The sequence below is a fragment of the Hordeum vulgare genome, chromosome 6H (assembly GCF_904849725.1).
Source record: "Hordeum vulgare subsp. vulgare chromosome 6H, MorexV3_pseudomolecules_assembly, whole genome shotgun sequence".
Taxonomy (NCBI): Eukaryota; Viridiplantae; Streptophyta; class Magnoliopsida; order Poales; family Poaceae; genus Hordeum; species Hordeum vulgare.
The window spans coordinates 87,983,293-88,127,471 of NC_058523.1; positions in this window are offsets into that span (position 1 = coordinate 87,983,293).

Here is a 144,179-nt window from a genome sequence, read left to right on the forward strand (position 1 = left end):
TGCATCATGCTTTCAAGTTGATATTTATTGCTTTTTGGGCTGTTATATTACCTTGTGGTACCATATTTATGCCTTTTCTCTCTTATTTTGCAAGGTTTATTTGAAGAGGGAGAATTCAGGCAGCTGGAATTCTGGACTAGAAAAGGAGCAAATCTTAGTCCTCTATTCTGACATCTCCAAATGCCCTGAAAAGTTACGTGGATTTTTTTGGGATTATATAAAAAATACTGGCCGAAAGAATTACCGGAGGGGGGTTGCCAGGGCGCCACAATCCCTGCCACCGCCACCACCCCCCTGGTGGTGGAGTGGGGGCTTGTGGGCTCCCTGACGACCCACTAGCCCCCCTCTTTTGCTATATGAAGGGTTTTGGTCCAGAAAAAAATCATACGGGAGCTTTTTCGTGGTTTCACTGCCGCCACGAGGCGGAACTTGAGCAGATCAATCTAGAGCTCCGGCAGGACGATCCTCCTGGGGAAACTTCACTCCCGGAGGGGGAAATCGTCGCCATCGTCATCACCAACACTCTCTCATCGGAGGGGAGACATCTTCATCAACACCATCTCCTCTCCAATCCCTAGTTCATCTCTTGTAACCAATCTTCATCTCACGACTCTGATTGGTACTTGTAAGGTTGCTAGTAGTGTTGATTACTCTTTGTAGTTGATGCTAGTTGGATTACTTGGTGGAAGAGTTTATGTTCAGATCCTTGATGCTATTATTTACACCTCTGATCATGATTATGATTATGTTTCGTGAGTAGTAACTTTTGTTCCTGAGGACATGGGATAAGTCATGTTAATAATAGTCATGTGAATTTGATATTCGTTCGGTATTTTGATATGCTGTATGTTGTCTTTTCTTCTAGTGGTGTTATGTGAACGTCGACTACATAACACTTCACCATACTTGGGCCTAGAGGAAGGCATTGGGAAGTAGTAAGTAGATGATGGGTTGCTGGAGAGATAGAAGCTTAAACCCCAGTCTATGCGTTGCTTCGTGAGGGGATGATTTGGATCCACTAGTTTAATGCTATGGTTAGACTTTGTCTTAATTCTTCTTTTGTAGTTGCGTATGCTTGCGAGAGAGGTTAATCATAAGTGGGATTCTTCTCCAAGTAAGGGCAGTACCCAACCGCCGGTCTACCCACGTATGAAACTATCAAAGTAACGAACGCGAATCATATGAACATGATGAAACTAGCATGACAGAAATTCCCGTGTGTCCTCGGGATCGTTTTTCCTCCTATAAGACTTTGTTCAGGCTTGTCCCTTGCTACAAAAGGGATTGGGCCACTTGCTGCACCGTTGCTACTACTTGTTACTTGTTACTTTTTGCTTGCTACGTTTCACCTTGCTACACAATCACTTGTTACCGCTACTTTCAGTGCTTGCAGTTATTACCTTGCTGAAATCCGTTTATCAGAGCCTTCTACTCCTCGTTGGGTTCGACACTCTTACTTATCAAAAGGACTATGATTGATCCCCTATACTTGTGGGTCATCAGCAAGCATGACAAACTTTTTTATTTTTTTGGGGGGCTTGGTGAAACTAATCTGGCAATCGGGTACACCTAATCTGAGCACGGCGCGGCACAACTAGTCTCGCAACTTGATACAACCTTTTCTCGCAATCTAACACAACTACTTTTTTCACAGTTGTTGTTGTTTTAACTATGCAAATGCATTTTCTAGAAGTCTGCTGCTATACATCATGGCTGACACAGATACCGACTTTTTGCAGCTTCTGTAACTGATAAGTAGCACAATTTTTTTGGTAACGTTTTCTAATATTTCAAATATGTACCCACAGTAGTTTGTACGTTACCACGTGGTTGCCACATTATTAATTCCCCCCCCCCCATCCACCCCACCAACACACACACAATATTTCAACGGACAAGGGTTTCGGAAATGCCAATGAGGAAAAGAGCAAGCTGGATCCGTATGCTGGGGCAGGCAGATAGCCAATAAGGTGTGTTTCACTAAATTTAATGTCCTTTAGTCATCACATTCACTATGTCATGTTGTTCACATAGTCACCAACTCTTTTCGCCACTTTTATCTTTTCATACAACTACTGGTAAATGATAGCACGTACATCCATTTTATACCACATTTTTTGTTTTTTTTCGGTAGTACTCGCCAAACCCCTACTGAATAGCCACCATATTTTATTTTCCGTATAGGTACCAAAATTTTTCACTGCATAGCTACCAAATTTGTTCCCCTCGGTTACCACATTCCATATATTATTTTCATTAGGTTGTTACCAAATTTGTTGACCTCCGTTACAACATTCCATATATTATTTCTTCACATAGCTACCAAATTTGTTGCCGTGAGTTACAACATTTCCTATATATTTTCTTCCGATAATTACCAAATTTGTTGACCTCAGTTACCACATTCCCTATATTATCTCTTCAAATAATTACCAAATTTGTTGCCCTCAGTTACCACATTCCCTATATTATATTCTTCACATAATTACCAAATTTGTTAACCTCAGTTACCACATATCCTATGAAATTTTTATTTGGAGACTAGAGTGAAGGTACAAACCAAAAACCTCGCAACTAGCACATTGTAAACCTTTTTAAATCATGGTAATCATACCTAATTATACCGGCAACTGAAACATTTTTTATATGGAAACTAAAGTGAAAATGGAGAACAACTTGGTAATTGGTATTGTAAAAGTGCAGGCACCACACAAACCTATGCCATGTGCACCAACACTACCAACAGCCGAATAGTGAGTGTCCATTTATGTGGAAAGTTGTTTTTTGTCCGCTTCGCCACCTACAAAGATTTCACGAGATGAAATACTCATTAGCTAACATGCCCGTTTCTTCTACTGCTTGACAGATGAGAAACACATCAGCCACATGAAGAAAATATATGGAGATGTTTCACATATGCCATGGTAAAGGAGTTCAAAAAGTGTCCGTTGCTTTTGCTGTGTGCCCATGTACATGTAGTAAGGAAAACATTGGAGTTTCTTGTGTGGCAATTCGACGCCCTTGTAGTCAGCAAAAACCTTGTATCCTTTTCACTTCTAGTCCAAGCACATATGTTGAAAGGAATTTGTGGTATGGCATACCTGTGTTGTTCAATCTAGTTCGTCTTTTTTGTTCTGCTAATGTGATGTGTCGTGGCTGTCCATTTTTCCCATTTGATACAGCTTGATCTGGCCATGGATCGATAAAAGTAGAGGTCTTCCTCCTTGATCTTGTTTTGTTTTTTTCTTCATTGTTTCTTCCCTTCGCAACTTGCATTTTTAATTCTTCCAGACCCAACGCTCAATGGACCGGAATAGGTGATAGAAGTTGTTTCCCAGTAAGGCCAGCGTTTTTGGAATCAGGGCAGCGTTGGAAACATGATTAGTGAGGAAGCCGCACAGAAACTTGATTAGTAAAGGTGATGAGCAATCTGCCGCACGGGAAGGCAGTCATGCGGCGCCGCTAGGTAGTGTGATCCTTCAATGTTTGTGTATCCAGGGCTTGGGAATCCTAGGGAGACAACAATACTAATTTGTGTTACGATAGTGGAAATGTTGAATTGTGAATAGGCGTGCCCCTCTTGCCCGTCAGTGTGCTCGTAGGCATCCAATTCATCCTACCATGGCGATTCCGAGGTTCTACATGAATTGCGCTGAGGGTAATCGACGATGGAGGGGACGCACCAGGAGTGATGCAGGTGGGCCTAATAGCACTAGAGCAAGAGAGGACACATAGGCATAGAGGGATGGGGGAGAGGGGTGGGTGAGAGGCTGGGGTCCCGAGGATGGCCTGAGTAGTGTGTTGTTGAGCTTCACTGGTGTGACAGCCCGAGACCGATGCTCCAGAAGATTCCTCTTTTTATTTTGTTGCTTCCATGCGATTAGATTCTTTGTCGCACTCATCATTGCATCATTCGCTCATGAGCATTGCATCAGGACTCCCTTGCCACCGGTTTTCAAAACTTGCATCCGTTATTAGTTGGCGATTCTCTCCAGGTTCGCCGTTGACCGTTTTGAGCCCGACCACACACGCACGCGCCCGCGGCATCCATAAAATATTGTTTGTAAAGTGCTTATAAAATATTCTTGGATTGGGATGAAACTTGGCGTGCGGTCTTATTCTAATATAGGTAGGCCTCCTGCCAAATTTTGTCGCAATCGGAGTCCGTTTGATACCCGAACGGTCGACCGTAGTGGCACCGTCATCGGTTTATCGTCGGACATTTTTTGGTGTTTTAGAAATCCAGTGCCGGGCCGCAATCCTCCCTCTCTTCCCGACCTAGCCTATTCTATACACCCCAAAACATCTGCCAAGCCTACCACTTCGTTTCGGACCGTCCAATCGAGATCCGACGGCCCAAAAATGGATGAAAATCCTAGCCCTAGACCTACCTTCTATAAAAGGAAGGGTCTCCCCTTCCATTTTAGTCTCCCCCTCTCTCATCCTCGTTTTCCACACCCCCAGCCACCGAATCCTCCACCTGGCCGTAGTCTCTCTCCTCCCACCAGCCGCCAGGCCCTCCAAGGCCAAGATCTGGCCCTCTCGGGCCCGGATCGAGCCGCCGCCGGCGCCCGCAGATCGAGCACGCCCAGGCTCCTCCTCCCCTCGCTGTTCCTGTCAGGAGCCAGGGCCTATGTTGACCATCGAGCCACTGGACTCCATGAGCACCGCTGTGTGTCTCCCCTACACCCGAGCAGTAGCAGGTCATCCCCATGCCATGCTCCTCTCTCCTCCTTCCTTTCCTGGTCCTCCTCTCTCCTCAACCCCCGTTCGTTTCTGTCTTCTCCAGGGATAACAGGAAAAGAGGTCGCGTGTGAGGGTGAGCTCCTATGATGGCGCCGTGAGGCCCTGCAATCACCAGGAACGAGACCGGCGCCTCAAGATCTGGCACCCCAAGGTCCCGATCTGGATCGTCCCCATCGCCTTCGGCCGAGCCATCGCATTGCCCTACAATCCCCATGTCGCTGGAGCCTCCCTTGAGGTCGTCGCGCCGTCGAGCAGCTCAGATCGGATCGGGAGGGCGGTTCGCTCGCTCCCTGCCCCGTTCACCACTTGTGGGCTCCCTGTCGTGGCCCAGCCGGCCTCCCTGCAAGGCCCAGCCAGCTCCAGCAAAGGCCAGATCCGGCCCACCCGAACTCGAGCTGCCTCCCTCGGCCTGAGCGATCCACCAGCGCCTCACCGCATGGGCCCGAGCCTCACTCTGGTGACCCCCCGAGCCCTCTATTTGGTGCCCGAGCATATTTTAATTATCCTGCGCCCTTCCTATTTCATCTCAATAGATACATCCGGCCCGTTAGATATTTTTAGGTTTTTCAAATTTATTTAATTTCACAAAAGAGCATATTTTCAAACGCCTGTAGATTTTATTCCGTGCGTCGGATTCCGACAAGTTAGATATGTAACTTGGTTAGAATTTCACGCAGATTAACAATTTCCAATTTTCATGCATGATAAAAATACTTAAACATGCTTTTTTGCATTGGTTTGCGTGTCGACATGTTAGAAACGGTTTAGCCTATAGTTATTTAACCGTAGCTCCGTTGGAGATGAGCCATATATGTAAATGGACCAAGACGATGAGTATAATCACGTGAATCACTTTGTTTTGCCATTTAACAAACACAAAAGTTGATTAGGACAAATCAAGACAGATTTATAATTTAACGAGTGGGGTCAGTTCGGAGACGCTATATGTTGTTTCCGGCCTCATTTAAAATTCCTTGATAGGTAGATTAATTTGTGCTTCACCCCTTGCCATGATTAACAACCTTTAATATTGACGTGTACCTAAATGAGAGTGAACTTAATAATTAAATCTGGAGTTCCGTCAATATGCAACTCGTTGCATATTAAGCTTCACTTAATGTGTAGCGTTTGACGTGTGAATTGCCATGCCATGTCTTGCATATTTTCAACTGATCATGCATAATATGTGAATTGCATCATGTCGTGCATGTGCTGTGGTGAATATCTGTGTTGATGCTTCTCTCTAGTTTGCTTCATCTCGATAGAGTTCTGCAAACGTGTAGGAATGTGAGGACACCGTTTGACTACGTCGATTCGTCTGCTTCACGGAGTCGTTCTTCTTCCAAGCGGGATCTCACGCAAGATGAACATTTCCCCAAATATCATTACTATCATTACCATGCTAGTTGTTTCGTTTCTACCGTTATGTCTCGCTGCCTACCACCTGTTAATATCAGCCTCCCAACATTGCCATGAAAACCTTCAAGCTTTCTACAACCTAGCAAACCACTGATTGGCTATGTTACCGCTTGCTTAATCATGTGATAGCATTGCTAGTTGCAGGTGAAGTTGCTTCCATGTGATAACATGGGTTCCTGGTTATATCACCCTATTAAATGCTATTTATTTAATGCACCTATATACTTGGTAAAAGGTGGAAGGCTCGGCCTTTCTAGCCTGGTGTTTTGTTCCGCCTTTGCCACCTTAGTTTCGGCTACCGGTGTTATGTTCCACAAATGAGCGTTCCTAACATGCTTGGGGTTGTTATGAGGACCCCCTAGATTCTCGTTTTGGGATAAAGCTCGTTTGGCAAGGCCCAACATTGGTACTATCACTACTGGAATCTGCTGGTTTGCCGACAGCCAGAGCTGACGACAAAGGACAGTTTAACTGATGGCAAAGGCTTTGCCATCAGTGTGCTGTCGGCAAAGGTACCGGCCAAGATTTTATCGACAATCACCTTCTTTGCCGACAGCCGAAGATTGACAGACGGCAAAGACTTTGACATCAGCTTTCTGGCACGGGCTGACGGCAAATAGCAGTGGCGGCAACGGCGCAGGCCGAGCTCCGTTAGAAGGATAACGGCAGGCTTTGCCCACAGCCGTAGCAAAGCTGGCGGCAAAGCCTCCCCTCCTTGCCCACAGCCGTAGCAGAGCTGACGGCAAAGCCGAAACCCCTGGGTCCCCTTGGCCGCCTCTTTGCCGACAGCTGGAGCCCAGCTGACGGCAAAGCCAAAAATTTGCTATTCCCAGAGTTGCCAGAATACACAGGCTGCCGCCACGTGTCTTCTTTGCCGTCAGTCCACCGACGGCAAAGCCTTTGCCTTCAGTAAGCTCTAGGCAAAGACCCTCTGTGCTTTTTTTCATATTTTTTCTGTTAATTCCCTGCATTTGCAAAACATAGATACAAACAGCAACATATATATATTGAATCTGCCCCTAAACAGCAGCACAAGTGCATCACAAAGTGCAAACAGAACAACACAAGTGCAAACAACACGAATATATGTCATTAAAGTGCAAACAAGATCACAAAGTATTACAAAGCATCACAAGTGCATCCACAAATACAATTGCATTACAAAGTTCATCTAAGACTACACAAGTGCATTACAAAGTCTCGAGCATCCATCCATATGCCATGCTGCTTTATCAAAATCTGCATAATGAGAAAGAAGTTAGAAGAAGAATACAATAAGAAAGAAGTTATCTAAATTAAGCTAAGCAATTAGAAGAAGAAGTGGAAGAAGAAGAAGAAGAAGAAGAAGAAGAACAAGAAGAAGTGGAAGAAGTGGAAGAAGAAGAAGAAGAAGATAGAGAAAAAGAAAGAAGAGAAGTTATCTTTTTCTCCTCTTTCTTCTTCTCTTATTTCTTCATCTCTTGTTTGTTCTTCTCTTCTGGTTTCTTTTAAAACTTTCTAAACTAATTATGTCATTTTTGAGCTCTAATATCAACTAGAATTTACTAAGCTAACTAAACCATGGCTAATATCAACTAGAATTTACTAAGCTAACTAAAGCCTGGCATAATCTAAGTTGATCTAAACAATAAGAAGAATAGGAAGGAGAGGAATAACTTACCGAATGCCAAGAAACGAAGGAGAAGCTGCATCTCCGTTGGTCGCTGGGTTGCTAGGGCTCTCACCAGGAGAAGTAAAGGGATTGTGGGATTCAACTCTTGAATGATGCTGCAACAAGGCAAGAGTTAAAATATGTGGTTAGCATGGCAACAGACAATGGTATAAGACCGTGCAAGGTTGGTCATTGAAAGGGAACTCACCGTTCCCACCGGAGAAGGCATCGGCGGAGGGGGTGGCAAACCTTGCTTCTCACACATAGCCTGCAAATTAGTTTTCGAGGAGTCAAAGAAATAGCCTTGTTGCGTCTCACACATAGCCTTGCTTCTCACACAACTGACTTACCGCAACGAAGTCGTGCATGGCCTTTGCATGGGCATTATTGCGTGCCCTCTGCTCGTCAAGCAACCTCTGCATATTCCGGTCCCTCTCCTCCAACAAGAGCTTGGTGGCCTCCCTCTCCTTCATAAGTGCGGCCTGCAACCACTCATCAAAAGGAATTTTCATCATCCATCCAGGGACAAAAGAACGAAAGAAATAATGAAGAAAACTAACCTCGATGGCAAGATCAAATGGCCTCGCGCGTTGCCGTATTGCAGGAGCGGAGCTCGTTTGCCTCGACTTGATCTGAGATAGATCTCAGTGATAGGGACGAAGCCATCACACATGGCCAGCATGCCATGACTATTACCGCCATCAGAGATCATTAACGCCTCTGGATCGATAGGATTCTGGCTCGGGTCAAAGTCAGGCCCGCGCAGCTATTTGACCACCTCAGAATAAGATGTCATCTTGTTGTAGGCGGACAGGCTTGTGTACGCTGACGGCCCGCCCCCCTCAGAATATGCCTTCGCCGTCTTGTACGAGCCCTTACGGGCCATGCTAAACGCGGTGTATCCCTCAGGCTCGGGCTGGTTATTGTGTTTGGCCTACAAGAAAAGACAAAGAATTAGTACAACAAAAATAATGAACGAACGAATTATTGATGAAACAAAACAAGGCACACATACCCATTTTTTGGCGTATTTCTTGATGTTGGCATTGCCTTGGTGGTGTGGCACACCAACCAATTGGGCACGACGGTCCTTGGCCATACTGTGGGTGCTCAACCAAGCCTCTGTGCACCACCTGTCCGCTATCATCTGCCAACAATCCATCTTATCGTCCAACTATCTCGGGGGCACCTGTGAATGTAAGTTAATGAAGAATGAAACTAAGTACTATAACTAAATATTCCTAACTAGCCCTAAGAATTGATCTTTGGAATGTACATACCTCCATGTACTCGGTCTTATCAAGGAAAATCTTTCGACATTCAGTCTTTGTCTTCGGCTCCCCTTGCTTGGCGTACCAATCTCGAATAGGCTAAACACTCAGCTCGTGCCTCGTGTTATTCAATAGACTCTTGCACTCTTTCACGAGGTTCTTCTTGGCCGCCTCCTCCATCCCCTCCTCGACCCTAAAGTAACTCTGCAATTATGCCAAATAGATGCACAGATGAATAGTGAAATGATTTGGAAGGAAATAACAATATATAACATTGTAATTTTTTTATTGGGTAAAATAATAGTTACCCAAAAATCAGCCAACACCTTGTCGGCCACGCTCACGCAAACAACCCCATTGACATGTGTGTTTTCCGGGAGCAGAGCGACTTGGTAGTGCTCCCACTTGAGTCCTGGCTCGGGAACCATACCCTCACCGGGCAACTGCACTATCCCGGGGAAGTGCTCCCTAAGTAAAGCACCATGGAGGCAGTTTGGATTCTGGGTATTCTGCGGGTAATCCCACCCCCTACATAATGATAAGGCAAAGACATTATCTACTTGGTGAAATATAATGATATAAGGTACACAACATATATCAACTTACTTCTCGCCATCTGGCTTAATTAACGGCCTGTGCTGCAAGTCCAATCGGCCTGGAACTCGTGTCATACCACGTTGGTAGACCAACTTGCTGGCAGCCCCCTCAGCCTCTGCCTCAGCCCCCTCAGCCTCCGCCTCAGCACCCTCCGCCTCAGCCCACTCCGCCTCAGCCTCCGCCTCAGCCCCCTGCGTCGGTGTCTGCTCCTGGACGGTAGGATCCCGCACCGGTGACACCCTCGTCTGCAAGGGTGAAGTGGCTGAGACAGAAGTACCCGAGGGTGGTGGCGACTGGCTCCTATCATGCAGCCTCCCTCTCCCACGACCACGTCCTCTGCCTCTCTTCTTTCCTACTCCTCTCCCACGGGGCTCCTCGGCAAAGCTCTGCAACAAAGTTCTCCGTAGCTGCCCAGGTGCTATCCTCAACTTATCCCCGCCTGCCATGTCTCACCACCTGTAACGATAAATAGTTAAATAATTAGTACAAATTCAAGGACACTAATTAAATGAACAATAATAAATACATGAATAATTCAACTAATAATTGAATAATTAAATAACAATGTTTGGATGCATACAAAGTACTAATAGTCTGGATCATCTGTCTCTTCTCCATTGTCAATTGAAGCAAAATCATCATCAGTATCACACGTGTCGTCATGGCTGATATCGTCATCGGGTTCAGGGACATCATGTGGAAGGCCTTTTTGTAACCGATCAAGCATTGATAGCTCATCGGTATTGGTAACTTCTTCTACTTCCACTTCTTCCTCATCATCACGTGAGTCTTGTTCCTCCGTGTTCAGGGTGGACGTAGAGCAGTTTCGGGTATGACGTCTGACACCACGTGATTCTTGGAAAAATTCTCCATCATATGTTATTGGGTCAATTTGAGGTTCATAATCGTCTTCATTTGGGGGAGGTGGTCTAAGATGTGGCGGCACATCGAACACGATATACCAACCTTCTAGGTTCTTAACACTTTGACGACAGTATGGCAGATAGAAAACTTGGGTGGCCTGTTGAGCCACAATATAAACATCGGCACCGCTTAACTGCCTGTCTTGTCGAATTTCGACAATCCCAAGATGTTCATGAGTCCGTCTTGTCTTAGTAGGATCAAACCAATGACATTTGAACACAACAACGTTCGGAGGATTTTCACCATAATAATGAAGTTCGTAGACTTCTTCAAGTATTCCATAATACTCGACACCTCACACGCCTATAGCAGAGACACCGAAATTGTTTGTTTTTCGACCGGGCATTGAAAGCTCTTTGCTAGCAGTACGAAAGCGATACCCGTTGATGTCGTACTTCTGAAATGTACGGACCTTAAAGTCAAAACCATTAGCTATTTGTCTCAATTCATCGTCGACTTGCTCATCTGAATTAGCCTAGAAGTTAAGAAAAGATAGAGTTTGGTGTGTTACTCATGAGTAATAGCAACAAAGGAAATCACTTATTATATATAAGGGAGGTACCGTTTTTTTGAACCAAGAGATGAAACCGGGATAGCCGCCTCCTGTCTTTTCAAGAAGTTCATACTCGAGAATGGATTGTTTTTCGATTGCAACACCATTCGAGAATTGTTCGACGTATCGACTGTATCAATTAATAATAGTTGTTAGACACAAAACTTGTTAAAAGTTGCGAAACAATGTACAAAGCACTTACTCAATGTATGGCTGAACTTCTGTTAAATTGTTCAATATATACATCGTTAGTGTGCGCCACTCCTCGACGCACATCAACTTTGGTTTTCCCACACCAGAAGGTGCGAGCTTCCCTTTGAAAAGGCTGAGATTGGATTCACGTCGTTTGGGGTCGCCCAGATTGTACCGAGGCTTTGGATTATGCAAGCTGTGCATAGTGGCATCATAGTGTGCTGTTACGAAGTTTGCCGCCTCCTCGGTAATGAACGCCTCGGCCATCGATGCTTCAATTCTACGTTTATTTTTACATTTTCCTCGATGTGTCTTCTGCATTCTTTCAGTTGCGTAGCACCAACGATTTTGCATAGGGCCACCCAATCTTGCCTCGGTTGGGAGATGCAAAATCATGTGTTGCATCGGATTAAAGAAGCCCGGTGGAAAAATCTTCTCTAACTTGCAGAGCAACTCAGGCGCCAACTCTTCCATGTCATCTATCAAGGCACGCGACAACTCTTTAGCACAAAGAACACGGAAGAAATAGCTCAACTCAGCCAATACTAGCCATTCAGCCTCGGGGATATAGCCACGCAACATCACCGACATTATCCGCTCAAGCCATATGCGCCAATCATGACTCTTGAGCCCAAAAATTTTCATTTTTTCAATGCTCGCTCCCCTCGCTAGATTCGTAGCATACCCATCGGGGAACAACAACTTTTTTTGCACCCACAAGAGGATTTCCCTTATTGCTCCCTTCTCAAGATTGTACCAGGCAGGTGGTTTGGACCATTTTTTTCTTCCTTTCAGTTCTCGCATGTTTAGTGATGGCCTATCACACAGAGTCTCCTGGTCAACTCTAGCCTTTGTATTATCTTTGCCCTTATCAGTGCCGAAAAATGTGCCAAGAAGGGCCTCGGCGATATTCTTTTCAGTGTGCATCATGTCAATGTTGTGTGGAAGTAAGAGGTCTTCGAAGTAGGGGAGATCCCAGATGCATGGCTTGTGGGTCCAGGCGTGTTCCTCATTATAACCCAAGAAATACCCTGCACGGTTTGGATCAGGCTCCATAGATTTTAACTGTTCATTAATTTGTGCCCCCGTCAACGTAGGTGGTGATGAGTGTTTGACAACTTTACCTTTCATGAAATTCTTCTTGTCTTTTCTGAATGGATGGTCCATAGGCAAGAACTGTCTATGCAAGTCAAAGCAGGAATACTTCCCACCCGCCGGCAACCAATGAAACTTAAGAGCTGCCTTGCATTGTGGGCATGAGAACCTTCCATGCACACACCAGGCAACGAAAAGCGCAAATGCTGGCAGATCATGCAACGAGTATTGGTACCAAACATACATTTGAAAGTTCTCTTTCTTAGCTGCGTCGTATGTGTTGACCCCATTCACCCAAGCTTCTTTCAAGTCATCCATCAGCGGTTGCATGTACACACTCATATTCTTCCCCGGGTTTTTTGGCCCTGGAACTATCAACGTCAGAAATATGTGCTTTCTTTGCATAATGGATGATGGTGGAAGATTGAGGGGAATGACAAATACAGGCCAGCAACTATATTGGGTAGCCGTCATACCAAAAGGATTGAACCCATGGAGGCTGATGGCGATTCGACAATTCCTTGGTTCTTTAGCTTTTTCCTTATGTATACTATCGAATTCCTTCCATGCCTCACCATCTGAAGGGTGTACCAACATCGGAACTCCGTGTTCGTCTAATTCTTTCCTAATTCCATGTTTGTGCCATGTCATCCGTTTTGCTGTTTCTTCGAGCATGTAAAGTCGTTGAAGTCTTGGTAGGACCGGCAGATACCGTAGGACACTCACGGGGATTTTGCTCTGCTTCTTCTCACCTTCACCGTTTTCTACCTCAACATATCTGGAGGACTTGCAAAATGGACAATATGTTTCGTCCGCATACTCTTTCCTAAATAAGGCACATCCCTTCTCACAAGCATGTATCTGCTCATACGGCATCTTGAGTGCACTAAGGATTTTGTCTAACTCATATAGGTTTGAAGGCATAATATGACCTTCTGGTAGAAAGCGCCCAAATAGGGTCATCACTGAGTCAAACAGATCTCTTCCAATGTTGAACTGGGCTTTCAGAGCCATTACTTGTGCGATGGCATCTAGCTGAGAAATCTTAGTGTGCTCGTGAAGAGGATGCTTTGAAGACTCCAACATGGCATAGAAGGCTTTCGCGGATTCCTCCATCTCTTCGTCCTTGTTCCGAGCATCATCAAAGTCATTCACCATGTCTTCAATCCCTGTACCATGATCATCGGTGCGCCGACGCAACACCTCGTCTCTGTTACGTTGGGCCGACTCACCATGAAATGTCCACAAGGTATAGCCGGGAGTAAAACCACGCATCTGCAGGTGTTTACCCATTACATCCTTTGTCTTTCGCGAATAATTCTTGCACTTAGTGCAGGGGCACCATGTTTTTGGTTGGCCTTTAGAAAACGCCGTTTCCACGAATTCATAGGTTTTGCTCAACCATTCATCGGTCATATCTCTCTGACTATGGTGAGAGGTGTATATCCATTCACGATCAGTCATTCTGGCAAGCTAGCTACATAGTATCCACATATAAAACAACATAAATTATCAATTCATCAAGTATGTTAAATTAATTATGGCCATTTTTTAATCATGGTTACTACATTGGGATGCACGGCATGCACACCTACCAGCTACTAGGTAAAGATGGGTCCTAATCCCACCCGAGTATGTGTAGATTGGGTCATTTCCCCATGCTCTGCTCCCGACCCAACGCAAAATTTCGGCAGCACCTCCCCGCTGTTCTCCTGATACACGTCTCGGCAACTAACCGAGAGGATGTGTACCCGGAGAACAACAAGGAGGAGCTGTCGAAACTCTCCATGGGATCCGGAGCAAAGCGTGGGAAACGACCCAATCTACACATACCCGGGCTGTCCATGGATAACGTTGAACAATTCGAAAGAATCACCGTTATAAATATGCAAATGCATGCATATTTATGACAGGAACCCTTTCAAACGGGAGACGCATATTGGTTACACAACACCTTTGCATTTTAATACTAAAAATACCTAGCTAGATAGTGTCATCAGCACGAAGGCCGGAACAGAGCAAAATAAAGGGGGTGGAGGAGGAGTTAACAAATGTGCTCACTTTCGAATGCAGGGGAGATCGTCGAAAACCAATCCCTCGCGGAGAAGCTACTGCACATTTAAATGCACTCAATCAACACAAATACGCACTCGCGGTAATTAAGCTAACTAATACTAACATCTATTATTAATAATTGATTATTCAAGTTTTGTCACTCTTCTCTTCTTCTATTTCTTTTCTTCTTATCATTTTCTTTCTATTGCTAACAGCTAGCTAACTAATACTAACAGCTAGCTGACTAATACTAACAGCTAGCTAACTAATACTTACATGTACTAACATGTATTGCTAACTAAATCTAACTAAAAATCTACCACTAAGTAATTGCTAACTAAATTTAACTAAAAATCCACTACTAACAGATCTAACTAAGGCCTCCTTTGATTTGAAGGATTTTTCATAGGAAAAACGCAGGAATGCAAATTCCATAGGATCTAACTAAGGCCTCCATTTCAAACGTTTCATAGTATTTTCCTAAGCAAATTCCATAGGATCTAACTAAGGCCTCCATTGCAAATTCCATAGGAAAATCGCAGGAATGCAAATTCCACACGAACAAAACATGTATTTTCCTAAGCATGCAACGACTGCCAAATCACTAGTTCCGATAGTTTTCCTACATTTTTCCTATTCCCATGTTTTTGCGATCCTGTAAATCTAAGAGGCCCTAACATAGAAAAAATAAACTAAAAAAACAAAAAAAGGGGAGGAGGAGCTCACTTGCGAGTCCACCGACGGCTGGAGCAGGGCGGCGGCGGGGCGGGGTGGGCGAGGGCCGTCGCAGGGCGGGGCGGGCGCGGGGGGGCGCCGGCGAGCAGGGGCGGCACGGGGCGGCGCAGGGCGGGTCGGGAGAGCAGGGTGGGAGAGGTACGTGAGAGAGAGAAGAGGTCGTGGCACGGGGGGATAAGGCACGTGGCTTTGCTCTCAGCCAGCTGTCGGCAAAGACAAGCGTTAGTCTTTGCCCTCAGCCAGCTGTCGGCAAAGATAGCCGTTAGTCTTTGCCCTCAGCTGGCTGTCGGCAAAGACGGCCCCCGTTAAGCACTGGTCGAGGCGGCGACCGGGTTAGCCCCCTATGCCGTCAGCCTTCCTATGCCGACAGCTTTTTTGTCCTCTGCCGTCAGCTGGCTACCGGCTTAGATAAAGAGGACGACATAGATTTTCTTTGCCGTCAGCCCCTCCTATGCCGTCAGCATTAATTTTGGCTGAGGGCAAAGTCTCTTTGCCGTCAACCCCGTGAAATTTCTGACGACAAAGCTTAAAGCTGTCGGCAAATTATGTTTTTCCAGTAGTGTATATTTTCCCAACATAATAATTTTGTTAATATTGAAAAAACATAGGGTGTCATGAACCAGAGGAGTATTTCTACATAATACAGGGAGGGCCAGTGCTGATGGTGCTGATCCAAAATGGAGCAGCTTATTAACGCTACGCAGGGAAACTCGGTGTTTGGCGTGGTAACCATTGCTCATTCGTCGTGTCCTTAGAACGAGATACGCGGCTCCTATCTTGCTGGACTTGTTTTACCTTTATCGAGCGTCTTGTGCGAGGGATTCCGAGGATGCTTTGGGTTATCTCGAGGTTGAGGTTTTCTAATAGGAACCCGAGGAGATCACGGGTTTCCGCGATCGAGGTCATTTCGTTGCAGCGTGTGGTAGTTTGTGATGGACTAGTTGGAGCACCCCTGCAGGGTTAAATCTTTTGGAAAGTCGTGCTCACGGTTATGTGGCAACATGGAAACTTTGTTTAATATTCCGTTCTAGATAACTTGAACTTAACTTAATTAAAACTTGTCAACCGAGTGTGTAACCATGACTGTCTTTTTTGTGAGCTCCTTCTCTGATCGAGGACACAGTGGGGTTATGTCTGACGTAAGTAGGTGTTCAGGATCATTGTGTTGATCATTAGTAGTTCACGTCCGCTGTGCATAGATCTCCCCCCTCTTTATTCATGTACTCATAAGTTAGTAACTAAATAAATGCTTAGTCGATTGGTGCAGCCTCACCACTTAACCAAACCTCACCCATTAAGCTTTGCTAGTCTTGATACCTTTGGAAATGAGATTGTTGAGTCCCTATGGCTCAAAGATTACTACAACACCAGTTTCAGGTACATGTAAAGGGTTGTTTAACGCGAGCGCGTTGATTGTTCATTTGGAGTTTCTTCTTCTTCTTCATTGATCTAGGATGGGTTCTAGGCCGGTAGCCTGTGATAGCAAGGATGGACATTGTTCTTTTATCGTTTGTTTTCGTCCGTAGATGGACCCTGCTCTTCTTCATGATGAATGTATGTATTGTATTGATGTGACACTGATGTAGCTTGTGGCGAGTGTAAGCCAACTCTGTATACTCATATTTTCAGTACATATACTTGTAATGATATCCATTCTTGCAAAACGATGAGATGCGCTTCTATCCTTGTCAAGGCCATCGCGCCAAAATAAGGATAGGCCCGCATCTTTGGAGTTACAAGTTGGTATCAGAGCAGTACCGACCTAGGAGCCCCCTTGATTGATCGAATTGACCGAGTCGAGTCTAGTGAAAAGCTGCTTTGAGTCTAGTTATATACCAGAGAGTAGGATTCTTTTTTCTCCTCTTCTATGCTCTGGTGAGGAATCTTGACGTAGAAATTTTAATTCTACTCCCCTTCTCACTCAATTTTGTTTAGGATCGCGCAAATATTATTGGAATCTATATGATGTTGATGTGACGGAGTTCTATCTTGGTGCCTCCTGTATGACTTGATTTCTTTCGGGAAGTTGAGCTCCAGGGGATTCTTGAGCACATCGCTATCGTTCAGATTTCTTAGTATCTCATGACGAATGATGTTTGAAATTGCTTCAATACTAGTAGTGGCGAGAGGAGTCTGGCTTCCCCAGTACTCATGCAGATAGGTCCGGATGTATCGCCATACTTAGTATCATTGTGATTACGAGGATCTGAGATAGATGAGTTTTCGAGATCTCTGGTTATGTGTTGACAGATGTGATACACTAGAAGGGTTAGTATAGGAGTTGAGTGATATATTACTCCTTGTATCCGTGGACCCAACTGCATGACTAGGATTTCGGGAGTTCTTAGGTGGGAACTCAGGTATTTACTTATAGGACAATCTTCCAGCAGATGCATGATGTGAGGTTAGGGTCCGACATCTAGTGGATTCGTTTGTTCAAGGTCGTCTTACAACGGTTCTCATTGTGTCTTAAAGAGTCCTTGTAGCTTGCTACGACTTGGGGACGCTTCGTATGTCGTGTGCACTGCCTTGTACATGTTGGCTACTGTAGGATAGAGCCCATGCGAATCTATCCACGAAAATATCGAACGAAATCTGTGTCATGAATTTGTCCCGGCTTGTTTTGTAAGCCTCATCCTTTGTTTTGTTGGAATATGGTTAAGCAAGTTGCTTCGATGTCAAATGGTGATTTCATACCTTTCCAAGAGTTGTTCTCATATTTCTAAGGGAATGCTAATTTATTCTTTTGCTCAATCAAGTTGTCTTTCAATTCTGCTCAACGGGAGTGGTCATATCAATTCTTTTTCATCCGGTGTGCTTGTCTTCAAGTGAATTCAATCGTCTCCAATTTTGCAAGATCAATCTTCATTTATTTTTGGAATTTGTCTCATCTATCCCAAGATGTATTTTTTCCCACCCTCCCTCCCTTTTTTTTCAATGTTTTAATTATCATCCAAAATCTTCCTTTCAATGATGCTTCTGATATCTTCTCTTTCGTGTTGTATCTGGTGATTCTTTCTAAAGCTTCTCAGGAGTTTCTAATTCATCATTCATCATTCTTTTTTCTTCTCCTGTGGATTCAATTCAATCTTTCGATGTTCATCATTTCCTTTTCATTCGTTCAATGATTCGTGTGTGGAAATTCTCTTGAAACCTACCTTCTTTATTCATTCCTCTCTTTTTCTATCCGGAGTGTTGAAGATATCCTAGAAGTTTCTTGTTTTCAATTCTTTCAACTATTTCGAGGGTCTCATCTAATCAAGTTTTCATTTGTACCGGTGCAACATCTCTCTTTCTAAGCAACCCATTCATCCCGTGTTTTATTTTAGTGGGCCCATAACCCATATGTTCTTCCCAGGATCTTACCTGGCTTGTCTAATATTTTTTGGAGATCTCCAATTCTTTTCAATTATGACGTAAGAATGATTCCATGAGTCATATTCCTTCTTCAAGATCTATTGAATTTATTCTCTCATCATTGGCTCAACTTTTCATATTCTATTCTAGAGTGTCTCAGTTATTCTTGGTGATGGTTCTTGCCTTGATTCTCAACTTGGAAGACCGAGGAGTGCTTCCATCAAATCTTGTCCATTCTTTTGAATATTGTCATCTAGCCTCGTGCTATCTTCTCAATTGTTCCCAATCATGAGAATCCCTTTCTTCCTATCCGGTGCATTTCTGAGTTGTTTTCATTCTTGATCCTCCAAAGGCCATCATTTCAGAAGATTTTTTCATTCTCGGCTTTCAGCTTCCGTTCTCAAATTCTTCTCAATTGTTGTCTCTTCGTTAGTCTCTCAATTATTCCGGTGCCTTGTTCAATTTTCTCTCAGGTGGCTCATGATATCTTCATTCTCATGTATCTCCGTTCATTCTTGTTATCCCCATTCATTCCAATTCTTACCGGTGTCCCCTTCAAGACTTCTTATAGTTTGCGCACATATCTCTCCTCAATCTTTTCAAGAAGAATAAGTGGTATGCTAAACCCGTTGCTTGTCGTCAATTTAGCTTGATGAAGGATAAGCATAACATAAATCTTATTCTTGTTTCATAGTGATTTCATTTCTTCTTCTGGAGTGGCTCATGATATCAATTCTTTTCCCATCTGCTCCATCTTTTCTTTTCCTTATCCTTCGAGGTGGTGTTATAACGCTCTTCTTAGTGGAGGAGTCTCGAAGATAAGTTGTTTCAAGAATTAATTATGTAAATCCAGCAACTCCTTGATCATGAGTTATTTTAAACCATGATTTCTTCATTGAGCTAGCTTGGTTTAGATTTAACCTAAATATTTTCCTAGGGATTATTAATATTATGGTGATTATGAGTGATTCAAGTTCTCAATGTATCCTCTTGGTGTAAGAAGTTGTCCATATCTTGTTGCTTCCAATCAATCCTTGTTTCTGTTAGTGGCTGGTTGTCACCTCATTATTTTGGGATGGTTTTCATAAGTCCACTACAAGCTTGTTCTTTTCGTTGTTGGTTTTCCAACAACTCCGTTCAATTCTTCTTGCAAGGAAGCTCTTCAATTCAATTGTGATATTAGTTTTCATTTTCTTCTCCATTCCTTCTTCCCAATGATCTAGTTTCTATTCTCTTGTTCCGGAGTTGCCGTGATGTTCCTCTCTTCAATCTATCGTCTTGTTCTACCAAGATCATGTTCTCTCCTTGCTATCTCAATTTAGTTGGTTGGTTGTGAAGTTGTCAAGATCTTTCCGTCTTATCAAATTTTTTCCTAATTTCCTATCGAAGTTTTGCCAAAATTTTGTGTGAATTCTTGCTTGTACCTTGTATCATTCTTCATCTCTTTGCGACCATCAAGGATCGTTAGTTTCAGTCGTTTGTCAAAGAAGCGACTAAGTTTTACCTCTTGTCTTCTCATACTCTTCCCCTCTTCATTCTTGGATCTCGGGTCGAGATCCTCTTGTAGTGTAGGAGAGTTGTGACATCCCGAGACCGACGCTCTAGAAGATTCCCCTTTTTATTTCATTGCCGTCGTGCGATTAGATTGTTTGTCGCACTCATCATCGCATCATTCACATCATGAGCATTCCATCTTCATCTTCATGTGCATTGAGTAGAAAGAGAAGTTTTGATTCCTCTCAATTAGTTTTGAGACGTGGATTTGGTAATATTAAGAGTTATGTTAGTAGGGTGTTGTGAATCTAGAAATACTTGTGTTGAAGTTAGTGATTCCCGTAGCATGCACGTATGGTGAACCGCTATGTTAGGAAGTCAGAGCATAATTGATCTATTGATTGTCATCCTTTGTGTTGCGGTCGAGATCGCACGATGGTTAACACCTACCAACCCTTCCCCTAGGAGTATTGAGTTTAGCACTTTGTTTCAATTACTAATAAAAACATTCGCAACAAGTATGTGAGTTCTTCATGACTAATGTGGGTCCATGGTATAGATGCACTTTCACCTTCCACCATTGCTAGCCTCTCTAGTGCCGCGCAATTCTCGCCGGTGCATAAACCCACCATATGCCTTCCTCAAAACAGCCACCGTACCTACCTACTATGGCATTTTCATAGCCATTCCGAGATATATTGCCATGCAACTCCCACCGTTCCGTCTTATGACTTGTGCCATCACTATCATATTCCCATTGCATGATCGTAAGATAGCTAGCGAGATGTTCCAACGTCATACACCAAGCTAGATCGTTGCACATCCCGGTACACTGCCGGAGGCATTCCCTATAGAGTCATCATCGTTCTGAGCTTTGAGCTGTGAGTAAATAAAAGTGTGATGATCATCATTATTAGAGTTCCCATGTGAGGAAATAAAAAAAAGAGGCCAAAGAGCCCAAAAATAAATAAAAAATAGGCCCAAGAGCCCAAATAAAAAAAAGAGAAAAAGAGAGAAGGGACAATGCTACTATCTTTTTCCACACTTGTGCTTCATAAAAGCACCATGTTCTTCATGATTGAGAGCATCTCATTTCGTCGCCACCATATGCTAGTGGGAATCTATTATATAACTTGGCTTGTATATTCCAATGATGGGCTTCCTCAAATTGCCCTAGGTCTTCGTGAGCAAGCAAGTTGGATGCACACCCATTAGTTTTCCTTTTGAGCTTTCACATACGTATAGCTCTAGTGCATCCTTTGTATGGCAATCCCTACTCATTCACAGTGATATCTAGTAATGGGCATCTCCATAGCCTTTTGATATGCCGAGTCAATGTGACCATCTCCTCCTTTTTTGTCTCACAACCACCACCACACTCTATTCCACCTATAGTGCTATATCCATGGCTCACGCTCATGTATTGCGTGATAGTTGTAAAAGGTTTGAGAAAGTAAGATTGCTAAAACAATTACTTGGCCAATACCGGGGTTGTGCATGATTTAAATTAGTTGTGTGGGGATGATGGAGCATAGCCAGACTATATGATTTTGTAGGGATAACTTTCTTTGGCCTTGTTTTTTCGAAAGGTCATGATTACCTTGCTACTTTGCTTGAAGTATTATTGTTTTCATGTCAATAGCAAACTATTGTTTTGAATCTTACGGATCTGAACATTCATGTCACACGAAAGAAGTTGCAAAGGACAACTATGCTAGGTAGCATTCCACATCGAAAATTCAGTCTTTATCACTTCCCTACTCGAGGACGAGCAGGAGTTAAGCTTGGGGATGCTTGATACATCTCCAACGTATCTATAATTTTTTATGGTTTCATGCTATTATCTTGTCAAACTTTGGATGTTTTGTATGCCTTTTATATCTTTTTTGGGACTAACCTATTAACTCAATGCCAAGTGCGAGTTCCTATTTTTTCCGTGTTTTTGACCCTTTTCAGGGGAGGATTTTAAACAGAGTCCAAATGGAATAAAACTTCCGAAAAGATTTTTTCCGAAGCAGAAGAAGAACGGGAAGCATGAGAACCAAGGCAGGGGGCCACCAAGGACCCCACAAGCCCCCTAGCCGCGGCCAGGGGGGCCCGCACCTCCCAGTCTTGTGGGCTCCCTGGGCCACCTCTGCCCTAGGTTTTTCGCCTATAAATTCCAGAAAAAACCAGGCGATCATCGAAAGTACTTTTCCGCCGCCGCATGCTTCTGTCTCCGCAAGATCCCATCTAGGGCACGTTCTGGTGTCCTGCCAAAGGGGGGATTGGGATACGGAGGGCTTCTTCATCAACACCATGACCTCTCCGATGATGCGTCAGTAGTTCACCATTGACCTACGGGTCCATAGCTATTATCTAGATGGCTTCTTCTCTCTCTTGGATCTTCAATACAAAGTTCTACATGATCTTCATGGAGATCTATCCAATGTAATCTTCTTTTGCGGTGTGTTTGTCGAGATCCGATGAATTGTGGATTTATGATCAGATTATCTATGAATCTTATTTGAGTTTCTTCTAATCTCTCTTATGCATGATTTCATATCCTTGTAATTCTCTTCGAGTTGTGGGTTTTGTTTGGTGCTATCCCACTGACAACAGCGCCAGAAATTGACACGTTGACAGAGATTGGGTGATACAACACAGGAGCAGTAAGTATTTCCCTCAGTTTGAGAACCAAGGTATCGATCCAGAAGGAGGGTCTCGTCAAGTCGAGAGTACCTGCACAAACACAACAGAGCTTGCACCCAACTCTATAAAGGCGTTGTCAATCCCTTCAAGATTGATTGCAAAGTGAGATGTGAAGGCGGAAAGTGCAACGAAGTAAAAAGTGTAAGGCTAAAAATATGGTGTGGAGTAGACCCTCGGGGCCATAGTGTTCACTAGAGGCTTCTCTCGAAATAGCAAGTATTATGGTGGGTGAACAAATTACTGTCGAGCAATTGATAGAACCGCACAAAGTCATGACGATATCTAAGGCAATGATCATACATATAGGCATCACGTTCGAGACAAGTAGACCGATACTTTCTGCATCTACTACTATTACTCCACACATAGACCGCAATCCAGCATGCATCTAGTGTATTGAGTTCATAATGAATAGAGTAACGCTTTAAGCAAGATGACATGATGTAGAAGGATAATCTCAAACCTATGATGAAAACCCCATCTTTTTACCCTTGATGGGAACAACATGATGCGTGCCTGATTGCAATCCCCGGCAACAGAGCCAGAAAAATGCTAATTGCAATCCCCGGCAACGGCGCCAGAAAAATGCTTGATGTCCAATGTTCTTCCCCTTTGCAATGGCACCAGAAGAATGCTACTAGCACTCTCCGGCAATCGAAACTAGAAGAATGTTGTTGACGGCCCACCAGCGCGTGGGTTCGTTGCAGTTCTCAAGGGCAGAGTATTCGACCCAAATTTGTTGGTTCACACGACAGGAGGTGAGAGAATACTCTCGAGTATTAGCAGCTGAATTTGTCTGATTCAACCACACCAGAAAAATTAATATCTGCAAGCAAAGTAGTAACAGCAAAGTAGCGAGTAACGACAGTGGCAAGGAAGAGCGATAGTGACAGCAGTAGCAAGTAGCAACAGTAGCAAGTGATAGTAGTTGCAATAGTAGCAGCAGAGCAAGACAGGTAACATCAGTAGCAACAGTAGGACAAACTCGTAGGCAATGGGTCGGTGATTTGTTTGGATGATATTCATCATGCAACAGCTATAACACGAGAGATATGTGGCTAGCTCCCGTTCGTTAATGTGATGTAGGCATGCATTCTGTGTGTCGTCATACGTGCTTAGGGAAAAGAACTTGCATGACATCTATTGTCCATCCCTCCCGTGGAAGCGGGGTCCAAAAGGAAACTACAGGATATTAAGATTCTCCATTTAATAAAGAGCCGGACCAACACATTAGCACTTGGTGAACACATGAACTCCTCAAAATATGGTCATCATCGGGAGTGGTTCCGGTTATTGTCACTCCGGGGTTGCCGGATCATAACACATAGTAGGTAACTACAACTTGCAAGACCGGGTCTAAAACACACATATATTGGTGACAACATAATAATTTCAGATCTGAAATCATGGCACTCGGGCCCTAGTGACAAGCATTAAGCATGGCAAAGTAGTAGCAACATCAATCTCAGAACATAGTGGATACTAGGGATCAATCCCCATCAAAACTAACTCGATTACATGATAGATATCATCCTACTCATCACCGCCCAGCGAGCCTACGAATAGATTACTCATGAATGACGAAGAGCTTCATGGAATTGGAGAGGGAAGAAGGTTGATGATGATGATGGCGACGATTTCCCCTCTCCGGAGCCCAAGACGGACTCCAGATCAGCCCTCCAGATGAAGAACAGGTGGCGGCGGCGGCTCCGAATCGTAAACGCGACGAAAACTTCCCTTTTTTATTTTTTCTGGGACGAAGTGAACTTATAGACCTCAGGTTGGGGGCAGCAGAGCCGTGTGGGCCCCACAAGCCTTCCCACCGCCATGAGGGGGTGGTGGCGGAGCCAGGGATTGTGGCCCACTATCCCACCCCCTCAGGTGGAACTTGGCGCAGATATTTTTCATATTTTCCAAAACTGCTCCCCGTGGATTTTCAGGACGTTTGGAGAACTTTGATTTTTGCACAAAAATAACACAAAGGCAATTCTGATAAAAACAGCATCAGTCCAGGTTAGTTCCATTCAAATCATGCAAATTAGAGTCCAAAACAAGGGCAAAAGAGTTTGTAAAAGTAGATACGATGGAGACGTATCAACTCCCCCAAGCTTAAAACCTTGCTTATCCTCAAGCAACTCAGTTGACAAACTGAGATACGAAGAAAAACTTTGATAAACTCTGTTTGATCTTGTTGTTGCAACTATGTCTAACTCATAACCAGAATTTCAGCAAGATCATAAGTTAACCACATAAGCAAGTGACACGAAGGTCTCACGGTAAACTAATATCAATGGCATAATCAGCTAACGAGCAAATAATAATGAGTTTCAAATACCAACACTTCAATCAAAACAAGCATGAAGCAATATGAATAGGTGGTATCTCGCTAGCCCTTTCTGAGACCGCAAAACATAAATACAGAGCACTTTCAAAGATCAAGGGCTGACTAAACATTGTAATTCATAGCAACGAAGATCCAGTCATAGTCATACTCAATATCAATCAAAAGCAAAGCATAAAAATGACAGAGGTGCTCTCTAATTGGTGCTTATAAAAGAGGAGGATGACTCAACAGGAAAATAAATAGACATGCCCTTCGCAGAGGGAAGCATTGATTTGCAGAGGTGCCAGAGCTCAAGCTTTGAAAACAGAGATAATAATTTTGGGTGGCATACTTTAATTTTCAACACAATGACCAAGAGTTCTCAATATCTTCCATGCTACTCATATTATAGGCGGTTCCCAAACAAAAAAGTAAATTTTTAACTCCCCTACCACCAATCAATCACACTCCACGGCTAGCCGAATCCTCGGCTACCGTCCATACTAACATCAATCCGGGGGGAGTCTTGTTTTACAGTTATGTTTTCGATTTAAGCATGGAACTAGGCATTCCAATTACCGGCCCCTTTCTTGTGAATGACAGTGAATAAACACATGTCGAGGATAACACTCCTAGCATGGAAGATACCAATAGCCCCCTGTCACCACATGAGCGGTTCGGGCATGCGAAACAGATTATTTCTTGAAGGTTTAGAGAGTGGCACATGCAAATTTACTTGGAACGACAGGTAGATACTGCAAATAGGTAGGTATGGTGGACTCTGATGGAAAAACTTTTGGGTTTATGGAAGTGGATGCACAAGCAGTATTCCGCTTAGCACAAGTGAAGGCTAGCAAAAGACTGGGAAGCGACCAACTAGAGAGCGACAACAGTCATCAAGATGCAATGAGTTTGACTAACATTGAATGCAAGCATGAACATGATTTAAATCACCACGAACACGAACATCATAGAGGCTATGTTGATTTTGTTTCAACTACATGCATGAACATGCACCAAGTCAAGCCACTTGAAACATTCAAAGGAGAATACCATCCTATCATACTGCATCATAGTCATTTCAAAATCTATGTTGGCATTCAAGACAAACCATTATAAGCTCTCAGCTAAATAAGCATGGCATCAGAAACTATGATCTCTAAGTTGTCATTGCAAACATGGTTCTCTCACAACAAAGCTAAATCTGGGTCGACAAGCTAGTCATATTTACAAAAACAAAATAGATAGAGTTCATACCAGCTTTTCAGTCTCAGTCACTTCATCATATATCATCATTGTTGCCTTTCATTTGCACGATCGAACGATGTGAACAATAATAAGCGCATTGGACTAAGCTCAATCGGCAGGCAAACACAAAGGAGAAGACAAAGTAATATGCCTCTTTGAAAGCTAAACAGGTAAGCATGCAAGAAGCACTAAGCATTGTAACCAATATCTTCTACCTTGACACAAAGAAAAAGAAAACTATTTACACGGGAAAGCTCCCAACAAGCAAAAGAAGAAAGAAAAATCTTTTTGGGTTTTCTCAAAAGGACACAAAACAAGAAAACAAGAAAACAAAAATAAACTAGCATGGATAATACAGTGGCAAAGTGTAAACACCGGCTAACAAAGTGAAAGCATAAGCATGAATGTAAAGTCGGTGAGAACACGTACTCCCCCAAGCTTAGGCTTTTGGCCTAGCTTGGTGTACTCCCATGGATGGTCTTGGCGAAACCCAAAGCCATAATGGGTGTTATACGGGAGTGCTGCAGCCACTGCCTGAATTGCCACCTCACGAAGTCAAGCAGCAGTCGCCTCCCTCTCATACTCCTCTGCCTCTTCTATGGTTATGTAGTATCTTCGTTTTACCTGAAAGTCAAAGAAAGCAGGAGCAGGAAGGGTAATATGGAAAACACGCTGCCGTTAAATATCAAGCGGTATAGGAGGGATTCATGATCTCTCTCAAGGAACTGGTAGCATGTTAGAGCGACACGATCAAGGTAGGTTGTACGGAGAGGAGGGTCTTCTGGACGGATGGATACTCCCAGAAAATTTGCTAAGCGTGTAGCATAAACTCCACCAAAGAAATCCCCCTCACTGGCATTTTTATTCAACCTCCTTGCTATTATATCTCCCATATTGAAGCTCATGTCACCTGTTACTTCGCTCTTAAGGATAATAAGGTCGGAAGCGCATAGGTGACAATGTGCACCCTTGCCGTTAATGCACCTACCTATGAAGAGGGCAAGGTGGTGCAAGGCTGGGAAATGGATGCTTCCTATGGTGGCTTGCGTGATATCTCTGGTTTCTCCAACAGTTATACTAGAGACAAAGTCTCTGACCGAAGACTTAGAAGGATCATTAATACTACCCCCATCGGGTATCTTGCAAATCCTATTGAAATCCTCCAAATCCACGGTATAGGATTTATCGTACAGATCAAACAGTATGGATGAGTCACGGACAACTGAAAATTTAAATCTACGCACGAAAGAGGCAGTGAGCATAGCATACTGTTCACATTTATCTCAGAGGAATTCTTCTAACCCGGCATTGCGGACAAGTGTATCAAACTCATCCTTGAAACCTGCTTCGATCATGAACTCATCGGAAGGCCATTCACATGGTTGTACCGGTGCGTCCCTTAGTTGAAAAGGTTCGGGCTCCCGAAAAGAAAGACGAGGACCCTTCTTACTTGAGGAACCACCATGAAACTTCCTCCTAAAAATAATTTCCTTTTGCTGAAATTTTTGAAGTTCAAGAGAAAAGTGAATGAAGGCCCACCACACCTTGTAGCAACTACTCCTACTAGTGCCTAGAGACCGTATCACGCGCTAAAACTACTTGGGACCAGCTAACATCAACCTTTCTAGCTCAAGAACAGGGTCACCAAGGTAGCAAGAATACGCGAAAGATAAAGCACTAGAGCAAAAACTAATTGGACCAATGGAGGAGTCACTTACCAAGGAGTAATTTCCCCAAAACGGTTCGGAGAATGGTGCTTTGAGCAACGAGATCGAAAATCACACCCAAATGAGCAAGAACACGGGTTTGAGCTGCATAACAATTTTTTTCTCGAGGTGGAAGAAGAGGCTGGGAGCTAGAATGAGTGGAGGGGGTGCCTGTGGGCCCCACAAGCTTGCACTCCGCCACCAGGGGGGTAGGTGGCGGTGGCAGGGCTTGTGGCCCATTGGTCTGGCCCCCAGGCCAGCTCTCAGGCCCAGAAATTTTCAAAAATTCCAGAAAAAATCATACTAAATTTTCAGGACCATCGGATAACTATTATTTTCGAGGTATTTTTCTCCGGGACGCTAAAACAGAAAACAGGAAAAGCTAAACTAATTCTATCAATTTTCTTCTAAGCAGAAGAAAAGGAAAGCTCAAAACAGAGGTATGTGACTCTTTGATTCATCCGTTTCATGGTCATCGAAAGAAATCCGTCAATGTGATTGATCAAGTCCTTATGACAAAACCTTCTCGAATCACAAGAGAGAACGGAGAATTTTCTAATAGCCAATAAGTCACCTCAATGGGGATATGTATCTCCCCAACAAGCAAATCATACTTCATCTTCACACGAAGAATAGTGCATTCAAAGCTCCCAATAAGAATCGATGAAGTCTTTTCGACAGCATTGATGCAATGTACTTGATATCATTTCTTCGGAAAGTGCACCGTGTGCTCATTACCGTTGACATGGAAAGTGACATTGCCTTTGTTGCAATCTATATCAGCCCCTACAGTGTTTAAAAAGGGTCGTCCAAGGATGACAGCCATGGCATCGTCCTCGGGAATATCCAAGATAACAAAGTCTATTAAGATAGTGGTGTTAGCAACCACAACAGGCACATCCTCGCAAATTCCGATAGGGACAGCAGTTTATTTGTCGGCCATTTGCAGAGAAATTTCAGTGGGTGTCAACTTATCCAATTCAAGTCTACGATAAAAAGAGAGCGGCATAACACTAACACCGGTTCCAAGGTCACATAAGGCAGTTCTTACGTAGTTTCCTTTAATGGAGCAAGGTATAGTGGGCACTCCGGGATCACCAAGTTTTTTAGGAGTTCCACCTTTGAAAGTGTAATTGGCAGGCATGGTGGAGATCTCAAGATCTGGTATCTTCTGTTTATTAGTCACGATATCTTTCATGTACTTGGCATACGGAGACATCTTGAGCATATCAGTTAACCGCATATGCAGAAAGATGGGTCTTATCATCTCAACGAAGCGCTCAAAATCCTCATCATCCTTTTTCTTGGATGGCTTAGGAGGAAAGGGCATAGGTCTCTGAACCCATGACTCTCTTTCTTTACCATGCTTCCTAGCAGTGAAATCATTCTTTTCGTATCTCTTAGGTTGTGGGTTATCAGGATTAACTGTAAGTCCAATCTCCACATCCTCATCATTGCTAGGTTGAGAATTATTATGAACATCACTGTCCATATTGTCACCAGGTTACCAGATTGTGTTTCTGCATCAGACGCAGAAATATCATTAGGTTCTTCCGGTGTGACAGTATTTGGTGAACTGGCATGCAGGTTTCTATCATCCTTCTTCTTCTCCTTAGGATGGCTGGGTGTATCAGCATTGATTCCTTGAGAATCTTGATCAATTCTCTTAGGATGACCTTCAGGATACAAAGGTTCCCGAGTCATTTTGCCTCCTCTAGTAATGACTCTGACAGAGTTGTCATTTAATTCATTGAGCAGGTCATTCTGAGCTTTAAGTACTTGTTCTACCTGAGTAGTAATCATAGAGGCATGTTTACTCAGAAGCTTCAGATCGTTGACATTTCTGTCTACACAAGCACTTAAATGGCTAAGCATACGAGTACTTTGTTCCAAATGTCTGCTAACATAATCATTGAAACTCTGTTGTTTGGCAACAAAGTTGTCAAATTCATCAAAGCATAGGCTAGCAGGTTTGTCAAAAGGAATATCACTCTCATCAAACCTACGCAGAGAATTCACTTCTACTACGTGTATCGGGTTATCGAGACCATGGATCTCTTCAATACGTGGTACGTTTTTGACATCTTCAGATCTAATGCCTTTCTCTTGCATAGATTTCTTGGCTTCTTGCATATCTTCGGGACTGAGGAATAGAATACCTCTTTTCTTCGGATTTGGCTTAGGAGGTGGTTCGGGAATAGTCCAAGCATTATCGTTGATCAAGATGTTATTCAGTAGGGTCTCAGCTTGTTCTACAGTTCGTTCCCTAAAAACACAACTGGCACAACTATCTAGGTGGTCTCTAGAGGCATCAGTAAGTCCATTATAGAGGATATCAAGTATCTCTTTCTTCTTAAGAGGGTGATCGGGCAAAGCATTTGGTAGCTGGACGAGCCTCCCACAAGGTTGTGGAAGACTCTCTTCTTGGAGTTGAGCAAAGTTGTATATTTCCTGCAAGGCAGCTTGCTTCTTATGGGCAGGGAAATGTTTCTCACAGAAGTAATAGACCATCTCCTGGGGACTACACACACATCCAGGAGCAAGAGAGGTGAACCAGGCTTTAGCATCATCATTCAGAGAGAAAGGAAACAACTTAAGGATGTAGTAGTGGCGGATCTTCTCCTCATTAGTGAAAAGGGTGGTTATATCATGTAGTTTGGTAAGATGGGGTACGATCGTCTGAGACTCATAATCGTGAAAACGATCACATTCGACTAGAGAGATTATCTCAGGATCGACAGAGAATTCATAATCCTTATCGGTGATAAAGATAGGTGAAGTGGCAAACTTAGGGTCGTATTTCATCTTAGCTTTCAGAGATTTTTCCTTCCACTTGAGAAGTAATTTCTCAGCATCATAGGCATCCTTACACGCAAGAAAACCCTTAGCTATCTCTCCCTCCATAACTTAACCCTCAGGTATATCAGGCAACTCATATCTAGGAGAGCTAGATCTAGCGGTAGCAAAAGCAGGTTCTATCCCAATAGTATCGGCAGTATCAGAAGCATCACGAGCATTGGCAGTAACTCTAGCAATATGAGCATCAAGGAACACCCCTAGTGGGACGTCAGGCAAAGTAGTATCTCTAGCAGTATCAAGCATAGCATCATCAGGAAAAATAGCATCTCTAGCATCGTTAGGCAAAGCAGTATCAAGCATAACATCTCTAGCAATATCAAGCATAGCATCTCTAGCAGCATCAGGCATAGTATCAAGCATAGTATCAAGCATAGCATCTCTAGCAGTAGCATCATAAGCATCATCAAGCACAGGCGACATATCAATATTTCTAGCAAGAGGTGATGTCGCAAACTTACTCATAACTGAAGGTGAATCAAGTGGAGAGCTAGATGGCAATTCCTTACCTCCCCTCGTAATTGAGGGCAAGACTTTGGTCTTCGGATCCTTCAGATTCTTCATAGTGATCAGCAGATATAAATCCCAAGTGACTCAGAGAATATAGCAATACCTCCCCGGCAACGGCGCTAGAAAAATGTTGATTGCAATCCCTGGCAAAGGCGCCAGAAAAATGCTGATTGCAATCCCCGGCAACGGCGCCAAAAAAATGCTTGGTGTCAACTGTTCTTCCCCTTTACAACGGCACCAGAAAAATGCTGCTAGCACTCTCCAGCAATCGAAACTAGAAGAATGTTGTTGACGACCCACCAGTGCGTGGGTTCGCAGCAGTTTTCGAGGGTAGAGTATTCGACCCAAATTTGTTGGTTCGCACGACAGGAGGTGAGAGAATACTCTCGAGTATTAGCAGCTGAATTTGTCTCATTCAACCACACCAGAAAGATTAGTATCTGCAAGCAAAGTAGTAACAACAAAGTAGCGAGTAACGGCAGCGGCAAGGAACATCGGTAGTGACAGCAGTAGCAAGTAGCAACAGTAGCAAGCGATAGTAGTAGCAACAGTAGCAGCAGAGCAAGACAAGTAACAACAGTAGCAACAGTAGGACAAACTCGTATGCAATGGGTCGGTGATTTGTTTGGATGATATTCATCATGCAACAGCTATAACACGGAGAGATATGTGGCTAGCTCCCGTTCGTCAATGTGATGTAGGCATGCATTCTGTGTGTCGTCATACGTGCTTAGGGAAAAGAACTTGCATGACATCTATTGTCCATCCCACCCATGGCAGCAGGGTCCAAAAGGAAACTACGGGATATTAAGGTTCTCCTTTTAATAAAGAACCGGACCAACGCATTAGCACTTGGTGAACACATGAACTCCTCAAACTATGGTCATCATCGGGAGTGGTTCCGGTTATTGTCACTCCGGGGTTGCCGGATCATAACACATAGTACGTAAATACAACTTGCAAGATCGGATCTACAACACACATATATTGGTGACAACATAATAATTGCAGATCTGAAATCATGGCACTCGGGCCCTAGTGACAAGCATTAAGCATGGCAAAGTAGTAGCAACATCAATCTCAGAACGTAGTGGATACTAGGGATCAAGCCCCATCAAAACTAACTCGATTACATGATAGATCTCATTCTACTCATCACCGCCCAGCGAGCCTACGAATAGATTACTCACAAACGACGAAGAGCTTCATGGAATTGGAGAGGGAAGAAGGTTGATGATGATGATGATGGCAACGATTTCCCCTCTCTGGAGCCCAAGACAGACTCCAGATCTGCCCTCCAGATGTAGAATAGGTGGTGGCGGCGGCTCCGTATCATAAACGCGACGAAAACTTCTCTTTTTTATTTTTTCTGGGACGAAAGTGAACTTATAGACCTAAGGTTGGGGGCGGCAGAGCCATGTGGGCCCCACAAGCCTGCCCACCGCCACCAGGGGGTGGTGGCAGAGCTAGTGCTTGTGGCCCACTGGCCCACCCCCTCAGGTGGAACTTGGTGCAGATATTCATATTTTCCAAAACTGCTCCTCGTGGATTTTCAGGACATTTGGAGAACTTCGATTTCTGCACAAAAATAATACCAAGGCAATTCTGCAGAAAACAGCGTGAGTCCAGGTTAGTTCCATTCAAATCATGCAAATTAGAGTCCAAAACAAGGGCAAAAGAGTTTGGAAAAGTAGATAGGACGGAGACGTATTAGTGCCTCACTACCCCTTCTGTCACTGGGTGAGGTCACTGCACGGTATGAACCCAAAACCAAGCACTTCTCCGATTGCAAGAATCATAGATCTAGTTGGCCAGACAAAACCCACAACTCAAAGATAATTACAAGGATATGAAATCATGCATAAGAGAGACCAGGAGAAACTCAAATAAGATTCATAGATAACCTGATCATAAATCCACAATTCATCGGATCTCGACAAACACACCGCAAAAGAAGATTACATCGGATAGATCTCCATGAAGATCATGCAGAACTTTGTATTGAAGATCCAAGAGAGAAAAGAAGCCATCTAGTTACTAGCTATGGACCCGTAGGTCTATGGTGAACTTCTCACGCATCATCGGAGAGGTCATGGTGTTGATGAAGAAGCCCTCTGTGTCCGAATGCCCCTCCGACAGGGCACCAGAACATGCCCCAGATGGGATCTTGCGGAGACAGAAGCTTGCGGTGGCGGAAAAGTACTTTCGATGATCTCCTAATTTTTTTGGGATTTTTAGGGAATATATATGCGCAACCCCTAGGTCAGGGGACGCTCAGGGGGCCCACAAGCCTGGATGGCATGGCCTCCCCCCTGGCTACGGGGTGGGGGCTTGTGGGGCCCCAGGGGCTCCCCTGCCTTGGCTGCCAAGCTCCCCGATCTTCTTCCATTCCAGAAAAAATCTTTTCGGGGATTTTCTTCCGTTTGGACTCCGTTTCAAAATCTCCTCTAAAGGGGTCAAAAACATGGAAAAAACAGGAACTGGCACTTGGCACTGAATTAATAAGTTATTCCCAAAAAATAAATAAAAGGCATGCAAAACATCCAAAGTTTGACAAGATAATAGCATGAAACCATCAAAAATTATAGATACGTTGGAGACATATCATTTGGCCAGCTTGATCTATGATTCTTGCAATGGGAGAAGTGCTTGGTTTTGGGTTCATACCATGTGGTGACCTCACCCAGTGATTGAAAGGTTAGCGAGACTCGCATCATGTTTTTGCCATCAAGGGTAACAATATCGGGTTTTCATCATTCGTTTAAGTTTATCCCTCTACATCATGTCATCTTGCTTAAGGCGTTACTCTGTTCGTCATGAACTCAATACAGTAGTTGCATGCTGCATAGCGGTTGATGTGTGGGGTAACAGTAGTAGATGTACAAAGTATCGGTCTACTTGTCTCGAACGTAATGCCTATATGTATGATCATTGCCTTAGATATCGTCATGAATTTGCGCGGTTCTATCAATTGCTCGACAGTAATTTGTTCACCCACCGTAATATTTGCTATTTTGAGAGAAGCCTCTGGTGAACACTATGGCCCCGGGTCTACTCCACACCATATTTTCAGTTTTACTCTTTTTCTTCGTTGCATTTTCCGCCTTCAGATCTCACTTTGCAATCAATCTTGAAGGGACTGACAACCCCTTTATAGCGTTGGGTGCAAGCTCTTTTGTGTTTGTGCAGGTACTCTGGACTTGACGAGATTCTCCTACTGGATTGATACCTTGGTTCTCAAACTGAGGGAAATACTTCTTGCTCCTGTGTTGCATCACCCTTTCCTCTTCAAGGGAAAAGCCAACGCAAGCAAGTCTCCGTCAACGTGTCAATGTCTGGCGCTGTTGTTTGAGAAGTAGCAGCGAGCTCCTCCGATGGCACCGCGAGGCCCTGCCATCGCCAGGAACGAGACTGACACCTCAAGATCCGGCGCCCAAGGTCCTGATCTGGATCGTCCCCGTCGCCTCCGGCCGAGCCCTCGCATTGCCCTACAGTCCAGCTTAGATCAGATCGGGAGGGCGGCTCGCTCGCTCCTGCCCCGTTGACCGTGCGTTGGCTTCGTGTCGTGGCCCAGCCGGCCTCCCTGTGAGGCCCAGCCAGCTACCAGCCCCTCAGCCCAGCTCCATCGAAGGCCAGATCCTGCCCACCCGAGCTCCAGTTGCCTCCCTCGGCCTCAGCGGCCCACCACCGCCTGACTGCACGGGCCCGAGGCCCACTCTGGTGAGCCCTCCCCCCGAGCCCTCTATTTGGTGCCCGAGCGTATTTTAATTATCCTGCGCCGTGCCTGTTTCGGCCCAATAGATAGATCCAGCATGTTAGAGTTTTTTAGGTTTTTCGAATTTATTTAATTGCAGAAAAGAGCATATTTTCAAACGCCCGTAGATTTTATTCCGCGTCAGATTCCGACATGTTAGATATGTAACTTGGCTAGAATTTCGCATAGATTAATAATTTCCAACTTTCATGCATGATAAAAATACTTAAAATGTGTTGTTTCCATTTGTTTGCGGGTTGACGTGTTAGAATCGGTTTAGCCCGTAGTTATTTAATCGTAGCTCCATTGGAGATGAGCCATATATGTAAATGGACCAGAACGATGAGTGGAATCACGTGAATCAGTATCTTTTGCTGTTTAAGAGACATAAAAGGTGATTAGGACAAATCTAGACAGATTTAGAATTTAACGAGTGGGGTCAGTTCGGAGACGCTATATGTCGTTTCCGGCCTCAACTAAAATGCCTAGATAGGTAAATTAATTTGTGGTTCACCCCTTGCCATGATTAACAACCTTTAATATTGAAGTGTACCTAAATGAGACAGAACTTAATAATTAAATGTGGAGTTCCGTCAATATGCAACTCGTTGCATATTGAGCTTCCCTTAATGTGTAGCGTTTGACGTGTGAATTGCCATGCCACGTGATACGTCTCCAACGTATCTATAATTTTTTATTGTTCCATGCTATTATATTATAGACTTCGGATGTCTTATATGCATTTATATGCCATTTAATATCATTTTTGGGACTAACCTATTAACTCAGTGACTAGTGCTAGTTTATGTTTTTTCCATGTTTTTTACCTTTTTCAGAAAAGAATATTAAATGGAGTCCAAACGGAATAAAACCTGCGGGATGAATTTTTCCATAAGAGAAGATACCCAGAAGACTTGAGAACCAAGGCAGGAGGTCTCGTGCGAGGTCACGAGCCCCCTAGGCACCCCCTAGGGGGGTCCCATGAGCCTCCTTTGCCCTACCTCTTTCGCCTATAAATTCCCAAAAATCCCGAAACCAACAGAGAGAGCCACGAAAATATGTTTCCACCGCCGCAAGCTTCTGTTTCCGCGAGATCCCATATGGGGACCGTTCTGGTGCCCTGCCGGAGGGGGATTCAGACACGAAGGGCTTCTTCATCAACACCATTGCCTCTCCGATGATGCGTGAGTAGTTCACCACAGACCTTCGGGTCCATAGCTAGTAGCTAGATGGTTTCTTCTCTCTCTTGGATCTTCAATACAAAGTTCTCCATGATCTTCATGGAGATCTATCGAATGTAACTTTCTTTTGCGGTGTGTTTGTCGAGATCCGATGAATTGTGGATTTATGATCAGATTATCTATGAGTATTATTTGAGTCTCCTCTGATTTCTTATATGCATGATTTCGTATCCTTGTAATTCTCTTCGAGTTATGGGTTCTGTTTGGCCAACTTGATCTATAATTCTTTCAATGAGAGAAGTGCTTCGTTTTGGGTTCATACCGTGTGGTTTCTTACCTAGTGACAGAAGGGGTAGCAAGGCACGCATCATGTTGTTGCCATCAAGGGTAAAAAGATGGTGTTCATATCATATTGCATGAATTTATCCCTTTACATCATGTCATCTTGCTTAAGGCGTTACTCTGTTTGTTATGAACTTAATACACTAGATGCATGCTAGATAGCGTTCGATGTGTGGAGTAATAGTAGTAGATGCAGAAAGTATCGGTCTACTTGTCTCGGACGTGATGCCTATATGTATGATCATTGCCTTAGATGTCGTCATGACTTTGCGCGATTCTATCAATTGCTCGACAGTAATTCGTTCACCTACTGTAATACTTGCTATCATGAGATAAGCCTCTAGTGAACACTATGGCCCCCGGGTCTATCTTACACATTATATATTCAGATCTACATACAAAAACACCAAAGATACCTTGCTGCACTTTTATTTATATTTACATTTTATCACTATCAGATCTCACCTTGCAAGTAATCGTGAAGGGATTGACAACCCCTTTATCGCGTTGGGTGCAAGTTTGTTTGTTTTTGCGCAGGTTCATTGGTGCCTCATCTTGATACTCCTACTGGATTGATACCTTGGTTCTCAAACTGAGGGAAATACTTATCTCTACTTTGCTGCATCACCCTTTCCTCTTCAAGGTAAAAACCAACGCAAGCTCAAGAAGTAGCAGGAAGAATTTCTGGCGCCATTGCCGGGGAGTATTCAAGTGAAGCATATCTACCAAGTAAGTATCGCAAACTCATATCTTGCATTTACATCATTTGCCTTTCTTTTTTTGCCTTTTTCGTTTGTCCTTTCTTTTGCTTGCTTTCTATTTGCTTGTGTGCTTATCTGCTTGCTAAGTCACCATGGCTAAAAACACTAAATTGTATGAATTCTCTAATACTAATAACAATGATTTTATTAGTACTCCAGTTGCTCCCGCCACTAGTGCGGATTCATATGAAATTAATGCTCCCTTGTTGAATCTTGTTATGAAAGAGCAATTTTCGGCCTTCCGACTGAAGATGTCGCATCCCATCTTAATAACTTTATTGAGTTATGCAATATGCAAAAGAAGAAAGATGTGTATAATGATATGATTAAATTGAAGCTATTTCCGTTCTCATTACGAGATCGAGCAAAAACTTGGTTTTCATCTGAAAAGACCTCGATGACACCTAGAGGGGGGGTGAATAGGCTATTTAAAAACTTCTTCGGATTTGGCTTGAACCTAATGCAGAAATAAACTAAGAGGGTACTTGTCAAGCACAAATCCTAAATGCACTAGGCACTGCAACGTGTATCAACAACACAATCTACCAAGATGGACACAATACAGTTACTAACAAGCACAAGTAAGTTACACAAACTTACTTGAGCTATATCACACGACAAGTAGGTGAACGACACAAGATACTAGATCACACTATATCACACGATATATCAAAAGCTGCAAGTGTGAACGTGTTGGATATAGAGGGTATGTTGAATGATTAATCTTGTACAAGAAATAGCCAACACAATATAATGATCACAATATGCAATGTATGTATGCTCAAGTAACACAAGTAAACCACAAGTAAGGAGTTAGGGTTAAGGATAACCAAGGTCACTGAGACGAAGATGTATCCCGATGTTCACTTCCTTGGAGGGAAGCTAGTCCCCGTTAGAGAGGTGGGTGTTACCACGAAGGCACACCAACGCCACGAAGGCTCACCCTATTCTCCCTTTGAGATAACACCACGAAGGCGTTTCTCAACCACTAGTGGTAAGCCTTTGAGGTGGCTTCCAAACCCTCACAAACTTTTCCGGGGGGAAATCACACAGATTGATTCCTCTCCGAAGAACTCCTACCGTCTAGGAGTCTCCAAACTCCAAGAGTAACAAGATCACGGGGAATGCTCAAAACTTGCTCAAATCTCAAATAGCTTGGGTTGAGAGAAGGAGAGGGAGACGATCTATCTTTTGATTGGAACAACTCTCAAAGGGGCTCACAAATGCTCTTGGGATCTAAGATTTGGTGTGAGCAAATGTGTGTGAGGTAGAAATGTGTTCTTATGAGGATAAGGCTGTGTTGGACTACCCTCTCACGAAGTGGGAGGGGGGTATTTATAGTGGGGAGAGAAAAACAGTCGTTGGGGACACTTTAAGTCACACACGGTCCGGACGTCCGACAGTTTCCGGAAGTCCGGGCGTCCGTAAGGGGTCGGACGTCCGACAGTGGTCGGTCGTCCGAGGGCTGTAGATATGACTGAAAATACTGTGAATTGAACAGCCACCGGACGTCCGGAGAAGACCGGAAATCCGAGTTATTCGACTCAACTTCTTCTGGTGGGAGGTTCCGGATTACCGAAAGGGGACGGACGTCCGGCCCTCGGACGTCCGGAGGGAGCCGGAAATCCGAGTTATAGAGCTCATGTTCTTCTGGTGCAGGGCTCCGGATTTCTGAAGCTGGTCGGTCGTCCGGCCCTCGGATGTCCGGAGTGAGCCGGAAATCCGAGTTATAGAGCTCAATTTCTTTTGGTGCAGAGATCCGGATTCCCGTAGCCTGTCGGTCGTCCGACCCTTGACCGGTCCTCAGACGTCCGGAGGGAGCCAGAAATCCGAGGCAGTAGACATGTTTTTAGATAGGAGCAAAGTAGAGAATATGTGGTATTGAGCAGAACAGTGGAGATGTAGTTTGAGCAAGTTCATCGCGAAACCTGTGATCCCCTCTTAATAATGCGGGATCCCTAAGGACTCAAGAATCATAAAAGGGTACTGATGATCCGTACTTGAGTGTATACTTTTATTCGCAAATCGTCACTTGCACAACTAACGTCAAAGGAATTGATACCTTTGAGTTAGCCCTTTCACTTGAGCTTGATGTTGTTGTTCCTTCTTGGCTCAAGTTGAAAGCAAGACACGATGAAGTCTTCAAGTAGCTTATGTATTCATCTTCATTTGTCCACCATGTGAACATCCACAAGAATCAAGCATGTAGTGCTCACGAATGCTTATCTTGATCTTTTCCTTGTTAGCACATGACCATGTCCTTATCAACAAATGATCATTAACAATAGTTTCAATTATATATTCGTGTTGATCCACTTGAACTTGCACACCACAATCTTGATGACGATCGCCACTTGATGTCATCCTTCATGGGTTGTATGAGATCTTCCTTTTGACGCAAGCCCATGGAAGCACACCTAACCCCCACATAGGACTCTCACAAAGACCATGTGTTAGTACACAAACACGTAATGAACAATGCTTACCATACCATGGGATCACTTGATCCCTCTCGATACATCTTATACGCTTTGTGTGTTGATCATCTTGATTTACTCTTTGTCTGAGATCCTGATCAACCTATAGTGTCTCTATGACCATTCTTTGGATAATACCTTGAATACCATCTTGGTCATCATATAAACTCCTTGAACCCAATAGATGGACTTCAAGAAGTGCCTATGCACAAATCCTCTAAATATAACTTAAGGCAACCATTAGTCCATAGGAATTGTCATCAATTACCAAAACCACATATGGAGATATATGCTCTAACAATCTCCCCCATTTTGGTAATTGAAGACAACCACTTCAAGAGAGTTTATATAAGGAAATAAACATAACCAAGCGCACACATACAAGGTAATAATGCATGCGTGCAAGATGTAAATGCTTACGCAATAAAAGCAAAACCCTCTAAACATATCCAAACTAAACTCTCTAAACTTCTCCCCCATTGGCATCGATTGCCAAAATGGACAAAAAGTTTAGAAAGCCAATATAGTAGGTGGTCCTCCAAAAAGTGTGTACTTCTCAACAAATGAGTGCAGAGAAATACACAAATACAATGATAAGTAGTTGGAGGAAAACAACCTATATTGAGGACCCAAAGATTGCAAATAAAAGGATCGTATGCCACAAAGACATACAAAAATAGAGGCAAGCAATCAAAAGATTCCAGATGGAACAAACAATCATCTGGTCCTTCGAACCACATGAATAAAAGATATTATGATAAAGGCAACAGAGTGTTTTATCAAAAACTAGAGAAGCTCCCCATGATTTGTGCAAAAATACGAGATTGTTGTATTTGATACAGGTGCACAAAATATGGTCGTTGCTCCCACACAATTAATAAAAACACACAACGAGTGCAAGAAGATAGATGAGACAATAAGCATATCAATTGCACAAAACAAATGGTTGAGCAACATGTAAAAGAAGCAGCTTAAGAATAGGCTCAACCAAAGTAATGTGTGTGAGTCATGGCAAAGCACTTGAGAAGACTAAGATAAGGATGAGAATTACTCATCAACATAGTCTTGATGAAATGAGATACAAAGTGCAAGACATATCATTCCCACACACACATACTAGAAAATGGGTTCACAAGCTTACTAATAAACAAAATAAGAACCAACGCTTGTGACAACCCATTGTGAAGATAGAAAGTAAGAACCTTGTCAAGAGGAGAGATGCTAATTGAAATGGCAAAACCATCATCAAGACAAGCATGAGGAAAAATAATCTTCACGTCCAAAGAGTGCATCAAGATGTAGGAAAATAAGATACGCACTCAAAATAAAACCTTTCATGAAGCCACCAAAAACTGAAAAAGGAAATGCAATGATGATCGTGGAAGAAAAGAGGATATTAATTAGAGATGTAACTTATCTCATGTGTAAAAGATTCTAAGTAGAAGACAATCATGATGATATATATCCACAAAGAAGGATGTACACACGAAATGGTTACAAGAAGGAACAAACTAGATATCCCAAAGGAAGTCATAAATATATCAATGAGATCTTTTGCTTTGAAGCATAGCACATGGCCTAATATTTTCTTATTGTACAATATGAACTTCCAACATACGAACATCAAAGACATCCCAACTAGTAGTAAGACATCATCGTTCGGATGCTTTGAGAAAGCAAACAAGTACTATAAGAACGAATCAAGAGATTCATGCCATGATGCTTTGCAAGAAAGGAATGCATGAAGTGGATACTTGTTACCGAGACAACATTGGATTGATGTAGTAGATAGTTGTTCTTTGATCATCCTAACTTGGCTCCAATAATCACATGGTCTCAACATCTTCCTTATAGGTGAGCCGAGCATCCAATGCATCTCCAGTTGTTCCTGGAACAACAAAACAAACAAAATGGTGCCCAAACTCATTGGGACCAAAGAGTTAGAAAACCAGCAATACACAGGACAAACTCCACATACATATGTGCATATAGATATGAATTTGAATTTCATGCACACTTTAGCCAATTTATGACAAGGTGGAGTTTCCCCTATATATTGGGTCAAAGAAGGAAAGCAAGCAAAAGAAGTTGTATATAGTAGCTAGATACGCATGCTCAAGACTCTCAAGAATCAACTCAACACAAAGTTGATAAGTCACCAAAAGACAAGGTATCAAGTGAACTATCACTTGAAGGATATCAATTAAAAGATACCTCAAGGAATGAGATATCCATTGACACATGCCAAATAGAAGGCAACAAGAAACAAATTGAAGGAAAACAAACACGAGGTATCTAGTTTCCAAAAGAGAGCTACGTTCCAACAAACCAAACCCACGACAAATTTTCATGATGGCACAAAGCATCATAAAGAGCAAGACTTGCCTCCCATCAACACACACTTGATGGGGATCAAAAGATTTTATGATGGGTGAATAAAGAGAGTGTTCTAAAGAAAATAGGATAGCTCCCCCAAGGGACGTGCGTTATATAGAATTTGCATTTAAATACAAAATGCACACGATGGGATCATTAATTTCTCTATATCTATAAAAACACTAGACATGTTAAAATAGATCCATAAGAGGCAAGGAAATCAAACGAAACACAAAATCCAATGTAAAGATGATTAGCAATTCCTATCACATGATGGGAATACCAATTGTCAAGGACAAGAAGTATTTTTGAAGTGATACTCATTGGTAGATCACAAATATATCCAAGATCATCTTTACCCATAAAATGCAAGCAAATGACACTTGTAGAGCTAACATGCCACCTAGGAACAAGATAATTTACAATATCAACACTAAGTGGCAACACGTCAAATGTACACATTTTCTAGGTTTGTAATATGCACATAGCATATTACTCCCCCATAATGTGATAAACAAACAACATTAACAAGTGGCAAATTAAAACCAACAAGAGATACTTAATGGACCATATAGAATTTGAATTTCTCATGAGTAAGACATACCACATAGAAACTAGATAATCTTGAATTTTCAAAACTAAGTGGTATTCCCCATGTATACACATTTATAGTATTGTGAGGTGTGCAAAGCACATCACTCCCCCACAATGGGATAATCCATTAATCTCTCACAAGAGCCAACAAAAAAAGTATAAACAAGATGCAAAAAGGCTCAATACAAGACTCACATGTACATGATATGCAAACCAACATACCCATACTCGATTACTCAAGATAAGCAAGTTGGAAGCACAACATATACAAACGCATGCAAGGTACAAAACCACAACATGCAAAGGGGCAAGCACCTAACAATGTAAACAGTTTAAGTATAAGTTACCGTAAGGAGGCACATTGGATATAAGATAGAAACTCGATAATCCAAATGACTTGGCTTGAGATAATATGGATGATGAAGACCCCTTAATTCTTCATTATGTATCCAAGTCTCTAATGTCCTCCAATAGTCACCTATTGATCAAGTTTGATCTTGTTGGTCCCCAACTACGTTGGGTCCTAAGAGGTTAATCACAATAGGCTTGGCAACCCAAATGGTTCTTTTCTTGACACCATTTTGAGTACCAACAAACTTGGAAAACACATTGCCAACCTTATCCTTCCCAAGAGAATAGATATCATCAATAGTGATTGGGTTGGATAAGTTACCTCTCGTGCAAGATGAAGCGACGTGACCCTTCTCATGACATAAGTAGCAGCATCTACCATATGTTTTCTTCCCAGTTGATTTCTCACCTTGGGGAGTGTTTGCTTGGGTCTTATTGGGAAGAGGCCTTCCTTCAACTTGTAGCTGAGTGTGTGATTGAGTTTGTGGCCGCTTCCCTTGTTGCGTGTGACTTTGAGACTTCGTCTTTAGAGGGCAAGATCTAACATGGCGCCCTTTAACTTTGCACTTGAAGCAAATGATTTTGGCCGAATTCTTAACTCATTCTAGGCCACTCTTGTTCTTGTTTGAGTTTACCCCAACATCATTTTTGTCATTCGGAGATGTTTGCTCACACAGGACGTTGTTGAGTGTGGACATCCCTTCATGACACTGTTCCAAGTCTTTCTTCAAAGAAGTGACTTGGGCCTTGAGCTCTTCGATTTCCTCTGCACGGTTACTTTTAATGAAAATACTAGAGGAAGTGTAAGTTCCATTGTTAGAGCAACAAGGCAAGGAAAGTAATTCATCACACGAGGTAGCAACATTATGAGTAGACGAATTACGAGGACTAACACATGGAAATATAGTACTTTGACTAGAAGTAGTGCCATTGTCCAGATGAGGCTTATTTGATGTTACCTTGGTGATGATAGCCTCATGAGCTAACTTCTGCACATTATAGGATGTTAGAAGATCGGCATGAGAGCTTGTGAGCATTACATGGTTTTCTTCCAACTTCCCATAATTGCTGTTTAGTAAATCAAGTTGAGCACGTCGCTCAATATTCTCCTTCAATGTTGATACTTCAAATGAGGTAGAGTTAGATGTACAAGTATCATCAACAATATGAGAGGAGTAAGTAGAAAATAGAGACTTCTCATGAGTAGATTGAAGCTCCTCATAGATCTTAGAGGTTTTGATGAGCTCTCCCTTGACATTATTGCATTCAAGGAGAAGGACCTCAAAATCCTTTTTAAGTTTATCATGAGCAACTTCAATCTCTCCTTTTGAAGATCTTAAGTCTCTACATGCTTGATGACTCTTCCCAAGTTCATGTTCAAGTTGTTCACTTTTAGCTTGTTCATGATTAAGTGAATCATTACAATTTTCAAAGTAAACAAGAACATCTTGGAATCTTTGAAGAGCATTATTTTTAGCTTTATGAAGAATTTTACTAATCACATAGATATTTTTGGTCAAGTCATCATCATCATCCTTATCGCAAATATCATTGTTATTACATAGGGAAGATGATACCTCATTATTACCTCTTGCCATAAGGCACATGTGAACTGGAGGAGTTGATGATGATTCTTTTGGTGAATCAGATTCTTCATTAGTCAAAAGTACTTCATATTTCTTTATTTCCCCTAAATGATTAGTCATAGAGCAACTAGGGAGAAACAACATATTTTGATCAAGAGGACACGAGGAAGCAGGCATATCACCACAGACATTTGTCGAGGGATCTTTAGGTGCAATGCATGACCTATCAGCACAATAATTTACACTATGTGTGGTGCTAGATATGCTCGTGTCCATAGAGGCTATGACATTTTCATAAACATATATTTGTTCAATCACCATGTCATTTCCTTGTGAGATTGAAGATGCTGAGGTGTGCAAGCAATCGGATATGGAAGTAGTGGTGGACTCTTTAAGATCGAAAAGAGTGAAGAGCTCATGCACCAACTCCTTCATCATAATACCGTCTTCATCAATATTGGACCCACCATATATATCTTCAAGTTTAGTCCAAACTTCATGAGCTGACTTGCAAGTCGAGATAGACTTAAACACTTCAGGACTTATGCTTCGATGAATGGCAAGAAAATCCTCACAATCAAGATACATCGCATTAGTAGATGAAGATGCATCATCCTTTTTGTCGGCAATCCCTACAAGAACAATTCGTAAAGTATTTGGGCCCATGGCCCGAAAGTGATGAAGCATACGAATTCTCCATAGGGTATAATTTGTGCCATCAAAGCCAAAGATGCCATTGTGCACTAATCCAATAGTCGACATCGATACTCTCTAGGTCGTGAAACCTAATTAAAGAGAGACCTAGCTCTGATACCAATTGAAAAGACCTCAATGACGCCTAGAGGGGGGGTGAATAGGCTATTTAAAAACTTCGTCGGATTTGGCTTGAACCTAATGCGGAAATAAACTAAGAGCGTACTTCTCAAGCACAAATCCTAAATGCACTAGGCACTGCAACGTGTATCAACAACACGATCTACCAAGATGGACACAATACAGTTACTAACAAGCACAAGTAAGTTACACAAGCTTACTTGAGCTATATCACACGACAAGTAGGTGAACGACACAAGATACTAGATCACACTATATCACACGACATATCAAACGCTGCAAGTGTGAACGTGTGGATATAGAGGGTATGCTTGAATGATTAATCTTGTACAAGAAATAGCCAACACAATATAATGAGCAGAAACAATATGCAATGTATGTATGCTCAAGTAACACAAGTAAACCACAAGTAAGGAGTTAGGGTTAAGGATAACCAAGGTCACTGAGACGAAGATGTATCCCGATGTTCATTTCCTTGGAGGGAAGCTAGTCACCGTTAGAGAGGTGGGTGTTACCACGAAGGCACACCAACGCCACGAATGCTCACCCTATTCTCCCTTTGATATAACACCACGAAGGCGTTTCTCAACCACTAGTGGTAAGCCTTTGAGGTGGCTTCCAAACCCTCACAAACTTTTCCGGGGGGAAATCACACGGATTGATTCCTCTCCGAAGAACTCCTACCGCCTAGGAGTCTCCAACCTCCAAGAGTAAGAAGATCACGGGGAATGCTCAAAACTTGCTCAAATCTCAAATAGCTTGGGTTGAGAGAAGGAGAGGGAGACGATCTATCTTTCGATTGGAACAACTCTCAAAGGGGCTCACAAATGCTCTTGGGATCTAAGATTTGGTGTGAGCAAATGTGTGTGAGGTAGAAATGTGTTCTTATGAAGATAAGGTTGTGTTGGACTACCCTCTCACGAAGTGGGAGTGGGGTATTTATAGTGGGGAGAGAAAAACAGCCGTTGGGGACACTTTAAGTCACACATGGTCCGGACGTCCGACAGTTTCCGGAAGTCCAGGCGTCCATAAGGGGTCGGGCGTCCATAAGGGGTCAGTCGTCCGAGGGTTGTAGATATGTATGAAAACACTGTGAATTGAACAGCCACCGGACGTCCGAAGAAGACCGGAAATCCGAGTTATTCGACTCAAATTCTTCTGGTGGGAGGTTCCGGATTACCGAAAGGTGACGGACGTCCGGCCCTCGGACGTCCGGAGGGAGCCGGAAATCCGAGTTATAGAGCTCATGTTCTTCTGGTGCAGGGCTCCGGATTTCCGAAGCTGGTCAGTCGTCCGGCCCTTGGATGTCCGGAGTGAGCCGAAAATCCGAGTTATAGAGCTCAATTTCTTCTGGTGCAGAGCTCCGGATTTCCGTAGCCTGTCGGTTGTCCGACCCTTGACCGGTCCTCGGACATCCAGAGGGAGCCGGAAGTCCGAGGCAGTAGACCTGTTTTGAGATAGGAGCAAAGTAGAGAATATGTGGTATTGAGCAGAACAGTGGAGATGTAGTTTGAGCAAGTTCATCACAAAACATGTGATCCCCTCTTAATAGTGCAGGATCCCTAAGGACTCAAGAATCATAAAAGGGTACTGATGATCCATACTTGAGTGTATACTTTTATTCGCTGATCATCACTTTGCACAACTAACGTCAAAGGAATTGATACCTTTGAGTTAGCCCTTTCACTTGAGCTTGATGTTGTTGTTCCTTCTTGGCTCAAGTTGAAAGCAAGACATGATGAAGTCTTCAATTAGCTTATGTATTCATCTTCATTTGTCCACCATGTGAACATCCACTAGAATCCAGCATGTAGTGCTCAGGAATACTTATCTTGATCTTGTCCTTGTTAGCACATGAGCTTGTCCTTATCAACACATGATCATTAACAATAGTTTCAATTATATATTCGTGCTGATCCACTTGAACTTGCACACCACAATCTTGATGACGATCGCCACTTGACGTCATCCTTCATGGGTTGTATGAGATCTTCCTTTTGACGCAAGCCCATGGAAGCACACCTAACCCCCACATAGGACTCTCACAAAGACCATGGGTTAGTACACAAACACATAATGGACAATGCTTACCATACCATGGGATCACTTGATCCCTCTCGGTACATCTTATACGCTTTGTGTGTTGATCATCTTGATTTACTATTTGTCTCGGACCTTGATCAACCTAGTGTCTCTATGACCATTCTTTGGATAATACCTTGAATACCATCTTGGTCATCATATAAACTCCTTGAACCCACCAGATGGACTTCAAGAAGTTCCTATGGACAAATCCTATAAATATAACTTAAGGCAGCCATTAGTCCATAGTAATTGTCATCAATTACCAAAACCACATATGGAGATATATGCTCTAACATCATCTTTACCCAAAAATAGTATTAATTCATGGAACAAGTGTAAAGATGCCTTTATTTCCAAGTATTTTCCACGTGCTAAGATTATCTCTCTCCGTAATGATATCATGAATTTTAAGCAACTAGATCATGAACATGTTGCACAATTTTGGGAGAGAATGAAATTGATTATTAGAAATTGTCCCGCTCATGGCCTAAGTCTTTATATGATTATACAAATTTTCTATGCCGGTTTGAATTTTGCTTCTTGAAATATCTTGGATTCCACCTCTGGTGGAACATTTATGGAAATCACACTAGGAGAAGCTACAAAACTCCTAGATAATATCATGACAAATTATTCTCAATGGCACACTCGAAGGTCACCTACTAGTAATAAAATGCATGCTATAGAAGATATTAACTCTTTGAGTGCTAAGATGGATGAGTTAATGAAGTTGTTTGCTAGTAAAAGTGCTCCTCCAGATCCAAATGATATGCCTTTATATTCCTTGATTGAGAATTGCAATGAAAATTTGGATGTTAATTTTGTTGGTAGGAATAATTTTGGTAACAACAATGCTTATAGAGGTAACTTTAATCCTAGGCCTTTTCCTAGTAATCCCTCTAATAATTTTCGCAATTCCTACAACAATGCTCATGGAAATTATAATAAAATACCCTTTGATTTTGAGATTAATATTAAAGAGTTTATCACTTCGCAAAAGATTTTCAATGCTTCCATAGAAGAAAAACTGCTGAAAATTGATGACTTGGCTAGGACTGTTGATTGAATGTCTCTTGATATTGATGCTTCGAAATTGAGATGTGTTCCTCCCAAGATTAATATGGATGAAACTTTGAAAGCTATGCGTGTTTCTATGAATGAGAGTAAAGAAAGAACCGCCCAAATTCGTGCTAGACATGAACGGCTTAAAAAGGCGTGTTCTCGTGATGAGAATCACGAAGATCTTAAAGTGCTTGGTGTGACTCCTATTGAATCCTTGTTTTCTAATTTCAATCCTAATGATGATGGGTCTGGATGTGAATCCACTTTGGTTGAGAAACGCCCCAATGATTCAGAGTCTATTTATCTTGATGCTAAAAATACTAAAAGTGGAGTAGAGGATATCAAAACTTTGAATAGTGATGAAATTACTACTTTGGATTTCAAGGAATTTAATTATGATAGTTGCTCTTTGATTGAATGTATTTCCTTGATGCAATCCATGCTAAACTCCCCACATGTTTATAGCCAAAATAAGGTTTTTACCAATCATATCGTTGATGCTATGATGAAGTCTCTTGAAGAGAAACTTGAGTTGGAAATATCTATTCCTAGAAAACTTCATGATGAGTGGGAACCTACTATAAAAACTAAGATTAAAAATTATGAAGTCCATGCTTTGTGTGATTTGGGTGCTAGTGTTTCCACAATTCCAAAATCTTTATGTGATGTTCTACGTTTCAATGAGATTGATGAGTGCTCTCTTAATTTGCATCTTGCAGATTCTACTATTAAGTTACCTATGGGAAGGATCAATGATGTTCTTATTATTGCAAATAGGAACTATGTGCCCGTAGATTTCATTGTGCTTGATATTGATTGCAATCCGACATGTCCCATTATTCTTGGTAGACCTTTCCATAGGACTATTGGTGTTGTTATTGATATGAAGGAAGGAAATATTAAATTTAAATTTCCATTAAAGAACGGCATGGAACACTTTCCTAGAAATAAAATAAGATTGCCTTATGAATCCATTATGAGAGCTACTTATGGTTTGAGCACTAAAGATGACGATACTTGATTCTATTGCCTTATGCCTAGCTAAGGGCGTTAAACAATAGCGCTTTTTGCGAGGCAACCCAATGAATAGATTTATTTTTGCTTTTCACTTTTTGTTTTGTTGAGTCCACACCATCATGATTCTTTTATGTTTTAATTAGTGTTTGTGCCAAGTAGAACCTTTATGATTAAATTTGGTGATAGTTGTTTAATCATGCTGGAAAAGACAGAAACTTTGTGCACACGTAATTATTTTCAATTCCTATCCATAAAGAGATTTTGAGTTGATTCTTTTTGCTGCTGATTTATATGCAAATTTCCCTAATTTTCATAAATTTTCAGAAGTATTGGGATAGCAGAGGTATACGAAATATACAGATTGCTACACACTGATCTGTTTTTGACAAATTCTGTTTTTGTTGTGTTGATTACTTATTTTGATGAAACTATGGTTAGTATCGGGTGGTAAGAGCCATGGAGAAGTGAGAATACAGTAATATAACATCAATCTAAATGGAAATTAAGTTTACTACAGTAACTAAAAAGTTGGTGGTTTTTTTCCTATGCTAATGATATCACGAGTTTCTGTTTAAGTTTTGTGTTGTGAAGTTTTCAAGTTTTGGGTGATGTTCTTATGGACAATGGAATAAAGAGTGGAAAGAGCCTAAGCTTGGGGATTCCCAAGTCATCCCAAGCCAAATTCAAGGACACCAAAAGACTAAGCTTGGGGATGCCCCGGGATGGCATCCCCTCTTTCGTCTTCAATCCATCGGTAACGTTACTTGGAGCTATAATTTTATTTACCACATGATATGTGTTTTGCTTGGAGCGTCGTGTATTATAGGAGTCTTTGCTTTTTGTTTTATCACAATCATCCTTGCTGCACACCTTTTTGAGAGGGACATGCACTCATCGTGAATTTGTTAGAATACTCAATGAGCTTCACTTATATGTTTTGACCTTGGCAATTTAGCTCCCATGAGCTTCACTTATATCTTTTGAGCTAGATAACTTTCCTCCCATGACCTTCACTTATATCTTTTGAGCTAGCTAATTTTTCTCTAGTGCTTCACTTAAATCTTTTTAGAGCACGGCGGTGTCATATTTTGTAGAAATAAAAACTCTCGATCTTCACTTATATCATTTTGAGAGCGCTCTCTCTAAGTAACTTGGTAATTGGCGTGTGTTATGAAATTAGTCCTAAATATGATATGCATCCTAAGAGGATATAATAAAAACTTTCATATTCAAGTGCATTGATTAGTAAGAGAAGTTTGATTCCTCACAATTAGTTTTGAGATATGGATATGGTAATATTAGAGTTATGTTAGTAGGGTGTTGTGAATCTAGAAATACTTGTGTTGAGGTTAGTGATTCCTGTAGCATGCATGTATGGTGAACCGCTATGTTAGGAAGTCGGAGCATAATTGATTTATTGAATGTCATCCTTTGTGTGGCGGTCGGAATCGCGCGATGGTTAACACCTACCAACCCTTCCCCTAGGAGTGTGCGTTTAGCACTTTGTTTCGATTACTAATAAAACTTCCGCAATAAGTATATGAGTTCTTCATGACTAATGTGAGTCCATGGTATAAATGCACTCTCACCTTCCACCATTGCTAGCCTTTCTAGGGCCGCGCAACTTTCACCGGTGCACAAACCCACCATATACCTTCCTCAAAACAGCCACTACACCTACCTATTATGGCATTTCCATAGCCATTCCAAGAAATATTGCCATGCAACTTCCACCGTTTCGTCTCATCACATGTGCCGTCATTTTCATTTTTCCATTTCATCATCGTAAGATAGCTAGTGAGATGTTTCAACGTCATACGCTAAGCTAGATCGTTGCACATCCTAGTACACTACCGGAGGCATTTCATATAGAGTCATTATTGTTCTAAGTATTGAGTTGTATGTAAATAAAAGTGTGATGATCATCATTATTAGAGCATTTTCCCATGTGAGGAAATAAAAAAAGGCCAAAGATGACCACACAAAAACAAATAAAAAAATGAAATGAAAAAAAGAGGCGAAAGAGCCCAAACAAAAAAATGATGAGAGAAAAGGAGAGAAGGGACAATGCTACTATCTTTTTCCACACTTGTGCTTCAAAGTAGCACCGTGTTCTTCATGATAGAGAGTCTCTTGTTTTTTCACTTTCATATACTAGTGGGAATATTCATTATATAACTTGGCTTGTATATTCCAATGATGGGCTTCCTCAAAATTGCCCTAGGTCTTCGTGAGCAAGCAAGTTGGGTGCACACCCACTAGTATTCTTTTTAAGCTTTCATACACTTATAGCTCTAGTGCATCCGTTGCATGGCGGTCCCTACTCATTCACATTGATATCTATTGATGGGCCTCTCCATAACCCATTGATACGCCGAGTCGATGTGACCATCTCCTCCTTTTTGCCTCACAGCCTCCACCACACTCTATTCCACCTATAGTGCTATATCCATGGGTCACGCTCATGTATTGCGTGAGAGTTGAAAAAGTTCATGAAAGTAACAGTGCAAAAAAAATTACTTGGCCAATATCGGGGTTGTGCATGATTTAAATTCGTTGTGTGGGGATGATGGAGCATAGCCAGACTATATGATTTTGTAGGGATAACTTTCTTTGGCCTTGTTATTTCAAAAGTTCATGATTACTTTGCTAGTATGCTTGAAGTATTATTGTTTTCATGTCAATATTAAACTAATGTTTTCAATGTTATGGATCTGAACATTCATGCCACAATAAATAAGTTACAAAGAACAAATATGTTAGGTAGCATTCCACATCAAAAATTCGGTCTTTATCACTTCCCTACTCGAGGACGAGTAGGAGTTAAGCTTGGGGATGCTTGATACATCTCCAACGTATTTATAATTTTTGATTGTTCCATGCTATTATATTATCAACTTGGGATGTCTTATATGCATTTATATGCCATTTTATATCATATTTGGGACTAACCTATTAACTCTGTGCGTAGTGCCAGTTTCTGTTTTTCCGTGTTTTTGACCTTTTTCAGAAAAGAATATTAAACGGAGTCCAAACGGAATAAAACATGCCGGATGATTTTTTTTCATAACAGAAGATACCCAGAAGACTTGAGAACCAAGGCAGGAGATCTCCTGGGAGGTCACGACCCCCTAGGCGTGCCCCAGGGGTCGCCTAGCAGGCTCGTGGGCCCCCCTTGCCTCCTTTGCCATACCTCTTTCGCCTATAAATTCCCAAAAATCCTGAAACCAACAGAGAGAGCCACGAAAATAATTTTCTGCCGCCGCAAGCTTCTGTCTCCGCGAGATCCCATATGGGGACCGTTCTGGTGCCCTGCCGGAGGGGGATTCGGACACGGAGGGCTTCATCATCAACACCATTGCCTCTCCGATGATGCGTGACTAGTTCACCACAGACCTTCGTGTCCATAGCTAGTAGCTAGATGGCTTCTTCTCTCTCTTGGATCTTCAATACAATGTTCTCCATGATCTTCATGGAGATCTATCCGATGTAACTTTCTTTTGCCGTGTGTTTGTCGAGATCCGATGAATTGTGGATTTATGATCAGATTATCTATGAATATTATTTGAGTCTCCTCTGATTTCTTATATGCATGATTTCGTATCCTTGTAATTCTCTTCGAGTTAGGGGTTTCTTTTGACCAACCTGATCGATAATTCTTGCAATGAGAGAAGTGCTTGATTTTGGGTTCATACTGTGCGGTGTCCTCACCTAGTGACAGAAAGGGTAGGGAGGCACGCATTGTGTTGTTTCCATCAAGGGTAAAAAGATGGGGTTTATATCATATTGCATGAATTTATCCCTCTACATCATGTCATCTTGCTTAAGGCGTTACTCTGTTTGTTATGAACTTAATACACTAGATGCATGCTGGATAGCGGTCGATGTGTGGAGTAATAGTAGTAGATGCAGAAAGTATCGGTCTACTTGTCTCGGACGTGATGCCTATATGTATGATCCTTGCCTTAGATATCGTCATGACTTTGCGCGATTCTATCAATTGCTCGACAGTAATTCGTTCACCCACCATAATACTTGCTATCATGAGAGAAGCCTCTAGTGAACACTATGGCCCCCGGGTCTATCTTACAGATTATATATTCAGATCTACATACAAAAACACCAAAAAATACCTTGTTGCATGTTTATTTATATTTACCTTTTATCACTATCAGATCTCACCTTGCAAGTAATCGTGAAGGGATTGATAATCCCTTTATTGCATTGGGTGCAAGTTTGTTTGTTTTTGCGCAGGTTCATTGGTGCCTCATCTTGATACTCCTACTCGATTGATACCTCGGTTCTCAAACTGAGGGAAATACTTATCTCTACTTTCCTGCATCACCCTTTCCTCTTCAAGGGAAAAACAAACGCAAGCTCAAGAAGTAGCACCATGTCTTGCATATTTTCATCTGGTCATGCATCATATGTGAATTGCATCATGGCATGCATGTGTCGTGGTGAATATTTGTGTTGATGCTTGTCTCCGGTTTGCTTCGTCTCCATAGAGTTCCGCAAGCGTGAGCTTGGAGTGATGGAGAAGATCTTCGTCATAATTCAGTATTGATGGAGAAGATAAGTCGCCAATGAGGTTTCCTGGCTTGGAAAACACAACGACTTAGAGATATGGCAGGCCACGATTTGTAACGCGTCTAGGACTTTGTAAACCTAGGGGCCTCGACCTTTATATAAAGGCGAATCTCTAGGGCAGATATGTTAAGTTAGAAATCATCGAGAGCTAGGTCAGGCGAGTTACGCCCTCCTTGTAATCAAATCCACCATCAATATGCGCAAAGCAGGACGTAGGCTTTTACCTCTACAGGAAGGACCAAACCTGGGTAAACATGAGTCTCACTTCCGCTCACCCTCTTTGAGTCGCCACCAAGGTGCGATGGCTCCATCACTAAGTCCTTTCACAAGGACACCTACCGTGACAAAACAACGACAGTTGGCGCTCACCGTGGGGCCAACACACGGTGGAGTTGAGTTCTCAAAGGGAGCCCTTCCGGGGTTAGGAAGCTACGCGGTCGGCATCATGACGAAGTGCCACCGCGGGAGATACTACATCGACAACTCTCAATGGGGACCTGAGGCCGATTCGATCGAATCTGGATACAGGGTCCCCTTCGGCAAGATTCATGTATTCATCGGCAAGATTGGGGCTCCCTTACCTGAGCCGGACACCTTCACTGACATCGTCGAGCCGGCCCGGTACACCCATCCCGCGAAACATCACGTCAGGAAACACCACACTTTTGTTGGTTTTACGCAAGGAACCGACCTACCGAACGAGCCTGTAATCCAGGAGATCACCCCTATCAACTCGGACGACAAGTCATCCATGGGTGACACAGATTCAATCTACCCTCTCCACGAAGGACAACTCGGGGGGTTGTCGGAGGCAGTAATCCCTGAGGAGGTTGTAGGTCCACACCGTCAAGTCGCCATCTACATGGCAGGGTGCTACCTCTTGAACTTGCGTTGGTTTTTCCCTTGAAGAGGAAAGGGTGATGCAGCACAGCAGCAGTAAGTAATTCCCTCAGTTTGAGAACCAAGGTATCAATCCAGTAGGAGTACCAAGACAAGTCACCAATATACCTGCGCAAAAACAAACAAACTTGCACCCAATGCTATAAAGGGGTTGTCAATCCCTTCACGATTAGTTGCAAGCTGAGATTTGAAGGTGGAAACTGCAACAAAGTAAAAGTGTAGAGCTAAAAATATAATGTGAAGTAGACCCCGGGGCCATAGTGTTCACTAGAGGCTTCTCTCATGATAGCAAATATAACGGTGGGTGAACGAATTACTGTCGAGAAATTGATAGAACCGCGCAAAGTCATGACGATATCTGAGGCAATGATCATACATATAGGCATCACGTCCGAGACAAGTAGACCGATACTGTCTGCATCTACTACTATTACTCCACACATCGACTGCTATCCAGCATGCATCTAGTGTATTGAGTTCATAACAAACAGAGTAACGCCTTAAGCAAGATGACATGATGTAGAGGGATAAATTCATGCAATAGATATAAACCCCATCTTTTTACCCTTGATGACAACAACATGATGCGTGCCTCGCTACCCCTTCTGTCACTAGGTGAGGACACCGCCCTGTATGAACCCAAAACCAAGCACTCCTCCGATTGCAAGAATTATAGATCAAGTTGGCCAAACAAAACCCACAACTCGAAGAGAATTACAAGGATACGAAATCATGCATATAAGAGATCAGAGGAGACTCAAATAATATTCATAGATAATCTAATCATAAATCCGCAATTCATCGGATCTCGACAAACACACCACAAAAGAAGATTACATCGGATAGATCTCCATGAAGATCATGGAGAACTTTGTATTGAAGATCCAAGAGAGAGAAGAAGCCATCTAGCTACTAGCTATGGACCCGAAGGTCTATGGTGAACTACTCACGCATCATCGGAGAGGCAATAGTGTTGATGAATGTCACACCCCGGTTTTTGGCCTTCCTGATTAATTAACTTATTTCAAAATTTAGGACAAATTAATTTTTTTTGCGAATGCTTTTGATGCTTGGAGTGACTATTGCTTGCTTGTTTGCTTGAATGCATGTGATTGCTCCCCATTAATTCTTGCCATCCTCCTAATCACCTCCTCATTCCATGATATCCTGCCTAATAATCATGCCATGTGTTTACGCTAAATATCTAATTTTTACCAAATATAACTTTCACCAAAAATCTTCTCTTTGAATTAAACTTCAAACCCCTCAGATGAGGTTGTACTACAAGTCCTCACATTAGGGAATTTCTTGTGCACCAATTATTTTATTTTAAACCTATTATCAAATTTTTCTTCCAAAAACCATCATATTATTATTTGAAAAGTTATTTTATTATTTTATTTAAAAGCCTTTCCGTGAGGCCAGAAATGGTCTCCTATGAAGGAAAGTTATTTCTATTGCTTTCAAAATATTTAAGAAAATTTAGGGGAACTCACGGGATATATTTATTCCATATTTATGAGTTCCAACACATGGTCATGTTCAAAATTTAAGTAAAACCCCTCCAAAACAATTCCTGCCCATTTCAAGCTTTTGAAACATTTCTATAAGAAATATTCTCAATAAATTCCAGTAAAATTCTAGCATGTCATATATTATATTCTTGATGATCTTGCCAAGTTTAATTTCAATCCAAGTTGATTTGACTCCCCTAATCACTCTAAAACCCTATCTGTCCAGAATCAAGTTTGAGCAACTCTACATTGTGAAGTGTCTCCAATTGTTCTCAAATTTGGCGGGCATTTTCTAATACTCCAATAAGGCATCCACAGCAAGTGGTAAACCAAGGAGAATAGAAGAACTTGTCCTAAGACCCTCAAAACCCTCTCTGTTGATTTCTGACTTTGGTAAACTTTACATTATAAAGTTTCTCCATTTATCCTCAAACTTTTTGGGCATGCCTTAATGCTCAAATAATGCCCCTACACCAAATATTGGATTTGTGGGGATATATTTGAATAGGGTTCCAAGCAGAAACCCATTTCTTCCCATTTCTGGGGTTTTTCAAGTCTACATTGGAAAACTTCTCCAACAAATCCCAAATTTTGTGTGCAAGCCTATTTTCATCTATTATTTGATCCTATTAAGTTTCATAGCCATTGGAATTCATATGGTAGCCCAACCACAGATCAAACACCTTGTGTGCACTCTCTAATTTGGTTTCTTTTGCCCCTTCTACTTTTACCCTTGAGCTCAACTCTCTACCACAGCCTCACATAGTTACATTTTACATCCAGTAACTTTCCCATGGCCACTGGTCAATTATTGGAGAAGGTCCCTTGTAACTTTCTCACATTTTCACCCTTGTAAGCACTGTTTTACCGCTCTTCTCATACTTCTGCTTAACCCAAGGCCCCCAATTCTTTCCAGAGCCTCCCTAGTGTGTCAAAGCTTCATTTAGAACAAACAGATGGCATGCTCATGTGGGAGAAATGAGCAGCACCTCTTCAAGTTCATTTCTGGCTAAGATATAGCTTTGTACATCAAGTACAAGCTACCCTTCACTTATTAAGCTCAAACTTGGCAGTGTTGTAGATCTTGCATAGTTAACACTGCCAGACATAATTTCTCTCCAAGGCTCCCCTCCTAACACCCATTTTTGCCAGCTCTAAGTTTGCTGCATTCAAAACTAGTTCAAACCAACTCTACTAGTTGCCAAACTCCAGAGTTACCTTTCTGCATGTATGCCTTGCATGTTGGACACGTTTGGCTGGCCATTGCAAACCTGTGGGCGTGAGTGGCCCTGGTGACCACCTTCTAGACATGCAAAACTGGTGCTCTGCACCTTGTCTTCCTCCTACAGACTGTGTGTGGCCATTTTAGCATGTCTCAGCGCGCCGCAAACCTCCATTTGACGAGTCCAACCTCTCCCCGATGCCAGGTTGCCTCCAAAATCTACCTGGCACGCGTGTCTACCCCGTGCTCTCAGAGCTCCACAGAGCCCTGAGCACTCTCTCTCTCTCCTCTCCCTCTATCACCTCCTCCTCCCATTGAGCATTAGCAACCAGGGGCAGCTCTCCCTCTCTCCCTGGAGCTCTCTCCTCCCTGGTCTCTCCCCAAGGACTTACGTGAGCAAGGCAAGCAGCCCTTTGACCATGACTTAAGCATATGAATATATGCATGCTAGAATAGCAAGTACTTTTCCGTTGCATGTGATCATAGTGCCGGTTCATCATTGGTGTGATGGTACCGAGGCTTCTTCGAAGCACTTGCATGATGGTGATGATATACATATGGCTCCTCGGAGCACAAGCATGATGAGCTTGATCCTACCATCTATGAGGATCATGCTACTATCATGTTGACTAGTAGAGTTAGAGAACCATTGCATGAGCATGATGATGAGTTAAATCAAAGGTTTATGAAAAAAACCGTCGGGTGCCACTAATGCCCGAGGGTGATGATGAGATGGGTGGACACTTTTGGTGAAGTGGTGCACCGGTGTTTTGTGTGAGTATGGTTTCGGAAATGGGATTAGATTTATGATGTGTCGACCGTCCCAGCAACCACATTACTAGTGGCGGGAGTGATTGTCGTCACTCTCGTGATGGGGTCATGCCAGGAAGGGCGACTATGCCATTTTTATGTTGCAGGCACACCGTTGGTCCCCGCATGGTTGATACTGTCCACAGTCGGTGCTCGTAAGACGTACAACATGTGGGCTAGGTACCAATCGAGTGGACCTCTTTGTCTAGTACCGTCAGGGGAAAGATAATGATCGGGTACTTACCTCGGGTATATGTGATATACCGCGAGTCGTGGTTGACACGGAAGTTTCCCGGTTCTCGTGGGTACAACGCGCAACCTCTGTAGAGTGTCAAACTAGACGGTCAAGGACAGTTGGGTAATCCTGCTTAAACTACGTCTAGCGTTTTCGCATAAACCAAGTGTGTGTGAGTGTGTCTGGGTGTGGTGTTAAGGAAGGTGTTGCTTTGATAGCAATGATACGACCAAGTTCGGTGACTTGGCGTATAGGGTGAACCCGGATGGTTCAGCCCTCAACTAATATACCGAGGATATGACCAAGTTTGGTGACTCAGCATATAGGGTGAACCTAGATGGTTCAGCCCTCGACAGATATATTGATATCTGTAACCTGTTCTTCAAGAGTAATTCTTTAACTTGATGCATAGTCATGATCATTCCACCCAGATGAGTTACACTAAATATGCACGATATTGTTATCCTTCACTTTCATAGTTCATATCATGGGCTGTTTGCGAGTACATTCAAAGTACTCATTGGCTTGCCACTGGTTATTTCATTGACCAGGTATGAAAGGACATGATATGGTGAGGATTAACTCGGTGACGTTCTTGCGAGCTAGGACACTTCCCAGTCAGAATGCCTATAGGTTAAGGCTGATGGCATGGGTTCACGCTTTGGCCTATAGGTTAAGGCCTATAGGTTCCCAGTCAGAATTCCGCTATTGGTCTAGTTTGGTGCTTTGGCCTTTAAGGCCCTATATATGTAAGACTCGACCTAAGTGTTCATTTATTGTATCAAACAATATGTATGGATGTAAGACTCTTTTATTCGGTATCTGTGTTCGGTGAGCATTGATCTCTGGGATCACTCAGCACGGCGATCTCGACTCACAAGTCGGGGTCCTAACAGAGCTAGTATCGGAGCCATCCTGACTGTAGGAAGCCCTTAGTTAGCACGGACGTTAGTTTAGGATAAAACTGCTTTCCAGGTTGTTCGAAAATACTTACAAAACCTATATATTTTCTCGACTCTCCTAAATCTTCAAAGAAATTGAAGGTTATGCTCTAGCCTTCCACTCTTTTTTTTTGACACTCCTCGTCTACTTTTTCAAAACTTGCTAATGATCTCTAGTACTTTATGCCCTCTGACCACGGGATAAACTGAAGTCCTCGTGAGCAGCCCAGAATGAAGTTACCTTTCCAGGCAAACACCTGTGCTGAAGGACAGAGAAGACCACTCCGCGACCAGACGACACCAACAGAAGTACCTCCCTGAGGGACAAGGATATCGAGGCTTAAAAATGGTGAAACCCTGGGCACTGTTCCAGAGTAATGCCACTTTCGCCTACGATAATCTGGATATAATATATGCAAACCTTGATCTGCATCATGAATAGAGCGACCCTGTCAATTATAAGGATTGTGTTGACCACCACCGGTGGATGAGAACCTCGCCATTTGGTCCGCCTCACCTTAGTGAGGAGGAAAACGGTTCTCTTCATCCCCCGCTCTAGGTGTCGATATCGCAATTAGTATGATTGACAGATCAAACTCTATCATGTCTTGCAAATATCGAAGCATGAAGATCTCCACTTGAGACTCTTGAAGCCTCGGAAGACAAGAAGACACTGACAAGATCATGAAGACAACAGAAGACCCTGCCAATGACAGAAGTGAAGAACTACCTTCGTTAGCAACTCCCGAGACGAGAAGACGACAAGAGTTCTTTACAACTCAAGTGAATTGCTTCGGCAAGCGACAACAAGAGGCGTGAAAACACCATGAGAAGGTCCAGAAGACTTAGTGAACTCCTCTCCGGAGCAAGAAGCAAGCACGACTGTCGAGTTCCAGAACCTAGGATAAGATGACTCGTGAATTCCCTATGCGAAGTCGAGTCCGTGAAATGGTTCGGATGGACCATGTTGTGTGTTGCTTATTTTGTTGTTTGTGCCTTGATATGAGTCGCGCTTTTGCTTAGACAACAAGCATGCAGTTATATCACTCGTCTTATTTTGGTGTTCAAAACGATTTTGGCACTTGCTTGAGTTGACTTTTCAACGCCTGTTTGATTGCACCAAGACCCTTAGGCACCCCCTCTGTGCTCTCTCTCTCTCTCTCACCCCTCTCAACAACTGAAGGCGGCAAAGCAAGATGCACCAAGAAATCCACTTTGAAGGATGCGTGACACTGAAGACACTGACTGTGCTAAGCTTAACCACATGCAACCCGTAGAAGTGTGCTTTTCCCTCAAGATTGGAAAACCACACTAGACCAGACTAACCTCCACAAGCCTTTCTGGCTCAAATTTTCTGGTCACGTGTCTAGTACACGGACTTGCCAGAACACGTGTAGGTCCCCAATAAACCCCGCTTAGCATTGGGTTCCTTATGGGACAAGGGATCACCGTGAACAAGTATCCTTCAATCTTAAGCTAGCACTGTAACCCCGATGCCATAAGAGGATCGTTCTCGAATATAGAGTATTAGACTGTCATGGTGATGATGATATGTGTCTTGAGGATATAGCTAGAGTATTTTGGTGGATCGTGAAACCCCTATAAAGGTAGGTGGATTTGGTGGAACAAGTTGATACAGTACCATAACCTACATAATCTGGAGTGAGATTGAATTTAGTAGGACGATTACGATTGCGAACATTATTCTTGGTGGTATACATGACTTTAGCAAGTAGATGGCATGGTTTGGAGATAATTATTATGATGACTCGGAATCAAGTAGACTTCTTATTGGATGGATTCTTGGATTTAAATAGGTAATCTTAAAGTATTAAGGATGGCAGAGACCACATGGTTCAGAGTAAATTGGATTTTGCCCGATAATCTTGATCATGATACCATGTTTCTCGGTGGATATAGAGTGCGTGTACTTGGAGTTGTCAAATTGATTTACAACCTATGTGGTTGGCCTTGGAGATTAGATGGCCATGATCATTGAAGTTGGTGGATATACTATGATGTAATTCTTGTAGTAATTTGTGAATTATGAGGACTCTAGAGATCATGTAAAACCCATCAATGTTGGATTTGTAGTAGTGATAGGTCCAGTGATGATTGATCGGATTGATGGACTACTTGATCGGATTCATAGGAAGGGAAACAAGATATTGGATTGGTGTACTACGTGTTTCCTTAGTATAGTAATGCAGTACCCTGTTCATTATATGATCTAGCTGGACATTGGATTTGTAGCATCCCAATGCAACCTTAGCAGCTTATATGCCCCAAGGTTCTTGCCTAGTAGTGCATGTGCATCGTTGCTACAACACTATACTTGTAGTGTTTGGGTTTAGTTCCTCCCTCCACCCGGAGTTGACTAGCTTGAGCGGTGTGGTGTTGACCCCGTGGGGATGGTATCTTTGATGAGATGAGGTGATATCGTCCCGAGATTTGAGGTCGAACTATTGGCATCTAATGAATGTGCTTAGAATTAAGATGATAATTGTTCGCCCACATCCCAAGTTCCTTGAGACCCTAAAGCTTCGCTGAGCCACAAGATGGACGGATTACGACCATAGAAGACGACTCATGAGCACTGTGCTTATGTCCCCGTTCTCCTCGCCTGACCCATGAGCACTGTGCTTGTCGTGTTTGGGGAAGGTATGATGTCATCCTCACCGATGACGTACTTACTGACCTAGTAAGAGGAAGAACACACCTTAGTCCTGTTTGGACAAGCCCAGGAACGCCGATTGTTATACGTCTCGAGGGTGCAATGTTATCTCGAGAGGGTGGACTTCTTGAAGCAATCCCAAGACATCGGAAGTCTATCCTACTCAAGTCAAGACGAAGAACCGCCTTGACGAGGAAGCCACGACAACGATAATGAAGCAACAAGAAGTCAACCACCGACCACGCACCGACTCCATCAACGACGTCAAGAAGCCTCGACGATTCAAGATGATGAAGTCTTGGGCAAGCAAAAGAATCAGACGACGTCTCCTTGGTCCATATTAAGGACGCAAGTACTAGTAGGTCGTAGTAAAGACCTGCTAAAGGTGTTTCCCGCTTGCCGAGTCGCAGACCTTGGGAATGGATGACTGGTCTATACTCTTGGGTAGCTAGCTTATCCAGAAACCCTCGCAAACTCCCAAGATGGCAGGACCTGTTCTGGACCTGAGCCTCCGAGCTTAGACTCATAGGTGAGACCCAACCCGGACCCTTCCACGAGAAGCCTTCGAAGACTATTTGCGACCATAGGTTGCGTGCCGAAAGGAAGTCACGGACTTCCCCGTAAGCAGGAAGCTACATGAATACATTGGTCGTGCGTTCTAATGCGAGACATCTAGATGTCACTAACCTGCATGTGAAGCCCCAGGACCAGATTCCAGACACACCATCTTGCCACGTATTCTGACTTTGGAATACACTCGCAAGCCAGAACCTTGCACGGACTTAGATCACCAAGCCCTTCACCTCGGTTAGCATAACTTATTCCCAGATCCCGCTCACGATCACGCAAGGACGTGCGAACATTCGAAGTTGTATCACCAAGCACCTCAAGACCACAACAACAACATGGGGACATGAAGACTACCTCCGACTCAAGATTTTGTATCTCACCAACCCCTAGCCTAGAAATCTCGGGGACGAGATTTTCTTAAGGGGGTAAGGTATGTCACACGCCAGTTTTTGGCCTTCCTGATTAATTAACTTATTTCAAAATTTAGGACCAATTTTTTTTTGTGAATGCTTGTGATGCTTGGAGTGACTATTGCTTGCTCGTTTGCTTGAATGCATGTGATTGCTCCCCATTAATTCTTGCCATCCTCCTAATCACCTCCTCATTCCATGATCTCCTGCCTAATGATCATGCCATGTGTTTAGGCTAAATATCTAATTTTTACCAAATATAATTTTCACCAAAAAGCTTCTCTCTGAATTAAACTTCAAACCCCTCATATGATGTTGTACTACAAGTCCTCACATTAGGGAATTTTTTCTGCACCAATTATTTTATTTAAAACCTATTATCAAAATGTCTTCCAAAAGCCATCATATTATTATTTTAAAAGTTATTTTATTATTTTATTTAAAAGCCTTTCTGTGAGGCCAGAAATGGTCTCCTATGAAGGAAAGTTATTATTATTGCTTTCAAAATATTTAAGAAAAATTAGGGGAACTCAAGGGATATATTTATTCCATATTTATGAGTTTCAACACATGGTAATGTTCAAAATATAGGGCAAACCCCTCCAAAACCATTCCTGCCTATTTCAAGTTTTTGAAATATTTCTATAAGAAATATTCTCAATAAATTCCAGTAAAATTCTATCATGTCATATATTATATTCTTGATGATCTTGCCAAGTTTCATTTCAATCCAAGTTGATTTGACTCCCCAAATCACTCTAAAACCCTATCTGTCCAGAATCAAATTTGAGCAACTCTACATTGTGAAGTGTCTCCAATTGTGCTCAAATTTGGTGTGCATGTTCTAATACTCCAATAAGGCATCCACACCAAGTAGTAAACCAAGGAGAATAGAGGAACTTGTCCTAAGACCCTCAAAACCCTCTCTGTTGATTTCTGACTTCGGTAAACTTTACATTATAAAGTTTCTCCATTTATCCTCAAACTTTTTGTGCATGCCTTAATGCTCAAATAATGCCCCTACACCAAATATTGGATTTGGGGGAATATATTTGAATAGGCTTCCAAGCAGAAACCCATTTCTGCCCATTTCTGGGGTTTTTCAAGTCTACATTGGAAAACTTCTCCGGCAAATCCCAAATTTGGTGTGCAAGCCTATTTTCATCTATTATTTGATCCTGTTAAGTTTCATAGCCATTGGAATTCATCTGATAGCCCAACCACAGATCAAACACCTTGTGTGCACTCTCTAATTTGGCTTCTTTTACCCCTTCTACTTTTACCCTTGATCTCAACTCTCTACCACAGCCTCACATAGTTACATTTTACATCCAGTAACTTTCGCATGGCCACTGGTCAATTATTGGAGAAGGTCCCTTGTAACTTTCTCTCATTTTCACCCTTGTAAGCACTGTTTTACCGCTCTTCTCATACTTCTGCTTAACCCAAGGCCCCCAATTCTTTCCAGAGCCTCCCTAGTGTGTCAAAGCTTCATTTAGAACAAAGAGATGTCATGCTCATTTGGGAGAAATGAGCAGCACCTCTTCAAGTTCATTTCTGGCTAAGATATAGCTTTGTACATCAAGTACAAGCTACCCTTCACTTCTTAAGCTCAAACTTGGCAGTGTTGTAGATCTTGCATAGTTAACACTGCCAGACATAATTTCTCTCCAAGGCTCCCCTCCTAAGACCCATTTTTGTCAGCTCTAAGTTTGCTGTTAGAAACATTGCTGCATTCAAAACTAGTTCAAACCAACTCTACTAGTTGCCAAACTCCAGAGTTACCTTTCTGCATGTATGCCTTGCATGCTGGACACGTTTGGCTGGCCATTGCAAACCTGTGGGCGTGAGTGGCCCCGGTGACCACCTTCTGGACATGCAGAACTGGTGCTCTACACCTTGTCTTCCTCCTGCAGACTGTGTGTGGCCATTTCGGCATGTCTCAGCGAACCGCAGACCTCCATTTGACCAGTCCAGCCTCTCCCCGACGCCAGCTTGCCTCCAAAATCTCCCTGGCACGCATGTCTACCCCGTGCTCTGAGAGCTCCAGAGAGCCCTGAGCTCTATCTCTCCTCTCCCTCTATCATCTCCTCCTCCCATTGAGCATTAGCAACCAGGGGCATCTCTCCCTCTCTCCCTGGAGCTCTCTCCTCCTCCCTGCTCTCTCCCCAAGCCTCCCCTCATCCTATCATAGCCATAGTCGAGGGGTAGAGCTCCGGCCTCTGCGGGTTGGCATGCTTGGTCTTCCCTCGCCTCCTTACTCCTTGCCAACACGCCCAGGCCACCGCAGCTCCTCCCCAGCGCTCCAGCTCCCTCCCTTCGCCCTGGTGCCGGCTCCAGAAGAGGTCGACGGCCATTTCCGCCACCAGTCATGCCCTTGTCGCGGCGGCTCTCCCCGGCAAGCAAGCAGCACCTGGGTAGGCGCGGCGTGGCCCCCCGAGCCGCCAGAGAGCCGGGCCTCACTGGAGGTGGCCAGAGCATCGGGAGCCAGCGAGCCCTCGGGCTCCTGCATCTCCTCTGTGCGCGTGCTGGAGGTAGGAGAAGCACCTACACGCGGGGCCCCCTCGTGAGTGAGCCAGGGTAGAGGCCCACCAGATAAGTGGAGACGCCCCGGGCGCTCTGCGCGTCCTCCCAGCCGGAGGTGCATTCTATTGAATACGTCTCCTGTGTGGCCCTGCGCGCCAGGCCGAGCTAGCAGGCCGGCCCATTCGCTTATCTGCCGCCTTGGCGCTTGTTAGCTCGAGGGATAATTACCCCTTTTCCTTTTCCTTTTATTTCTAACTTATAAATTCCATCCAAAATTCATACTAACTCCAATCTCATTGATTCAAATTTCTATAGGATCCTAAAAATGAGGCCTATCCAAATAAGTGCTTTGCACATTTTTCCCTACCCACTTTCTGTGGCATTTGCATTTAAGTCCAAATTTGTCGATATTTGACCCCACTTTGGAAATTCCCATAGGATGCAAATCAACTCTAATTGGAGTGATTCAAATTTCCAGAGCCTTCTAAAATCATTCCCTATTTTAAGAGCCTTGGTCAACATTTTTATCAAGCTCCATTCTGTTGCTTATAATAAATAGCTTCCTATTGCTATTTATTCCACATTAGAAAACTCCTAGTATATTCATACCATCTCTAAATCCAGTGAAACCACTTCCTAAATATTCCTAAAATCATTTTTAACAGAATGATTTCTGTTGACTTCTTCAATAGTCACCTATCCCTCCTTTCCTTCCATTTAGACACCCCTCATGATTCAAACCCCTTGGCAATGATTCAGGTATTTTTCTTATGACCAAAGAGGTCCAAGAAATATAAAACTTCTATTTATAGAACACTTTTATTTCTGCTTGATGTGTGGCTTACTATGGTTGTTTCCGACGATAGTTGACGGTAGACAGAGTATTCGGAGTTGGAGCGGAAGACCTCAAAGACCCCGAGGACTTATGTGAGCAAGGCAAGCAGCCCTTTGACCATGACTTAAGCATATGAATTGATGCATGCTAGAATAGCAAGTACTTTTCCGTTGCATGTGATCATAGTGCCGGTTCATCATTGGTGTGATGGTACCGAAGGCTTCTTCAAAGCACTTGCATGATGGTGATGATATACATATGGCTCCTCGGAGCACAAGCATGATGAGCTTGATCCTACCATCTATGAGGATCATGCTACTATCATGTTGACTAGTAGAGTTAGAGAACCATTGCATGACCATGATGATGAGTTAAATCAAAGGTTTACGAAAAAACCCGTCGGGTGCCACTAATGCCCGAGGGTGATGATGAGCTGGGTGGCCTCTTTTGGTGAAGTGGTGCACCGGTGTTTTGTGTGAGTACGGTTTCGGAAATGGGATTAGATTTATGATGTGTCGACCGTCCCAACCTCACCTGTGCGACCACGTTACCCCTTTATGGGACGGGGCTTTGTTCATTACTCTGGTCGGTACTAGCAAAGAACCACATTACTAGTGGCGGGAGTGATTGTCGTCACTCTCGTGATGGGGTCGTGCCAGGAAGGGCGGCTATGCCATTTTTATGAGTTCCAGGCACACCGTTGGTCCCCGCATGGTTGATACTATCCAGAGTCGATGCTCGTAAGACGTACAACATGTGGGCTGGGTACCAATCGAGTGGACCTCTTTGTCTAGTATCGTCAGGCGAAAGATAATGATCGGGTACTTACCTCGGGTAGATGTGATATACCGCGAGTCGTGGTTGACACGGAAGTTTCCCGGTTCTCGTGGGTACATCGCGCAACCTCTGCAGAGTGTCAAACTATTCGACTAGTCGTGTCCACGGTCAAGGACATTTGGGTAATCCTGCTTAAACTACGTCCAGCGTTTCCGCATGAACCAAGTGTGTGTGAGTGTGTGTGGGTGTGGTGTTAAGGAATGTGTTGCTTTGATAGCAATGATACGACCAAGTTCGGTGACTTGGCGTATAGGGTGAACCCGGATGGTTCAGCCCTCACCTAATATACCGAGGATATGACCAAGTTTAGTGACTCGGCATATAGGGTGAACCCGGATGGTTCAGCCCTCGACAGATATATTGATATCTTAACCTGTTCTTCAAGAGTAATTCTTTAACTTGATGCATAGTCATGATCATTCCACCGAGATGAGTTACACTAAATATGCACGATATTGTTATCCTTCACTTTCATTGTTCATATCATGGGCTGTTTGCGAGTACATTCAAAGTACTCATTGGCTTGCCACTGGTCATTTCATTGACGAGGTATGAAAGGACAGCATATGGTGAGGATTAACTCGGTGACATTCTTGCGAACTAGGACGCTTCCTAGTCAGAATGCATGTAGGTTAAGGCTGATGGCATGGGTTCACGCTTTCAACCAATAATTCCGCTATTGGTCTAGTTTGGTGCTTTGGCCTTTAAGGCCCTATATATGTAAGACTCGACCTAAGTGGTCATTTATTGTATCAAACGATATGTATGGATGTAAGACTCTTTTATTCTGTATCTGTGTTTGGTGAGCATTGATCTCTGGAATCACTGAGCATGGCGATCTCGACTCGCAAGTCGGGGTCCCCACAATGAAGAAGCCCTCCGTGTCCGAATCCCCCCTCCGACAGGGCACCCAAACGTTCCCCAGATGGGATCTTGCGGAAACAGAAGCTTGCGGCAGCGGAGAAGTATTTTCGTGGCTCTCTTCGGTAGTTTGGGATTTTTTGGGGATTTATAGGCGGAAGAAGTAGGGCAAAGGAGCCACGGGGGGCCCACAAGCCTGCTAAGCGCGACCCCCCCAGGCTGCGGCTAGGGGGCTTGTGGCCTCCCCCGGAGTCCTTTTCCTTGGTTCTCAAGCTCCCTCCGTATCTTTTATTACGGAAAAAATCTTTCTGAAGGTTTTATTCCGTTTGGACTCCGTTTAATATTCTTCTATGAAAAGGGTCAAAAACACATACAAAAACAGGAACTGGCACTTGGCACTGATTTAATAGGTTAGTCCCCAAAAATATATAAAATAGCATGATCATGCAAACAAAACATCCAAAGTTGACAAGATAATAGCATGAAACCATCAAAAATTATAGATACGTTGGAGACGTATCAAGCATCCCCAAGCTTAACTCCTGCTCGTCCACGAGTAGAGAAGTGATAAAGACTGAATTTTTGATATGGAATGCTACCTAACATATTTGTCCTTTGTAACTTCTTTCTTGTGACATGAATGTTCAGATCCGTAAGATTCAAAACAATAGTTTGCTATTGACATGAAAACAATAATACCTTAAGCATGCTAGCAAAGTAATCATGAACTTTTGAAATAGCAAGGCCAAAGAAAGCTATCCCTCCAAAATCATATAGTCTGTCTATGCTCCATCATCCCCACACAACGAATTTAAATCATGCACAACCTCGGTATTGGCCAAGTAATTGTTTTCGCACTCTTACTTTCTCAAACGTTTTCAACTCTCACGCAATACATCAGCGTGAGCCATGGATATAGCACTATAGGGGGAATAGAGTGTGGTGGAGGTTGTGAGGCAAAAAGGAGGAGATGGTCACATTGACTCGGCATATCAACGGGCTACGGAGATGCCCATCAATAGATATCAATGTGAATGAATAGGGATTACCATGCAATGGATGCACGAGAGCTATAAGTGTGTGAAAGCTCAAGAGGAGAACTAGTGGGTGTGCACCCAACTTGCTTGCTCACGAAGACCTAGGGCAATTTTGAGGAAGCCCATCATTGGAATATACAAGCCAAGTTATATAATGAAAATTCCCACTAGTATATGGAGGTGACAAAACGAGAGACTTTCTATCATGAAGAACATGGTGCTATTTTGAAGCACAAGTGTGGAAAAAGATAATAGCATTGTCCCTTCTCTCTTTTTCTCTTTTTTTTGTTTGGGCTCTTTGGCCTCTTTTTTTTGATTTTTTTGGTGGGCAACTTTGGCCTCTTTTTTTATTTCCTCACATGGGACAATGCTCTAACAATGATGATCATCACACTTTTATTTACTTACAACCCAATACTTGGAGCAATGATGACTCCATAGGAAATACCTCCGGCAGTGTACCGGGATGTGCAACGATCTAGCTTAGTGTATGACGTTGAAACATCTTGCTAGCTATCTTACGATCATTCAATGGCAATATGAAAGTGATGGCACATGTCATGAGACGGAACGGTGGGATTGCATGGCAATATATCTCGGAATGGCTATGAAAATGCCATAGTAGGTAGGTATGGTGGCTGTTTTGAGGAAGGTATATGGTGGGTTTGTGCACCGGCGAAAGTTGCGCGGCACTAGAGAAGCTAGCAATGGTGGAAGGTGAAAGTGCATCTATACCATGGCTCACATTAGTCATAAAGAACTCATATACTTATTGCGAAAGTTTTATTAGTAATCAAAACAAAGTGCTAAACGCATACTCCTAGGGAAAGGGTTGGTAGGTGTTAACCACCACACGATCCCGACCGCAACACGAAGGATGACAATCAATAAATCAATTATTCTCCGACTTCCTAACATAGCGGTTCACCATACGTGCATGCTACGGGAATCACTAACTTCAACACAAGTATTTCTAGATTCACAACACCCTAGTAACATAACTCTAATATCACCAAATCCATATCTCAAAACTAATTGAGAGGAATCAAACTTCTCTTTCTAATCAATGCACTTTAATATGGAAGTTTTATTATATCCTCTTTGGATGCCTATCATCTTTAGGACTCTTTCATGGCACACGCCAACTACCAAGTTACTCAGAGAGAGCACTCTCAAAAAGATATAAGTGTAGATCGAGAGTTCTTATTTCTCCAAAATATGACACAGTCGTGCTCTAAAAACATCTAAGTGAAGCACTAGAGCAAAGTATCTAGCTCAAAAGATATAAGTGAAGCACATGCGAGCTAAATTGCCTAACTCAAAAGATATAAGTCAAGCTCAATGAGTATTCTAGCGAATTCACGATGAGTGCATATCTCTCTCAAAAAGGTGTGCAGCAAGGATGATTGTGACACAACAAAAATAAAAGACTCCTATAATACACGGCGCTCCAAGCAAAACACATATCATGTGGTGAATAAAAATATAACTCCAAGTAACGTTACCGATGGATTGAAGACGAAAGAGGGGATGCCTTCCCGGGGCATCCCCAAGCTTAGGCTTTTTGGTGTCCTTGAATTTGGATTGGGATGCCTTGGGAATCCCCAAGCTTAAGCTCTTTCCACTCTTTATCCCATTGTCCACGAGAACATCACCCAAAACTTGAAAACTTCACAACACAAAACTTAAACAGGAACTCGTGATATCATTAGCATAAGAAAACTTGATTTCTATTTAGGTACTGTAGCAAACTTGATTTCTATTTAGATTGGTGTTATATTACTGTATTCTCACTTTTCCATGGCTAGTACCCCCCCCCCCCCCCGATATTATCTATATTTCATCATAGTAAGCAATCAACAAAACAAAAACAGAATCTGTCAAAAACAGACCAATCTGTAGCAATCTGTATACTTCGTATACCTGTGGTATACCAAAAATTCTGAAAATTAGGGCAATTTGTATATTAACCAGCAGCATAAATAATTTCGTGAGCGAAAAGTTTCTGTCTTTTTCAGCATGATCAAACAACCACCACCAAAACTAGTCACAAAGGTTTTACTTGGCTCAAAGACAAAAAGAAACACAAAAACACAATCATAACAGAATTATGATGGTGTGGAATCAACAAAACAGAAAGTGAAAAGCAAAAATAATTTTATTCATTGGGTTGCCTCCCAACAAGCGCTTTTCTTTAAAGCCTTTTAGCTAGGCATTGATAATTCAATGATGCTCACACAAAAGACAAGAATTGAAGCACAACGAGAGCATCATAAAGCATGTGAAAATCACATCTAAGTCTAACATACTTCCTATGCATAGGAATTTTATTGGGAAACAAATTATCAAGACAAGCAATAACTACCATATGCAAGGAAGAAGAAAGAGACAATATCAATCTCAACAAAACGAAAGGTAATTTAGTAACATGAAAGTTTCTACAACAATATTTTCCTCTCTCATAACAATTGCATGTGGGATCATAATCAAATTCAACAATATAGCTATCACATAGGATATTCTTTTCATGATCCACATGCATGCAAAGTTGACGCTCTTCAAAAATAGTGGGATTATCATCAACTAAAGTCATGACTTCTCCAAACCCACTTTCAATATTATTGCAAATATCATATTCATCATGAGGCTTAAACAAATTTTCAAGATCATAAGAAAAATCATCGCTCCAATCATGATCATTGCAACAAGTAGTGGACATAGCAGAACTAGCATCCCCAAGCTCAGGGTTTTGCATATTTTTAGCATGATTGACATTAATAGAATTCATAGTGAAACCATTGCAATCATGCTTTTCATTCAAGGAGCCCTCGTGAATCACTTCATAACTATCTTCATCACAATTTTCAGATTCACGCATCTCAAGCAAAACTTCATAAAGATAATCTAGTGCACAAAACTCACTAGCAATTGGTTCAACATAATTGGATCTCTTAAAGAGATTAGCAAGTGGGTGAGGATCTGTATTAATAGACTTTCAGCAAGCGAAGATGCAAGCATATTGAAGGCACATAGCACACAAGCAAAGGAAAGGCAAACGAAAAAGGCAAATATTTTTGTCAATTTTGTTTTTTCAGAAATGGAGGAGAGGAAAACGAGAGGCAAAAGGCAAATAATGTAAATGCAAGAGATGAGTTTGCGATAGTTACTTGGATAAGATGCACTTTGAATACTCCATGGCAACGGCGCCAGAAATTGGCACGTTGACAGGAGACTATTCTTGACTTGATCCTCCTCGGCAACGATGCCAGAAATCCTTCTTGCTACCTCTTGAGCTTGTGTTGGTTTTTCCCTTGAAGAGGAAAGGGTGATGCAGCACAGCAGCAGTAAGTATTTCCCTCAGTTTGAGATCCAAGGTATCAATCCAGTAGGAGTACCAAGATAAGTCACCAATGTACCTGCACAAAAACAAACAAACTTGCACCCAACACTATAAAGGGGTTCTCAATCCCTTGACGATTAGTTGCAAGGTGAGATATGAAGGTGGAAAGTGCAACAAAGTAAAAGTGTAGAGCTGAAAATATGATGTGAAGTAGACCCGGGGGCCATAGTGTTCACTAGAGGCTTCTCTCATGATAACAAATATTACGGTGGGTGAACGAATTACTGTCGAGCAATTGATAGAACCGCGCAAAGTCATGATGATATCTAAGGAAATGGTCATACATATAGGCATCACGTCCGAGACAAGTACACCGATACTATCTGCATCTACTACTATTACTCCACACATCGACCGGTATCCAGCATGCATCTAGTGTATTGAGTTCATAACAAACAGAGTAACGCCTTAAGCAAGATGACATGATGTAGAGGGATAAATTCATGCAATATATATAAACCCCATCTTTTTACCCTTGATGGAAACAACATGATGCGTTCCTCGCTACCCCTTCTGTCACTGGGTGAGGACACCGCACGGTATGAACCCAAAACCAAGCACTTCTCTCATTGCAAGAATTATAGATCAAGTTGGCCAAATGAAACCCACAACTCGAAGAGAATAACAAGGATATGAAATCATGCATATAAGAGATCAGAGGAGACTCAAATAATATTCATAGATAATCGGATCTCGACAAACACACCGCAAAAGAAGATTACATTGGATAGATCTCCATGAAGATCATGGAGAACTTTGTATTGAAGATCCAAGAGAGAGAAGAAGCCATCTAGCTACTAGCTATGGACCCGAAGGTCTATGGTGAACTACTCACGCATCATCAAAGAGGCAACGGTGTTGATGAAGAAGCCCTCCGTGTCCGGATCCCCCCTCCGGCAGGGCACCCGAACGTGCCCCAGATGGGATCTTGCGGAGACAGAAGCTTGCGGCGGCGGAAAAGTATTTTCGTGGCTCTCTCCCGGAGTTTGGGATTTTTCGGGGATTTATAGGCGGAAGAATTAGGGCAAAGAAGCCACGGGGTGCCACAAACCTGCTAGGCGCGCCCTCCCAGGCCGCGGCTAGGGGGCTTGTGGCCTCCCCCGGAGTCCTTTGCCTTGGTTCTCAAGCTCCTTGCGTATCTTCTGTTACGGAAAAAAACTTTTCGAAGGTTTTATTCCGTTTGGACTCCGTTTAATATTCTTCTCTGAAAAGGGTCAAAAACACGAAAAAACAGGAACTGGCACTTGGCACTGAGTTAATAGGTTAGTCCCAAAAAATATATATAATAGCATGATCATGCAAACAAAACATCCAAAGTTGACAAGATAATAGCATGGAACCATAAAAAATTATAGATACGTTGGAGACGTATCACGGTGGCCGCGCCGGCTGAGCCAAACGCGGCGGGTAACAATGAAGCTAGCGGATCGGGGAAGGCTCCGGCTCAAGCCATGGCGGATCTGGTAGCAGAGACGGCCAAACTCATGGCGATCACTGTGACGGCGGAGAACCAGGAAGCGTTCAACGCCAAGATCTAGCGCGACATAGAAGAAGAAGAAGCCAGGATGGCGACAGCGGGCCCAGATCGCCGCGGAGACAGATCGGCTAAATACTAAGGGATGGCGGTTTGAGCAACAACAGCGTGCCTCTGATGCGTTCCACCAGAGGAGGCATGACGACCGTCTGTCGGCTGATTTAAACCCAACTCGGCTCTTTGACAACCCGCACACCCCTGGCGTAAAGCGCGACCGACCATGGCAAGTCGCCCCGCGAGGCGGTCCGGCTCAGCCACCGCCTGACCCGCAGGCACCTCAGCCAACGACAGCTCAAGCACCCCGTTTTCAGACACCAAGAGGTCACTTTTCAAACCCCGTTGGCAACATGTTAGCAGCAACCCGCCACCTTGAGTCTCTCCCCATCCACGGAAACTCCCCGGCCGAGGTAGAGGCAAGAAACGCCATTGAGATGCTGAAAACAATGATGGTGCAACAGGCACAATACTCGTATAGCCGCGAGCGGCTGCACTCCACGCCCCAGGAGAGTCACACCAGGACCCATCAGGACGATCCGCCCACAGTGTCCAGCGAACGACAACGACTACCATAGATCAGCCCGCCCGGAATTCCCGACACACGGGCTCAAGAGCTTGTGGATGCGACACGAGCCACCCGCCTGATGGAGACTGCGGTCGTGGCGGGTCAGGGTTACCCAGCTTATACCTTGCCTTCCTCAAGCAGGCCGAGACTGGTGGCAGGAACATTGGGATACCTTGTTTGGCACCCGCCCTTCGCAATGAGCGTATGCTGAAAGATTTCAAAGGTCCACGAAAGGTACCCAATTACACGCCGAACGTGGAGCCAGGTGCATGGATCGAGAGTTATGAGCTCGCAATGGATATTCTCGATGTGAATCAGGCGGTCTGCGCCAAATATTTCACAATGATGCTTGAAGGGACATCGAGCACATGGTTGAAAAACTTGCCACCCAACTCCATCAACACCTCGGCTAAGTTGAAGGAATGTTTTGTCAAAAATTTCAGAGGGACTTGCAAGCGCCCGATGACCATCGTCGGCCTACAACACTAAGTCCAGCGTCCTGATGAGTCGGCCCACCATTGGACACGGCGAGTTGCAGAAGTGATCCATTCATCAGATGGCATCTCGCCAGCTCAGGCCGTGTTGATCTTGGAGAAAAATTGTCACTCCGAGCCTTTGGTGCTGAAGCTTGGGCGACTCAAACGTAAGGTGCAGAACATGGGAGAATTGATGGACACCCTGACTAGGTATGACGAATCAGATGACACTAAAGATCCCGGGGACGATGATGACAAAGTCAGCACCGCCAGGAGAGGCGAGTCGTCAAAAGGCCAGCCTCAGTTCCAAGGGCGAGGCAACCACAACCCCGCGGGACAAGGAAAAAGGAGGCAGCAGGAAGGCGTCACAAATTTCGTCGCTAATACTAACGCTGGAAACGAGAACCAGCGTCAGAAGAAAAGGGGCTTCGGTGGGAAGAAACCACGCAACTATCATGAGATTCTCAAGGGCCCTTGCCCGCAACAAGCCACCGCGGAAGGTCCGTCTACCCACTCTTGGGAGGATTGCTATGTGATGCAGGAGTTCCGCGCTGAGGCACTCAAAAATGGGCAAGGAGGCAACCAGGGCGGGCACCAGGAACAATTTGGCACGGCCGGATCACACTAAAATCCGTTTGGTGGATTTCCCAACTTGGGCCCCGAGGGCGGGTCACAGTCTAATGTTGGGCAGTATCAGGTTCAGAACAGTCAGCAATACAATGCGCATGGCATTTTTCAGCAACCGCCTCTGCAAGGCGGCTCCAAGTGGAAGGATGGCAATGGCGGCTTCCAGAATAATCCTAAGCAGTTAAACACCGGGCTATTTCATGTGTTTACCACCAGCACTTGCAAAAGGGACCGGAAGGTAAAACACAAAGCCTTCAGTGTGATTGAGTTGGCGCTCCCGAGGTACCTCAATTCGTCTGAGCAACCCATTGTTTGGAGTAGGGAGGATCACCCTCCCCGGGTTGATAACCCCGGGGACTTGTCTTTAGTCATGGCGCCCCAGGTTTGGGGCTACACCCTTTCCAAGGTCCTTATGGATGGCGCAACCAGCATTAATATCTTATATTTCGATACCTTTCGGCGGATGAATTTCTCAGAAGGCGATTTGATGCCATCCTCCACGGTCTTCCACGTCATTGTTCCGGGTAAGTCGGCATACCCTATTGGACGGATCAAGCTTAACGTAGCTCTTGTCACGGAGTCTAATTGCAGGAGCGAGTCCCTCATGTTTAAGGTGATCAAAATTAAGAGTCCTTACCACATGCTGTTCAGAAGGCCGAGTTACGCTCATTTCCTGGCCCGCCCATGCTATGTCTACCTCAAGCTGAAAATGTCGGGCCCTAAGGGAACTATCACGATCAACGGTGATAGGAAAATATCTCAAGAATGTGAGGAAGGAGATGCGGCTTACGCTGAGTCGGCTTGCGCAGCTGAGGAACTCAAGTTCCATTGGGCTAATGTTGACTCGGTAGATATGACACCGCCCAAGAGGCCCACAATCGATTAAGAGACGCCCCTCAAGTTTAAACCGACAGATGACACGAAGTTGATAGATTTCATGCCTCGCAACTCATCCAAGCAGTTCACCATCGGGACGGGCCTGGATCCCAAATAGGAAAGCGCACTCATCGAATTCATCCATGAGAATCAGGACATCTTCGCATGGAAGCCTTCTGACATGCCAGGTGTGCCGAGAGAATTCCCTGAGCACCACCTTAACATTGACCCTGAAATAAATCCGGTTCGGCAGTATCTTCGCCGGTTTAACGAAGAACAGTGTAAAGTAATTGGGTAGGAAGTTGCCCGGCTCTTGGCCGCTAGATTCATTGTTGAGGTTTTTCATCCTGAGTGGTTGGCTAATCCGGTTTTGGTACTCAAGAAGAACGGTACTTTCCGCATGTGCATTGACTACACCGACCTCAACAGAGCTTGCCCAAATGACCCTTTCGCCCTCCCTTGCATTGATCAAATCATTGACTCTACGGCGGGTTGCGAGTGACTGTGTTTTCTAGATGCTTACTTAGGGTACCACCAGATCAAGATGGTTGTGGCGGATCAGGAGAAAACGTCATTTATAACTCCTTTTGGGACCTTCTGTTATGTGTCTATGTCGTTCGGGCTCAAGAGCGCGGGGGTGACTTATCAATGTTGCATCCAGAATTGCCTACACATTCAGATTGGGCGCAATGTTCACGGCTACGTTGATGATATAGCGGTCAGGTCCCAGAAGAAAGAGTCACTTTTGGAGGACCTCAAGGAGACTTTTGACAATTTGTGCATGTATCAGATGAGGCTTAACCCGACCAAGTGTGTTTTTGGTGTTCCCGCTGGAACGTTATTGGGCTTCTTGGTGTCAGAGCGAGGCATCTAAGCTAACCCGGATAAAATTGAAGCAATCACTTCACTCGGCAAGCCGGCCAATGTCAACCAAGTTTGGTGCATGGCGGGTCGTATTGCGGCTCTAAGTCGTTCCATAAGTCGCCTTGGGGAGAAGGCCATCCCTCTTTATCAGCTGCTCAAGAAAACGGATCGCTTTGTCTGTACAGATGAAGCCAATGAAGCTTTCGAAGCCTTGAACAAACAACTATCTGAGCCGCCTGTCTTAGCTGCTCCGACTGACAAAGAGCCTATGCTCGTGTACATTGCTGCCAACTCTAAAGCGGTAAGAGTTGCAACCCTCGAGCGCAAAGAGGAAGGGAAGGAATACCCGGTTCAGAGACCGGTCTATTTTGTCAGCGAAGTCCTAACCCTCTCCAAATAGCGCTACCCGCAGTAGCAGAAGCTAGTCTGTGGGGTATTCATGGCGAGTGAGAAACTGAAACATTATTTTCAAGAGCATCCCATCACGGTCGTCAGTTCTGTGCCGCTTGGTGATATTATACAGAATCGTGAGGCGACTCGCCGGATTGCTAAGCGGGCCGTTGAGCTTGGACCCCATCAGGAGAAATATACCCATCGCACGGCTATTAAGTCTCAAGTTTTAGTGGACTTCATCAACGATTGGACCGAGTTGCACATTCCGGAAGACAGGCCTGATCACACGTATTGGACTATCCATTTTTAGGGGTCTAGGCAGCTGGAAGGCTCGGGGGCTGGTGTGGTATTGACTTCGCCTCAGGGTGGCAAGTTTTGCTATGTCCTCTGATGTCTACTACGCAACCTTCTCCTTGTAGACGTTGTTGGGCCTCCAAGTGCAGAGGTTTGTAGGACAGTAGCAATTTTCCATCAAGTGGGTGACCTAAGGTTTATCAATCCGCAGGAGGCGTAGGATGAAGATGGTCTCTCTCAAGCAACCCTGCAACCAAATAACAAAGAGTCTCTTGTGTCCCCAACACACCCAATACAATGGTAAGTTGTATAGGTGCACTAGTTCGGCGAAGAGATGGTGATACAAGTGCAATATGGATAGTAGATATAGGTTTTTGTACTCCGAAAATATAAAAATAGCAAGGTAATTAATAATAAAAGTGAGCACGAACGGTATTGCAATGCGTGGAAACAAGGCCTAGGTTTCATACTTTCACTAGTGAAGTTCTCTCAACAATGATAACATAATTAGATCATATAACTAGCCCTCAACATGCAATAAAGAGTCACTCCAAAGTCACTAATAGCGGAGAACAAACGAAGAGATTATTGTTGGGTACGAAACCACCACAAAGTTATTCTTTCTGATCGATCTATTCAAGAGTCCGTAGTAAAATAACACGAAGCTATTCTTTCCGTTCAATCTATCCTAGAGTTCGTACTAGAATAACACCTTAATACACACATCAACCAAGACCCTAATGTCACCTAGATACTCCATTGTCACCTCAAGTATCCGTGGGCATGATTATACGATATGCATCACACAATCTCAGAATCATCTATTCAACCAACACATAGAACTTCAAAGAGTGCCCCAAAGTTTCTATCGGAGAGTCAAAACGTGTGCCAACCCATATGCATAGGTTCCCGATGTCACGAAACCCGCAAGTTGATCACCTAAACATACATCAAGTACTCACATGAATATCCCATTGTCACCACAGATAGACACGTGCAAGACATACATCAAGTGTTCTTAAAGACTCAATCCGATAAGATAACTGCAAAGGGGAAACTCAATTCATTACAAGAAGGGAGAGGGGGAAGAACATCATAGCATCCAACTATAGTAGCAAAGCCCGCGGTACATCGAGATCATGACATCTCATGAACACGAGAGAGAGAGAGAGATCAAGCACATAGCTACTGGTACATACCCTCAGCCCCGAGGGAGAACTACTCCCTCCTCATCATGGAGATCGCCGGGATGATGAAGATGGCCACAGGAGATGGATTCCCCCTCCGACAGGGTGCCGGAACGGGCTCCCGATTGGTTTTTGGTGGCTACAGAGGTTTGCGGTGGCAGAACTCCCAATCTAGGTTTATTTCTGGAGGTTTCTGTATTTATAGGAGGGGATGGCGTCGAGAACAAGTCAGGGGGACCCACGAGGGAGTCATGATCCCCCAGGCTCGCCCAGGGGGGTGGGCGCGCCTCCCTGGCTCATGGCTTCCTCGGGACTCCCCTCTGGTATCTTTTTCTTCTGGTATTTTTGATATTTTCCATTAAAAATCACGGATAAAGTTTTATTCCGTTAGGACTCCGTTTGATATTCCTATCTGAAAAAGGTCAAAAACAAGGAAAAAAACAGGAACTGGCATTGGGCTCTAGGTCAATAGGTTAGTCCCAAAAATAATATAAAATAGCATATTCCTGCATATAAAACATCCAAAGTTGATAATATAATTGCATGGAACGATCAAAAAATATAGATACATTGGAGATGTATCAAGCATCCCCAAGCTTAATTTCTGCTCGTCCTCGAGTAGGTAAATGATAAAACCAGAATTTTTGATGTGGAATGCTACCTAACATATATTGTGGCATGAATATTCAGATCCATATGATTCAAGAAAAAAAGTTTAATGTTGACATAAGAACAATAATTCTTCAAGCATATTAACAAAGCAATCATGTCTTCTCAAAATAACATGGCCAAAGAGAGTTATCCCTACAATATCATATAGTCTGGCTATGCTCCATCTTCCCCACAAAACGTATTTAAATCATGCACAACCCCGGTATTAGTCAAGAAATTGTTTTCACACTTTTACTTTCTCAAACCTTCTCAACTCTCACGCAATACATGAGCGTGAGCCATGGACATAGCACTATAGGTGGAATAGAATATGGTGGTGGTTGTGAGACAAAAAGGAGGAGATGGTCACATCAACTAGGCATATCAACGGGCTATGGATAGGCCCATCAATAGATATCAATTTGAGTGAGTAGGGATTGCCATGCAAGAGATGCACAAGAGCTATAAGTTTATGAAAGCTAAAAAAGAAACTAAGTGGGTGTGCATCCAACTCGCTTGCTCACAAAGACCTAGGGCAATTGAGGATGCCCATCATTGGAATATACAAGCCAACTTCTATAACAAAAATTCCCACTCGTATATGAAAGTGACAATATATGAGACTCTCTATCATGAAGATCATGGTGCTACTTTAAAGCACAAGTGTGGTAAAGGATAGTAGCATTGTCCCTTCTCTCTTTTTCTCTCCCCTTTTTTTGTTTGGGCTCTTTGGCCTCTTTTTTTCATTTTTTTGGTGGGCTCTTTGGCCTCTTTTATTTTCTTTTTATTTTAAGTTTGGAGTCTCATCCAACTTGTGAGGGAATCATAGCTTCCATCCTTTCCTCACATGGGACAATGCTCTAATAATGATGATCGTCACACTTTTATTTACTTACAACTCGATACTTAGAACAAAGATATGACTCTATACGAATGCCTCCGGCTGTGTCCGGGATGTGCAATGACTCATGAGTGACATGTATGAAAGGTAACGGTGGCTTTGCCACAAATACGATGTCAACTACATGATCATGCAAAGCAATATGACAATGATGATGCGTGTCATAATAAACGGAACGGTGGAAGTTGCATGGCAATATATCTCGGAATGGCTATGGAAATGCCATGATGGGTAGGTATGGTGGCTGTTTTGAGGAAGGTATATGGTGGGTTTATGCACCGGCAAAAATTGCGCGGCACTAGAGAGGCAAGCAATGGTGGAAGGGTGAGAGTGCGTATATACCATGGACTCACATTAGTCAGAGAGAACTCACATACTTGTTGCGAAAGTTTTATTAGTAATCAGAACAAAGTGCTAGACGCATGTTCCTAGGGGAAGGGTTGGTAGGAGTTAACCATCGCGCGATCCCGACCGCCACACAAAGGATGACAATCAATAAAAACATCATGCTCCGACTTCCTAGCATTGTGGTTCACCATACATGCATGCTACGAGAATCACAAACTCTAACACAAGCATTTCTACCAATCCATAATTACTCACTAGCATGACTCTAATATCACCATCTTTATATCTCAAAACTATATGCAAAGAATCAAACTTCTCATAGTATTCGATGCACTCTATATGAAAGTTTTTATTATATCCCTCTTGGATGACCATCATATTAGGACTAGATTCAAAACCTAAGAAAATTACCATGCTGTTTAAGACTCTCAAAATAATATAACTGAAGCAAGAGAGTTCAACTATTTCTATAAAATAAAACCATTTCAATGCTCTACAAAGATATAAGTGAAGCACTAGAGCAAAAGACAAACTACTCCACAAGATATAAGTGAAGCTCAATGAGTAGTTGAATAATTATTTGGCTATGTGAAGACTCTACCATCTAAGAATTTCAGATCCTAAGTACCTTATTCAAATAAAAAAAACTTCAAGTATAGCATGAAACATGTGAAGAAGCAAAAACTTAGGTTCAACCGATACTAACCGATAATTGTTGTAGAAGAAAGGTGGGATGCCAACCGCGGCATCCCCAAGCTTAGACTCTTGAGACTTCTTGAAATATGGATTGGGGATGACTTGGACATCCCCAAGCTTGATCTTTTTGTGTCTCCTTAATTCCTCTCATATGACGGTTTCTGAAATCTTAAAAACTTCATCCACACAAAACTCAATCAAGAACTCGTGAGATAGGTTAGTATAAATCAATGCAAAACTTTATCATCCTCTACTATAAAAAATCACTAAAATCATTATTTGACATTTCATACTAAATGCCTCTGCATATTTAAAACTCCCATCCTCAAATGGAATCATTAAGCAAGCAAACATATGCGAACAATGCAAACATAACAGCAATCTGCCTAAACAAAACAGTTTGTGAAGAATGCAGAAAGATACATACTTAATTAACTCCAAAAACTCTGAAACAATGCCACGCTGTAGAGAATTTATAAGAGCAGACTGTGTCCAAATTTCAAGTTATTGTCACATACACAAGATTCTAGGGAATTTTTGCACTGCAAGCAAACTTTCTGTTTTGGAACAACAACTCCTAAACTTGCAAATTAAGCATGGTAAAGGCTATCCTTGACATTTTTATTGAACTAAATGATGCAAAAAATTAATATAAATAACAGAAAGCAAGTAGAAATAAAATAAAATGACGCTCCAAGCAAAACACATATCATGTGGTGAATAAAAATATAGCCCCAAGTAAAGTTACCGATGGATTGAAGACGAAAGAGGGGATGCCTTCCCGGGCATCCCGAAGCTTAGGCTCTTTGGTATCCTTGAATATGGCTTTGGTGTGTCTTGGGAATCCTAAATCTTTGGCTCTTGCCACTCCTTGTTTCATAATCCATCGAAACTCTACCCAAAACTTGAAAACTTCACAACACAAAACTTAACGGAACTTCGTGAGATGGGTTAGTATGATAATGAGCAAATCAATCACTTGGGTACTGTCAAAACAAGACTCATAATTTTTTTCACACAATTCCTACTGTATCTTACTATTTCCACAATTTATATTACTCAATATAATCTATGGAAACACCAAAACAAGCAAACTATGCATTGAAAACAGAATCTGTCAAAAACAGAACAGTCTGAAATGATCTGAATGATAACCATACTTCTGCACTTCTAAAAATTCTGAAAAAATTATGAAAATTAATGCAATTTTTATATAAATCAGCAGCAAAAAGAATCAACCTAAAATCGCTCTCTGTATAAAAATTAGAAATGATTTCGCGAGCGCAAAGTTTTTGTCTTTTCCAGCATGATCAAACAACTATCACCCAAACTAATCATAAAGGCTTTACTTGGCACTTTATTCAAACTAAGGCAATAAAACATGATTAATACAGTAGCTTGATCATGTGAACACACAAAAACAGTAAGGATACATATTGGGTTATCTCCCAACAAGCACTTTTCTTTAATGCCTTTCAAGCTAGGCATGATGATTTCAATGATGCTCACATAAAAGATAAGGATTGAAACATAATGGAAGCATCATGGAGCATATGACTAGCACATTAAGTCTAACCCACTTCCTATGCATAGGGATTTTGTGATCAAACAATTTACTGGAGAAATAATCAACTAGCATAGGAAGATAAAACAAGCATGACTTCAAAAGTTTCAACACATGGAGAGGAAGCTTGATATTATTGCAACATGTAGAAGCATATGATCCTCTCTCATAATAATTTTTAGTAGCATCATGAATGAATTCAACAATATAACCAACAACTAAAGCATTCTTTTCATGATCTACAAGCATAGAAATTTTACTACTCTCCACATAAGGAAATTTATTCTCATCAATAGTAGTGGGAGTATCGTAAAAGACTTGAACACTATGAATTGTTTCCACATTAAAAGAGTAATGTTCAGTAAGAGGGTACTCATAATTGTGACAAGTTTTATTATCATTCTTCTTTATAAAATAAGTATCATCACAATAATAATCATAGATAGGGGGCATGCTTTCATCATAATAATTTTGATCATTCAAAGTGGGGGAACAAAAAAGATCATCTTCATCAAACATAGCATCCCCAAGCTTGTGGCTTTGCATATCATTAGCATCATGGGTATTCAAAGAATTCATACTACCAACATTGCAATCATGCTCATCATTCACATATTTTATGCCAAGCATTCTATGTAATTCTTCTTTTAGCACTTGAGCACAATTTTCATTTCCATCATTTTCACGAAAGACATTAAAAAGATGAAGCATATGAGGCAACCATAATTTTGTTTTTTGGTTTGTAGTTTTCTTTTAATAAACTAAACTAGTGATAAAACAATAAACTAAAAGATTCGATTGCAAGATCTAAATATATACCTTCAAGCGCTAACCTCCCCGGCAAGGGCGCCAGAAAAGAGCTTGATGTCTACTACGCAACCTTCTCCTTGTAGACGTTGTTGGGACTCCAAGTGCAGAGGTTTGTAGGACAGTCGCAACTTTCCCTCAAGTGGGTGACCTAAGGTTTTTCAATACCCCGGAGGTGTAGGATGAAGATTGTCTCTCTCAAGCAACCCTGCAACCAAATAACAAAGAGTCTCTTGTATCCCCAACACACCCAATACAACGGTAAGTTGTATAGGTGCACTAAGTCGGCAAAGAGATGGTGATACAAGTGCAACATGGATGGTAGATACAGGTTTTTGTAATCTGAAAATGTAAAAACAGCAAGGTAATTAATAATAAAAGTGAGCACCAACGGTATTGCAATGCGTGGAAACAAGGCCTAGGGTTCATGCTTTCACTAGTGAAGTTCTCTCAACAATGATAACATAATTGGATCATTATAACTAGCCCTCAACATGCAACAAAGAGTCACTCCAAAGTCACCAATAGCGGAGAACAAACGAAGAGATTATTGTCAGATACGAAACCACCACAAAGTTATTCTTTGTGATTGATCTATTCAAGAGTCCGTAGTAAAATAACATGAAGCTATTCTTTCCGTTCAATCTATCCTAGAGTTCGTACTAGAATAACACCTTAAGACACACATCAACCAAGACCCTAATGTCACCTAGATACTCCATTGTCACCTCAAGTATCCGTGGGAATGATTATACGATATGCATCACACAATCTCAGAATCATCTATTCAACCAACACATAGAACTTCAAAGAGCGCCCCAAAGTTTCTATCGGAGAGTCAAAACGTGTGCCAACCCATATGCATAGGTTCCCGATGTCACGAAACCCGCAAGTTGATCACCAAAACATACATCAAGTACTCACATGAATATCCCATTGTCACCACAGATAGACACGTGCAAGACATACATCAAGTGTTCTTAAAGACTCAATCCGATAAGATAACTTGAAAGGGGAAACTCAATTCATTACAAGAAGGGAGAGGGGAAGAACATCATAGGATCCAACTATAGTAGCAAAGCCCGCGGTACATCGAGATCATGACATCTCAAGAACACGAGAGAGAGAGAGAGAGAGAGAGAGATCAAACACATAGCTACTGGTACATACCCTCAGCCCCGAGGGAGAACTACTCCCTCCTCGTCATGGAGATCGTCGGGGTGATGTAGATGGCCACCGGAGATGGATTCCCCCTCCGACAGGGTGCCGGAACGGGCTCCGGATTGGTTTTTTGTGGCTACAGAGTCTTGCGGCGGCAGAACTCCTGATCTAGGTTTATTTCTGGAGGTTTGTGTATTTATAGTTGCGGATGGCATCGAGAACAAGTCAGGGGGACCCACGAGGGAGTCACGAGCCGCCTAGGCACGCCCAGGGGGGTGGGCGCGCCTCCCAGGCTCGTGGCTTCCTCGGGACTCCCCTCTGGTATATTTTTCTTCTGGTATTTTTGATATTTTCAATAAAAAATCACGGCAAAAGTTTTATTCCGTTTGGACTCCATTTGATATTCCTATCTGAAAAAGGTCAAAAACAAGTAAAAAACAGGAACTCGCACAGGGCTCTAGTTCCATATGTTAGTCCCAAAAATAATATTAAATAGCATATAGAACATCCAAAGTTGATCATATAATAGCATGGAACGATCAAAAATTATAGATATGTATCATCCTCCGACTCATGTTCCCGTGTACCAACAATGCAGCGGAATACGAGGCCTTCCTCCATGGGCTTAGAATCGCCAAAGAGATGAGCCTCACTTGAGTCAGATGTTTGGGCGACTCAGATCTCGTGGCGCGGCAAGTTTCTGGCACATGGGATTCCAGAGATCCTCTGATGGCGGCTTATAAGCGTGTTGTGTCACACGTGGTGGGTCATTTTCATGGCTATCACGTTGATCACATTGATCGTCGGCTCAACGAGGCGGCTGATGCTCTTTCACGGCTCAGTTCATAGCGTAAGCCGGTTCCCCCTAACGTCTTTTTGGATGTATTGCACAACCCATCGGTGAAATTTCCTTCAGAGGAAGACTTAGCAGTTCCTGACCCTGAGTCTCAACTTGTGGCAGCTCTCCGTGCTACCCCGAATTGGGCAATCCCCTACATGGCATATCTGGCATGAGGCAAGTTACCTACTGATGAGTTGTTGGCCCGCCAAATCATCCGTCGGTGCAAGTCCATGATCATACACCAAGGCGAGTTACACAAGCGAAGCACTTCTGGAATTTTTCAAAGATGTGTCTCGCCTGAGGAAGGGTGTGCGATTCTCAACGAGATACATGCAGGTGACGGTGGTCATCACGCCAGGTCACGATCTCTGGTGTCCAAAGCCTTTAGGCATGGGTTTTACTAGTTGACAGCTCATGCAGATGCTGAGGATATAGTACGTAGATGTGATGGCTGTCAAAAATTTGGGCGGCAGATGCATGTGCCGGCTCAAGAATTGTGGATGATTCCAATTACATGGCCTTTTGCGGTCTGGGGGCTGGACATGGTTGGTCCCTTCAAAATGTCATCCAATAAAAAGACTCACCTATTGGTGGCAGTCGACAAGTATACCAAGTGGGTTGAAGCACAGCCGGTTAGCAGTTGTGATGCAGACACGGCCGTCAAGTTCCTCAAGAAGTTGATTTTTCGCTTCGGGTATCCTCATAGTATTATTAATGATAATGGTACTAATTTATCCAAAGGCGCCATGCAAGAGTTTTGTGCAAAGGAGCACATCCGGCTTGATCTTTCTACAATTGCACACCCCTAGTCTAATGGACAGGCAGAAAGGGAAAATCAAGAAATATTGTGGGGAATTAAGCCCCGACTTATGGTACCTCTGGAACGTACTCCGGGATGCTGGGTTGAAGAGTTGCCTTCAGTTTTATGGAGCATCAGAACCACCCCTAATCGGTCTACTGGTTACACGCCCTTTTTCCTGGTCTATGGAGCAGAGGCAGTGCTACCAAGTGACATCAGACATGACTCGCCACGAGTCGCCACCTATGTGGAACAAGATAACGAGCTAGCACGTCAAGATTTCTTGGACGCCCTGGAGGAAGAGCGCGACTTGGCCGCGTCACGATCGGTGATTTATCAACAGGAATTACAACGCTATCATAGCCGCCGAGTCAAAAGCCGAGCCTTTCAAGAGGGCGAATTAGTGTTCCGGATGATTTAGGATCATACTGGTATGTATAAGTTATCTCCTCCTTGGGAACGACCTTTTGTCATCAGCAAAACTCTTCACAACGGTTTATACTACCTGGTGGATCTTCGCCTAGATAGGCCAACAACAGAGGTTGAGACGACCCACCCATGGAACATCGCCCACTTACGGCCATACTATACTTAGATCCACTGGCGCCTTATCTATGTCTAACATTTAGTCTTTGTAATCTCTCCTTTTATATAAAGCAATAAAGCCGGCACCCATGAACTTCAGGGTTTTCGCCGTTTCATCTTCTTGAAAGCATGAGTCTTTATTGTTCCATAAGTCGTCCAAGCATGGACGCTATCAGCATCAAAGAGCATAAGTCGCCACATTGCGCTTATTTCAAAACTGGATGTTGATACGCCAAAGAGGACCAAAGTTGCCACGTTGCATGGTTCAAACATGGGCACCTTATATGGTTTTGAGAATTAAGCCGGCTTACTTGGGGGCTACTAGCTCCCAAGTCATTTTGCAGTAATAGCGTATACGCTTCTGCAATCCTATGGCTGACTTTTCCCTAAACATAGGTCACTGGGGGGCTTCTACTCACTGAGTTCAGCCTGAATACCCTCTTGGCTAGTGAAAAATTAACGCATTACAATGGTTATACTGGACTGTGTGTTTGGTGACTCGCTTTATGGTCCCATGTACTCTTGGCGAGTCAATCCACTTTTTGGACCCTGAACTTGCCTTGGTTAAAACATGAAGCGTGCTAGCAGGAGCCGGCACATGGAAAATAGACAAACCATGGGTTCTTTGAACCTGCTTCACTGAAGCTTGACTCGTGCCTGATCAGCCGGTCTAAACTACTCGGGCTATTGCAAAAGCCTTCTTGGGGTAGCACTAGAGTTTTGCAAACTTGTCCTATCCTGTCGTAACTCATTGAGCCAACGAACTTTATGACTATCTTTGTGGCACAACCCAAAGGTTTCATAAAACTATAACCCGCCGCGACTCATTGAGCTGGCCTATTGTTTTTTCTCTAATATACAGGGCAAAGATCTTTCTTGTCAAACATGACAAAAGGCGATTCATATTAATGAAGGCTAAAACTTTCAACACCATCACAAGGTACGGTTATCCTAGTGTTTTCAAAAATCCTAGACTATTACATGGCTCAGCGGGCCATACCAGGAAACATAACTCGACCATAAAGGATCAAATTATTATTTGTCAATCAACTTCATGTCAGTTTGGCTCAAACCGCCTCCGGGTCATCCTGCCTCGAGCTATCGCCCTCTTTGATCTGTAAGTCGCCCAATTTCCAATTGCAATTGGTGAAGGCAAGGAACTCGTCTTCATAAGTCAAGACGATGGACAGATCAACATCAAAATCAAAAGGATTCTTACGGCGTCGCGAAGTCAGGCTGGTGATTTCATACGAACGAGGAGTCACTCTTTTGACGTGTTCATCATTAGCCGCCTGATATTTGCCTCATCCAGGCCAGCCGCTAGCTGAGTCGCCGCGAAGCGAGACTCTTTTACACAATGGTGATAGTCCTCCTTAGTAAAATCTGACGCATCATCTTTCAGCTCTGGAAATCCACTAGACACCTCTTCCGGTTTAAGTTCTGGAGCATAGGCCAAACACCGGCTTAAGGCAGTTATCGCTCCCTTGCGGGCGGCTGACCTGTTTAGCTCCTCTATTTGGGGTGGCAATGTTGTCAAGCAACCCAGCATGTGTTTTATGGATTTTATGGGTTCCTTATTGCCCATCACAGTCTTCATGGTCATCACACCACCAGTATATAGCTACTCTGTCAAGGTATAGATCGCCTTCAGCTTCAGAATGCAATCATTCTGTAGGGTGGCGGCTCGCGGACCTACACATGACAAAGCAAGATCATAAGTGGTTGCAAGGTTGTACAAAGTACTTTCAGAAAGAGGTAATTGACTTTTACCAAATATGGACTCGGTCATTTTGGAGATATGATGCTTCAAGCCGGAGAGTTCTTGTACGACGGCTTTCAATTTCTCTTCGGCTTGTTCCGCCCTTTTCAAAATGGCGGCTTGCTCAGCATGGGCCTTATCTTCAAACCGTTTGTGCTTTGTTTTCATTTTTTCCATGTCAATTAGGGCAAGGAAAAATTTGTCTTCAAACTTAGCTCGAGCGTCCTGCTTCTGTGCTAAGCTTTGTTTCAAACTGGCCATGGTTGAGTCGGCCCGAGTCAAAGATTCCCGCACCAAACATTGGGAAAACAAGTTTCAGGACCATTGCAAGCAACATCCCAAACACTTGGGGGCTAATGTATGACTCAATTCTTTTAAAGTCATACCTTCAAACAAGACCCGACTTATCTTTACAAAGATGACCCGACCCTTGGGGGCTACAGGTTCAGACTTTTGTTGAAATACAAGTTAAAGACTCGGCTCATCTTTACAAAACATGACTCGACCCTCGGGTGCTACAGGTTCAGAGTTTGGTTCAAATACAAGTTAAAGACCCGGCTCATGTTTACAAAAGATGACCCGACCCTTGGAGGCTACTGGTTCAACCTTTTGTTCAAATACAAGTTAAAAACCCAGGTCATCTTTACAAAAGATGACCCGGCCCTTGGAGGCTACTGGTTCAAGCTTTTTTCAAATGCAAATTAAAAACCCGTCTCATCTTTACAAAAGATGACCCGTCCCTTGGGGGCTACAGGTTGAAGACTTCACTCCAAGTGTTAAATTAAAAAGTTCCGGCTCATCTTTACAAAGATGACCCGGCCCTTGGGGTCTACACATTGAAAGATGATACAAATGCACGATTCGTCATGGATGACCCGTCCTTTGGAGTGCTAATGGGAGGATATATCAATAATGATAAAAGATGTCTTACCTCATGTTTGATCCGCATAAGGTTGGCCAGGCTTTTTCCATCTCGTGTCTTGTCTCCAGGCAACTCACAAAACCAGGATATAGTTCCTCAAACTCCAATTTTTCATAATGGGGAAGCTTTAGCTTGGTGATATCCTTCTCTCCAAATACTTGGGCATCTTTTGGCGTGTGTTTGGTTAACACCGCGGTTGCACGTTTAGAATAGCCAGTACCAGTAACGATGACTGAGTCTGGGTTTTCAGGCGCCTTAGAAGGACTGGGCGGGTTGATATTTTCAGTCACCTCCTTTTGAGGGCTTGAAGGGTTGACCCGGATATCAGGAACATCATCAAAAATATTGTTGCGAACTTCAACTGGTTCTTCTAGAGCCTCTACGACGGAGGTACCCATACCAGACGCTTCAGCCACTTTGGGAGCCAAAGATGAGTCACTGGTTTTCCTTTTCTTTGCTTGCGCTCTGAGAAACAACAACACCAATGTTGGGACAAAGACATTGACATTTGAAAGAACATGTTAGTAAAGGAACTTACCCCTGAGGACGAATCATTGGGGGGAGAGTCGACATTGTTGTGTCGCCAGATGAAGGAGGTGAAACCTGATGGACAAGGATTCAAAGATTGGGTAAATCGTGAGAATATCTTACACAAGAAGGAAAAGATGCTTGTGGTCACATACCTCGTTCTGCCGTTTGTGACCAGTTGTTCTCTCAGGCAAGCCGAACACTAGGTCTCCAGAATGGCTTCGAGTGTGACGTTTAGGTGTATAGCTCCCCTTTTTCAAAAGGAAATTGGGATCCAGATGAGCATCCGGGTGAGACATGGGAACTTTCCTACAAATTCGCCTGGCCGGCTTGGGAAGAGAAGAAGTTGAGTCGGAAGAAATGGAAATTACCTCGACATCTTCATCTTGGCACTCAAAGTCATCATCCTATAAACAAAGGTAGTAAAGCATAAGTGCAAGTCAGAATGAAGCAATAAAGACAAGAGAAAGTTTACCTCTGACTGTTCTTCGGCGGCCCGAGACTCGCCAACAACGAATGACTCTTTTGCTGCAGCTTTGCCTTTGCTCTTCTTCTTCGTCTTAGGGGCGGGTTTGGCTGTTTTCTTGACGATTGTCTTGGGTCTTCGGGTCCAAAACGCTGAATCCCTCTGATTAACATGATGAAAAGCTCAAGATCAGAAACATGAATGAGTACATGGAAAAGCTAAAAGGGCAACCCGGTTTGTTTACCTCTCGAGCCGGGTTGGTGACACAAAAAGGCTTAAGCCCAATTTTGTTGCAATTCTCAATGGGCTCCCCACATAGTTTCTTCGCAATATCAACAATGTCTTCTTCCAAAAGCCTCACATTGTAAAAGCATTGGGGGTGGTCCAAGTCGCCATTATATTCACACATCAAGCCATCTCGGCGGCTTAAGGGCAGGATTCTCCACTCCACCCAGCAGCGGATTAGATCGATCCCAGTAAGACCATTGATGGTAAGGGCCTTCAGCTTTGCAAAGATAGGGACAAATGTGGCTTCCTCTTCTTCAGTTATCTTTTTCGGCAACTTGAAGTCCATGGGCAGGCGTTCTTCCTTGAAGCGTGGTAAAGGGTTCTCATTGGATGGGGAGGTGTCGTGGCAGTAGAACCAAGTCTTTGCCGAACCTTTGGGATGACTAGGCAATGTAACGGCCGGCAACCCGTATTCACGATGCCGCTGGATATTAACTCCCCCAAGATCTAAGCTAGGCCCGTTGGCAAACTCCGTTCGGCAGTTCAGATAGAAAAACTTGCGGAACAACAATACAGTGGGCTCTATTTGCAATTAAGCCTCACAGAACACTTGGAACTGACAAAGGTTATTGATGGAATTTGGCCCCAAGTCTTGGGGATGAAGGTTGAACAAGTGCAAGGCATCTCTAAAAAAATTCGAGTCGAGCGGCTTGAAGCTTCGCTCAAGGTGATCGGCAAAAACGACTACTTCCCCTTCGGCGGGTTGAGGGGTTGTTTCCCCGAAGGCGGTCCGCCAGCCAATGACTTCCTTGGGATCAAGGTTACCCATTTTTACAAATTTATCAAGATAAGTGTCATTGACTTCTGTTGGTAGCCAGTTACATTTAGAGATGGTACCCATGACTACAAAAAAAGAGATTGGCGGGTTGTCAGGATCTACAGAATGGTAACTCGTCAGCTAACGGTCGGAAGCATATCTACAAGGGTGTTATGAATCGCCGCAACGTTGAGGGCGGGTTGTGTCTCTAAAAGTTTCCTTAAAGGATATTCCCAATTGGGGACAAACATGTTTCTAACACCGAGAGATAATTTACGGATATATGGGTGATTCTATTTGAGGAAATAATGCTTGCCAAAAATCCAGGCACTAAGAACACGAGAGCATTGCAAAAACAGTGTGTGGATCTATAAGCAATGGAGGAATAATACGACTTGCTAGGGAATGCAATGGGACTACCAAGGTTTATCGCTACGCGGAAGGATCTAAAGTGCCATACTTGGACGGGTTAATGGTGAAAGGATCTAGCATGCATGGAGTTTCGGTGTTGACCTAAGAAATACGGGAGTTCAAGATCTAGCCCTAATGGAGGAAGAGAACTTACCCGAAGGAGGAAGGCGATGACAGAAGAAGGTCGTTGTGGCTCTGCGACAGGGACGCCGCCCCCGGTCGGCCTGGGAAACGGCTAGTTCGCAACAGAAGCTCAACGATGGCGAGGTGGTCGAGACGCGAGCTCAAGGAAAACGAAGCAGTCGAGGAGACGGAATGGGGGTAGGTGGGGATGCTCCCCCACTCTCCTGTGGCTATTTAAAGACCTAGGGCAGAGTCGAAACGGGAGGCGCGGGAATCAAGGCGACAAATTGAAAACCGAAAATAATGGCGCCTAGATTTTCAGGATAACACGATAAAGACGAAAAGATCTGTTGGAAGTGATGTCGTCAATATCCCGGAAATGGTGGAGAAGGTGATGTCACCAATATATGACATGGCGATTCAAGCAAATGGGGAAAGTTGGCGGTTCATCACTTATTAAAAGAAAAATGGAGGTAATATGAGTCACCGAAGATAGGCATAAAAGTTTATTGGCTGAATGAATTCAAGTCAATTTGGGGCCTAATGTTGGGGATATTACTTGCGGCCTGACCCGCCCTGTTGGGCCGGGTCAGGAAAGCGCGACTCATATATACATGGTCAGTACAAGCCTTGGAAAGGCCTGAGGTGTATAGGAAGATCTTTGTCATAAGGGCCACCAGGGCTCATGAGTTGGATGGTTGTTCAAGATTGATGGAGAAGATAAGTCGCCAAGGAGGTTTCCTGGCTTGGAAAACACGGTGACTTAGAGATATGGCAGGCCACGATTTGTAACGTGGCCAGGACTTTGTAAACCTAGGGGCCTCGACCTATATATAAAGGCGAGTCTCTAGGGCAGATAGGTTAAGTTAGAAATCATCGAGAGCTAGGTCAGGCGAGTTACGCCCTCCTTGTAATCAAATCCACCATCAATATACGCAAAGCAGGACGTAGGCTTTTACCTCTACAGGAGGGGCCGAACCTGGGTAAACCTGAGTCTCACTTCCTCTCACCCTCTTTAAGTCGCCACCAAGGTGCGATGGCTCCATCACTAAGTCCTTTCACGAGGACATCTGTCGTGACAAAACCACGACATCAGGCAAGATGAATATTTCCCCGAATATCATTACTATCATTGCCATGCTAGTTGTTTCGTTTCTACCATTATATCTCGCTGCCTACCACCTGTTAAATATCAGCCTCCCAACATTGCCATGAAAACCTTCAACCTTTCTACAACCTAGAAAACCAGTGATTGGCTATGTTACCGCTTGCTTAACCATGTGATAGTGTTGCTAGTTGTAGGTGCAGTTGCTTCCATGTGATAACATGGGTTCCTTGTTATATCACCCTATTAAATGCTATTTATTTAATGCACCTATATACTTGGTAAAAGGTGGAAGGCTCAACCTTTCTAGCTTGGTGTTTCATTCCACCTTTTCACCTTAGTTTCAGCTACCGGTGTTATGTTCCATAATGAGCACTCCTAACATGCTTGGGGTTGTTATGGGGACCCCCTAGATTCTCGTTTTGGGATAAAGCTCGTCTGGCAAGGCCCGACATTGGTACTATATTTTCCCAACATAATAATTCTATTAATACTGAAAAACATAGGGCGTCATGAACCCGAGGAGTAATTCTACATAATTCAAGGAGGGCCAGTGCTGGTCCAAAATAGAGCATCTCATTAACGCTACCCGGGGCAACTCGGCATTTGGCGTGGTAACCATAGATCATCTGTCGTGTCCTGAGAACGAGATACGCGGCTCCTATCGGGATGTCGGCACGTCGGGCGGCCTTGCTGGACTTGTTTTACCTTTCTCGAGCGTCTTGTGCGAGGGATTCCTTGGATGCTTTGGGTTATCTCGAGGTTGAAGTTTTCCAATAGGAACCCAAGGAGATCACGGGTTTCCCAGATCGAGGTCATTTTGTCGCAACGTGTGGTAGTTTGTGATGGGCTAGTTGGAGCACCCCTGCAGGGCTAAATCTTTCGGAAAGTCATGCCCGCGGTTATGTGGCAACGTGGAAACTTTGTTTAATATCCGGTTTTAGATAACTTGAAGTTAACTTAATTAAAACTTGTCAACTAAGGACACGGTGGGGTTATATCTGTTGGGGAATGTAGTAATTTCAAAATAATTCCTACGCTACACAAGGACCTGTATATGGAGAAACCAACAACGGGCAAAGGGGTAGAGCATCTTCATACCTCTGAAAATCGCTAAGAGGAAGCAGTGCTAGAACGCAGTTGATGGAGTCGTACCTCCGCTTTGGATTCCGATCTATGCACCGAACAACGGTGCCTCCGCGTTCAACACACGTCCAGCCCGGTGACGTCTCCAACGCCTTAATCCAGCAAGGAGGGAGGATAGGTTGAGGGGGAGCTTCGGAAGCACGACGGCATGGTGACGGTGGAGCTACGTGGCACTCCGACAGGGCTTCACCAAGCACTACAGAGGACGAGGACGAAGAGGAGTAGGGCTGCTCCGTGGAGAGAGGCAATTGTGTCGCGAAACAGCCCCAAACCCTCCACTATATATAGGAGGAGAGGGAGGAATGTGCCCACCCTTAGGTGCATACAGGGTCTGGATAGCCATGTTGTTTCCCACATGTTCCATGATGATCTCATCGGATTAACCACGATGTCAGGGATTCGACCAATCCCGTATGCAATTCCCTTTGTCTATCAGTATGATACTTGCCCGAGATTCGATCGTCGGTATCCCTATACCTTGTTCAATCTTGTTCCCGCAAGCTCTTTACTCATTCCGTAACACATCATCCCGTGGCTAACTCCTTAGTCACACTGAGCTTAATATGATGATGGATTACTGAATGGGCCCAGAGATACCTCTCCGTCACACGGAGTGAAAAATCCCAGTCTCGATTCGTACGACCCAACAAATACTTTCAGAGATACCTGTATTGCACCTTTATAATCACCCAGTTACGTTGTGACATTTGATACACCCAAAGAACTCCTATGGTATCCGGGAGTTGCACAATCTCATGGTCTAAGGAAATGATACTTGACATTAGAAAAGCGTTTTCACATGAACAATACGATCTAGTGATATGATTAGGATTGGTTCTTGTCCATCACATCATTCCCCAATGATGTGATCTTGTTATCAATGACATCCAATGTCCATGATCAGGAAACCATGATCATCTATTGATTAACTAGCTAGCCAACTAGAGGCTCACTAGGGACACATTGTAATCTATATATTCACACATGTATTACGGTTTCCCGTTAATACAATTATAGCATGAATAATAGACAATTATCATGAACTAGGAAATATAATAATAACCAATTTATTATTGCCTCTAGGGCATATTTCCAACAATGTCTGACGTAAGTAGATGTTCAGGATCATTCACTTAATCATTAGTAGTTCATGTCTGTTGTGCGTAGATATTCCCCCTCTTTATTTCTGTACTCGTAAGTTAGCCACTAAATAAATGCTTAGTCGCTTGCTGCAGCCTCAGCACTTAACCATACCTCACCATTAAGCTTTGATAGTCTCGATACCATTGGAAATGAGATTGCTGAGTCTGTGTGGCTCACAGATTACTACAACACCAGTTGCAGGTACAGGTAAAGGTTTATTTGACGCGAGTGCGTTGATTGTTCATTTGGACTTTCTTCTTCTTCATCACCATCTAGGATGGGTTCCAGGCCGACAGCCTGGGATAGCAAGGATGGGCGTCGTTCTTTTATCGTTTGTTTTCGTCCATAGATATACCCTGCTCTTCTTCATGATGAATGTATGTATTGTACTGATGTCACTCTGATATAGCTTGTGGCAAGTGTAAGCCAACTCTTTATACTCATCTTTTGAGTACATGTACTTGTAACGATATCCATTCTTGCGAAATGATGAGATTCATTTCTATCCTTGTCGAGGCCCTCGCACCAAAATAAGGATATGACCGCATCTTGGGCGTTACAACTAGGGTCATCCTGGATTAGGCACTAGCGGTGTCGGCATGGTTTGGTGGAGAATCTAGTATCCTAGGTGGCTATGGGTGACCTAGGCAACGCGCTGACCTGGATTTGGCTGAGAAGTCGTCGGACAAGGAGGCGGTGGAAGAGGCAGCCTGACCTCAATCTCCCAGTGTGGTGGCTACTATGTGGTGACGTAGGAGATGCAATACGCGGATGAAGGAGATGCAACACGCGAGATATGGTGATGTAGCCACGGAAGGCAAAAGAAAGGGCGGGTTGATCTTAATACCCTAACATGGTGGCTACAATGTGCTGGCATAGGAGATGCGACACATGGATGAAGTTGGCACGACCATGCAAGGCAACGGCGATAATTGTGTGATTGCGAAGAGACTTCCGCACGCAGTAGCATCAGCTTGATAAATGGTGGATGCAGTGTTGGAGCATGACGCGGGAAATGTTGATTTGACGAGTCATAACACCACCTTGCAATGCTGGGTGCGGTGCTACATCACGAGGAGGGACATAACGGCTTGATGTGTCACTCCCTTTCTTTTTGCATGCCCAATCAACCAAATATATATGCATGGTTGGAGCTCTGAATTTACGCAAGGGTCATACTAGTGTCTAGATTCGCGTCTCGACATTGAATCTGCATACCATCCAAACAGAAGCATTCAGGTTAGATAATGCCAGTTTCGCATTCCAGCTCCAAATACCTACATCCACACGACCCTTCCAGGATCGTTCCCTCCTCATAAAATACTAGAAATAAGAAATTTTGGAACCCCCTTATCAGCTAGTAGGTTGCCACCCCCACCTCCTTCCACAAGTGAAGCACGAGGAGGCCCCGATCTACCTGATGGGCTCTAGTTGTTTCCTCGTTGTGGGGCTTTTAATAGGGTACATGATGCGTCTCCAACGTATCTATAATTTTTGATTGTTCCATGCTATTATGTTATCATTTTAGAACATTTTCCTGTACTTATCTACCAATTTATATTATTTTTGAGCACTAACCTATTGACCGGGTGCCTAGTGTCACTTGTTGTTTTCTGAGTGTTTTCCACTTTTTAGGTTCGAGTACCAAACAAAGTCCAATTGACCCGAAACATTTTGTGATTTTTTTCTGGACCAAAACAAGACCGTGGAGCATCAGAAGAAGGCCGGAAGGCGCACAAGACCCCCACAGGCCAACAGGGCACGACCTGGGGGCGCCCTGATGGCTTGTGCCCCCCTCGTGGCTCTCCCGACTATGTTCTATGTCCTATAAATTCTTTATCTACCCTAAAAACTTTGAGGGAGGTATCGAAACACTTTTTACGCCAACACAAGTCTCTCTTCCAACAGGAGGTCATCTAGAGCTCCGTTTCGGCACTCTGCTGGAGGGGGGATCGATCACGGAGCGCTTCTTCATCAACCTTGCTGCCCTCATGATGATGTCTGAGTAATTCACTGTAGACATACGGGTCCATAGCCAGTACCTAGATGACAATCTCTCTCTTTGATCTTCAATACAATGATCGTCGATCTTCGCTTTGATCCATATGATGTAACTCTTTTGTATGGTGCGTTTGTTGGGATCCGATGAATTGTGAGTTTATATTTAGATTATTCATGATAAATATTTGACTCTCCTCTGATATATAATATGATTCTTATGTGCATGATTATGATAGCTTCGTAATTCTCTTCAATCTATCGAAATAGGTTGGCCAACTAGACTGATATTTCTTCCATGAGAGAGGTGTGTTGTAGTAGGTTCAACCTGGCAAGTTTCTATATCCGAGTGATAGAAGGGGACAAGTTGTGTCTTTGTGTTGCTGCTACTAAGGATAAAACGATGGGGTTTATTCATTTTGGTCGAGTTTACTTTGTCTACAGCATGTCATCTTACTCCAAGCATTACTTCATTCGTCATGAACTTAATACATAGAGAGGCAAGCATAGAAGCGCTCTTGAAGTGAAGTAATAGTACTAGGTGTAGGCAGGAGTTGGCTTATTTTTTTTATGGATGTGATGGCTATATTTACATGATCGTTGTCGTGAAAATGGCAAAACTATCCTCTCTTCTATCAATTTACCAACAATAATTTGTTTACCCACCGTGTGCTATTTTTATGAGAGATGCCATTAGGAAAACAATGGCCCCCGGATCTATTCACAATGTATTGCTAATACCTCCAATACCATGCTTCCATTTATTTATGTTTATTTTATTTTGCATTTTACAATTATTCACACACCTCATTTGCTTGCAAATAACGAGACCAAGGGGATTGACAACCCTCTTGCCCGCGTTGGGTGCAAGCTATTTGTTCTTTTGTGTGCAGTCGCTGAAGACGGTTGTGGATGATATTCCTATACATTGGTTTCATAACTGAGGGAAATACTTACCTGCATTATGCTGCGATAACCCGTTCCTCTTCGCGGAAAATTCAATGTCGATCACAAGTATCATGAAGGATTTTTTGCGCTGTTGCCGGGGAATATCATCACCAACTATCAAGTAACTCCACACAAAGTTTTATTCACTTGTTCCACTTTTTATTTGCTAGTATATTTAATTTGTCTCCTAACAAATAAAAATACAAAAATATTTACCTTTGCTTGCTTACCTTGTCACTAGATTGCATCTTCGCTCTCTAGTTTGCTTTTTACACTTGTCACTTTGCTTGCTTAGTCACCATGTCTCAACATATACTAACTTGTGCGACTTTTCAAATACAAATAAAAATAAATTTATTAGTACTCCTATACCACCCGCCACTACTGTGGATACTTTTGATATTAATGCTTCATTGCTAAATCTTGTCTTGAAAGATCAATTTTCGGGAAGTCCTAATGAGGGTCCCGCTTCACATCTCAATACTTTTGTGGAACTTTTTTATATGAAAAAGAATAAGTACCTGCAAAATGATATTGTGAAATTAAAATTATTTCCTTTTTCACTTAGAGAAAAAGCAAAAGCTTGGTTTTGATCTTTGGCACATAATAGTATTGGAACATGGGATAAGTGTAAAGATGCTTTCATTGCCAAGTATTTTCCTCCTGTTAAGACCATCTCCCTAAGAAATCAAATAATGAACTTTAAACAACAAGAACATGAAAATGTTTCTCAAGTTTGGGAGAGAATGAATTTGATGATAAGGAATTGTCCAACGCATGGTTTAAAATTATGGATGATTATTCAAAAACATTATGCGGGACTAAACTTTGCATCCCGAAATCTACTCGATTCTGCCGCAGGTGGTACCTTCATGGAGGTGAACCTAGGATATGCGAGCAAACTTCTGGAAAACATCATGGACAACTATTCTCCATGGCATATCAAATGAGCTCCAACTGGTAAGAAGGTAAATTTTGTTGAGGAAATCGCTACTTTGAGCAACAATGTGGATGCTCTTATGAACTTGGTTGCTAGTAAAAATACTCATGTTGATCCCAATGATATGCCTTTGTCTAACTTGATTGAAAAAAATAATGATACTATTGATGTTAACTTTGTCTCTTGAAATAATGTTAACAACAATGCTTATAGAGGTAATTTCAATCCTAGGTCGTATCCCGATAATTCTTCCAACAACTATGAAAATTCTTATGGCAATTCCTATGGAAATTCTTCAACAAATTCTAATAGTATACCAACATAATTAAAGAATTGATTAATTCTCAAAAAGTCTTCAACACCATGGTAGAGGAAAAATTGCATATTGTCGATACTTTGGCTAAGAATGTGGATAGAATTGCTCTTGATGTAGAGACTCTTAAAAGTATAACTTTTCCTACTAAGAATGATTTTAATGAGACTATTAAATCTATCCAGTTTTCAATCAATAAGAGTAAGGAGAGGACCGCTAAATTGAGAGCTAAGCAAGAACTCTAAGAAAAGGCTCTTCCACACGGTTTTTACCGTAATCATGATGAAGACCTTAAAATGATTGGTACTTCTCCTATTAAATCTTTGTTTACTTACATGAATACTAATGATAAAGGGACTGTATATGAGTCAACTTTAGTTAAGGAGTGTCTCGTTTAATTGGAGGGTGACGATCCTAATGATAAAATTGAAAAAAGTGGGTTTGGAGAGGTCAAAACTTTAACTAGTGATGTACCCACTATCTTGGATTACAAGGACTTTAATTCTGATAATTTATCTTTATTAGAATGTATTTCCTTGCTGCAATCCATTATTAGCTCACCCAATTCTTATGAACAAAATAAAGCTTTTACTCAACATATGTAGAAGCTATGGTAGAAGCTTATGATGAGAAACTTGAGCTTGAAGTTTCTATTCCTAGAAATTTGCATCATGAGTGGGAACTTGCTATAAAAATTAAGATAAAAAAATATTAATGCAATGTTTTGTGTGACCTTGATGCTAGTGTTTCAACAATAACTAAAGCTTTATGTGATGTGCTTGGTCTCACTAATATTGAAGAATGGTCCCTTAACTTGCATCTTGCTGATTCTACCATTAATAAACCCTTAGGTAGAATTGTGATTATCATTGAAAACAAAAATTATATGTCTGTAGATTTTGATGTGCTTGATATTGATTGCAATCCTACTTTTCCTATTATACTTGGAAGACCTTTCCTACGAACTATTGGTGCAATCATTGATATGAAAAGAGGGCAACATAAGGTTACAATTCCCACTAAGGAAAGGGATGGAACACTTACCTAGAAATATAATCAAACCAACTTATGAATGGCTACTTATGGTTTGAGTGTCAATGATGACAACACTTGAAACTATGCAATATACCTAGCTAGGGGCGTAAAACAATAGCGCTTGTTGGAAGGCAACCCAATAGTTATCTTTAATTTTTCTTTCTAATTACAGTTAGTGTGTGATAACATGATTACTGAATCTTTAATAATTGTGTTTTTATGTTTTAATTAGTGTTTGTGTCAAGTAAAGCCTTTGGTATGATTTGCATGATGAGTAGGATTGATACGGTGCAAAAACAGAAACTTTGAAGCCTAGTGCAGAATTTCTCTGATTTTACTGGAACCTCTTTTGAAGCTGTATTTTTTACACAATACTGATATACAAACTAATCATGTATTCCTAGTTCTTCAAAAAAATTGGAGTTACATAAGTATGGCAATTAAATATATTACTATGGATTGTTTTGTTTTAGACAGATCCTATTTTTGCATGCATAGTTTGCTTGTTTTGGTTATGCTATGGATTATATGAGGGGGTATAAGCCATGGAGGAGTTAGAATATAGTACCTTATGATAAAATAAAATAAGAATCAATTTACAAAAGTACCTAAGAGTGTTTATTATGTTTCCCATACTAAGGATCTCACGAAGTTTTGTTGAGTTTTGTGTGATTGAAGTTTTCAAGTTTTGGTATTATCTCAATGGAAAAAGGAATGAGAGGTGGAAAGATACTAAGCTTGGTGATGCCCAAGGCACCTCAAGGTAATATTCTAGGAAGACTCAAGCGTCTAAGTTTGGGGATGCCCCGGGAAGGCATCCCCTGTTTCGTCTCAATCCATCGGTATGTTACTTGGAGCTACATTTATTCGTCGCGGGATATAAGTTTTGCTTAGAGCGTCATTTTCTTTTGTTTACTTTTACTTTCAGTTTGCCACAATCATTGTTTGCTAGACACACCTATTTGAGAGAGAGACACCATCATCATAATTTATTAGAATACTCTATGTGCTTCACTTATATCTTTTGAGCTTAGCAGGTTCTCTAGTACTTCATTTATATCTTTTTAACAAGGTGGCGTGTAGATTTTATAGAAATAATATGATGTGGTTCCTCATTTATAGTTGTTTGAGAATTAATAAATAGTGACAGTAATTTGCATGGGTCATAAGACTAGATCAAAAATATTGAGTGTTCAATAAGTGGTAACTAAAATCATCATGTAGCACATATAGATAAATTATGGTTAATGATATTGATATGGTGATATAAAAAGGTGTGAGTGCATAATCGTTAATTCAGAGAGGTGTCGATATTAAGAGTTGTTAAAACTTCTTCAACATCAATTAAAAGGGCATGGTGATGATGTGTGAGCATTTCTATTCCTCGTTGAAAACCTATAGTTGTTTCGAGTCGAAGTCGCTTGATGGTTAATTCCTACCAACCCTCTCCCTCGAGGCATGTGAGTAGAACTTTGATTTGTGATAATACTAATAAAATTTGCAATAAGTATATGAGTTCTTTATGACTAATGTGACACCATGGACATATGCAATCTCACCTCCTCATATTTACTAGCCTATCCAGTATCGCTCATAGCCCATTCTCACCTCAAGGATTGGTGCAACTTTCACCGGTGCATTCAAACCCCATGACATGATATGCTCTGTTGCACATAATCCTTATTACATCCTCCTCAAAACAATCACCATACCTACCTATTATGGCATTTCGATAGCCATTCCAAGATATATTGCCATGCAAAATTCATCGTCACTCCACATGACTAGTTCGTTCATCATCATATTTCTTTGCATGATCATATAGAGCTGCCATAGTATTTGTGGCAAAGCCATCGTTCATAATAGCATTTGTGGCAAAGTGACCAATTATCATATGTTGAATACATGTCACGCTAGATCATTGCACATCCTGGTACATTGCCAGAGGCATTCATATTAGAGTCGTGTTGCTTCATAGTTCATCATATCAAGTTATCCATGAGTTGTAAGTAAATAAAAGTGTGATGATCATCATAATTAGAGCATTGTCGCGGTGAGGAAATAAATATGGGTGAGGCCAAATGAGCCCACCATATAAAAAATAAATAAATTTGAATGAGAGGAAAAGCGAGAAGGGACTTTGCTACTATCCTTTACCACACATGTGCCTCAAAGTAGCACCATGCTCATCACGTAGAGAATCTAATGTTATATCATTCATATTCTAGTGAGAATCAAAAAATTATAAACTTGGCTTGTATATTCCGATGACGGGCTTCCTCAAATGCTCGAGGTCTTCATTAGCAAGCAAGTTGGATGCACACCCCACCTAGCTTCATTAGAGCTTTCATACACTTATAGCTCTAGTGCATCATTTGCATCGCAATCCCAACTCCGTGTGTCAGTACCTATCGACGGGCATCTCCATAGCCTGTTGGTATGCCTAGTTGATACGAGACTATCTTCTCCACTTTTCAACCCTTTGAAACCTACCACCTTATTCTATTCCACCTTTATGTTATGTCCAATTGTTCACGCTCATGTATTGCGTGAAGAATAAAAAGTTGATGTATTGAAAAGGTTCGATCCAATTGCCTGAATTGGGTACCGTGGTGCTTGACATTTGTAGTTATGTGATGAAGATACATCCATGCCTTGCTAATATAATAAAGATGGATAGGGTTGAAACAATCTTTGAGGGTCGTACACTTTGAAAAAATAATTGGTTTCCTGCTTATACTTATAAATATTGTTGTGTTAATATTTATTAATTCTGTTGGGGAATATTGCATGGGAAACAAAAAAATTCCTACGCACACGCAATACCTATCATGGTGATGATCATCTACGAGAGGGAGATTGGATCTACGTACCCCTGTATATCGCTAAGCGGAAGCGTGTATAACGTGGTTGATGTAGTGGAACATTTCCGCGATTCAGATCGACGTAGTCGTACTATCTCCTCACGATCCGTCCCGCGAGCTTCATCACGAACTGTCCCGCGATCCTCATCACGATCCGTCCCGTGAACTTCATCACGATCCGTCCCACGATCCTCATCACGATCCGTCCCGCGAACTTCATCACGATCCTTCCCGGTCTAGTGCCGAACGGACGGCACCTCCGTGTTCAGCACACGTACAACTCGATGAAGATGTCCACCTTCTTGATCCAGCAAGAGGGGGCGGAGAGGTAGAAGAGTTCTCCGGCAATGTGACGGTGCGCCGGTGGTGGTGATGATCTACTCCGGCAGGGCTTCGCCTAAGCTCCGCAGAAATACGACCTAGAGGAAAAATTGTATGGTATAGGGTCGAGCAGCACGTGGCAAAGTTGTGTCTCAAAAACCCTCAATACCTCTATTATATATAGGAGGGAGGGAGGGGAGGAGGTAGCCTCAAACCCTCAAGGTTTGTCCGAAATTGGAGGTGGAGGAGTCCTACTCCAATCCTACTTCGAGTAGGATTCCACCTTCCCACTTGGAAACTCTTTCCAGCTTGTGTTTTTTCCTTCTCAAACCTTATGGGCCTTAGTGGGAACTTATTTCATCCCACTAGGGGATGGTTTATCTCTTCCCATAGCCCATGAGACCCCTTGGGGCGTGACACCCCTCCCGATGGTCCCCGGCACAACTCCCGGCACTCCCGGTACACTACCGATGAGTCCGCAACTTTTCCGGTGACCAAAACAGGACTTCCTATATAGCAATCTTTACCTACAGACCATTCCGGAGCTCCTCGTGACGTCCTGGATCTCATCCGGGACTCTGAACAACTTTTGGTTACCAACACCTATAACTCAACTATACCAAAACGTCACCGAACCTTAAGTGTGCAGACCCTACGGGTTCGAGAACTATGTAGACATGACCCGAGACACTCCGCGGTCAATATCCAATAGCGGGAGCTGGATGCCCATATTGGATGCTACATATTCCAAAGATCTTTATCGGTTGAACCTCAGTGCCAATGATTCATATAATCATGTATGTCATTCCCTTTGTCCTTCGGTATGTTACTTGCCCGAGATTCGATCGTCGGTATCCGCATACCTATTTCAATCTCGTTGCGAGCAAGTCTCTTTACTCGTTCCGTAATACAAGATCCCGTGACTTACACTTAGTCACATTGCTTGCAAGGCTTGTGTGTGATGTTGTATTACCGAGTGGGCCCCGAGATACCTCTTCGTCATACGGAGTGACAAATCCCAGTCTTGATCCATACTAACTCAACGGACACCTTTGGAGATACCTGTAGAGCACCTTTATAGTCACCCAGTTACGTTGTGATGTTTGATACACACAAGGTATTCCTCTGGTGCCAGTGAGTTATATGATCTCATGGTCATAGGAACAAATACTTGACACGCAGAGAACAATAGCAACAAAATTACACGATCACATGCTACGTTCATAGTTTGGGTCTAGTCCATCACATGATTCTCCTAATGATGTGATCCCATTATCAAGTAACAACACTTGCCTATGGTCAGGAAACCTTGACCATCTTTGATCAACGAGCTAGTCAACTAGAGGCTTACTAGGGACAGTGTTTTGTGTATGTATCCACACAAGTATTGTGTTTCCAATCAATACAATTATAGCATGGATAATAAACGATTATCATGAACAAAGAAATATAATAATAACTAATTTATTATTGCCTCTAGGGCATATTTCCAACAGTCTCCCACTTGCACTAGAGTCAATAATCTAGTCCACATCACTATGTGATTTCTAACGAATCCAACACCCTTACAGTTCTAGGGTTTGATCACGTCTTGCTCGTGAGAGAGGTTTTAGTCAACGGTTATGAACCTTTCAGATCCGAATGAGCTTTACAAATCTTTATGTCATCTTATAGATGTTGCTACTACATGCTATTCAGAAATATTCCAAATATCTACTCTACCATACAAATCTGTTTTACTACTCATAGTTATTCAGATTAATGCCAAAGCTTGCATCGACGTAACCCTTTACGACAAACTCTTTAACCACCTCCATAATCGAGAAAAATTCCTTAGTCCATTAGTTACTAAGGATAACTTTGACCGCTGCTCAGTGATTCAATCCTGGATCACTCTCTATACCTCTTAACAGACTTGTAGCAAGGCACACATCAGGTGCGGTGCTCGGCATGGTATACTTTGGAGTCTACGGCTAAGGCATAGAAGACTACCTTCGTCTATTCTCTTTATTCTGCCGTGGTCGGGTTTTGAGTCACTACTCAAATTCACACCTTACAACACAACCAAGAACTCCTTCTTTGCTGATCTATTTTGAACTCCTTCAAAAATTTCAAGGCATTCATCTTGTTGAAACTTCTATTGAGCGTCTCGATCTATCTCCATAGATCTTGATGCTAAACGTTCAAGTAGCTCAATCGAGGTATTCCTTTGAAAAACTCCTTTCAAACAACCCTTTTATGCTTCACAGAAATTCTACATTACTTCTGATCAACAATATCTCAACCACATATACTTATCAGAAATTCTATAGTGCTCCCACTCACTTCTTTGGAAATACAAGTTTCTCAAAAACCTTGTATAAACCCAAAAGGTTTGATCAACTCATCAAAGCATATATTCCAACTCCGAGATGCTTGCACCAGTCCATACAAGGATCGCTGGAACTTGCATACTTGTTAGCATCCTTAGGATCGACAAAATCTTTCGGTTGCATCTGTTGGGAACGTCCCATGGGAAACAAAAAAATTCCTACGCGCACGAAGACCTATCATGGTGATGTCCATCTACGAGAGGGGATGAGTGATCTACGTACCCTTGTAGACAGTATAGCAGAAGCGTTAGAGAACGCGGTTGATGTAGTGGAACGTCCTCACGTCCCTCGATCCGCCCCGCGAACAATCCCGCGATCAGTCCCACGATCTAGTACCGAACGGACGGCACCTCCGCGTTCAGCACACGTACAGCTCGACGATGATCTCGGCCTTCTTGATCCAGCAAGAGAGACGGAGAGGTAGAAGAGTTCTCCGGCAGCGTGACGGCGCTCCGAAGGTTGGTGAAGACCTTGTCTCAGCAGGGCTCCGCCCGAGCTCCGCAGAAACGCGATCTAGAGGAAAAACCGTGGAGGTATGTGGTCGGGCTGCCGTGGAAAAGTCGTCTCAAATCAGCCCTAAAACCTCCGTATATATAGGTGGGAGGGAGGGGGCCTTGCCTTGGGGATCAAGGAGCCCCAAGGGGGTTGGCCGAGTCCAAGGGGGAGGACTCTCCCCCCCCCCCCAAACCGAGTTGGACTAGGTTTGGTGGGAGGGAGTCCCCCCTTCCTTCCCACCTCCTCCTTTTTTTTCTCTCTTGATTTTCTTCTCCTTGGCGCATAGGGAACTTGTGGGCTGTCCCACCAGCCCACTAAGGGCTGGTGTGTCTCCCCCAAGGCCTATGGGCTTCCCCGGGGTGGGTTGCCCCCCCCCCCCCCGGTGAACTCCCGGAACCCATTCGTCATTCCCGGTAACTCACGAAAACCTTCCGGTAATCAAATGAGGTCATCCTATATATCAATCTTCGTTTCCGGACCATTCCAGAAACCCTCGTGACGTCCGGGATCTCATCCGGGACTCCGAACAACATTCGGTAACCAACCATATAACTCAAATACGCATAAAACAACGTCGAACCTTAAGTGTGCAGACCCTGCGGGTTCGAGAACTATGTAGACATGACCCGAGACACTCCGCGGTCAATATCCAATAGCGGGAGCTGGATGCCCATATTGGATGCTACATATTCCAAAGATCTTTATCGGTTGAACCTCAGTGCCAAGGATTCATATAATCATGTATGTCATTCCCTTTGTCCTTCGGTATGTTACTTGCCCGATATTCGATCGTCGGTATCCGCATACCTATTTCAATCTCGTTTACCGGCAAGTCTCTTTACTCGTTCCGTAATACAAGATCCCGTGACTTACACTAAGTTACATTGCTTGCAAGGCTTGTGTGTGATGTTGTATTACCGAGTGGGCCCCGAGATACCTCTCCGTCACACGGAGTGACAAATCCCAGTCTTGATCCATACTAACTCAACTAACACCTTCGGAGATACCTGTAGAGCATCTTTATAGTCACCCAGTTACGTTGCGACGTTTGATACACACAAAGCATTCCTCCGGTGTCAGTGAGTTATATGATCTCATGGTCATAGGAATAAATACTTGACACGCAGAAAACAGTAGCAACAAAATGACACGATCAACATGCTACGTCTATTAGTTTGGGTCTAGTCCATCACGTGATTCTCCCAATGACGTGATCCAGTTATCAAGCAACAACACCTTGTTCATAATCAGAAGACACTGACTATCATTGACCAACTGGCTAGCCAACTAGAGGCATGCTAGGGACGGTGTTTTGTCTATGTATCACACATGTAAATGAGTCTTCATTCAATACAATTATAGCATGGATAATAAACTATTATCTTGATACAGGAATTATAATAATAACCATATTTATTATTGCCTCTAGGGCATAATTCCAACAGTCTCCCACTTGCACTAGAGTCAATAATCCAGCCCTCACATCACCATGTGAATTACATTGTAATAAATCTAACACCCATACAGTTCTGGTGTCGATCATGTTTTGGCCGTGGAAGAAGTTTAGTCAGCGGGTCTGTACATTCAGATCCGTGTGCACTTTGCATATATTTATGTCCTCTTCCTCGACGTAGTCGCGGATGAGGTTGAAGCGTCGTTTGATGTGTCTGGTCTTCTTGTGAAACCGTGGTTCCTTTGCTAAGGCAATGGCACCCGTGTTGTCACAGAACAAGGTTATTGGATCCAGTGCACTTGGCACCACTCCAAGATCCGTCATGAACTGCTTCATCAAGACACCCTCCTTAGCCGCCTCCGAGGCAGCCATGTACTCCGCTTCACATGTAGAATCTGCTACGACGCTTTGCTTGGAACTGCACCAGCTTACTGCACCCCCATTAAGAATAAATACGTATCCGGTTTGCGACTTAGAGTCGTCCGGATCTGTGTCAAAGCTTGCATCGACGTAACCTTTTACGGCGAGCTCTTCGTCACCTCCATACACGAGAAACATCTCCTTAGTCCTTTTCAGGTACTTCAGGATATTCTTGACCGTTGTCCAGTGATCCACTCCTGGATTACTCTGGAACCTACCTGCCATACTTATGGCCAGGCTAACATCCGGTCTAGTGCACAACATCGCATACATGATAGAACCTATGGTTGAAGCATAGGGGACGGAGCGCATATGCTCTCTATCTTCATCAGTTGTTGGGCACTGAGTCTTACTCAATCTCGTACCTTGTAAAACTGGCAAGAACCCTTTCTTGGACTGTTCCATTTTGAACCTCTTCAAAACTTTATCAAGGTATGTGCTTTGTGAAAGTCCTATCAGGCGTTTTGATCTATCCCTATAGATCTTAATGCCTAGAATGTAAGCAGCTTCTCCTAGGTCCTTCATAGAGAAACTTTTATTCAAGTAACCTTTTATGCTCTCCAAAAACTCTACGTTGTTTCCAATCAGTAATATGTCATCCACATATAATATTAGAAACGCCACAGAGCTCCCACTCACTTTCTTGTAAATACAAGATTCTCCAACCACTTGTATAAACCCAAATGCTTTGATCACCTCATCAAAGCGTTTGTTCCAACTCCGAGATGCTTGCACCAGTCCATAAATGGATCGCTGGAGCTTGCACACCTTGTTAGCATTCTTAGGATCGACAAAACCTTCGGGTTGCATCATATACAACTCTTCCTTAAGGAAACCGTTAAGGAATGCCGTTTTGACATCCATCTGCCAGATTTCATAATCGAAAAATGCAGCTATTGCTAACATGATTCTGACGGACTTAAGCATCGCTACGAGTGAGAAAGTCTCATCGTAGTCAACTCCTGGAACTTGTGAAAAACCCTTTGCCACAAGTCGAGCTTTATAAACGGTCACATTACCGTCAGCGTCCGTCTTCTTCTTAAAGATCCATTTATTCTGAATAGCCTTGCGGCCCTCAGGTAGTATCTCCAAAGTCCACACTTTGTTCTCATACATGGATCCTATCTCGGATTTCATGGCTTCTAGCCATTTGTTGGAATCTGGGCCCACCATTGCTTCTTCATAATTTGCAGGTTCATTGTTGTCCAACAACATGATTGATAAGACGGGATTACCGTACCACTCTGGAGCAGCGCGTGATCTCGTCGACCTGCGTGGTTCAACAGAAACTTGAACTGGAGTTTTATGATCATCATCATTAACTTCCTCCTCAACCGGCGTCGCAACGACAGTGGTTTCCCCTTGCCCTGCGCCACCATCCAGAGGGATGAGAGGTTCGACAACCTCGTCAAGTTCTATCTTCCTCCCACTCAATTCTCTAGAGAGAAACTCCTTCTCGAGAAAAGCTCCGTTCTTAGCAACAAACACTTTGCCCTCGGATTTGAGATAGCAGGTGTACCCAACTGTCTCTTTTGGGTAACCTATGAAGATGCACTTTTCCGCTTTGGGTTCCAGCTTTTCAGGCTGAAGCTTTTTGACATAAGCATCACATCCCCAAACTTTAAGAAACGACAACTTTGGCCTCTTTCTATACCACAGTTCGTATGGTGTCGTCTCAACGGATTTTGATGGTGCCCTATTTAAAGTGAATGCAGCTGTTTCTAATGCATAACCCCAAAATGATAACGGCAAATCAGTAAGAGACATCATAGATCGCACCATCTCTAACAAAGTACGATTACGACGTTCAGACACACCATTACGCTGTGGTGTTCCAGGCGGTGTTAACTATGAAACAATTCCACATTGTCTTAAGTGAGCACCAAACTCGAAATTCAGATATTCACCCCCACGATCAGACCGTAGGAACTTGATCTTCTTGTTACGATGATTTTCCACTTCACTCTGAAATTGCTTGAACTTTTCAAATGTTTCAGACTTGTGCTTCATCAAGTAGACATAACCATATCTACTTAAATCGTCAGCGAAGGTGAGAAAATAACGATATCCGCCGCGTGCCTCCACGCTCATTGGACCACACACATCGGTATGTATGATTTCCAATAAGTCACTTGCACGCTCCATTGTTTCGGAGAACGGAGTCTTAGTCATCTTGCCCATGAGGCATGGTTCGCACGTGTCAAGTGAATCAAAGTCAAGTGACTCCAAAAGTCCATCAGCATGGAGTTTCTTCATGCGCTTTACACCAATATGACCCAAGCGGCAGTGCCACAAAAATATAGCGCTATCATTGTTTACTCTAACTCTTTTGGTCTCAATGTTATGTATATGCGTATCGCTATCAAGATTCAATATGAACAATCCTCTCACATTCGGTGCATGACCATAAAAGATGTTACTCATAGAAATAGAACAACCATTATTCTCAGACTTAAAAGAGTAACCGTCTCGCAATAAACAAGATCCAGATATAATGTTCATGCTCAACGCAGGCACTAAATAACAATGATTTAAGTTCATCACTAATCCCGATGGTAGCTGAAGTGACACTGTGCCGACGGCGATTGCATCAACCTTGGAACCATTTCCTACGTGCATCATCACTTCGTCTTTCGCCAGCCTTCGTCTATTCCGCAGTTCCTGCTTCGAGTTGCAAATATGAGCAACAGAACCGGTATCGAATACCCAGGCACTACTACGAGAGCCGGTTAAGTACACATCAATAACATGTATATCAAATATACCTGATTTTTCTTTGCCCGCCTTGTTATCTGCCAGATATTTGGGGCAATTGCGCTTCCAGTGACCCATACCCTTGCAATAGAAACACTCCGTTTCAGGCTTAGGTCCAGCTTTGGGTTTCTTCGGCGGATTGGCAACAGGCTTGCCGCTCTTCTTCGAACTTCCCTTCTTGCCTTTGCCGTTTCTCTTGAAACTAGTGGTCTTATTTACCATCAACACTTGATGCTCTTTACGGAGTTCAGACTCTGCGACCTTCAACATCGCAAACAACTCGCCGGGAGACTTGTTCATCCCTTGCATGTTGTAGTTCAACACAAAGCCTTTGTAGCTTGGCGGCAGTGATTGAAGGATTCTGTCAGTGATAGCTTCTTGCGGGAGTTCAATCCCCAGTTCAGCTAGACGGTTTGAGTACCCAGACATTTTGAGCACATGTTCACTGACATACGAGTTTTCCTCCATTTTGCAAGCATAGAATTTATCGGAGGTCTCATACCTCTCGATCCGGGCGTTCTTCTGAAAGATAAACTCCAACTCCTGGAACATCTCAAATGCTCCATGACGCTCAAAGCGACGTTGAAGTCCCGGTTCTAAGCCATACAAGACTGCACATTGAACTATTGAGTAGTCCTCCTTACGTGCTAACCAAGCGTTCTTAACATCCTGATCAGCCGTAGCGGGTGGTTCATCTCCTAGCGCAGCATTAAGGACATAATCCTTCTTCCCATCTTGTAAGATTAGCTTAAGATTACGAGCCCAGTCTACAAAGTTGCTTCCATCATCTTTCAACTTAGCTTTCTCTAGGAACGTATTAAAATTCAGGATGACTGTCGCGTGAGCCATGATCTACAACACAAATATATTCAAAGTGGACTTAGACTATGTTCAAGATAATTAGAGTTCAAATTAATCAAATTATTTGCTAAACTCCCACTCAAAAAGTACATCTCTCTGGTCATTTGAGTGGTTCATGATCCACTTACACTATCCCAAGTCCGATCATCACGTGAGTTGAGTATTGTTTCAGTGGTAAGCATCCTTATGCTAATCATATCAACTATATGATTCATGATCGACCTTTCGGTCTCATGTGTTCCGAGGCCATGTCTGCACATGCTAGGCTCGTCAAGCTTAACCCGAGTGTTCCGCGTGCGCAACTGTTTTGCACCCGTTGTATGTGAACGTTGAGTCTATCACACCCGATCATCACGTGGTGTCTTGAAACGACGAACTGTAGCAACGGTGCACAGTCGGGGAGAACACAATTTCGTCTTGATGTTTTAGTGAGAGATCACCTCATAATTCTACCGTCGTTCTAAGCAAAATAAGGTTCATAAAAGGATTAACATCACATGCAATTCATAAGTGAAATGATATGGCCATCATCACGTGCTTCTTGATCTCCATCACCAAAGCATCGGCACGATCTTCTTGTCACCGGCGCCACACCATGATCATCCATCAACGTCTTGCCATCGGGGTTGTCGTGCTACTTATGCTATTACTACTAAAGCTACATCCTAGCAAAATAGTAAACGCATCTGCAAGCACAAACGTTAGTATAAAGACAACCCTATGGCTCCTGCCGGTTGCCGTACCATCGACGTGCAAGTCGGTATTTCTATTACAACATGATCATCTCATACATCCAATATATCACATCACATCGTTGGCCATATCACATCACAATCATACCCTGCAAAAACAAGTTAGACGTCCTCTAATTTTGTTGTTGCATGTTTTACGTGGTGACCAAGGGTATCTAGTAGGATCGCATCTTACTTACGCAAACACCACAACGGAGATATATGAGTTGCTATTTAACCTCATCCAAGGACCTCCTCGGTCAAATCCGATTCAACTAAAGTTGGAGAAACCGACACTTGCCAGTCATCTTTGAGCAAAGGGGGTTACTCGTAACGATGAAACCAGTCTCTCGTAAGCGTACGAGTAATGTCGGTCCAAGCCGCTTCAATCCAACAATACCGCGGAATCAAGAAAAGACTAAGGAGGGCAGCAAAACGCACATCACCGCCCACAAAAACTTTTGTGTTCTACTCGAGAAGACATCTATGCATGAACCTAGCTCATGATGCCACTGTTGGGAACGTCGCATGGGAAACAAAAAATTTCCTACGCGCACGAAGACCTATCATGGTGATGTCCATCTACGAGAGGGGATGAGTAATCTACGTACCCTTGTAGACCGTACAGCAGAAGCGTTAGAGAACGCGGTTGATGTAGTGGAACGTCCTCACGTCCCTCGATCCGCCCCGCGAACAATCCCGCGATCAGTCCCACGATCTAGTACCGAACAGACGGCACCTCCGCGTTCAGCACACGTACAGCTCGACGATGATCTCGGCCTTCTTGATCCAGCAAGAGAGACGGAGAGGTAGAAGAGTTCTCCGGCAGCGTGACGGCGCTCCGGAGGTTGGTGATGACCTTGTCTCAGCAGGGCTCCGCCCGAGCTCCGCAGAAACGCGATCTAGAGGAAAAACCGTGGAGGTATGTGGTCGGGCTGCCATGGAAAAGTCGTCTCAAATCAGCCCTAAAACCTCCGTATATATAGGTGGGAGGGAGGGGGCCTTGCCTTGGGGCTCAAGGAGCCCCAAGGGGGAGGACTCTCCCCCCCAAACCGAGTTGGACTAGGTTTGGTGGGAGGGAGTCCCCCTTCCTTCCCACCTCCTCCTTTTTTTTCTTTCTCTCTTGATTTTCTTCTCCTTGGCGCATAGGGCACTTGTGGGCTGTCCCACAAGCCCACTAAGGGCTGGTGTGTCTCCCCCAAGGCCTATGGGCTTCCCCGGGGTGGGTTGCCCCCCCCCCCCCCCCCCGGTGAACTCCCGGAACCCATTCGTCATTCCCAGTACATTCCCGGTAACTCCGAAAACCTTCCGGTATCAAATGAGGTCATCCTATATATCAATCTTCGTTTCCGGACCATTCCGGAAACCCTCGTGACGTCCGCGATCTCATCCGGGACTCCGAACAACATTCGGTAACCAACCATATAACTCAAATACGCATAAAACAACGTCGAACCTTAAGTGTGCAGACCCTGCGGGTTCGAGAACTATGTAGACATGACCCGAGAGACTCCTCGGTCAATATCCAATAGCGGGACCTGGATGCCCATATTGGATCCTACATATTCTACGAAGATCTTATCGTTTGAACCTCAGTGCCAAGGATTCGTATAATCCCGTATGTCATTCCCTTTGTCCTTCGGTATGTTACTTGCCCGAGATTCGATCGTCAGTATCCGCATACCTATTTCAATCTCGTTCACCGGCAAGTCTCTTTACTCGTTCCGTAATACAAGATCCCGCAACTTACACTAAGTTACATTGCTTGCAAGGCTTGTGTGTGATGTTGTATTACCGAGTGGGCCCCGAGATACCTCTCCGTCACACGGAGTGACAAATCCCAGTCTTGATCCATACTAACTCAACTAACACCTTCGGAGATACCTGTAGAGCATCTTTATAGTCACCCAGTTACGTTGCGACGTTTGATACACACAAAGCATTCCTCCGGTGTCAGTGAGTTATATGATCTCATGGTCATAGGAATAAATACTTGACACGCAGAAAACAGTAGCAACAAAATGACACGATCAACATGCTACGTCTATTAGTTTGGGTCTAGTCCATCACGTGATTCTCCCAATGACGTGATCCAGTTATCAAGCAACAACACCTTGTTCATAATCAGAAGACACTGACTATCATTGACCAACTGGCTAGCCAACTAGAGGCATGCTAGGGACGGTGTTTTGTCTATGTATCCACACATGTAAATGAGTCTTCATTCAATACAATTATAGCATGGATAATAAACTATTATCTTGATACAGGAATTATAATAATAACCATATTTATTATTGCCTCTAGGGCATAATTCCAACAATATCACATACAACCTTTCCGTCGAGGAAAACAATGTTTTGACATCCTATGTGCAATATTTCATAAATAATGCAGCAAGTGCTAAAATAATTCCAACAGACCTTTAGCATTGCTATGAGTGAGAAAGTCTCATCATAGTCAACTTTTTGAACTTGTCAGAAAACACCCTTGCGACAAGTCGAGCTTTTCTTAATGGTGACGATTCACCATCATCGTCTCTATTCCTTATAAAGATCCATCTTTACTTAATAGTCCTACGACCATCAAGTAGTTCTGCCAAAGTCTATACTTTGTTCTCACACATGGATTCTCTCTCGGATTTCATGGCCTCCAGCCATTTGTCGGAATCCGGGCCCACCACTGCTTCTCCATAACTCATAGGTCCATCGTTGTTTCAACAACATGACCTCCAAGACAGGGTTACCGTACTACTCTATAGTAGTACGCGACCTTGTCGACCTACGAGGTTTATAGTAACTTGATCCGACGCTTAATGATCACCATCATCAGCTTTCACTTCAATTGGTGTAGGCGCCACAAGAACAACTTCATGCGCCCTGCTACACACTGGTTGAAGTGATGGTTCAATAACCTCATCAAGTTCTACCACCCTGCCACTCAACTCTTTCGAGAGAAACCTTTCCGCGAGAAAGGACCCGTTTCTAGAAACAAACACTTTGCTTCTGGATCTGAGATAGGAGATGTACCCAACTATTTTGGATATCCTATGAAGATGCATTTATCCGCTTTGGATTCAAGCTTATCAAGCTGAAACTTTTTCACATAAGCGTCGCAGCCCCAAACTTTCAAGAAACGACAGCTTAGGTTTCTCTAAACCTCAGTCTGTACTGTGTCATCTCAACGGAATTACGCGGTGCCCTATTTAAAGTGAATGCGGTTGTCTCTAATGCATAACCCATAAATGATAGTGGTAACTCCATAAGAGACATCATAGCATGCACCATATCAAATAGGTCGTGGCTATGACGTTCGGACACATCATCACACTATGGTGTTCTTGGTGGCATGTATTGTGAAAAAACTTCCACATTGTCTTAACTGTGTACCAAAACTCGCAACTCAAATATTTATCTCTATGATCATATCGTAGACAGTTTATCCTCTTGTTACGATGATCTTCACTCTGAAACAGAATTGAACTTTTCAAAATTTCAGACTTGTGATTCATCAAGTAAATACTCTTGTATCTACTCAAATCATCATTGAAGTAAGAACATAATGATATCCACTGCGTGCCTCAGCACTCATTGGACTGCATACATCAAAATTATTACTTCCAACAAGTTACTTTCTTGTTTCATCTCAATAAAAACAAGGCCTTGCTCATGTGGTATGATTTGCATGTCTCAAGTGATTCAAAATCAAGTGAGTATAAAGATCCATCAGCATGGAGCTTCTTCATGCAATTTATACCAACATGACTCAAGCGGCAGTCCCACAAGTAAGTGGTACGATCATCATTACCTTGTATCTTTTGGCACCAAAATCATGAACATGTGTAACACTACGATCGAGATTCAATAAACCATTGAAGGTGATTATTCAAGAAAATAGAATGACCATTATTCTCTTTAAATGAATAATCGTATTGCAATAAACATGATCCAATCATGTTCATGCTCAACGCAAGCACCAAATAACAATTATTTAGGTTTAACACCAATCCTGATGGTAGAGGGAGCGTGCGACGTTTTATCACATCAACCTTGGAAACACCTCCAACACGTATCGTCACCTCGCCTTTAGCTAGTCTCCGTTTATTTCATAGCTTTCATTTCGAGTTTACTAATCACTTAGCAACCGAACCGGTATCCAATACCCTCGCGCTACTAGGAGTACTAGTAAAGTACACATCAATATCATGTATATCAAATATACTTCTGTCGACTTTGTCAGCGTTCTTATCTACCAAGCATCTAGGGCAGCTCCGCCTCAGTGACCGTTCCCCTCATAACAGAAGCACTTAGTTTCGGGTTTGAGTTCAATTTTGGGTTTCATTACAGCAGCAACTGGTTTCCCGTTTCATGAAGTATCCCTTTTAGCCCTTGCCTTTCTTGAAACTTAGTGGTTTTACTAACCATCAACTATTGATGCTCCTTCTCGATTTCTACTTTCGCAGTGTCAAACATCGTGAATCGCTCAAGGATCATTGTATCTATCCTTGATATGTTATAGTTCATCACGAAGCTCTCACAGCTTGGTGGCAGTGACTTTGGAGAACCATCACTATCTCATCTGGAAGATTAACTCCCACTTGATTCAAGCGATCGTCGTACTCAGACAATCTGAGCACACGCTCAACAATTGAGTTTTTCTCCTTTACTTCATGGATAAAGAATCTTGTCGGAGGTCTCATACCTCTTAACAAGGGCACGAGCATGAAATCTCAATTTCATATCTTTAGAACATCTCTTATGTTCCCTGACGTATCAAAATGTCTTCGGCGCCTTGCTTCTAAGACATTATGTATTTTGCACTGAACTATCGCGTAGTCATCAGAAACGCGTATGTAGGATGTTCATAACATCCACAGACGACGCTCGAGGTGCAGCACACCGAGTGGTGCATTAAGGATATAAGCCTTCTGCGCAGCAATGAGGACAATCCTCAGTTTTACGGACTCAGTCCGCAAAGTTGCTACTATCAACTTTCAACTAAATTTTCTCTAGGAACATATAAAAACAGTAGAGCTATAGCGCAAGCTACATCATAATTCGTAAAGACCCTCTTGACTATGTTCATGATAATTAGAGTTTAACTAATCAAATTACTGATAAACTCCCACTTAAAAAGTACATCTCTCTGGTAATTTGAGTGGTACATGATCCAAATCCAATATCTCAAGTCCGATCATCACGTGAGTTGAGAATAGTTTCAATGGTAAGCATCTCTATGCTAATCATATCAACTATACGATTCATGCTCGACCTTTCGGTCTCATGTGTTCCGAGGCCATGTCTGCACATGCTAGGCTCGTCAAGTTTAACCCGAGTGTTCCGCGCGTGCAACTGTTTTGCACCTATTGTATGTGAACGTTGAGTCTATCACACCCGAACATCATGTGGTGTCTCGAAACGACGAACTGTCGCAACGGTGCACAGTCGGGGAGAACAAAATTTCAGCTTGAAATTTTAGTGAGAGATCACCTCATAATGCTACCGTCGTTCTAAGCAAAATAAGGTACATAAAGGATTAACATCACATGCAATTCATAAGTGACATGATATGGCCATCATCAAGTGCTCCTTGATCTCCATCACCAAAGCACCGGCATGATCTTCTTGTCACCAGCGCCACACCATGATCCCCATCATCATGATCTCCATCATCGTGCCGCCATCGAGGTTGTCGTGTAAGCTATGCTATTACTACTAAAGCTACGTCCTAGCAATATAGTAAAAGCATCTGGAAACACAAACTTTAGTATAAAGACAACCCTATGGCTCCTTCCGGTTGCCGTAGCATCGACGTGCAAGTCGATATTAACTATTACAACATGATCATCTCATACATCCAATATATCACATCACGTCGTTGGCCATATCACATCACAAGCATACCCTGCAAAAACAAGTTAGATGTCCTCTAATTGTTGTTGCATGTTTTACGTGGTTGCCATGGGTATCTACTAGGATCGCATCTTACTTACGCAAACACCACAATGGAGATGTATGAATTGCTATTTAACCTCTCTCCAAGGACCTTCTCGGTCAAATCCGATTCAACTAAAGTTGGAGAAACCGACACTCGCCAGTCATCTTTGAGCAACAGGATTGCTCGTAGCAATGAAACCAGTCTCTCGTAAGCGTACGAGTAATGTCGGTCCGAGCCGCTTCAATCCAACAATACCGCGGAATCAAGAAAAGACTAAGGAGGGCAGCAAATCGCACATCACCGCCCACAAAAACTTTTGTGTTCTACTCGAGATAACATCTACGCATGAACCTAGCTCATGATGCCACTGTTGGGGAACGTTGCATGGGAAACAAAAAATTTCCTACGCACACGCAATACCTATCATGGTGATGATCATCTACGAGAGGGAGATTGGATCTACGTACCCTTGTAGACCGCTAAGCGGAAGCGTATATAACACGGTTGATGTAGTGGAACGTTTCTGCGATTCAGATCGACATAGTTGTACTATCTCCTCACGATCCGTCCCGCGAGCTTCATCACAATCCGTCCCACGATCCTCATCAAAATCCGTCCCGTGAACTTCATCACGATCCATCCCGTGATCCTCGTCATGATCCGTCCCGCGAACTTCATCGCGATCCCTCCCGATCTAGTGCCGAACGGACGGCACCTCCGTGCTCAGCACACATACAGCTCGATGACGATCTCCACCTTCTTGATCCAGCAAGAGGGGGCAGGGAGGTAGAAGAGTTCTCCGGCAGCGTGATGGTGCGCCGGTGGTGGTCATGATCTACTACGGTAGGGCTTCGCCTAAGCTCCGCAGAAATACGATCTAGAGGAAAAACTGTATGGTATAGGGTCGAGCAGCATGTGGCAAAGTTGTGTCTCAAAAACCCTCAATACCTCTAGTATATATAGGAAGGAAGGAGGGGAGGAGGCAGCCTCAAACCCTCAAGGTTTGTCCGAAATTGGAGGTGGAGGAGTCCTACTCCAATCCTACTTCGAGTAGGATTCCACCTTCCCACTTGGAAACTCTTTCCAGCTTGTGTTTTTTCCTTCTCAAACCTTATGGGCCTTAGTGGGAACTTATTTCATCCCACTAGGGGATGGTTTATCTCTTCCCATAGCCCATGAGACCCCTTGGGGCGTGACACCCCTCCCGATGGTCCCCGGCACAACTCCCGGCACTCCCGGTACACTACCGATGAGTCCGCAACTTTTCCGGTGACCAAAACAGGACTTCCTATATAGCAATCTTTACCTACAGACCATTCCGGAGCTCCTCGTGACGTCCTGGATCTCATCCGGGACTCTGAACAACTTTTGGTTACCAACACCTATAACTCAACTATACCAAAACGTCACCGAACCTTAAGTGTGCAGACCCTACGGGTTCGAGAACTATGTAGACATGACCCGAGACACTCCGCGGTCAATATCCAATAGCGGGAGCTGGATGCCCATATTGGATGCTACATATTCCAAAGATCTTTATCGGTTGAACCTCAGTGCCAATGATTCATATAATCATGTATGTCATTCCCTTTGTCCTTCGGTATGTTACTTGCCCGAGATTCGATCGTCGGTATCCGCATACCTATTTCAATCTCGTTGCGAGCAAGTCTCTTTACTCGTTCCGTAATACAAGATCCCGTGACTTACACTTAGTCACATTGCTTGCAAGGCTTGTGTGTGATGTTGTATTACCGAGTGGGCCCCGAGATACCTCTTCGTCATACGGAGTGACAAATCCCAGTCTTGATCCATACTAACTGAACGGACACCTTCGGAGATACATGTAGAGCACCTTTATAGTCACCCAATTACGTTGTGACATTTGATACACACAAGGTATTCCTCTGGTGCCAGTGAGTTATATGATCTCATGGTCATAGGAACAAATACTTGACACGCAGAAAACAATAGCAACAAAATGACACGATCACATGCTACGTTCATAGTTTGGGTCTAGTCCATCACATGATTCTCCTAATGATGTGATCCCGTTATCAAGTAACAACACTTGCCTATGGTCACGAAACCTTGACCATCTTTGATCAGCGAGCTAGTCAACTAGAGCCTTACTAGGGATAGTGTTTTGTGTATGTATCCACACAAGTATTGTGTTTCCAATCAATACAATTATAGCATGGATAATAAACGATTATCAAGAACAAAGAAATAAAATAATAACTAATTTATTATTGCCTCTAGGGCATATTTCCAACAAATTCATCGTTTCTCATTGAGCATACATGCATAAGAATACAACATGGATAGCATGTCATATCAAAAAATTTGTTTTTATCATTTACCTACTCAAGGACGAGGAGGAATTAAGCTTGGGAATGCTTGATACGTCTCCAACGTATCTATAATTTTTGATTGTTTCATGCTATTATGTTACCATTTTAGAACATTTTTTATGTACTTATCTACCAATTGCTGTTTTCTGTGTGTTTTTTCACTTTTCATGTTCTAGTACCAAACGAAGTCCAATTGACCTGAAATTTTTTGTGATTTTTTTCTGGACGAAAACAAGACTGTGGAGCATCGTAAGAAGGCCGGAAGGCGAACAAGGCCCCCAGAAGTCAACAGGGCATGACTCGGGGGGGGCTCATGGCTTGCGGCCCCCTCGTGGCTCTCCCAACTCCATTCTATGGACTATAAATACTTATCTAGCCTAAATACTTCGAGGGAGATCCCAAAACACTATTTACGCTACCGCAAGTCTGTGTTCCAATGGGAGGCCATCTAGAGCTCCGTTTCGACACTCTGTCGGAGGGGGGTTGATATGTCTCAAACATATCTATAATTTTTGATGGTTTCACGCTGTTATCTTGTCAACTTTGGATGTTTTGTTTACCTTTTATATCATTTTTGGGACTAACTTATTAACTCAGTGCCAAGTGCGAATTCCTGTTTTTTCTGTGTTTTTGACTCTTTTCAAATCTGATTTTGGAACGGAGTCCAAACGGAATAAAATTCCCAAAATGATTTTTTACAGAACGGAAGAAGATCGGGAGGCTTGAGGGCCAAGCAAGTGGGCCCACAGGGAGCCCACAAGCCCTGTTGCCGTGGCCAGGGGAGGCCGCGGCAACCAAGCTTGTGGCCCCCCTGGCGCTCCCCTGCCCTAGGTCTTTGGCCTATAAATTCCCTAAAAATCCAGAAAAAATCAGGGCGTCCACGAAAACACTTTTCCGCCACCGCAAGCTTCCGTTTCCGCGAGATCTCATCTGGAGACCCTTCCCGGTGCCCTGCCGGAGGGGACTTTGGAGTTGGAGAGATTCTTCATCAACATCATCGCCCCTCCAATGACTCGTGAGTAATTCACTTCAGACCTACGGGTCCGTAGTTAGTAGCTAGATGGCTTCTTCTCTCTCTTGGATCTTCAATACAAAGTTCTCCATGATCTTCATGGAGATCTATCCGATGTAATCCTCTTTGGCGGTGTGTTTGTCGAGATCCGATGAATTGTGGATTTGTGATCAAATTATCTATGGTATATATTTGAGTCTTTGCTGATTTCTTATATGCATGATTTGATATCCTTGTAAGTCTCTCCGAGTCTTGGGTTTTGTTTGGCCAACTAGATCTATGATTCTTGTAATGGGAGAAGTGCTTGGTTTTGGGTTCATACCGTGTGGTGACCTTTCCCAGTGACAGAAGGGGCAGCAAGGCACGCATCGTGTTGTTGCCATCAAGGGTAACAAGATGGGTTTTATCGTAGATATGAGATTGTCCATCTACATCATGTCATCTTGCTTAAGGCGTTACTCTGTTCTTTGGACTTAATACACTAGATGCATGCTGGATAGCGGTCGACGTGTGGAGTAATAGAAGTAGATGCAGAAAGTATCGGTCTACTTGTTTTGGACGTGATGCCTATAGATATAATCATTACCATAGATAACGTCACGACTTTGCGCGGTTCTATCAATTGCTCGACGGTAATTCGTTCACCCACCGTCTACTTCTTTCATGAGAGAAGCCACTAGTGAACACTACGGCCCCCGGGTCTATTCACACCTATCGTTTCCACTTTTGCTTTTACTTTGCTTTGTTTCTTTGTTGCTTTCAATTCTCACTTGGCAAACAATCTATAAGGGATTGACAACCCCTTCATAGCGTTGGGAGCAAGCTCTTTGTGTTTGTGCAGGTACTTGTGATATTCCTTCACTAGATCGATACCTTGGTTCTCAAAACTGAGGGAAATACTTACCGCCGCTGTGCTACATCACCCTTTCTGTTTCGACGGAACACCAACGCAAGGCTCCAAGGCCACGGGGAATCCTTTGTATATTTGCCAAGGAAGTCCCTAAAGGCCTAGCTGTAGCAGAAGGATTCCTGGTGCCGTTGCTGAGGAGTATCAAGACAAGAAAAGTCTTCCGTCAGCACGCTTGTTTCTGGCGCCGTTGGAAGGTCTTTTGTTGCAGTAGCAGAAGTATTTATGGCATCGTTGCCGGGGAAGGAGAGATCTATCCAAGTAGGTCTCACAAACTCATCTCTTGCATTTACTTTTTTTGCCAGTTGCCTCTCGTTTTCCTCTCCCCCACTTCACATTTGCCGTTTTCATTTGCCTTTCTCCTTTGCCTTTTTCTTTTGCCTTTTTGTCGTTCCGTTCCGCCTGTTTTCCTCGCCTGCTCTTAGGCTTGTTCGTGAGAGACCTTTCCTCATGGCCAAACCAAACTATTTCAGAAAATTGGAGGAGATTGAAACTAATGTCAAAGGTTTCATGTCTTCTCAGTTTGACCAAAATAGTTACTTCCGTAGGAAATTAAAAGAGCAAAATTCCTTTTTGTCCTGTTTGAATAAATAAATTTATGATATGGCCAATGATTTCCTTTCACTAAATTCTTAGCTTGCTCACCTTGAAAAATTGGTGGGCCAAATTTCTGACAAGCAGGCTACCTTAGTCAATAAGATGGCAGCTAAACCTGAAATTTGTGATGCAAATCACAAAGATCTTAAAGTGCTTGGTGTGACTCCTCTTGAATCTTTGTTTTCGCGTGTCAAACCTATTGATGAAGGGGCTGGATACGAATCCACTTTGGTTAAAAATTCCCCAATGATTCGGAGTCCACCTATCTTGATGATAAAGGTGTGGAGAGTGGAGTAGAAGAAATCAAAATTTTGGGTAGTAATGAAACTCCCACTTTGGATTTCAAGGAATTCAATTATGATAATTGCTCCTTGTTTGAATGCATTTCTTTGATGCAATCCATTGCAAACTCTCCACATGCTTATAGGCAAAGCAAAGCCTTTACCGCGCATATCGTAGATGCTATGATCAAATCTCTTGAAGAGAAGCTCGAATTAAAGTCTCTATACCTAGAAAACCTCAAGATGAGTGGGAACCTACTATAAAAATCAAGATCAAAAACTATGAGTGCAATGCTTTGTGTGATTTGGGTGCTAGTGTTTCCGCGATTCCAAAGTCTTTATGTGATATTCTTGGTTTTCATGAGATTGAAGAATGTTCTCTTAATTTGCATCTTGCGGATTCTACTGTCAAGAAACCCATGGGAAGGATCGATGATGTTCTTATTGTTGCAACTAAGAACTATGTACCCGTGGATTTCATTGTACTTGACATAGATTGCAATCCTTCATGTCCCATTATTCTTGGTAGACCTTTCCTAAGGACTATTGGTGCTATCATCGATATGAAGGAAGGGAATATTAGATTTCAGTTTCCTCTAAAGAAGGGCATGGAGCACTTTCCTAGAAAGAAAATAGGATTCCCTTATGAATCTATGATGAGGGATACTTATGGTTTGAACACCAAGGATGACTATACGTGATTCCATCACCTTATGCCTAGGTAAGGGCGTTAAAAAATAGCGCTTGTTGGGAGGCAACCCAACGAATCTATCCTTTTCTTTCTATTTTCTGTTTTCCACACTTTCATAATTTTGTTATCATTGTGTTTTTTGTGTTTCTTTTTGTGTTTGTGCCAAGCAAAACCGTTATCATTAGTCTTGGGGATGATCGTTTGGTCATGCTAGAAAAGACAGAAACTTTCTTCTCACGAAAAGAATTTTCATTTTTTTCGTAAGAGCTTTTGAGTTGATTCTTTTTTCTAATGATTTCTACGCAAATTATTCAGACTGTCGTAATTTTTCAGAATTTTTGAAGTACCAGAAGTATACGAAGTATACAGATTGCTACAGACTGGTCTCCTGTTAACAGATTCTGTTTTTGTTGTGTTGGTTGCTTATTTTGATGAAACTATGGATAGTATCGGGGGGTATTAGCCATGGAAGATTGAAAATACAGTAACCCAACATCAACATAAGTAGAATTTAAGTTTGCTACAGTACCTAAGGTAGTGGTGGTTTGCTTTCTTATACTAATGTTATCACGAGTTTCTGTTTAAGTTTCGTGTTGTGAAGTTTTCAAGTTTTGGGTGAAGTTCTTATGGACAAAAAGATAATGAGTGGCAAGAGCTCAAGCTTGGGGATGTCCAAGGCACCCCAAGATGATTCAAGGATTTCGTAAAAGCCTAAGCTTGGGGATGCCCCCGGAAGGCATCCCCTCTTTCGTCTCCAATCCATCGGTAGCCACATGTTATGTGTTTTGCTTGGAGCATCTTGTATCGTAGGAGTCTTTTATTTTTGTTGTGTCACAATCATCCTTTCTGCACACCTAGAGAGAGAGACATGCACTCACCGTGATTTTGTCGAGCTTCACTTATATCCTTTAGTAGACAATTCAGCTCACATGTGCTTCACTTATATCTTTTGAGCTAGATGTTTTTGCTCTGTGTGCCTCACTTATACCTTTTAGAGCACGGCGGTGCGTGGCTTGGTAGCTGATCTATGCTTTGAAAGTAGTCTCAAAAGGGGTAGTTATCCAAAGGGATACGAAAACTTTCACCTTCATGTGCATTGAATAGTTAGAGAAGTTTGATTCATCTCAACTAGTTTTGAGTTGTAGTTATGGTAATATTGAAGTTATACTAGTAAGGTGTTGTGGATCTAGAAATACTTGTGTTGAAGTTAGTGATTCCCATAGCATACACGTATGGTGAACCGCTATGTGATGAAGTCTGAGCATGATTAGTCTATTGATTGTCATCCTTTGTGTGGCGGTCGGGATCGCGCGATGGTTTATACCTACCAACCCTTCCCCTAGGAGTATGCGTTGAATGCTTTGTTTCGATTACTACTAAAACTTTTGCAACAAGTATATGAGTTCTTCATGACTAATGTTGAGTCCATGGTTTAGATGCACTTTCACCTTCCACCATCACTATCTTCTTTAGTGACGTGCAACTTTTGCCGGTGCACAAAACCCACAGTTAGCCTCCCTCAAAACAGCCACCATACCTACCTACTATGGCTTTTTCAAAGTCATTCCGAGATATATTATCATTCAACTACCACCATGGCATGTGCCACCACGTCTACATTGCCATTGCATGATCGTAAGATAGCTAGCATGATGTTTCCATTAATGTTCATGCCATGCTAGATCATTGTCATGGTACACTACCGAAGGCATTCCATATAGAGTCATCGTTGCTCTAAGTTTTGAGTTGTCAGTGTGATGATCATCGTTGATGGAGCATTGTCCCATGTGAGGAAATAAAAGAGGCCAAATATGTCCACCAAAATAAATAAATAAAGAGGCCAAAGAGCCCATCCAAAAAAAAGAGAAAAAGAGAGAAGGGACAATGCTACCACCTTTCCACACTTGTGCATATTAAGCACCATGATCTTCATGATTGAGAGTCTCTCGTTTTGTCACTACCATATAGCTAGTGGGAGATTTTAATTATATAACTTGGCTTGTATATTCCAATGATAGGCTTCCCCAAATTTGCCTTAGGTCTTCGTGAGCAAGCAAGTTGGATGCACACCCACTAGTTTTCCTTAAGAGCTTTCACATACTCTTAGCTCTAGTGCATCATTTGTATGGCAATCCCTACTCATTCACATTGATATCTATTGATGAGCATCTCCACAGCTCATTGATATGCCTAGTTAATGTGACCATCTTCTCCTTGTTTGTCTTGCAACCTCCATCACACTCCACACCACTTATAGTGCTAAAACCATGGCTCACGCTCATGTATTGCGTGAGAGTTCAAAACGTTTGAGAAAGTAAAGGTGTGAAAACAATTACTTGGCCAATACCGGGGTTGTGCATGATTTAAATTCGTTGTGCAAGGATGATAGAGCATAGCCAGACTATATGATTTTGTAGGGATAACTTTCTTTGGGCCTTGTTATTTTGAGAGTTCATGATTACCTTGCAAGTTTGCTTGAATTATTATTGTCTCCACGTCAATAGCAAACTATTGTTTTGAATCTAATGGATCTGAATATTCACGTCACATAAGAGGAGTTACAAAGGACATCTATGCTAGGTAGCATGAAAGTATCAAAAATTCATTCTTTATCACTTCCCTACTCGAGGACGAGCAGGAGTTAAGCTTGGGGATGCTTGATACGTCTCAAACGTATCTATAATTTTTGATGGTTTCACGCTATTATCTCGTCAACTTTGGATGTTTTGTTTACCTTTTATATCTTTTTTGGGACTAACTTATTAACTCAGTGCCAAGTGCGAGTTCCTGTTTTTCTGTGTTTTTGACTCTTTTCAGATCTGATTTTGGAACGGAGTCCAAACGGAATAAAATCCCCAAAATGGTTTTTTCCAGAACGGAAGAAGATCGGGAGGCTTGAGGGCCAAGCAAGTGGGCCCACAGGGATCCCACAAGCCCTGTTGCCGCGGCCAAGGGGGGAGGCCGCGACAACCAAGCTTGTGGCCCCCCTGGCGCTCCCCTGCCCTAGGTCTTTGGCCTATAAATTCCCTAAAAATCTAGAAAAAATCAGGGCGTCCATGAAAACACTTTTTCGCCGCCGCAAGCTACCGTTTCCGCGAGATCTCATCTGGAGACCCTTCCCGGTGCCCTGTCGGATGGGACTTTGGAGTTGGAGGGCTTCTTCATCAACATCATCGCCCCTCCAATGACTCGTGAGTAGTTCACTTCAGACCTACGGGTCCGTAGTTAGTAGCTAGATAGCTTCTTCTCTCTCTTGGATCTTCAATACAAAGTTCTCCATGATCTTCATGGAGATCTATCCGATGTAATCCTCTTTGGCGGTGTGTTTGTCGAGATCCGTTGAATTGTGGATTTGTGATCAGATTATCTATGGTATATATTTGAATCTTTGCTGATTCCTTATATGCATGATTTGATATCCTTGTAAGTCTCTCCGAGTCTTGGGTTTTGTTTGGCCAACTAGATCTATGATTCTTGCAATGGGAGAAGTGCTTGGTTTTGGGTTCATACCGTGTGGTGACCTTTCCCAGTGATAGAAGGGGCAGCAAGGCACGCATCATGTTGTTGCCATCAAGGGTAACAAGATGGGCTTTTATCATAGATATGAGATTGTCCATCTATATCATGTCATCTTGCTTAAGGTGTTACTCTGTTCTTTGGACTTAATACACTAGATGCATGCTGGATAGCGATCGACGTGTGGAGTAATAGTAGTAGATGCAAAAAGTATCGGTCTACTTGTTTTGGATGTGATGCCTATAGATATTATCACTGCCATAGATAACTTCACAACTTTGCGCGGTTCTATCAGTTGCTCGACAGTAATTCGTTCACCCACCGTCTACTTGCTTTCATGAGAGAAGCCACTAGTGAACACTACGGCCCCCGGGTCTATTCACACCTATCGTTTCCACTTTCGCTTTTACTTTGCTTTGTTTCTTTGTTGCTTTCAGTTCTCACTTGGCAAACAATCTATAAGGGATTGACAACCCCTTCATAGCGTTGGGAGCAAGCTCTTTGTGTTTGTGCAGGTACTTGTGATATTCCTTCACTGGATCGATACCTTGGTTCTCAAAACTGAGGGAAATACTTACCGCCGTTGTGCTACATCACCCTTTCCGCTTCGAGGGAACACCAACGCAAGGCTCCAAGGCCACGGGGGAATCCTTTGCATATTTACCAAGGAAGTCCCTAAAGGCGTAGCCGTAGCAGAAGGATTCCTGGTGCCGTTGCTGAGGAGTATGAAGACAAGAAAAGTCTCACGTCAACACGCATTTTTTTGGCGCCATTGGAAGGTCTTTCATTGTAGTAGCAGGGGTCAATCACGGAGGGCTTCTTCATCAACCTTGTTGCCCTCATGATGATGTGTGAGTAGTTCACCACACACCTACAGGTCCATAGACAATACCTATATGGCAATCTCTCTCTTTGATCTTCAATACGTATCTTCGCTTTGATCCATATGATGTAACTTTTTTGTATGGTGCGTTTGATGGGATCCGATAAATTGTGGGTTTATGTCAATTTGTTTGTGATAAATATTTGAGTCTCCTCTGATATATAATATGATTCTTATGTGCATGATTATGATAGCTTCGTAATTCTCTCCGATCTATTGAAATAATCAGGCCAACTAGATTGATATTTCTTCGGTGAGAGAGGTGTGTTGTAGTAGGTTCAACCTCGCGAGTTTCTATAACCAAGTGACAGAAGGGGACAAGTTGCATGTTTGTGTTGCTGCTATAAAGGGTAAAATGATGGGGTTTATTCATATTAGTTGGGTTTACTTTGTCTACATGAGTCATCTTACTCCAAGCATTACTTCGTTTGTCATGATCTTAACACGTAGAGAGGCAAGCATAGAAGCGCTCTTGAAGTGAAGTAATAGTAATAGGTGTAGGAAGGAGTCGGCCTTTTTGTTTACGGACATAATGCCTATATTTACATAATCCTTGCTGCGAAAATCGCATAAGTATCCGCTCTTCTATCAATTTCCCAATAGTAATTTCTTTACCCACTGTGTGCTATTTTTATGAGAGATGCCATTAGGGAAAACTATGGCCCCTATGTCTATTCACAACTTATTGCTAAAACCTCCAATACCTTGCTGCCATTTTTCACTTTTATTTTAATTTTCATTTTACAATTATCTACACACCTCATTTGCTTGCAAATAACCACACCAAGTGCATTCACAACCCTCTTGCCCGCGTTGGGTGCAAGCTTTTTGTTCTTTTGTGTGCAGCCATTGAAGACGGTTGTGGTTGATATTCTTATTGGTTCAATAAATCTTGGTTTCATAACCGATGGAATACTTACCCACATTGTGCTGCGATGACCCGTTCCTTTTCACGGAAAATCCAACACACATCACAACTATCAGTACACAGCGCTTCGTTGGTGGCATTGAGGCCTTGATACGTCTCCAACGTATCTATAATTTTTGATGGTTTCATGCTATTATCTTGTCAAACTTTGGATGTTTTGCATGCCTTTTATATATTTTTTTGGGACTAACTTATTAACTCAGTGCCAAGTGCCAGTTCCTGTTTTTTTCATGTTTTTGACCCCTTTCAGAGGAGGATCTTAAACGGAGTCCGAACGGAACGAAACTGCCAAAAAGATTTTTTCCGAAACAGAAGAAGATCGGGAAGCCTGAGAATCAGGGCAGGGGGGCAGCAGGGACCCCACAAGCCCCCTAGCCGCAGCCGTGGGTCCGCGCCTCCCAGGCTTGTGGGCTCCGTGGGCCTCCTCTACCCTAGGTTTTTCGCCTATAAATTCCCTAAAATCCCAGAAAAAAATAGGAGATCATCGAAAGTACTTTTCCGCCGCCGCAAGCTTCTATCTCCGCAAGATCCCATCTGGGGAACGTTCTGGTGCCCTGCTGGAGGGGGATTCGGATACGGAGGGCTTCTTCATCAACACCATGACCTCTCCGATGATGCATGACTAGTTCACCATAGACCTATGGGTCCATAGCTAGTAGCTAGATGGCTTCTTCTCTCTCTTGGATCTTCAATACAAAGTTCTCCATGATCTTCATGGATATCTATCTGATGTAATCATCTTTTGCGGTGTGTTTGTCGAGATCCGGTGAATTGTGGATTTATGATCAGATTATCTATGAATCTTATTTGAGTTTCTTCTTATCTCTCTTATGCATGATTTCATATCCTTGTAATTCTCTTCGAGTTGTGGGTTTTGTTTGGCCAACTAGATCTATGATTCTTGCAATGGGAGAAGTGCTTGGTTTGGGTTCATACCGTGCGGTGACCTCACCCAGTGATAGAAGGGGTAGCGAGGCACGCATCGTGTTGTTTCCATCAAGGGTAAAAAGATCGGGTTTTCATCATTGATTTGAGATTATTCCTCTACATCATGTCATCTTGCTTAAGGCGTTACTCTGTTCGTCATGAACTAAATACACTAGATGCATGCTGGGTAGCGGTCGATGTGTGGAGTAATAGTAGTAGATGCAGAAAATATCGTTCTACTTGTCTCGGACATGATGCCTATATGTATGATCATTTCCTTAGATATCGTCATGACTTTGCGCGGTTCTATCAATTGCTCGACAGTAATTTGTTCACCCACCGTAATATTTGCTATTTTGAGAGAAGCCTCTAGTGAACACTATGGCCCCCGGGTCTACTCCACACCATATTTTCAGCCTTACTCTTTTACTTCGTTTCACTTTCCGCCTTCAGATCTCACTTTGCAATCAATCTTGAAGGGATTGACAACCCCTTTATAGCATTGGGTGCAAGCTCTTTGGTGTTTGTGCAGGTACTCTGGACTTGATGAGATTCTCCAACTGGATTGATACCTTGGTTCTCAAACTGAGGGAAATACGTACTGCTCCTGTGCTGCATCACCCTTTCCTCTTCAAGGGAAAAACCAATGCAAGGAAGTCTCCGTCAACGTGTCAATTCTGGCGCTGTTGTTTGAGAAGTAGCAGAAGGATTTATGGCGCCGTTGGCGGGGAGGATCAAGTCAAGAACTCATCCAAGTAAGTGTCGCAAACTCATCTCTTGCATTTACTTTGTTTGTCAGTTGCCTCTCGTTTTCCTTCCCCCAGTTCTCCAATTTGCCTTTTTTGTTTGCCTTGTTCGTTCGCCTTTTTCGTTCGCCCTTTTTCTCGCTTGCTCTTTGTTCGCTTGTGTGCTTGCTTGCTTGCCAAAGTCACCATGACTGAAAACACCAAACTTTGTGACTTCTCGAATACTAATAACAATGATTTTATTAGTACTCCGATTGCTCCCGCCACTAGTGCGGAGTCATACGAAATCAATGCCACTTTGCTAAATCTTGTTATGAAAGAGCAATTCTCCGGCCTTCTTGGTGAAGATGCCCCATCCCATCTTAATACCTTCATAGAGCTTTGCGATATGCAAAAGAAGAAAGATGTGGATAATGATGTGAATAAATTGAAGCTTTTTCCTTTCTCATTGCAAGATCGAGCAAAAACTTGGTTTTCGTCTTTGCCCAAAAATAGTATCGATTCTTGGGATAAGTGCAAAGATGCTTATATATCCAAGTATTTTTCGTCGGCTAAGATTATCTCTCTCTGTAATGATATCATGAATTTTAAGCAACTTGATCATGAACACGTTGCACAATCTTGGAGAGAATGAAATTGATGATTAGAAATTGTCCCGCTCATGGCTTGAGTCTTTGGGTGATTATACAAATCTTCTACGTTGGCTTGAATTTCGCTTCTAGAAATATCTTGGACTCCGCCTCCGGAGGAACGTTCATGGAAATCACGTTAGGAGAAGCCACGAAACTCCTAGACAATATCATGATGAACTACTCTTAGTGGCACACTGAAAGGTCACCTACTAGTAAGAAAGTACACGCTATAGAAGAAATTAACTCGTTAAGTGCTAAGATGGATGAGTTAATGAATTTGGTTGCTAGTAGAAGTGCTCCTTTAGATCCTAATGATATGCCCTTGTCTTCTTTGATTGAGAGTAGCAACGGTAGCTTGGACATTAACTTTGTTGGTAGGAATAATTTTGGCAACAACAATGCTTTTAGAGGAAACTATGTTCCTAGGCCTTTTCCTAATAACTCCTCTAATAACTTTGGCAACTCCTACAACAATACTCATGGAAATTACAATAGGTTACCCTGTGATCTTGAGAGTAATATCAAAGAGTTTATCAACTCGCAGAAAATTTTCAATGCGTCCATAGAGGAAAAACTACTCAAAATTGACGATTTGGCTAAGAGCGTTGATAGAATGTCTAGTGATATTGATGCTTTGAAAGTTAGATGTGCTCCTCCCAAGATCAATATGGATGAAACTTAGAAAGCTATGCGTGTTTCCATGATTGAGAGCAAAGAAAGAACCACCCAAATTCGTGCTAGACATGAATGGCTTAAAAAGGCGTGCTCTCGTGATAAGAATCACGAAGATCTTAAAGTGCTTGGTGTAACTCCCATTGAATCTTTGTTTTCTTGTGTCAAACCTAATGATGATGGGGCTGGATATGAATCCACCTTGGTTGAAAAACACCCCAATGATTCAGAGTCCATCTATCGTGATGCTAAAAGCATTAAAAGTGGAGTAGAAGATATTAAAACTTTGAGTAGTGACGAAATTACTACCTTGGATTTCAAGGAATTGAATTATGATAGTTGCTCCTTGATTGAATACATTTCCTTGATGCAATCCATGCTAAAGTCTCCGCACGCTTATAGCCAAAACAAGGCCTTTACCGATCATATCGTCGAAGCTATGATAAAATCTCTTGAAGAGAAACTTGAATTGGAAGTCTCTATCCCTAGAAAGCTTCATGATGAGTGGGAACCTACTATCAAAATCAAAATCAAAAACTATGAATGCAATGCTTTGTGTGATTTGGCTGCTAGTGTTTCCGCGATTCCAAAGTCTTTATGTGATGTTCTGGGTTTTAATGAGATTGAAGAGTGTTCTCTTAATTTGCATCTTGCGGATTCTACTGTCAATAAACCCATGGGAAGGATATGTTCTTATTGTTGCAAATAGGAACTATGTACCCGTGGATTTCATTGTCCTTAACATTGATTGCAATCCTACATGCCCTATTATTCTTGGTAGACCTGTCCTAAGGACTATCGGTACCATCATCGATATGAAGGAAGGGAATATTAGATTTCAATTTCCTTTAAAGAAGGGCATGGAGAACTTTCCTAGAAATAGAATAAGATTGCCTTATGAATCCATGATGAGGGCCACTTATGGTTTGAGCACCAAAGACGACGATACGTGATTCTATCGCCTTATGCCTAGCTAAGGGTGTTAAACAATAGCGCTTGTTGGGAGGCAACCCAATGAATTTATCTTTTTCTTTCTATTTTGTTGCATCCACACCATCATAATTCTGTTGTGATTGTGTTTTTTGTGCTTCTTTTTGTGTTTGAGCCAAGCAAAACCTTTATGATTAGTCTTGGTAATGGTTGTTTGATCCTTCTGGAAAAAGACAGAAACTTTTTGCTCACGAGATGATTTTTCATTTTTATTCAGAAAGATCTTTTGAGTTGATTATTTTTGCTGATGGTTTATATGCCTTTTGCCCAGGCAGTCGTAATTTTTCGGAAGTTTTGAGGTACCATAAGTATACGAAGTATACAGATTGCTACACACTGGTCTGTTTTTGACAGATTATGTTTTTGTTGAGTTGGTTGCTTGTTTTGATGAAACTATGGTTAGTATCGGGGGGTAATAGCCATGGAAAAGTGAGAATACAGTAGCCCAACACCAATATAAATATAAATCAAGATTGCTACAGTACCTAAAGTGGTGGTAGTTTGTTTTCTTGTGCTAATGGTATCACGAGTTTCTGTTTAAGTTTTGTGTTGTGAAGTTTTCAAGTTTTGGGTGATGTTCTCATGGACAAAGAGATAAGGAGTGGAAAGAGCTCAAGCTTGGGGATTCCCAAGGCATCCAAAGACAAATTCAAGGACACCAAAAAGCCTAAGCTTGGGGATGCCCTGGGAGGGCATCCCCTCTTTTGTCTTCAATCCATCGGTAACATTACTTGGAGCTATATTTTTATTCACCACATGATATGTGTTTTGCTTGGAGCGTCTTGTATCTTAGGAGTACTTTCTTTTTGTTGTGTCACAATCATCCTTGCTGCACACCTTTAGAGAGAGACATGCACTCATCGTGATTTTGCTAGAATGCTCATTGTGCTTCACTTATATCTTTTGAGCTAGATAATTTTGCTCTATGTGCTACACTTAGATCTTTTAGAGCACGGCGGTGCGAGATTTGGTAGTTGGCTTATGCTTTGAAAGTAGTCCCAAAGGTGATAGGTACCCAAAGAGGATACAACAACCTCCTTCTTCATGTGCATTGAGTAGAAAGAGAAGTTTTGATTCCTCTCAATTAGTTTTGAGACGTGGATTTAGTAATACTAAGAGTTATGTTAGTAGGGTGTTGTGAATCTAGAAATACTTGTGTTGAAGTTAGTGATTCCCGTAGCATGCACGTATGGTGAACCTCTATGTTAGGAAGTCGGAGCATAATTGATCTATTGATTGTCATCCTTTGTGTTGAGGTCGGGATCGCGCGATGGTTAACACCTACCAACCCTTCCCCTTGGAGTATGCGTTTAGCACTTTGTTTCGATTACTAATAAAAACTTTCGCAACAAGTATGTGAGTTCTTCATGACTAATGTGAGTCCATGGCATAGATGCACTTTCACCTTCCACCATTTCTAGCCTCTCTAGTGTCGCGCAATTCTCGCCGGTGCACAAACCCACCAAATGCCTTCCTCAAAACAGCCACCATATCTACCTACTATGGCATTTTCATAGCCATTCCGAGATATATTGCCATGCAACTCCCACCGTTCCATCTCATGACTTGTGCCATCACTCTCATATTGGCATTGCATGATCGTAAGATATCTAGCGAGATGTTTCAACGTCATACGCCGAGCTAGATCGTTGCACATCCTGGTACACTGCCGGAGGCATTTCCTCTAGAGTCATTTCTAAGCTTTGAGCTGTGAGTAAATAAAAGTGTGATGATCATCATTATTAGAGCATCCCATGTGAGGAAATAAAAAAAAAAGAGGCCAAAGTGCCCAAATAAAAAAAGGAAGAAAAAAAGAGGCCTAAGAGCCCAGAAAAAAGGAGAGAAAAAGAGAGAAGGGACAATGCTACTATCTTTTTCCACACTTGTGCTTCATAATAGCACCATGTTCTTCATGATTGAGAGCCTCTCCTTTCGTCACCACCAAATGCTAGTGGGAATCTTCATTATATAACTTGGCTTGTATATTCCAATGATGGGCTTCCTCAAAATTGCCCTAGGTCTTCGTGAGCAAGCACGTTGGATGCACACCCACTAGTTCTCCTTTTGAGCTTTCACATACTTATAGGTCTAGTGCATCCTTTGTATGGCAATCCCTACTCATTCACATTGATATATATTAATGGGCATCTCCATAGCCTTTTGATATGCCGAGTCAATGTGACCATCTCCTCCTTTTTTGTCTCACAACCACCACCACACTCTATTCCACCTATAGTGCTATATCCATGGCTCACGCTCATGTATTCCGTGATGGTTATAAAAGTTTGAGAAAGTAAGAGTGCGAAAACAATTATTTGGCCAATACCGGGGTTGTGCATGATTTACATTAGTTGTGCGAGGATGATGGAGCATAGCCAGACTATATGATATTGTAGGGATAACTTTCTTTGGCCTTGTTATTTTGAAAGTTCATGATTACCTTGCTAGTTTGATTGAAATATTATTGTTTTCATGTCAATAGCAAACTATTGTTTTGAATCTTACGGATCTGAACATTCATGTCACACGAAAGAAGTTGCAAAGGACAACTATGCTAGATAGCATTCCACATCAAAAATTCATTCTTTATCACTTCCCTACTCGAGGACAAGCAGGAGTTAAGCTTGGGGATGCTTGATACGTCTCCAACGTATCTATAATTTTTGATGGTTTCATGCTATTATCTTGTCAAACTTTGGATGTTTTGTATGCCTTTTATATATTTTTTGGGACTAACTTATTAACTCAGTGCCAAGTGCCAGTTACTTTTTTTCCATGTTTTTGACCCCTTTCAGAGGAGGATTTTAAACGGAGTCCAAACGGAACGAAACTGCCAAAAATATTTTTTCCGAAACAGAAGAAGATCGGGAAGCCTGAGAATCAAGGCAGGGGTCCAGCAAGGACCCCACAAGCCCCCTAGCCGCGGCCAGGGGGCGCGCCTCCCAGGCTTGTGGGCTCCCTGGGCCTCCTCTGCCCTAGGTTTTCCGCCTGTAAATTCCCTAAAATCCCAGAGAAAATTAGGAGATCATCGAAAGTACTTTTTCGCCGCCGCAAGCTTCTGTCTCCGCAGGATCCCATCTGGGGCACGTTATGGTGCCCTGTCGGAGGGGGGATTCGGATACGGAGGGCTTCTTCATCAACACCATGACCTCTCCGATGATGCGTGAGTAGTTCACCATAGACCTATGGGTCCATAGCTCGTAGTTAGATGGCTTCTTCTCTCTCTTGGATCTTCAATACAAAGTTCTCCATGATCTTCATGGATATCTATCCGATGTAATCTTCTTTTGCGGTGTGTTTGTCGAGATCCGGTGAATTGTGGATTTATGATAAGATTATCTATGAATCTTATTTGAGTTTCTTCTTATCTCTCTTATGCATGATTTCATATCCTTGTAATTCTCTTCGAGTTGTGGGTTTTGTTTGGCCAACTAGATCTATGATTCTTGCAATGGGAGAAGTGCTTGGTTTTGGGTTCATACAGTGCGGTGACCTCACCTAGTGCCAGAAGGGGTAGCGAGGCACGCATCATGTTGTTGCCATCAAGGGTAAAAAGATCGGGTTTTCATCATTGGTTTGAGATTATCCCTCTACATCATGTCATCTTGCTTAAGGCGTTACTCTGTTCGTCATGAACTCAATACACTAGATGCATGCTGGATAGCGGTCGATGTGTGGAGTAATAGTAGTAGATGCAAAAAGTATCGGTCTACTTGTCTCGGACGTGATACTATATGTATGATCATTGCCTTAGATATCGTCATGACTTTGCGCGGTTCTATCAATTGCTCGACAGTAATTTGTTCACGCACCATAGTATTTGCTATTTTGAGAGAAGCCTCTAGTGAACACTATGGCCCCCGGGTCTACTCCTCACCATATTTTCAGCCTTACTCTTTTACTTCGTTTCACTTTCCGCCTTTAGATCTCACTTTGCAATCAATCTTGAAGGGATTGACAACCCCTTTATAGAGTTGGGTGCAAGCTCTGTTGTGTTTGTGCAGGTACTCTGGACTTGATGAGATTCTCCTGCTAGATTGATACCTTGGTTCTCAAGCTGAGGGAAATACTTACTGCTCCTGTGCTGCATCACCCTTTCCTCTTCAAGGGAAAAACCAACGCAAGCAAGTCTCCGTCAACGTGTCAATTCTGGCGCTGTTGTTTGAGAAGTAGCAGGCCTCAATGGCTCATTGGTGTAGATTCATGTTGAAAGAGTCGAAATGGACCTAGAGGGGGTTAGTATGTATAGTTACATATTTACCTTAATTATTAACAGGTATAGGCAATGTGGAATATGAAAGGTGAGTCTACACAATTGTTATGATGAGACAACAAGCACAATATAATGATTTCAACAATCTAATAGTGTAAGAAAGGTCAAGTTATCAAATCTAACAACGAATAAATAGCTAGGCTTAGGCATAACCAGACTCGGGAGAACAGGATGTATCCCCAAGTTCAATTCTTTGGAGGGGTCGGTTGGCCCAGTTGGGCTGACTAGCGGCAGACTGCTATCTCTTGTGCACATGGGTGTATGTTAGATATGCAGTGTTGGCTGAGATGGCATCAAAGGCACAATGTTATTATGTGCTTCTTAAAAATATCTTTACATTTTTTTAGAAAAGCAGGGTTTGAGATTATTTGAAGGTGCTGCTGGAATTTGATTGAGCTGAAATCTTAAGTGTAGCTTCTCTATTCTATAATATAATGAAGCCATGCAAAAATAATGAGGGTATTGTGATGACAAGTTGATAAATATACTTCTCGCCCCTCGTTGGTTACCCCAAGTGGAAGGTGGAGATGTAGTCAGCAGCAAGTTTCCCTTACACGGAGACTGTAAGGTTTATCGAACTAGGAGGACTCCGAGGATCAACAAGTAGGTGTCCGCTGCTCTGACAGAATTATGAATGCACCGCAATGCTAATTATGCTACTTGAAAGTTAGAGGCTCAATAGTAATGGGCACTACGCCAAGACAAGTAGACCATTTATTCATCAGCATCTACTTACTAATCATCCACCTTGAGATATCTATCCAGAACATCTCGCTAGTATTAAGTTGCGAGCCCCATTCAAAGTGTAAACTCAAAGCAACGGACAGGTGAATTAACGAACTATGCGCAAGGTAAACAATCCTTCCAACAGTGGTCACAAGTACCGTTGTTTTCTCCTTGGTGGCAACAGCACATCTCCTAGTCTCATGTTTCTCTCACTCAAGCTAGACATCAAGGGGCATGAACCCACAATCATGCATAACGCTCCCTCTTGGAGTTACAATCTACTACTCGGCCAAAGCAATAAAAGGCAACAGAGAACATGCATGAATCACTAAAGTACATAATATAAAAGGATAATGAAATATATAACTCATCACAATCTGAACATAATCTCATAATCCATCGGATACTAGCAAACCGAGCATAGCAATAGCAGGAAAATTACATAGATGCATTGATCATGTAGGGCAGCTCACAAGGGCTAATCATGGAAGCACAAGATTGGAGAGAAGACATCACATAGCTACTGGTCATGGACTCATGGTCCAAGGAGGACTACTCACGGCATGTCCGGGAAGCATCCATGGCGGTGGAGAAGCTCCCGGAGGTCAATCCTCCCTCTGGCAGGGTGCCGGGAAGAGGTCTCGTGACGCTCTCAATCTCGAAAGCGCTGCGGCGGCGGAACAATGGAGAAATTCGCGATTCTGGATAAGATGGAAGGGTTTCCAATTGGAGGGGTAAATATAGGCCAAAGGAGGGTGTCAAAAGAGGTGGGGCCCACCCAGGCGGTCTATGGGCGCGGCCAGGGGCCAGGCCGCGCCGGGTGGTCGCCTGGGTGCCCCCCGACTCCCCTCTGGACCATCTTCGGTGATCTGGAAGCTTCCGTCACGCTGATTTTTATATATTTTTCTCGAGATTTTTGGGGCTCTAGAAATTTGGGTAAAAGCTCGTGTAAAAAAAAGACATCAGCACACAGAAACTAGCATTGGGTGCACTGAGTTAGTAGGTTAGTCCAAATATGTGTAAAAATATATAGAAGTGTAGCAAAACATATAACAATGTCACCCAAAATATCAAGGAACAAGCAGAAATTATAGATACGTTGGGGACGTATCAACATCCCCAAGCTTAATTCCTCCTCGTCCTCGAGTAGGTAAATGATAACACAATAACTTCTATGGTGACATGCTAACACACATATAAGAACTTCAAAGTAAAGCAAGTAAGATATGCAACTCAAGTCAAGACAATAACAAGCAAGAGTCTATATCTAGTATTGAAATTAGCAAAGTAAGAACATAAAGGTGCAAGAGCTCTCGCTGTCCGTGACTCGAATGTCTCCAAATGGTGCTTGTGTGCAAGAAGTGGGAGATGGGCTGAGAGTATAAAATATTTTTTTAATTGAGAACTCAATCTACTAAACTTCACACTTGGTCTCCTTCGGAATCTTATTTTGACTCATCCCCAGACCACTAGTCAGGCACAAGTCAAAATGATCCTCTCCCTTTCGACTTTGAGCAATCATGCAATGGAGGAGCGCAAGCAAGATATGTTGGCACTTAGGATGGCAAATAGAATAATGATGCGGAAGGAAGACAAAAAGGTGTGAAAGGCTCACATCAATGAGGTCAACCATAGGCGAGAGAAAGCCAAATGATAGATATGATGTGAGGAGTAGGGATTGCCATGCAACGGATGCACATATGAGCTAAGGTAAGCTCTCCAATGGAACTAGTGGGGTGCATCCAACTTGCTTGCTCATGAAGACCTAGAGCTCATTTTAGGAGGCTCATCATTGGAATATACAAGCCAAGTTCTATAGTGTAAGGGTCCCCACATAGTTATGCATGAATGGTAATCTCTATGTAGTACAAATATAGCAATGGAATACGAGTGTGGGTCTTTCAAAAGGAATAGTAGTGTTGCCCCCTTCTCACTTTTTATTTCTTATTTCTTTTTATAATTTTTTTTATTTTTTTGTGGCCTCTTTGGCTCTTTCTTTCTATCTCTCATTTGTCTTCTTTGGGATCTTTTCATTTGCCCTCTTTGGGATCTTTTAATTTGTCCTCTTTGAGATCTTTTCCTCACTTAAGGGAAACACCCTATGTTTTACAAGAACAAAAATAAGATCTTCACACTTTATAAGAAGTACTCACATAAAGACAAATGAAAACTATCATGATGTATGCAAATGTATGCCTTTGTTAGTGTAGCATGATATGCAATGAAACTAGTGTGTCATGTAGCAATAATAATGGCAAGTCCCAACTATCATGCGGCTCCTCGATCAAGCAAAAGCATATATGACCTGAAGATAAAGTCATGAGATGGTGGATGTTGCATGGCAATGTATCTCGGAAAGGCTATCGAAATACCTTAATAGGTAGGTATGGTGGCTATTTTGAGGAAAGATATAATGAGGCTTATGATGACAGAGCGTATCATGCCAAGGGTTTGGATGCACCGGCGAAGTTTGCACGAACTCTCAAGGTGAGAAAGGGAAATTCAGGGTACCGAAGAGGCTAGCAAAATATGGATGGTGGAAGTGCCAACAATCGAATACTCGCATTAGTCTGAAGAACTCATACACTTATTATCGGTAACTCTCTATCTAGTCAAGAAATTCACAAAGAGACAAGTACCCCGAGGAGGAGTGTTTTGGGGTTTGGTTATCCTTGCGCATCCTCGACCCATGGTAACGTGAGGGTACTCTATATATTCCAACCCCTCCAGAGGTTAGCGATCAATCTAGTAGCTAGAGTTCTCAACTAATTTTTAGTTTTTTGAAAAACACACGGATTTCCCAAAATACGACGCCTATCACTAATAGGCTCAAGGTATTGGCACCAATAGTCCAAACATTACTCAAATCAATACAAAAAACTATTGCAAGTTACTACTATACTTAAATATTAACCTCAATTACCTACTCATGCAAGACACACAACTCAGTGCAACAAGCCAACTCTCTAAACAAGATAAGCATGATAACTCAAGAGCGTTCCAAAAGCAACATAAATAAAAGCTCTTAAAAATATATAGCATGAAAACTAAGAGCTAAGCATGACAGTAGCTATGTAAAGATAGAGAACACACAAAAAAAGGTAAGCAAGAAAACCTATGTTGTGTTCTAGAGTGGAATGGAGCGTGTTTCTCTCCCAAACAAGGAAGGCTAGGTTCCGACTTGTTATGAACGGCAAGCTAAACTAAAAAACTAAAGAGTAAAGAACGGGACGCTCCAAGCATAGCACATAACATATGAAGTGATAAAAATATAGCATGGAGATGGACGAAATGATGATTGTTGATACAAAAGAGGATGCACGGGGGCATCCCCAAGATTAGACGCTTGAGTCTCCTTGAATATTTCTTGGGGTGCATGGGGCCATCCCCAATCTTCAGCGCTTGACACTCCTGGATCTTCTTTCATCATCTTCCATCGCATACTTGAAAACTCCCTTCATACGAAACTCATCATAAGCTGATTAGAGTGGTTAGTACCCATGATAAAATAATTCATTACCTACTGGAAATAAAGACTTTCATGACAAGCTACTATTTCTCATGATTTCCTAAAGGTTTTTTCAAA